At 40.8% G+C, this 123,530-nt stretch overlaps 1 protein-coding gene across 2 annotated transcripts; it reads left to right on the forward strand.

The window, feature by feature from the left end:
• Positions 1-49,136: 49,136 nt before the first annotated feature.
• MAP1B (microtubule associated protein 1B) lies at positions 49,137-121,379 on the forward strand. 2 transcript variants are annotated; one of them, XM_032095324.1, is made up of 7 exons: positions 49,137-49,362; positions 53,965-54,066; positions 96,941-97,023; positions 100,637-100,777; positions 107,156-113,714; positions 115,845-116,083; positions 116,780-121,379. In XM_032095324.1, the coding sequence occupies exons 1-7, from the start codon at positions 49,185-49,187 to the stop codon at positions 116,933-116,935; spliced, it is 7,458 nt and encodes a 2,485-aa protein (XP_031951215.1). In that variant the 5' UTR covers positions 49,137-49,184; the 3' UTR covers positions 116,936-121,379. The 2 variants fall into 2 exon arrangements, with proteins under 2 accessions (XP_031951215.1, XP_031951216.1); XM_032095325.1 differs by lacking the exons at positions 49,137-49,362; positions 53,965-54,066 and adding an exon at positions 95,026-95,187.
• Positions 121,380-123,530: the final 2,151 nt, after the last annotated feature.

Below are 123,530 nucleotides of genomic sequence, written 5' to 3' on the forward strand. Positions count from 1 at the left end.
CTACATGGAATTCTCTTTTCAAAAAAGCACATGTCATAATTCCTTTTTTTTTAATTTACGCTACCAGAATCACAAGACCTAGTGTGCACTTGTCTATTTCCCTTGAGCCATGAAAATCCCAGCCTAAAACTATTTTTAAAAACCCTGGTATATTCTACTCTAATCATGCACTTCTTTCAAGCAAATCATCACTTTCACATACCTCTTGGTGTGTCTACAGAGAGGCACCCCGTATTTCCAATTCCCCACGGCAGGTGACAGTGGAAGTTCCTGAGCACTGGCCATGACTTGTGGATGTCCTTTCTGCATTGCTGCCCCTATTTTCTTTTCTTTCATGTTTTTCAGTGTTCTTTCCTTAGCAACAAATGCATTTATTTAATAAGCACTGAATTCAGGGAATCTGTTGTAACCTCCTCAAAGGGGCTGGAACCCTGACGTATAGAAGCATTGATAAACCCTAATTCATCCTCAATGACAAAGTTACATTCATTTTTTAGAAATTGAAATCTAAATTTAGCTGAAGTCAACAGGAAGAATCATCTGAAGAGACTGTTTAAGTGTTGCAATCTCATTTTCTGAACTGTGTGGTATCTTACTAACATGTCTGGGGGAAAGAAAACCACTGATACGAGGTTCTGACCATGAAACATTCACAAAATTACATTTCATTCAGAAAGATGAACACAGATGAAGATGAGGATTTCAAGTGAAAGTGGCTTGCTTTCTTTCTGCACTGGAAACATTTCTGGTGGACTTATAAATGCGATGTGTGCATGTATCCGGCAAAACTTTGCATATGTGTGCATACACACACTGCACACACTCACACATGCCTGCTCAAATCAGTACCTGACAGCCTTTCATTTCTGACAGGCAATATCAAACTGGATACCGAGCAGTAGTGACATGCTCACATCTGGCATGCAGGTCCAGGCAGCTGACATGACATTCACATTCTGCTGGAATGAGGAATGAAATGATTTTTTTTCTGTCTTGTGGAATGTTTTTTTTATGGGAAGGCTTTTCTCCACTGGGATCATGTGCACAGTCTGTAACATCTAGCATGAGTTCATGTCTGAAAACTACTATCAAGTGTTTTGTATCTTGCTGCTGGTGCTCAGGTTTTCCATAAACACAAATACTGTGATTACCTCTCATTTGAACAGCACCTCCGCCTCAATCAGGGCTGCTGTTTCTGCCAAGCAAACACAAAGGTCAATCAGCAGTGCACAGGAGTTGCACAATTGTTATAGAAATCTTCATGAGCTCTTGTTGAAGATAAAGAAACACCATGATCTTTTCCTATAATGTGTGCCATATTAGTTGGAAAGATGCTGAGATTTCACGAAGCATGTAAGCATGTCCAATGCATGCAATAGCCTAGTTCTGCCTCTGCGAACAACAGTCTCCTGCACCTTCAGCAGCCCTGTGACTGTGCATTTCAAGCAGTACTTTCCAAGCTCCTTCTAGTCTTCTCCAAAGCTCCCAGTTTTTGAAATTGAAGTAATTAATCAGTTGGGGATCATTCACTAGTAAAATTTTATCAATACCTTCTCATACCAAATCTTCAAAAACAATTGTAGGTATTAGCTTTACTTCAGCTGTGGCTTTTGAAAGTCCCATGCCCATGAAATATGGACTCCCCTGACCACTGCCTGGCTAAAGAATTTTGGTCTTTAGGAGTCATGTCAACATGATCCGTGTTGATTTAAAAATACAAGAGAAAGATAGCTGTGAATGGTTTTATCTATGTTCTTAACAAGTTTTAGAGGACCATGTATGTTCCCACACTACTAATCATTTCTGCAAAAGCAGTTTTTTGTCTTTGTCCTGTGTCTGATGAACTTTAGGAAGGAAGGAACAGCAGCAGAAAACATGCTTGCCAGCAAGTACTGCTTGTATGAAAATAACTTGTAATTGTGCTAAATAAATTCCATTCTCAGATTTTTCCTACTGTCCTTTCCAGTGGGCATTATATGATGAAGGCACATCACATACTGGATATTATAGCCAGAGCACCATGGAGAGTTATGAATCCTGTTTCTATGGCCCTGGGTGAGGCTGCACTGAGGGTGCTGTACAAGGCATCTAGCCTCCTATTCAAGGGGGACAAGAGGCATCTCTGAGGGTCTAGCTGGGACTTCAGGTCCTAAGACACATGGAAGGACTGAAGGAGCTGAGGTGGCTTGGTCTGAAAAAAGGAGTCTGCAGTACAGTCTCAGAGTTGCCTGCAGTTGTGCAAAGGGTGACTGCCAAGGCAATGGGGTGGCAGCAGCTGGTGAGATCAGGCCCCAGCGTTGCAGCTTGCAAGCTCAGGACAGATATCCTACTCCTTAGGAGGTGATGCAGTACTCCACAGAGGGGTCTCCAACCTTACAGGCTTTAAAGGCTTGGCTAGGCACAGCCCCACCAACCTGTCAGAGATATGGAGAAAGTCCTGCCTCAGACAGAAGATCAGAGCAAAGATGTCCAGGGTGCCATCCCAGGTAACATTTCTGTGATTCTCTATGTGATTGTATGAACCATGCCACCATGCTTCAGACCTAAATGTACAATGTACTTCACTTTCTTATTTAAAAGTTAAATTGACATATTTTTCTGCCTAAATTCGGGGATGTTTTCTACAGTCCTCAGTGCAGGACGTGTACAGCAAACTGATCCTTCTGCCCCTTCTCAGGACTGTGTGTGTTCCAACACATGTCCCTGCCAGAGAGGCTTGCTGTCCTTTTAAGGCTCACCCTCTCTCTCTGATCTGTCAGGTGATAGTTGTGGAGCTGGATTTTAACACTGTGAATGCATCTGAAAACAAATCACAATACAGCATAGGTGTAATTTTTCTTCAGTACAGTGAGATATCTGCAGCTAGATGTCTCAGAAGCAGAATTCAGTCTGAGAGTTCATCGGGCTGTGACACAAGTTTCTCAAGCAGGAATGAATCTTTTGTATGTACTGGGGAAGAGGAGAGTAAGGAAAGAGGACATTATGAAATAGGGAGAAACATGTCTCTCTTTAACTTCTCACAAACCAGTTTGCACAAGTTTTCTGAGATGCAGAAATTAATCTACAGGAAAGTGATGAAGCAAGATCACACCAAGCCACAGATGGAAATACCATAAATATGAGCACAGAGAGACTATCTGTATGTTTGTTTATGTCTATTTATCTGTCAATCATCTCACCATGATGCTTTCATAGCAACGTCAGATTTGCAGCCCATCTAATGCCTGTACCTTGACTGCTAAAAATCACTCTCACTTCAATTCATCAGCTTTCGCAACTACCACCAGCATGAATCCCTTAATGAAAACAAGCCATGGTGGTTATCCACATGTGAATCTCTGCATCTGCCTGCTTGTTCATTTATTTTCATAACTTTTATGGGTTTTCTTTCCATGGGAGAGTCCTCTGTGAAGACACGTTAGCTAAGTTTACAGTGTAGACAGAGGGAAAATGGAAGTAATCACCAGTGGGCAGTATTTCAGTTTTCTACGGTAAAAGGAGATTAATTCAATTACATTAGATATATGGCACACAAGCATGGAAGTCAGGGTCAGTGATAGGAACAAATCCACGGGAGATGGTCTCTCATTAGCACAGCAGTGATGTGAGAACCTAGGAGAAGAATCTAGTGGCAAAGATATAGGAATTAAAAAGCGGCCCTTCAGAAAAGTGTTTGGGTCCAACCTGCCTTTAAGATTGTCACTGTGCAACCTCCTAAAGTCATTTATTATCAGTTAAGAATCCCTAATCTTCCTTAGATTCTATTTTTCATGATGCTTTTCAGTTACCTCCCAAACTGATGTGGTTGTTTGCTGCCCTTCTGGTTTGCTAGTGTTTTCAGTTTATATCTTCTTTATTATAATTTCTTTTTTAAAAATAATTTTTAATAAACACAAAGGTTTCAAATTAAATCCAGGTGACCTATTGCCTTTCATCCTTTCCAGTAGCAGTACATTCAAATCCAATACTTTTTCTCTAGGACTTAACCTAAAAGCAGCAGGCACCTCATAATGGAAGGAAACAATAACCCATCATGATAATTATCTATACATTTTTCATGCATAACACATATGAGCTTTTTCAACTCCATCTGCATTTAAACATGTAACTGTCATCACAAATGTCAGCCATTTCTAAAGGAAATTCCAGAAGAAATTTTAAAAAATCAATTTTTCCATACTTTATCTCTGTAAAAAGAGATTCTCTTGTCTTTTTCTCCTTATTATTAGCTCTGAAACAAAGAAAATTCTAGACTGCTGCTTAGACCTCATACCTTTCTCAGAAAAGTCATCCTATTACCTTTCACAGATTGATACATGTGCATTCACAGCATCAGGCTTTTGCTACAAAATTTACTGCAATTTGTTCCTAAGTAAAAGTACCCCAGATGTGACACAAGGACACCTTAGCTTTAACCTTGTTTTTACCCTAAGTTATTCTCTCCCCACTAGATAATTTTCTCTCTGGCTTTTGGTTACACTTCTTGTGTATCCCTACCTTCATGGTGGGAGTCTGCACAGTTGTTACAGGGGTGTGATTGCAATGAGAGACCTGAATTTTCTGCATAGTGTGTGCTCCTAAGATGGAATTTCAATACGTGCAAAAAAACACCATCTCACTTGAAGGGTATGGAAAAAACTCTCTTACCTTTTAAAGTGGATGGCTATTTTAGATCTGGCTGCTGTCACTAAAAGGGTCCAGCAAATGTGTCTCTAAAAATACGGAGATTATTTTTCACCTATAAATAGATCCTTTAGAAATGAATAGAAACCTCAGAGAGATTTTAACAGTCACAGGCACATGTAATGGCTTGCCTGTGGTAGTTGTAAGCCACCTAGCACTTAGAGCAAGCAGTAAGAATGTGCAGCTGGGTGATGGATAACCACTGATGAGCCGCATGCTCGGGTTGCTCAGTATCATTTGTCTGTGTATCTGGCCTGAGTCTTTTGAACAAAATAGAGCTACAAGCTTCCAGTCAAAGATGGTATGTAGCCCAGCCAGTGAAATGATGGGGTTAATTCCACCAGGCCAAGAAGGTTCAGGCCCATGGTACACCCAGCCTTGAAAAACCTACATGAAAGTCTGGAAGAAGCACAAGGCCAGTGCTTGTCCCCTGGTCTGTGACCTCTCCTTTACAGAAGATATCAAATAAACCAACTAGTCACAACCTGAACTGAATTGTCATCTCTTGCTGTGGTTTAGAAATGTGTGCAAATTTTCATAACCATCTTATCTCCAAGGTAATGAGCAGTGTTTTGTCCTGAGCAAGACACAGACCTCAAATGGCAGATTAGTATTTGAGAATTTCCTTGTTATTTCTCTAACAACAACAAAACTGCCAAGGAACTAAAAATGCTCCTCATTACAAGAAGTGAAATAACCAAAATTCAAAAAATGCCCATGCTTGCTATTTTTACACAAAAATGCAGATGTGCCAGGAACTCCTAAAAATGCATGAGGGTTTTTGCTAAAATGTGTTGATTTATGTAGAATGAAATTAAATGGTAGAGCCTTACAGATGCCTCAGATTGATACCAAGCTTGGCTTGCTGAGGCCCACAAAGGAAGGTGGGGTTAGAAAACAGGAGCCGCTGAGTCCTCTGCCTGTTGCTAAAGTGCTAGCTCATTTCTTTCTATTAACATCAGCAGTATTTTTAGACATGTTCCATGTTACTCTTTTCACTTACCCTTTCAAACATACTTGTTTTCTCTTGACCTATTGGCTGAACTGTAGTTACTGTTCTCACCTTCTACAGAAAAAGCTACTGACTTGTGGAGATACTGCAGCTTTCCTTTTGATGTCTCCTGGCTGTAAACTCAGGGCAGCCTACCATTAAAACAGGGTCTGCTGTCCTTTCTTCTATCACTGTTTATTAATCCTTAACTTTTACTAGGCCAATTAATTTCCAGTGTCTTGTCTGGTGCAGTGTGCTAAGAGAGGATGGTTTGTGCTTATAAATATTTTAATTAAAGGTTAACTCAAATATCAGGGTTTAACAGCCTTTAGAACTGAATTTGCAATATGTCTGACCTGACTAATCATGCTGTGGGCTAATTAGTAACATGACAGGCACAGTGCTAGTCAGGGGAGTGATGGAAGAGGCAGGAGCTGTGCAATGTGTAGGGAACCAGTTTCTCGGTGATGCTGGGAGAAGCACAGCACAGCTTTGCTTGGGGCAGGAGTTAGTGTTGTGGAAGATCAGGTGCAATGAATCTCTCAGTTTAGCCTCGTGTCTGTGAAAGTTTGCTTCCTGGACCAGCTGGGATTTTTTTTCAGCAAAGCCTCCCCTTTTTCATGAACATCTTCTGCACTGATAAAAATCCGAACTTTTTATAGGGAAGGGGCAGTTTCCCTAGGTTTCTGGACTGAAGACACCGTTACTGTATCCGCTTGGAAACGAGAGGGTGGTTTTGTGTTAGATCTTTGAAAGCACAAAAAAACAGAAGCAGTCCAAAAAATTTAAATTTGCTTGGGATTGAAAATTGAATTACTCAGAAGGAGGATAGGAAATATCTACTTGTGATGCTGTGTAAATTCCTGATGTGCCGACATGCTGGATGTTCTGTGGAATTCTGTTCCCATGCCTCAGTGGGTATATGGCAGAAGTTAGAAAAGCTCAACCACAGGCAGGAGATGACCAGAGGCAGCACAGCCTCTGCCCAAGGAAATGAGAGGGTTTGACCTTGGAGAGGAGCTGACAGGGTGTTGTTGAGAGGGCTCTGTAGACACTGAAAGACACAGGTACGTGGGCAGAGGAAAAACAGCTCAATGCTTTTTTCATCACATGCTATGCCACAGGAATGTGGATCTTCGTGTGACCTGCAGCTGAGCATGGGAACTCCTGGGTGCAGGAGTAGTAGCATATAGGTGCTAAATTCCCACAGTAATGTTAAAGGCACTGAGCTTCTTAAAGCAAAAGCCACTGGAAATTGCTAATGACAAACCCAGCTGCCCTGGCTGACAACATCCTGTGCTGCCAGTTGCTTCCAGGAGAGTGCTCAGGGGCAGCTTCTCAACACACTCACTCTGCCCTGCCCTGAGCACTGGATTTTTTGTCAGCTGCCAATGATGGGACACAAGATGAAGATTTGGTCTAACCTGGTACAGTACTTCCCATGCAATAATTTCTTGAAATTCTTTACCTGCTTTGTTTTGGTTCTCAGCAGAAGGTGTGTTTTCCAGAGAGAAGGATTTTGTTTCAAAGAACACGGCTGTTTCAAAGGACAAAAATAAATAATAGCTGAAATCTCAGTGAAATGTTTAGAATTTATTCTTTGCATATTTTGTCCCCAGTATCAGGGAGATGCTTTGTAGCCCAGTTGAGTGGGGCAGTCATTGGGAGAGCCCTCATTGCCTGCTTAGTCAGGCAAGTGGGAGGTTTCTCAATTCCTAAACACGCACACTGTAAATGCCTATTAAAAACTGTTCTAGCACTTCTTAGTAAGAGAGGTTTCTTCACAAAGGACTGCAGTTTTTTCAATGGGAAATGAAACCAGCCATTCTCCCTCTAAAGAGCTTTTTCAATGCACATACTTTTTTTCTACATGCTACCAGCTGAACTGCCCCTCAGACATGAAAGTATAAAACATAATCAGCATTATACCAACAGCTGTGTAAAACATAGAATACAAGGTCTGTATTTTTCTCAAAAAATTGAACTTATAGGATAGCCAGTCAAGAATTTTGCACTGATTGTAAAAGGGAAAAGAAATCTGTCAAAATGGAAAATCCTGTATTCCCCATGGAATCAAAAGTTTCTGGAACTCAGCATACACAGAGAAGGTAAGGCTCCAACTCGTGTTACACTGGGGTGAAGATGATTTACTATAAAGAATATTAATAAAGCTATCAAATATGCAGTGTCATAGAGCTACATCAGGCTATATTTGTGGCAATGGACACAGCTCAGGAAGTGCACAGGGAAGTGCACACACATGAGGTGCAGTCAGGGAAGCCTGTTGGAATCAGCTGTGGATACTCATAAACTGTAACTTCCTAGATTTAGCTAGAATGTCTCTCAAATTGATAAGAGAAGAGACAACAGACGGGATCAAATTCTCATATCCTCATCAACATGTTTTCTACAGGCCTCGTTCAAGGAGGCTGCTATTTTCCTTTCAGAAAATTCCTAAGGGAGGGTGAGAATGGTAAACAGCACCTGCTTCACCACAGGGACAGGCCAGGCAATCCTTGTGGAGTACAGCATGCAATTAAAAGCCTCGGTGACTGTTGAAGGGGAACTGAAATGGCTCTATAACCTCCCTCCTGTCATCTGATTATACAGAATACCCTGCTTTCACAGATTATGCCCTGCTTTCACAGATTATAAGAAACAGGGACACTCATCTTTTAATGGTTGAAGGATACTGCAAGGCTTTTAACTGCAGTCCTGCAAACAGTAGAGGCTCTTGTCCCTTCCTCATCTGAGATACACTCTGGTGGCAGTGCATCCCGTGCTGACAGTAGCAAAGGTCACTTGAGCAGGCATGGAGCTGACCTAGGAGTCCAAACTTCCTGGGATTTGCTGCAGTGAGGTGATCTGGGGATAAGTCTTCTGCAAATGCCATCCAGGTTTGAATGTGTAGATCAATGATTAAAATCTTGTTGGTGAATGACAAAATTCAGTGCTATTGTGAGGGCAGGTGGCCAGCTGTCCACAGAAACATGAGGCTATAGCCTTGTCTCTGAGATTTATGGTCTTAACATGATGTACTTCTGAACCAAAAATAGATAGCTGCCAATTGCAAAGGGAGCTGAACTACCATCCTTCCTAATGGAAGCAGAATTTTCTTCTGATAACATTTTTGCAAGAATTAATGACGATTTTCTAGACAAGTCTCTGGTGCAGTTACCTGCTCTTTTGGGAGCAATGCAGAACATTTTGTTACTCTTCTTAATGACTGAGTACTGATGGTGTTTTATGTTTACATGCATGTAGTCTTTGCTCCAAAGAGCTGATGGGTTCACACGTGAAGAGTGCAAACATTTAGTTTTCTTAGTGAAGAAGGACATTCACCTATAACGTTTCCCAGATACGTTGTGTGACCAGGTCTGTAGTCCTGGCAACTGCTACAGCCTTCTGGCTACCTACAAAATCTATTTTACTTTGATTGTAAATCACTGTTTCCCCTTTTGTTGCCTTGTTGAGCCTTATCTTTTTTTGCTAACATAGCACTTGCTTTGAAACTCTTTCTTTCCCTTTCTCTCTTTTTTATTTTTTACAGCACTGGATAATTTCCCTGGCATTGACTAACTTGACTTTTTATATACTTGCTTGACTTCTTTTACATTAGATTTTTGGAAACTCTGTGCTAGATTTTCACCTTTGCCAAAAGCCTCTGTTGGGAAGAGTCTGTTTGGACTCCTTGAAGGAGTGTGGCTTTTTCCAACAGATATCTACCTACTCCTGGTGGCCACACAACAGGGACAAGCTGTGCTTAAGGATTTGTATGCTGGATTCTTTATCACACTGCACATTGCTAAGAGGTGTGGGGAAAGGAGGAAAACTGGGAAGATAGACAGTGGTAATGAGCAGGAGAAGGCCTCATGAAGGAAAGCTGACAGGTGATGATGACTGGTATCATCAGAGCATGGATGAGGGAAGAGGAAGGAAATGAGGGAGCATCTGGAGATGGTCTGATACTTTTGCAGCAACTGAGTGTCCGGAGTGATGCTAGTGTTTGTTGCCTGTGAGCAAAGAGGACCCAAGGGACCACAGGAGCCATTGATGGTCTTGAGGGCAGGCGGCCTCAGGGGAGGAGGAAAATGGCTGAGCTCTGCAATGCCCTTGGCCCAAGGTCCCAGCAGGGAGGGTTCTCTTTCCCAGGCTTCTCACTGTCTTTGGAGCTTTCTAGGCTTGCTGGTTTGATCTTTCTCTTGGTGGTATTTCTGTTTACCCTCTGTGCTTGTTTCTGGCAGGTTGAGCCTTGTGCCTCTTCTTGCGGTGTATAGAGGCTAGCAGTTTGCTCCAGGGATGCAGATCTCTTCAGGCTGATTCCTGGCACTGTCAACAGAGGAGACTGGGGAGGCTGTCCTGTGGGAGCACTGAGCTGTGCCCAGCCTTCCCCAGGCACCCCCATTGGCCTCTCTTAGAGGTGTGTTACATGGACTTGGAAGTCAGGTCTGCAGCTGCTGTTGTCACGATTTGTAACTAGGCCATAGGAATTAACAGAGTTATTCCTACCTCAAGAGCTCAACTCCTGACACATCTTTAAAGAAAAAAAGGGAGTGTTGATATAAAACATTGAAGTGATAACATTAACCTAGAAAATTGCTCTGTTCGTTACTGTTTTTTTAAAGAGGAGGGTTTTTTTACTGTGAGTTCAGCTGGCTTCTGCTTCTAGCTGTTTGATCTTGTTAAGCCCCTGCCTGCTGAAGAGCTCTCTGCTAGTAGTAATTACCTGCCCATGCAGCTATTCCTGGACAGGCAGCAAGTCACCTCTCAACCTTTCCTCAGCTAAATTGACTAGACTGTGCTTCTTTAGTAAATAGCTTCTCCTGGACTTTCTGTCATTCTCCTTGTTTTCCTGTGAGCTCTTTTCAGTGCTGCAACGTGTCCATCACAGTGGTTCCCAGCAGAGGTGTGGGATTCCGTAGTTTCTGTACAAATGCCACATATAGCTATGAAGTAATGCATCCTTATTTCTGCTGACAGTTCTGTGCTTATTGCTTGTTTTGTTAGGTGTGCTGGAAGGGTGGGTTCAGTGGGTTAACCTGCTTGACTCTGAACATTTTTGAATCTGAACTAGGGCTGCATCTGTGTGTCTTATAGCCTTCAATTCTACATGTTATCTACAGATATAATGCAACATGTTAGTATGAAATTGTCTGACCACTGGAATACAGATCTGACAGTAGTAATCTAGTCACCAGTCCACCCGTTCTGCTTCAACTCTCAACTTTTCCAGCTGTATGTTTGTCATCATCTAAATGAAAATACATCAAATAGCTTTGCACTGTGAACAGACTCCTTTGGCCCATTGGAAATGCCTCTATTTGTCATCTATCTTTGTAACTTCAAGGTCTAACAGCAGGCAGACAACTGAATATGAATCTGCCAAGCTGATACACAACAGTATCTACTGACCAAGTTTATATTGGTGGGTAGGATTTATCCAGTATCTCATTCAAAACTGGCCTGAAAGCTCTGCTGAAGTAATGCTTGGTAGAGATCCAGGTCTGTGTACTTCTTAATTCATTCCAGTCTTCAGACCATGGCCAGCCCGCTATGGTTGATTAACAGTAATTTTCCAGTAGTTAAGCAATGAAGTATGTAATGAAGGCATTATTTAAAAAAAAAAAAAAAAAAGCACCCTTCCTGGGTTTGGTAACAACGGAGTAAGAGCTGTGGTGGCTCCAAGGAAGGTATGAAGACAGAAACGCTAGCTTGCTAGGCTTTCATTTCTGTGCAAGACAGACACAGTTTAGGCCAGTTGGTCAGATCCCCTACTGATCTGAGCTCCTCACCTGGCTCCTGGGACTACTCGCACCCAGGTATCTGAGACCAACAGATACCTGTCTCCTCTGCCCTCCAGCTCCACAGTATGGACGTGAAGGACCTCGCTTGGCCCCAGGAATGCTTCTCCCTCTGCCTGCTGCTTTCTGCACTATGCACAGAGGGTGCAGAGGGCAACCTGCAACTTTAGGCGAAAGTAAAGGTTTGGTAGCTCCTGCAGAACTAAGCAGGGGAAAACTTGCTTTGAGGCAAGAAGGACAGCTGGCATACTGGAGAGTTTCAGGATGAGGAGGGTCTGGAAAAAATAAACAAGCAGCAATATACATGGTGACAGTACCATCTGAGGATTAGCAAGGATGCTTAAGCCTGTGTGGTGGAACAGTAGGACATGAGGCTGAGGGAGCAGGCTGGATTGGTGGAACAGGTTGTTTTGAGCTGGAGGCTGTGCTGAAGGAGTCAAAAACATCCAGAGAATCTCATGAAATAATCCTGTACTGCTGAATACGTAATTCTTTATTCGCGCAAATGTCCCAAGGAACACACAACAAAAAAAAAGGCTTTCACTGTGGGAAAAGAGGGAGCCTAGACAGCACATCAGAAACTTCTGACAGAAGTCCTCCATTTCTTTCGGTGAAGAGAAATAAAAGAAAAACCAGATTCGGGAACTGAGAGGTGAAAATTCGAACAAAGGCGAAGTTCAGTGGGTTTGTGCCATTGAATGATTTATATCTTCTCAGCTCTATCGTGGTGAAGATAATAAACTAGAAATAGGTCACCATGAATTACAGAGAAATGATCACTGGAAGGTTACATGCACTGTGTTTTTCTCAATGTTTTTTCTTACTGAGAGCTTCACTGTCTCAAGGGATTTTGTACATATTGGTGCTTTTTGTGATGTTTTACCTTTTATGTGACAGCTTGATTACCTATAAAGTCAATGCAAACAGCTAGTGCTTTTTTCTCTGTAGACACTGAGTTTTGAATTACTGGCCATCAAACTGGGACCTGCTGGACTTGTACGCATGTGATATCTTCACCTCTCTTTCCCAATGAGCTGTGGATTGACGGCTATTTTTGTACTCAGTTTTACTATACCTATCCTTCAATGAGAGTTCTTCCATAGTGATAAGATGCTGCTACTAAAAATGAAGCTCAAACAGACTGAAATGACCGGTAATTTCTCGCTTGTGGAAATCGATTTCCAAATACACCCTACCCTTGTACTGCATTCAATGGTGGAAAAGCAAACCTGAAGAAATAATGATAATTTAAAAAACCCCAACCAACCAACAAGGAAAAAAAAAACCAAAAAAAACAAACAAACCAACAAAAACCCCTAAAAACAAACACCCAAAAAACAACAAAAAAAAACCTGCAAAAAACCCCACACACCCACACACAAAGAAGCCCAGCTATTTATTGTAGAGTGTGTTCTAAAGGCAGAAAAAAATACAAATGTCTTATTAAAAGATATTCCGTATATCAGAGGTGACACAGACAGCCATATGATGTGGTAGTTTCTATAGTGACTACTCGCTTTCCTTTGAAAGTTTGCTAAGCAATCAGACAAAACCAGAGCAACTGGCTGTTCTGATGTGTAATTATTTCCCCTCATCCTCCCCCAAAAATTCTGAATACACAGATTTCCTACCCTTGAATTGGAAATGCCCCTCCCTATAAAATAGCCTTTGTTGCATGAGAGAAAGGAGGGGGAGGTGTCACAAACAGCTCAGCGGTGCCGTGGAGAGCAGAAAATTAGTCGTGTTGCTGAACTGGCTTCTGGCTCGTGGTCTGGCATCTGGCTGGCTCCAGCGGGACCCTGGGTGGGAACGCTGCCCGTCAGGCATGCCACCCCTTCCCACGAGGCACCACAGCCAGCTCAGCCGCGCTGCCGTCGGAGCCAGATTACCAAACTGAATAATGTAAACAACTCTTAACAGAAGCACACTGTTACACTTGGGCTTCCTGAAAACCTACGGACTACGCTGTGGACTGACACAGAGCACAGTTACAGACCTTGAGAGAGAGAGACGTTCTGGTAGTTTCAAGGAAAAATAAAAGTTGGTGGTTTTTCTGTTTTGTTATTTTTTCTTTTTTCTCTAAGCCCTTTGTTCTCTTCCAGCATGTTTGCCCTACTTTTATTTGATAGGTATTTAACAGCAACACTTTTCTGCTTTGTGATATGGGCATTTCTATGATAGAGCACTGAGGGAAATCACATTTTTGACTCCTTCTGTAAGTTTTCAGCTGACTTTTATGAATGCCTGGTTGAACACTAATTCCTAGAGAACAGAGAATCAGAGCCAGGCTCAGCAGAGGTTTAATTCTTTTTCACCCCCAATGGCTGCTCCTTTATTAGTAGTGTTCCTCTTGATGTTGTCACTCTACACTTCAAGATCTGCCAGACAATCCCCTGTGGCTGATTGACAAGAAGTGAATATAAGCACTTCAGTCACTGGGAAAAAAAACCTGAACCACTTTGTCTCCAAAGAAATATGACTCACCTGACAGCACAGACTGCAGTAACACTGAGTTTAACCTCCCCTCTAAAGCAATACTGTTCCAAATATGTCCTAGGTAGCAGAGTAAATAATTCAGCTGTGCATGACTTTTTTTTTTTTTTTCCCAGTGCTCCTTCTTCTTCCAGAATGGTAGTGAGACAATCCTTTCTTCCTATCCTTGAGCTTCTCAGTAAAATTTCCCCCTTCTTCCTGAACTCTGGATTTATGGCAAACATTTCAAGAATTTGGTGCTTAAGACTGAGACATGTTGACTAGACCATCAATCATGTGGCCCTGTTCTGTTGTGTTTAGGGTTTCATGCCTTTCTGGATGAATATAGTTTGTGATTAAAAGCTTGGGAGATGATTTCCTTTGGAGAAGGGTGCTTTGGGTGTCAAACCTGTGAGTTTGAAATTTGTTCTCTGCAAGTACCATGAAAATAAAGTAAAATTGCACTGATAATCACAAATAGCACAACAGCAGGAAAATAGCACAAAGGTAAAGAGTGTATTCCAAGGAACTGTCAGAGAAAAACGTGTGCATACCTTTGTTAGTGGGACTTTAAAAAATAAGTTGGCACACTGAATGTGAACTGGTCTTGTGGTAATTAGTTTTATTTTTGCTGAATAATGTTCTGATACTAAAATGGAGTACAATTATGCTGCAACTTTGGAAGGACAATCATGGTTTTAATGTATTAATATTCTAATATTGAGTAAGACAAAAGCTTTGAAAAGGAAAAATGGTTATTGCAGGATGAGTTTCTGGCAAGAGAAGTATCATCAAAATTGCTGTTCTTAACATATAATGAACTTAGATAATGTTTTAATTAAAAGAAAAAATATATGCTATCAAAGTAGAACTTAACTGCCTTTAAATTGAGGAGATTGAGTTGTGAATGAGATTATGATCTCAGTAATTCATCTTTGGTCTGATGTGATACTTTGCTTCTGCACCTGTGACAAATCCAGCTGTTCTAGACACACTCATAAATAAACACCATAAATTAACATGGTGTCCACACATAAATACTGAAGAATCAGTGACAAGCTGGTAAAAAGAGTGGTTGCAGCAGTGCTCCAGAAATTAGGAAAACCAATTTTAATATCTCACTCTGCCATAGACTGTCTCTGAGACTTTGAACAGACCACTGAAGCTGGGTCTGAAGCCATCTGTGGTACATGGTCTGAGCTGCAATACTCTCTTTGATATAACCATCCATACAACAGGGTCCAAAGTTAGTCTGGCACAAGGTAATTTACATTTGAATGGCTTATTGCCTTCTCAGATAGGAATATAGCTTATGGATAAGAACAATAGTCTTCATGGCTGAGATCCTCAGTATTTCTTAAAAGCTGATCTCACGTCCTTCTGTGGGATCAGAATCAAGGTAATGCAAGCTGGCTTTGAAAGTCTAGCTTGACAATGTCATTTGAACATTACTGCTAGCATCAACTTGTGTGTTTGCAACGGCAACAGAAAATGCCATCCACATTATTTCTGTGATTTCTGTATTGTCGTTGTGTAAGAATGTTGGAAGAATAGAAATAAATAATTTCATAGAAAAGTTTATTTGTTTACTACCTGCCAGGATTTGTTTACAGATTGTAAGTGGATATGCTAAAGAAGAAGTCAGCCATGTGATTTATTGAAATGTTTATCACCTCAGCTGACTTCACCTGAGCACAGATGCAATTGTGGGACTTACACGCAGGCTGGAGAGGAGCTTGGAGAAACCTTGCATTTTCTTGATGCACAGGCAGCTTTTGTGTGAAACAGCACGTTTGTTTCAGAGATCCCCTTCCTGATACATATCCAGTCTTCTCAGGAGACAACAGCAGTGACCGACCTTGCTGCTGTGACTCATGTGACAGCTCCGTAACCCCATGCTTTCCGCAACCTGGGAGCAAGCTGTCACTCCAACATTTTCTGTGCTTGTGAGGAGTTGGGTTTCATGGCTTCTTTCCTCCCCAGTCTCAGCCTGAGTCCCTCTCATGTAGTGTAGTGCTTTCACCTACTAGTCCCAGGCAAATGGTGGATTGGGTTAGTTTTTCTCTAGCTATTTCACCCTGGCTGTGCTGATTACAAATGCATCTATATATCTCTAACGTGTAAGGGAGGAGCGTCTCCCAGGGTCAAAGGTCTGCTTCATTCCACCCCAGGGTAATGACTCTCTCATTACATTTTCACATCTTTCATTCTTCATTTTGCACATACAAGTGCTCACTTTCAATGAAAGCTCAGTTATTTCCCTGTTGTAGAACTGAATTTTGAATTGCCTGCAAGATTTTGTCATCATCATGAAATCAGAAGAAAGAAAAATTATAACAAGGTTTTTCAACTTACTAAATAAACCTCTGCATGCTGACCAGTGCAAATATAGCCTTTCACCAGGGGCAATAAGTTTGCAGCGACCTTACTAGCAGGTCAGATGGGATGCAAAACAGGCAGCACTTGCTTCAGGCAAGGGCAGTGAAGGTTGAATACACTCTCTTGACTGATTTATATCTGTAAGCCAGGAGGAAGATTCATTATATACCCTCCTGAGATGCAGGTGAGCTGTTGGGGTCCCTCTGGGGTAATTGCTGGACCATGTTGTATGTCACTAGAAGAAGCCTGAGGGCTGAGAGTCATCAAATGATAAACTGGTGAGAGATAGGAGGCACAGTCACTGCTATGAATGTGTACGTTGTAGAATATGGGACCAGCCTGCAGGTACAAGTACCCGAAGATGTCATGTCCCAAAGCTCTATTTCCTGAAGTGTCACAAGAGAATCTGATACATCTGGTATTAAAGTGATATACAGGATTATAAAATACTCAGGTTGCAATGTCATTTGCATCATGCAAGTGGTTAAAATGTCCCAGGAAACAAGTTAATTCTTAGCATCAGAAAACAGGAAAGCAGTAGTAATTTTCTTAGATTAGATGGAAAGATGCAACTGAAAATATCCTGGTAACATAAGAGGAAGTTCCCAAATTGTTAATGAGACATCATTTGTCTCAGATGATAATAGTGCCAAAAATTGTTAACACACTGAATTAGCAAGACTATTTTATAGTCTTATATCCCTGCTGGGATCAGGACTAGAGAATCTCCAGAGGTCCCAGACAGTCCCTAGAATGTTGTGATTCCTTTTCGCCTAATGCTAAAGCTATTAACTGTTTCCATTCCCCTCTTTTCCCTGTCCTCTCCTCCCCAAAATAAACAGATTTGATAGTCACATCTGTCTTCTGGGTTTAGTGAGCAATTATAAATTAAATAGAAAATTTGAAGACAGATGAATAACATTTTAAACTCAAAAATATAGGGCCTAGAAAGAAAACCAAGGCTGAAAACAGTAGGTTAAAGCAAAAAGACTCAAAATGAGATTACTCACGCCTTGAAAAACGTGTCAGAACATTTGAGTGCTAAATCAGGGGAAAATGAGACAGCCCTCAATGGGCCCAGTTGGTAAAGCTGAGACCAGAGGTTTGGGTTTTTTAAAGAAAGGCAATGTTCCCATGTAGACAGAGGGCATCCCACTGAGCCCCAGTCATCTGCTTTGCTTGTTGCCAGCCCAGCCTTTGAGATACTGACCTAACTGCTTTGTTCCTTTTCCTCCGCTTGTCAGACTGGCCACATCCAGGTATGGGGGGAAACCCTGAAGGCATGGCATCAGGCAACCAGAGCAGTTGACCTGGTGGGTCCTTGAAGTAACAAAACTGCTGTTGGGTGCAGGAGTCTCTCCTCCGATAAAGGCATCGCTGGGATGGCTGGAGAAAGAAAGGGTGAGTCCCACCATGCCATCTGTTAAAGTGAGCTGATTGCACTGCTGCTCTGCTCAGTGCTGCTGCCAATGCTCTGTTAGGATTTCTTGTGACTGTACTATGCCAGATCTTAGCCCAGGTGATAAAGGCGACCAAGAGTAAAATCAGACATTGCCTTTAATTCAGCATTTTCTGCTGTCAAAAGAAATGTATGGTTCCTCATGGGTAGGTGCTGGTTATAGGACTTGCAAAGAATAGATGGCACAGGATTCCTAAGGAATTTCCTGATTGTTAGAGAGGCAAATTCTCATGGAATCCCACTTCTGAAGTCAGTGGGACCAAAGTAGCTGGGGTTAAATATGCAATTTCTTGCTGATGGTACTGGTGGTATGTGAGATCTGTCATTTTCCTTGTGCTAAGAATAAAATACAAGTGGCTTTGACAGTCTTGATTAAAATCCCACCCTGAAGCAAGTTCAAACACTTGAATTTGTGTTTTCTCCCTGTCCAGTCTCTCAGAAAGGCCACCTGTTCTTTTATCATTTCTCAGCTATCCTGGATATTTTGGCTGTGTTGGCCAAATGAGAAATGTCTTTGCATGAATCTTCTGTATACTGAAAAGATGCAGAACTGAAGTGGCTGTAGTAACTGTAGGGAAACTTCATCTCCACTTGTTGGAAATATATCCATGACCTGGAATAAATGCTGCACAGGATAAAATTTCTGTGATCAGCTGTCCACTGCAAAACAGACAGCAACAAATCTAACGCAACAGCATTCCTTGCAATGAGATTTTGTTGTGACCAGATGTCCATGATAGTGAATTTACAATGAAGAATATGCAGAAGAGGACAAAAATCAAAATGGCATTCTGTTATTCTTGACATTTAAAATCTATTTACAAGGAAAAAAATTCTCTGTGGGAATTAAAATAGGAAACACTGACATTCATCATTAAATTTTAAAAATTAACACTAATAATTAGAGGAATGTTAAAAGGGATCATGCAAGTGATTGATGCAGGCCTGGCACACCTCAATTCTCTTAAGATAGCAAGATGACTGGTAGACCTGAAATGCTCTGCCAACACTACTTTAATCAACCTGCCAAATCCAGCCCTTCTCTTGCTCTGGCATCTGTGCCTAGCCCAGTAGCCAAAGAGTGGATGCTGCTGCCTTGTGCAGAACAGCGCTGGAGGGTACTTTGAGGACTTGGTTTGTGACCATTCCTCCTGCACAGCAAGACGTCCTGCTTCCCTCTGAAGAGGTGGCTGGAAAGTGGAGGGGAGGCAGTGAAAACCCTGATCTGTTCTGATAGCAAGATTTATTGATTCTTCAGAATATTGCGTTTTACGGTGGTCTGCCTTTTCCAGTTAATGCAACTTGAATCTGAACCTGGAAAATTTACAATGCTTTTCTAGATCAATAAAAAGCTGCCCAGAAGTACATCGTTTATGCAGTGACCAAAAAATGGAGAAAATACAAGGTTAGGTATTTCAGCAGCCGAGCAAGGAATAATAAATATGCTTTGGAAATGAAGCCCAGTTTTTCTATGGAGTGATCCAGCTGTTTGAGACATCAAGAAGAGATCACAAAATATGCTGTAGCCTACAAATAATCTTGTGTAACTGCAGACAAAAATTTTGAATAAGAACAACACTGAAAAATCATTCTTTAAAAAAAAATCTACATAGTTTCTAAGGGAAGACAAGAATTGACCCTAATAGAACAGCTGAGCTCTGAGAAAGAAATTTCCACATAAACATAACATTTTCCACATAAAACACCTTTTAGACATCCTGTCTGCTACTTATACATTAATTTTTCTTTGCCAGTAGGCCAGTCTAGGTGACTTGCCTAGTGTCTATCATACCTCCCTTCATCCTCAAGGCTGTATCTCAGGATCTGAGAGGTAAGGATACCTGTCCCTTGAAGGCAAGCTATATCATAATTGTCTATTATGCTTTGTGATGTTTTCTTTTTTTAGGGAGTGGGGTTTAGATGACAGCATTGCCTGAGATGTCCTGCTGAGGCAAATTGTGTGCAGTGTTAGTCACCACAATAAAAGATATTAAGCCTTTATAGAGCATCCAAAGGAGCATCATGAGGATGGTGAAAGGCCTTGAGATAAGGTTGTATGAGAAGTGGCTGAGGTCACTTGGTCTGTTCAGCCTGGAGGAGACTGAGGACAGACCTCACTGCAGTCTAAAACTTCCTTGTGAGGGGAAGGGAAGGGGCAGGCACTGATCTCTTCTCTGTGGTGACAGTGACAGGACCCAAGGGAATGGCCTGAAGCTGCGTCAGGGGAGGTTTAGGTTGGATACAAGAAAATGGTTTTTCACCCAGAGGGTCATTGAGCACTGGAGTAGGCTCCCAGAGAACTGGTCACAGCACCAGCCTGACAGAGTCCAAGAAGTGTTTGTACAATGCTCTCAGACATATGGTGTGATTCTTGGGGATGTTGCTGTGCAGGGCCAGAAGCTGGACTTAATGATCCTTGTGGGTCCCTTCCAAATCAGCATACACTGTGGTTCTACAAAGAGCTGTGTAGATGCAGCCTTTCAGTACTTAAAATAGTTTTATATAAAAGATTGAGAAAGATTTTTTCACATGGGCAGATAGTGATAAGACAAAGAGGAATTATTTTAAACTAAAAGAATGGATATTTGTATTAGATGTTATGGGGAAATTCTTTACTGTGAGTGTGGTGAAGCATGGTAATAGGTTGCCCAGAGACATTGTGAATGCTGCATCCCTTGGCAGTGTTCCAGGCCAGGCTGGATGGCGCTCTGAGCAACCAGATCTAGTGGAAGATGACCCTGCCCATTGCAGGGGTGTTGGAACTGGATGATCTTTAATGTCCATTCTAACCCAAACCATTCCATAAATCCCAGGGACTCCATGCTTTCTTTTAGTTCAATTCTTTTCTTTCAGCAGGGTTTCTTCTCTCTCCCACTCCCTCTTAACCTCGATCAGCTGTATGTTTTCCTAGGATGCCAGCTTAACTCTGAGATGCATGGATGACACATAAATGCCACTGTCACTTTGACTTTTTTCTCCAGAAATGTGTTCCAAACATACTGTCAAGCCCTCAAAGCCCTCTAACTTCAGGTTCAACAGAGATACTGTTGTTCTGACCAGTGCCAAGGTCATTAGAACTTGTATGAATTGGCATGTAGCTAGCAGATCAACCTAAGTACCAGTGCAGCAGCTAGGTGTAAGAAGGACTCTGCCACTGACTTCGGGCCCATTTTTTGTGTTTCATTGCTTTGCTACTCTTGCAAGCTGGGCCCATTTAGGGGAAACCAACACATTCTGCTGCACTCAGGAATGAAGACATCCATCTGTGATGTGTGATGGGGGCAACTGCACACAGCCTTGCCACTGCACACTTTCAGAGCTTTACCAGTGGGGTAGTGGGCAGTAGGCAGATGATTTGCATAACTGTGGTTGCCTTCCACAAATTACTTAATCCAGTTTAAGGTTCCACCTAAAACACTGAAAAATTGTGCAGTCCCCAAATGGTTCTCTCAGGTAGAACTTCCTTAGCTCCAAGTCTGGGTGTAAAGAGGCCCTTTTAGGAATATCTCCAGGAATATCGGCAGCAACAGCATACAAGTAGTCTTATGTTCATCCCAGTCTCCTCCTGATAAATCCTTCCCCTTGTCAGGGGCACTGGTACAAAGCATCACAAGATGCATGAACTTTTTTAGACTACAGCATTCTTTAGGCTACTGTAAGATCCTGAGTGGCTAGTGTTTAATGAATTGTTGAAATTAAAGAAAAATGGCTTTTTGCCTCTGTTTTGTAACATGTTATGTCCCAGCACTGCAGTTTGGACCTTGTTGCTAAACACTGCTGCGTTCTGGAACTCACCCAGTCCCCATCTGGCTTCTGAAGAACTTCATGCAAGCACCTAGGGCCCACTGAGGAGAACTGTGAGATACTGTGAGCAGTAAAAATATGACGAAAATGACAGAAATGCTTATAGAAGAGTCAACAAAAGAGTGTGTTAGGGAAGCATCAAGAGAGTCATTCCCAAGAGGCCTCTTTTTTTTTGTTTTGGTGAGTGAAATGTGCTTGTCAATCTAAAGGCACGTTAGGGTCCTCCAGAACAAACTTGTAATCTCGGGCATTTTATAGTTTTCCATCACTACTTTCCCAATACAGGTGCAATGGATTGCAAAGCATTTCACAGATGCCAAGCCCCTGTGATTCAACCCTTTCGCCTGACATTCTGCAAACAAATGCGTTCATTTTCAATAAAGGTCATAAGTTAAAGGGAAGCTGGAGACCTGTAAAATGAAAATGTATGCTATCTGAAACACTGCGCCAGAAGCAATATAGAGCAGATATTGGTAATGCAATGTAAACACTGGATGCAAGTCCAGTAACAGAGCTAGAAAAACAGTATTTCAGTCAGCAAAACCCTGAAAGAAGAACTGGAACTGTGAAAAAGGGTTTTAAGCTTGTCAGCCTCTGTTTTGCCCCAATGGTTTGAAATTGCAGCAGCAGGGGTTCTTGTTTACAAAGGACATCTTTCATCTCCATGCTTCCAGAGACAGTGAAAGGCACCACACACTCATTTTTTGTCATGGACACTTTGAACAGTGAGGCAAATCAGAAGGGAAGGTGTAGCAAGGGCCTTTGTGAAAGTAAGGGTGAAATGCTATGGGATAATAGGTAGTGAGCTGAAAATGAGCCTGTAGGCCACTCTTTACAGAGCCAGATCTGCTGCATTTGTTGCTGCTTTGTGGTGGAGTGGCATTTCCCCAGGGAATGCCATATGTATGTGTATGTGTGTGTGTGCCCCTGCTTTTCTTATTCAGCTTTCTCAGAAGTAGCCCACAGATGACAGCTGAAAGGCCCTGGTGAAGATCCTGGTTAGTGTCCCAGTTCTAACTGGGGATGCTCACTTGCCAAGCCTAGAGTTTATTTAAAATTTGATCTAGAGGTTACTTGCTGTTTATTAGAGATTATTTGCTGTTTATTAAAGGTTAGACACTATGAAGTGTGCATTTAGACTCAACTGAAAAAGTTTAGTGTAGAATTATTATTTGTCCTTGGTTTGTAAAAGAATGTTGGCAAATCTTCAATTTTACTTGTACAAATGAATGGTAATTGTGTTTGCTGTGTTTCAGTTGGGATTAGTAATACTTTGTGTTTTCATCCCAAATCAGTCCGAATTAACTTCATTCTCTCAGTGATTAAACGGTTACCCCATTTCAGTAGTGTCACCTATTGCTTATATATTGGATGAAAACAGAGACTCCCCCTCTTCTTATTTTTGCACATTTCTGCCTCTGAATCTGAGCTGGTGAGTGGAAAAGGTCAAAATGCCAGCAAGATTCAAACTGGTGTTTGTGTTCACATGTACATATGCTGAACCTTCCTTTATATCTGCTTTCAGAATTAGCATTTCTGTATGTATGCAAGGGCCAGCTGGGAAGAATCTGACAATGAGTGTATAAATTTGAATGAATGAATGAAAACACACGTGTCTGTATGTTCCACATACAGTTTTAGAGGCAGGAGTTTAAAAACTAATAGTGAAAATAGAACCTTAAGGTAGGCAGAAGTAGCAAGAGGATGGAGACAACCTAATGTGATGACTAAAAAGAACTGCAGAACTGCCATGAAACAATATCTGTGGTACCAAAGCTGACTTGCAGGGTTAGGGTGAGTGATGGCAAAATTACCATGGGTGGTTCAGTGTGTAATGAATTTCAGGTTTTTAATGCTGCGTCAGTGATGGAGTATATTATTACATGGCCAAAGGGGGTTGATATGAACAGTGATTAAGTCTTATAACCCTTCAAGCAAATTTAGCATTAGAGTTGCAACGTGCCAAATCTGTCACTGAGTGTTACGCTAATCTCCCATTGACTTTTGTGGCAGTTTCTCTTTCAAAGTGATGGCAAAAGGCCAAGGGCTCTAAGGAAGGTGGCAACGTCCCAAAAAATAATGTAAATGGAAAAATAAGAAAATTTTGTTATCAAGAAACTTTAGGCATGTTGGGATTCAAACTGTTCTGCTATCTTTTAATGTGTCTTTGTGAGGCATACTCTTGGAGATACTCCAGTTGTGAGTGTCTGCAACAATGGAAAGTGAGCAAATCAAAGATTCTGGGAGATGACACTAAATGTATTGATGGAGAAAGAAACTAGGACACCAGAAGTTAAGCACAATGCTACTGAAATGAGAGCGAGGAGCATCTGAGAAAACTTTAGAGTTTAGGGCAGGAAATAGGAATCATTCTCATGTTGCTGCATCCAGGCACTGAGTGAAAACTGCCTGGGCAGTGTCTGCTCTGAAGTTTTACAGTACAAAAGTTTTACAGTACAAAACCTTGGAAAATGCTGCAGCAACAGGCTTAAGATCCTCCCTTTTCATTATTTTGGTTTTGAAGCTTGTCCTGAGATACTCATTATCTACTGGTTTTGTTTCATGGAAGGAGGGCCTCCATTGCCCTGATGAGCTAAATCAGTAGAGTTCAGGTGCTCCTCTCACACAGAGTGCTTGGGTAGACAAGCATTGTTTCATTACAAATCCATGGTGACTTGCAGTTTCCTATTTTCTTGCATTGCTTCTGACGGCTGTGTAGTTGATTATTTAAATGCCCTCTTATTAGCAAACATTCTCTTGTGTTAAGCAAACAGACATCAGCTTTATTAAATATAAATTTCTCTATAAATTTGGGTAATTAGAAAGCCATTAGAAGCATAGACAGCAAAAAGTATGTTAAAAAGCTCATTTAGCAAAATGGGAATATTATAATAATCATTACAAAATGAGGAGAAGAGGTTTGATCAATTTTGAAAGTCCCTGATTGACTGAAAACTAATGTTTTTGTGCTCCCTAGAGTAAACATGCAAAGAAATAGATCGTGGTTGGAAATTATAGTGAAGACACTTGAAAGTGTCTGGTTAGGAAAGAGAACAGAGGGAAGAGAGGAAAGTGGCGCTGAGAGGATATGAAAGATGGATTGAACAAAATTTAAAAATTAAACACAGCCAGCCAGAAGAAAACAGCAGAGATGAGGAAGGTGCCACTTATAAAACCTGAGGCTTTCCTGCAGGCAGAGACCATCTAGGAGGCTGCTGGAGCAGAGGGGGTGGTCCTGTAATACATCACAGAGCTCACCTACTTATTTATATGCAAGTGATGAATTCTGCTCCTCTCTGTTGTTAGGTGATGAACAAGGGGATCAGCTGTCACCTGAAATCCACACAGGCCTGTGCAGATATTATGTCTCCTGTAGTCTTTCAGATCTTGATATTTTTCCCACCCAGGATTTTAAATGAGATTTTTTTGGACATGGAGGAATACCTTAAGGAGTGAATAGTGTCAGGGGCTTCCATTGCTTATAACAGAAAAACTGGAAGCAGTATCTTTGTGACCTTACATTTTGTGGGACCTCTGTGTAGCCAAAGGGGTTCTGCGGAGTATAAATTAGCAGAAATATATTAGAAAAATATAGATGGGGCCATTTCTGAAATGTAATAAAAATAGGGGGCCTGAATTTTTCAGCTCTGTGTTTTGCTTTTGACGCTCATAGTAAAGCATCATGTTTGCTCACAAAAACCCTAAAGCTATGAAAATGCAAATGAGGAGCTGGGATACCATGTGCTTTTGCAGACAATTCACTTTCACTGCTGATATGCAATTGGAAGCAAATCTGGGCTACCAAGTCTGGTTATCTGCAGGACTGAGAGATCCTAACATGCTTGTGATCCTTCCAGCTCATTCATGTTTCAGAGTTTAGGGGATGCTTCTCTGTGCTTGGAAAGGAACAGCCTTTATAAAAGCTTGGTGGGGTGATAGAGACGTGGGTTGGCAGAGGGCAAACTGACTGCTCAGGGTAGGAAAAGCCCTTTCCTCTGGAAGCCTGCTGCCCAAGAAGCCATGGGCCTAGCTCCTCCTGGGAGAGCAGTTTGAGTCCAGATACGAAGTCTGAAAAGAGGAGCTGTAGCAATAAGAGGAAAAATGGCATAATCTCCTACATTTTTAGTCACCATTTTGTTTTAGGCAGCTACTTACAAATATTATTTTAAGAGGGGTTAGTCAATATATTTGTTTCCTTCTAAGTCAAATCTGAATAAGCAACTCATGCATTAAATATATTAAGACTTCTAAATTTTCCATTAATCCTGTGAAAATTCTATTTTCCCTATAAACAAGCTGTGTATTATAATAATAAATAAATAATGTGCTGAAACCTGAATTCGGGTTTCTATTACTCCCTTTCTCTCATGAATGCTCACTTGATACACTTTTAATACACCTCTCAAATACCATTATTCCTATGAAACTTTTACGTGTAGATTAATACATTTAGAAAAATGTGGTGTTTGTGTGTATATTGTACATACATGTAGAGATAGCACATGCATGCAGATACACATGTTAGTTTCTCTATGTAGCACGTATATAAAAATACATATAAAGAACAACAGTGCAAGTGTACAGTGTTTATGTTTAGCATGGCTATAACAAAGCCACTATTATGGGACAGAAGGAGAACCATGAACAAACTACTGTACAGGAAGCAGCAATTTCATCCACATGCATCAGGCAAATTCTCACTCTGTGAAACCCAGTGCTATCTTGAACATGCAGGTTTAGGAGGAGGCAGGTGGTGAGTTGAACTGTGCACGGCTAATGTACATGAACACCCTCTCAGGTTACCCTTGCTTTATTCTCCTCCTCATGCATCTATTTGTTTGGGGCAATTGTTTAATTCTATTATTGGTGGAAATATGTTGGCCTTGAATACTGCACAGCTCATGCTTTCGTAGGAAGACCCAGGATTGAGCCAGAGAAGGACATTTTCACCTGTGTGAAGTAGTCACTCTTGTTTTCTTTCAGATTTCTGCAACACCCACCACCAAATAGTTTACCCTGGAATTGAGCTAGTGGGTAATGAAATAACACAAATGAATAATGATAGTAATCATAAAGTATACCTGAGTGTAAATGAAGACAAACTGAATAATTCAACAAGAGCTTTTTTTTTTTTTTCCCAAGGAAGCTACATGCTTCTAGCCAGGTGGAAAGTGAACAAAGGCTTGTGACCTCTGTGTGAGAGTGTCTCTGCTCCATATAGCACAATGTGCTTTTTTATTACATTAGTAAACCATATTTTCTTCATCCTGGCAGACTTTCTTGAAGACTGGGAAATTAAGAGGTTTATGATTTTCATGTGGCTATGAACATAGGCTGAATTTCACCAGAAATTTTTATGCCCAGTTCTTTTGCAATAGATGTATTCTCTGAACTTTCCCAGAATATGGGATGGGCAGCATCCCCACAAATACACACATTAGACTAGGAACTGACCTCATGTCCTCAAAAAAAACCAGGAAACACTGCCTGGAAATGTCAGGCTTCCAAATTCGCACTGACCCCTGGGTGCACAAACCAGGGAGCCTGCAATACACGATGTATCAGGCATCACAGCAGAGTGATAAGAGACTGCCATAGCCTGGCACTCTTTTTCACACTGTTAGAGACTCAGCATGGATCATGGTGGGGGGAAAAAAGGCTATTGTCCAGCCTGGCTGTAGCTGCAGGATGAATACAAGGGAGATGGACAGGGGGCTGCACAGCCACTGGGGCCTCCCGTGCTCCCAGATGTGCATGGGGCTAGTGTGCATGGATGTGTGGTAACACAGAGCAGGTTTCCATACCTTCCCCTCCTCAGTCTGTACAACAAAGGACAAGCCTGACTTCAGATAACTCAGAGGGTGGGGAAAAAGGGATAATCTTGAAAGGCTGTAGGGTAAAATGTGTCTAACAGAGAAGATTGATGTGCAGTGGGGAAAAGGTGAATATAGGACTGCAATTTTTCTTATCTTTAGAATCACATTGAAACTATTATAAGTAGGTATACTGCATGTAAGATCCAGGAAAATGACCTCACTTCTGAAGGGTTTTTCTGTTTGTTTGTTTTGGGTTTGTTTTTTTTTGTAAATGAGATGGTTTCTGTGCTACAGAAGCCACTTTGAAGTTAGTCAAACTGTATATAAAAGGCTGACACATGCTTTATTTTAACATGTTAAGCTATTCTATATTTACAAGACTTCATATATAGTGGGCAGGATGCTGATCTCTTCTCTACCAGCACACATCCAGAATAACTCCACCAGCTTTGATGTCAACACATGGCAATGGCAATTTGACAGTGCAGTGTGCTCGTTTATTTACCAGCCATCACCTACATCCCAGTCAATTCTGTGTCCTTGGGCCCAGGCTTTGCACATGTGCAATGCTGTACACCCCTGATGGGACCTCTGTGCCTACACAGAGCCTCTCTGCCAGCTTCTCAGCAAGAGCTGCTCCTGGGTACATCGGCCTGAGCTGCTCTACCCATACCAAGCTCACTGGCCCTGCCTGCTGTGGCAGATGCAACCATCATCAAAGCAAAAGCTCAGTACATGCTGTAGTGCAACCTCCAGACTTTTGGGTGGGGCTTTTTGGGGGGGGAGGGTATGCATGGAGGTAAGATGGCACCAAATAGAAGAGGCTCCTTACCAAAGAGGAGATTTTAATGTAGCAGACAGCTAAATGCATATTATCTTGGTTCAAAAGGCCATTATTGTCTGAAGGCCTTAAATTCTGAAGAGCAGGGATCAGTCAGTTCTTCAGAAAATTCAAAGTCAGTTCAGAGCCTGCAAGACCTCCTTTTTAAAAATTCTGGCAGATGGATTTTCTCTGCCCTGCATCCTAGATTTTTCTGAACCTCTTCTGGCAGCTCACTGTAGTCTCAGAATAGCATCACGAAGTGGAAATTCAGCACTGTTTCTTATTTCATGAATAAAGATTTGACAAGTGATGTAGCTATTAAGATCGAATCCAGTCTCATCATGATCCTTTCATGAATTTTCTGACCCGACTGCTGGTAAACTTTGTCTGAGTATGCAATTAAATAGTGCCTGCTCAAGGGATGGGATTAATAAATTAGTATATGACAGTGCAATGTCTTTTGAAAGCAGTGCCCAGTCTCACACTGATGTGATTGGCTCTGGACAATAAGACAGTGGCAATGTTTTTTTTCTGACAGAAGAAAGACTGCTCTGTAAATCTGTTTCATTCTAGTGCACCCAAATGCTCCCTGCCTCCTCTTGCATCCACTGAAAAGCAAGTTCTTTTACGTAACTCAATTAATAAAAGATCTGGCCAGTATTTTGGAATCCAAACATTTCGTTTATTTTCTTTTAATCCAAAAACATGTCACAGAAGCTGTAGTTGCTGTGAATCAGTGTGTTACTACTGAGATATGAAGCATATGTGCCTGTGCCTTGAAAGAAAGCACCACTTCTTTGTAGATGTTTCCGTTTTGTGTGTTAAAGCATTTTAAAAAATTAATGCATTAAATATAAAAGGTAAACACCATTTATCAGTAAAACACAATATGATCATCCATTTTGACAGCCAAGTGATGTCTCTTACTTATAGGAAGATCACTGTATGCATCCAACTTTTTTTATTATTGCATTCCCAGCATTGCTATCTGGGGCAGGAATGTGAAACTCAGGGAAATGAAGACGTCTGGGTTTTAGCAAATTACATGAAAGGCTTTAATACATTGGTACTGAATAACGAATCATACCACTGAAGAGTCTATTAATGGGCTCCTTTCCAGTGAGAGAAAATAAGTCCATAAGATAGTGATTATAGAAATAAGAGAAAAGGACAAATACTATGGTCTCATCATGGTTCAAATTTATCACAAAAAATAAACAAATAGACTGTCTTCTTTTTAAAAAGGAAAGGAAAAAAATACTCCTGCCCATAAAGACAGGAGTATGAAAATGTTCCTTTCCAGGATCTCAGTTCATAAAAGCATGACTGCTGGGTATAAAAATCAAAATTGCATAGAGTGACATGGCACAAACATAGGAAATTCCATCGTCAGCCTCCTGGGATATCATTACCCTAATGGAGGACAAGATCAAAATGGTCTGGATTGTTTTTTTGGAGCTGTACTCATGGCATCCATCCAACGGCTCCAGCATTACCCAGGATGCAAATTAAAGGGGAGCTGTCAAATATCTTATGGAATCTTAAACCATTGTTTTGTGTTAAAAGTCTATACCTATACATAGTAAGCTGTAAGTCACTTTTTTTTTTCGAATGTTCATATCAAGCATGCAGACAGCCTTAAACCACACTTTAGCTAGCTCATCCATCACTAGCATATCCATTTTGGGGGGGTTTCTTTTGGTTCGGTTGAAAAGAAAGAATAAAAATTATGAAGGATTTAAGTTAAGAAAAATTATGTCCATGGCATATGCCCCTTTTTTCAGTAAATGCAGTCTTAGCAATAGAAGGAATAGAATATTTCTTCCATATTTATATTGCTACAATAACATAAATTCTATATTCTGTTCTGTAAATGCATTAACAACAGAAAGAGGGCTAAGGGGAATCTCCTTCCTCTTTTGGATGTGGGGGGAAAGAGTTACAGCTCGAATCCTGTGTCCAGTTTTGGGTCACTCACTGGAAGAAAAGACATGGAGGTGCTAGAGCATATCCAGAGAAGGGCAATGAAGCTGGAAAAGAGTCTGGAGCACAAGTCCTGTGAGGAGCAGCTGAAGGAGCTGGGGGTGGTTAGCCTGGAGAAGAGGTGGGTCTGGTTTGGGATGGGGTGTGAGATGTGGCTTACCACACTCTACAACGACCTAAAAGGACGTTGCAGGGAGGTGAGGGTCAGTCTCTTCTCCTAAGTAACAAGGGATAGGACGAGAAGAAATGGCCTCAAGTTTTACCAGGGGAGGTTTAGATTGTAAACTAGGAAAAATTTCTTCACTGAAAGGGCAGTCAAGACTGGAACAGGGTCCCCAGGGTAGTGGATGAGTCACCATGCCTGGAGATACTTAAGATGTGTAGATGTGGCACTTAGAGAGGGATGTGATTTAGCTGAGGACTTCGCAGCATTGGACTTAGTCATCCTAAAGGTCTTTTTCGACCTAACCAATTCTGTGATTCTATGAACATTCTATGTATTTTCCAGTTTCAGGTGTATTTTTCAGCAATTAGATGTAGACTACTAAATTGATATTCTGGATATCATGTGTCCTGATTACCAAATACCATGCTTGGACATATGCTTGGATTATAAATTTATACATTGTGTCTCAGACTGGAAAATACAAGTGAGCAAACATGCATTTAAAACAATATAGAAACCATCTCTATCATTTATCTAGTAAAAAACCATTTCAGTTAATGTCCCTTTGCAATGTTCCTGCCAAACCATTTCCATCTGAAGCAAAATAATTGCATTGATCACCATGGCATCACTCTTATTCTCACTAATGGACCTGGAAATAGCTCTGGTTCTCATCTACAGATGTGCTTACCCAGGTCTGCAGTAACTGTTTCAGAAGCTCAAATCTGTTATTTCACCAAAGCTGATTCTTACTCCAAAGTTAATTCATGAGAGAGATTGCTGTGCTTTGAATAGGAAAAAATAATATCCAGTAACTGAAATAACCCAGGATAAGAGATCAGAGTTAGAGATATTATTCCTTCTCTTTGGGGGATGAAAGAGTCCTTCACAATAGAAAAGAGGAGGCTGTATGGCTCTTACTTTCTTTATGTCTTTTCCTGTTCATTTTGATGGAATTTGGCACATGGCTGTCCTTTAACTTCAAGATGCCGTAAAAACATTATCAAAAAGATATTGATGGCCCCAAACAGAATATTCCCAAGTGAAGCATCTTAGGCACTTAATTTTTGGATGGGAGTGTGCAGATTTGACATTTTTTTAGCATGTTGGGGGCTTTGCATGCAACCCAAGGCTTTGTCCGGAATATTAATCATTACAGAATGGTTGGGTTTGGAAAGGATCTTAATGATCAAACTTAGTTCCAACCCTCCTACTTTGGGCAGAGACACCTTTTACTAGACCAGGTTGCTCAAAGCCCCATCCAGCCTGGCCTTGAACACTTCATGAACATGGATCTTTATTGCTGCTTAGTATCAATGAGTTGTGCCATGTCAAAGCTGTGCCTCCTTAGGTATAGAGTGAGGGTCACATCCTGTTGTGGGGCTGTTCCATGGGAAGTAGTCCAAGATCAGTGATATTCCTGAGTGCATTGTACAGGCTGTGTGCTTCATCAAAAAGATGTTATAATGATTCTTTCTATTCTAGCTGCAATAATCCAAATAAAACCATTCAGTCCAAAAGTGCTTCTGAGCTGTGAAGATGCATGATACTGGGTTTCAGGGGGTAATACAACAGTGCTGGGCAACAGTTTCTAATCTAACTGGGGACTGTTGAAGCAGTGGGAGTAAACTATTTTCAGTGTGCAGTAAATTATGAGAATTGTTCTAGCTATAGAGAAAACAAGGAACAAACTTTACTGTCAGGTTCTGTGATTGTTCTTTGTCTCTGTGAATGTTCTTTGTCAAAACTCATGGTTTGAATTACCAGGCAAGCCTCTTTTTATGGCGACCTTAATATCAGAATTGCTTTGATTTTTCTCATGTGTTGAAATAAACAGATAATATTCCTTTCTGCTAGTAACTACAGGGAAACTCTGAGCTCCTGGTATCAGGCTTCTCAAAAATCCCTTTGTCCAAGTTCTGCCATAGAAAGATGACACTGAATTTAAAAAAGAAATTTAAAACTTACTGTTTATTTTCATTTGGTAATCTTTACTCTTTTATGCTAAATTTTTTTCTAAAAATTTACGCTAATTATTTGGCTTTTATTATTTCTGCATCACTCTGAATGTGGTATTTCTGTTCTCAGCTTATTGCTGACCTTACCCTTAGCCTGATTTCTATTTTGCCAGCTTGACATTCTGCTATGTTCAGAAGAAACTGGAGGCTAGTTGTCCAATCTCTGATCAATACTCTGGTGGAGGTGATAAAATTTACCACTGTTGTAGCACTACTAGGAGTTTTTTAACAATGTTGAGTTCAACTAATAGCACTGAAAATTCTTGACATTTGAAAAATCCAAGGCAAATGGCTAAAGAAATTGGCTCTTGCAGGTGAAAATCTGTAACTCATGGCAAAGTCTTTTTGTCATCCAAAGTACAGGGTGATAGGATTTAAATTATCCTCTAGGGTACACCTAGATGCATTTACCTTAGCAGTTCATTTCACAGGGGTGGCTATGTGATCTTTGTATGGACAGAGATTTTAAGTTGGTTCCTGTGTGATAAATACAGTGCAGGAAAAGGAGTTGGGAGACAATGATAGTTTGTAGCTCATCAAATATTTATATTTTTCAAGACTACAAAACCAGTGATTCACCCTATTGTACATCAGAAAAGAGCTGGGGGCTTGGCTTGTTACACCTTGCAGGCAGCAAGTGGATGCCAACAGTAATCAGCAGTCGGTAGGGAGCTTCTGAGCATGCCTAGTGGAGAGGCTTATTTTTTTCAAAGCCCAGTTTCTATCTTGAGAGAAGGAGGGAGCCGGGTTGTGCTGCATCACTCTCCTTGCAATCTGTTCTGGCACAACTCCCTGTGCTGTGTGAGGGAGTTCAGCCATCTCCAGCATTGCCTTCGGATATGAGATAGGACTAATCAAGTCTGAGGACTCAAAGCACTACAGCAAAAAAAAGTGAAAATATTGATGAGTTTTTAGGAGGCGAAGAAAAGGAGTTTTGTAATAGATAGTATCCTGTTTTGTACAAGACGATGCTGGAATGCAAAACTAACCTACTTTTATAACGAGGTATGTGCCAGAAGTCTCAAGGCCCCCCATTTCTCTGGTCCAGATAAAATGCAAGAAAAACAATGCAAAGAAAATCTTGAATGTTGCTGTTGGGAAAAGCAACCTTCCATACCTACATCAAAGAGACTGCTCACTGTCTAGCTGGGCTGATTGTTATCTTTGCTTTATCATCACTGCTGAGCCTTCAGTTGGATGGGGTCCTAATGCTAAAAGCCTGAAACTTCCAGAGAAGGAGCACATTTGGCAGCAGTTGCTGATGGTATAGCACCTTTCAAGGCAACTTGCTTATATGCAATCAAACTGGAAATTTCTTCAGACCCAGGTGGTGCAGACGGTGCTTGTCTTCTGCAACCACCTGCAGAGCTCTGGTTTTAAACCAGCTTTTAAGCCTATCACCAAGGAGAGTAGCACAGCAGGAAAACCTTCATTTGTCTTTTTTTTCCAACCCATTCTCATATTATGTTTCATGCATAGGATTTTCCCTTGGGGTTACAATAGCAAATTCAAACTTAAAGCAGGGTGTTTTGTCTGTGCTCTCCAGTGTTACACATTGTGGCAAACATTTTGATAACAAAGAGAAGTCACATTGGGCTGGCAACAGTATAGTTACAGGCTGCATTTCTTTTAAGCTGTCAGGGAAGCAAGAAGCAGCATAGCTATTCATGCCAGGTCCAAAGCTGGGAAAAGGAGAGTTGTGATAGCTTCACTTATCTTGTCCAGCTCTGCTCTTGGAAATGGGGTTCACAAGCCTCTGGTGACAGTGTTACTACAGAGATTATGCCCTTTGCCATTTGCCCTTTCACTGCTGTGAACAACTTCCATGAAAGAAGCTTGCCCAAAGATTTCTGCTAAGAGTTTTCTGTAAGATGGAGAGTTTATAAGGCATTTAAGTATACATTCAGACCTCTCCTGACTAATCGTTACCTGGAAGTTTTCCAGGTTTATGATTCCCCAAACATCTTCTATAATTTTTTCTCTTACATGATTGATTTAAATGACAGGCTAATACTGTACACCTCCAATCTATGTACGAGCTCACAAACCCTATGCCTGCAGCACTTACCCATTTTTCTTACAGCCCAGATATTGATCAGTTATGCCAATTTTTTTTTTTTTTTTGTTATGACAGACCCTATGGTCACGGGTGTGACATAATCAAATGGCATCTTCTGTCATGACGTGGTCCCTCTGCTGTAATCCACCAGACCAAGGCTTGTGCAAGAGCGAGACATTGTCAGACAGCCCCTAAACCAGCCTACCACTCAGCCAGGCAACTGAAATGATCACTGCATGTTATAAATTCCCTTTTGTGTTACAGCAAATGGCAAAGACTTGAGGAATTCGAGCTGTGCTTCTAGCTGGGTTTCAAAGAGTGTGGGACTGTCATGACCACACTGTCTGTCTGAATTTTGTGTTAATACATTTTCTGAATTGTCATTCTGAAATGTTGAGAAAGTAGTACAAAATGATGTTCCAGAGGTATCACTCAAGACAAAACTGCTTAAAGGCCCTTGACTTATTAAGAACAGAAAATCAATTTTCCTTCAAATTCCTCATTGGACAGGTAAGCTTAGATGAAACTCAGCAATAAAACCACTGAACAAGTGCCAAATTGTTCACGCTCCTCAGTTAAGTTACAGTTCTCGTTCCAACCAGGACAGGGTTAATTTTTGCAGTAGCCAGGAGGGGGCACATCTAGGACCTGGGGGTTATTCTGTATCACCTCACTATTGCTGTCATTGCCACGGGCAGGGGAAAGGGACTCTCTTCTGAGGAGAAGGGGTTCTTTTCTGTTGAGGAACATGGCAGAGGAGCAAGGGGGTAATAATATTGGCTCCAAGCCAGAGGGAGCGGTTGGGTGGCACCAGTTACAAGCTGGATGGAGCAGTCGGGATGGCATGGCTGTGGTCAGGTCAAACTCTGCAGTGAGCATTTTGCAAGTGAATCACTCTCTCTTTTGTACATTTTTGTTATTAATACTCTTGCTGTCAGTGTTCGTTTTCTTATGTCATTGCTGTTTCCAGTAAATTCCAGTAAATGACCTTTACCTTTTGTGCCTCCCATTCTCCTCTCCATCCAGTGCGGGAGAGGGGGAGGAGGAAGGGGAGCAGGCAAGCAACAACATGGTTTAGGGAGTCTCAGTGGAAGCACTAAATTGGGGAGCACCACTCACAAATCACGACGCACACCAACGATAGTCAGTATCTTCTGAGAAACAATGAGTTGTCATCAGCTGAGCAACCAAAACTACTTCAGCCTTCATGCAAAACTACTAACTCAATTACTTTCCATATCAATACAAAATTTTAACATGATAAGCTTAAATTATTATTTTCAAGTAACTTTTTTTTTTTTGGGGCATCTAATTTAGTGTCCTGAATGGTTCAGCATCCTCAGTTCCCAGTATAACAAGCAGAGGAAAAGGGATGCTCCTGCACAGAGCGCTTCTCACAGCACCCCAGTTAGGCTTTTGCTCTGAACACCATCTCATTCTCTCCTGCAATACAGGGAACAGACACTAGGAAGGAATTATTAGGAATATATCAAAAAATTTCCATCATAACCTAGAAACCCAGGTTAGTGTCTTTCTTAGAGAACGTGACTATTCCCAATACTCATGGTGCCTTTTCAAATGCAACTTGTCATGGCTATTGTTGAAAAATCCTGGTATGTTTGTTACCTAATGTACAAGTATGCAACCTTAAGTAGCAATACAAAAGGACAGACCATTGTGTTCTTAAGGTTGCAGTGAAGACAAGAGATGCAGTTACGGTGGTCTGGACTAGAGAAACACTACAAACTTTAACCTGGCAGTATCCTGAAGCTGTAAAACCACCACACAAGAATTACCATCTCAGTAAAACAACTGTGATTTTTGCTGTGACTTCATCATGCCCCAGGTTAGTCCCAGTGTGAGCAAAGGCTTAGAAAGGTACACAAACAAATTTGAAAACCAAGCCAATAATTGATTAAACTCGACATCAGAGGATGAAGTGTCCTGACTGAGGATATCCCATTTTCTGGAAATGTAACCTTTAAAGACAGGCTAAGTAATTTGACAGCAAAAAAATTAAGTATTAAAAAAAAAAAAAATACTGGAAGCTACTCAGATAAATTTACACATATTTACAGCTCTGAAATGTTAAGCACATTTGCAACATGTGGCTCATGGACACCTTATTCCTTAGGCATATCCTATGCCTATCCAAATATTCTGCTTTTTGCTTCCCCTTCCTCCTGAAACACCTGCAGCCAGTCTTAGCTTATAACAACACCCACAGCTGCATTTGGGGCTCTGCCTGCTGACTAAGGACCTGTTGTTAAGCCTTGGGCCATGTGTTGAACTGCACCAGTCATTAAGGCAGCAGCAATGTTCACTCCTGGTCATTATCACTTAACTCAATATCAGTCTAGTTACTCAGGAAATGAAATCTTACCAATGTGATTAGTGTGTGATAACTACAGATCAGCAAGCCCATCAGATCATTCCCTAACACTATCCATGATAGGTGTAGAAATAATTCTTCCAGGTGGTTCAAAGCAGTTGGCTGTGTGCCTAACAGCTCACTGAGGCATTGTGGGATTGCATAATAAAATACTACTTGTCATGTAGTATTTTAATTATTGTTATCAGCTTCCAGAATTTCAGTAAACTGGGCGTACTGCATAATGACTTTATACTAAGCCAGAGGCATTGTATCACGTGTAAAAAGAGAGCTATGCTGCTATATTGTACCGGAGATACTATTACACCAACAGAGTATACTTTTTACTCTCTCGGGAAAACATAAAAAAGTGAGTTTAAGGTAGACTTTTCTTCAGCATGCCAGGATCTTAGAGTCTGTGAGAATGATAAACACTCAATATGATAAACTCCTTTGGTAATATTACCACAGCATGCTTTGAATTTATCTGGAGATTAGACAAGACAACCCCTCAGGTTAGGTGTCTGCAAAAGTAGAATGATCATCCTCTCATGCTACATAATCTCAACTTCACTGCCTTGCATATGGGCATCTCCCTGCTTTTTCAATTAATGACATCAAGGCTATAAATGCTTAAGGTAAAAACCCTCAACTGAATAATATTAGCAGAAAATTCCTTAAAATCAAAATATACATGTAGGAAATTAAGCAGAAGAAAATTAATGTAAACAAAAATCCAGAGAAGAAACTCTTCTTATTTTGCTGTTCTTGAAGAATTTATATCCACTTTTTCAAACAGCCTTCCAGAACCAAGAAAATCTGTGGTTTATAAATGAGAAAACAGGAGAACAATGAAGGCCAACTGTATGATTTAATATAAATACATCTATGTGACAAAGCTAAAATATGTGGTTTTCCTTGACAGGTGGGCTCCTTTCATTCTTTCAGAGTTATCTAAACTTACACTGCAGATTAAATAATATTTTATTAATTTTTACTGCCAATAACAGTAGAGGACAAATTCAGTTCTTGGAAGATCAGCTGGTTTTATTCTGGTTTATTTATCATGAAGAGAACTGTTAATTAAATACTCAGTGCAAAATATCACTATAGATGCATCAACCCGAAATAACCCAGGTTGGGTTCAGTATTTATTAGATTTTGGTGTATGTTTTCCTGCTCATGCTCAGAAAAAAAAAAAACAACAAACCCAAACAAATCAACAAAAACAACAAAACAAATAAACAAATCCCCAAAAACACAACCAACAAACCAACTAACAACAGAAAGCTCCAAGCAAAACAGAACAAAAACCCGAGGAAAAACTTTTAAATGGGAATTTATGCTGAAAACACTGAAATATGATTCATATGGAATGAAAATGTGAGTGGCTACCCTGGTCAGACAGCAAGGCAACACCAATTTGGGGATACTATGGACACCTGTCATTAGTCCTTCTGGACTTACTGCTGCTGCAGTAGTGGATGTTCCGGCTAAGCCACCGGTGGCACAAGGCAGAAATAGAGGGAGGCAGGGGTCTGCAAGCAATTCTGAGAAATTTCTCCCCAAAGATGTGCAGTTCATGAAGATCACAGTGCACTCAGTACAGAAGTGCTTACTCACAAGAGCATCCCATTATCTTTTGGCCTTGGACCCAGAGCACGTCGGTACTGCTTGAGAAGCTGATGAGCAGCATGCTGTATAGCAACCCTGTGATGTGATGCCCTGCCCTTGGCTGGGACAAACAGTTCTGTTGGTTACAGCAGGGGCTTTAGTGTCCTTTGTAGGTGCATGAGAATCTTCAGGTGCCCTCTTGGTGCTGACTTCCTGGCCAGTGCTCTGCTCCATGGGGAACACAGACAACCATTGCTGCAAGAAATCATTGTTGGAGGGGATGCCAGTGCACACCTTGACTTACCCTTTGTGAAATGCCCTGGGTTTTGCAGGGCTGAAGGAGAATTGTGCCAGAACCATTCCTCTTCCTCTTCTTCTCCAAATGATGAATTCCCACTCTGTTACTTTCAAGAAGAATGCATGGGAAGAGAAGTAATCATATTTAATGTTTGTTTCAATATCTACTGTATCTGTCCATGTCTCTTCCTACATCAGCTCATACTTATTTTTGTAATTACTGTCCAATTTCAATTGACAATATCATGGCCCTCTTGCTAGTCACCTCTTTGCTCTGACTCTACTTTTCCTCCTGTGCCAACAGCCTGAAAGGAAGTACTAACGTGTGTTTTAACATTAATTTGCATAGTACCTGGGGTACCTTTTTCAGCCAAAATAAACATGACTTTTTCTTGATCTCATGTTGTTCTTATTCAGAAACTTTTTCTCCTAAAAATATTTCACAGCCTTGATATTTACCCCTTTTATGTGCTGGATGCTAGCAGAACATGGGCTTTGCCTGCTAGCAATTCCCTTCGGAGCCAGACTGCCATGCTAGGCTCCCAACTGGGCTTTCTGCAAAGCCAATGGCATAAAAATCTTCCCATCAACCTTGATCATCCTTGGGGCATAAAACCAAAACCTAGACTTCAGAAAATATTTCTGAGAGAGAAAACAACTCCCTGTCCATTTTATTATAACTTCATCAGTGTCCTTTGCACTTGATCTCTGTCAGGTTTCACCCCAGCTGGAAACAAAGCCCCACACACCTGCTCATTCACTCCTTCACCAGCAGGACGGGGGAAAGAATTGGAAGGATAAAAGCAAGAAAACTCATGCATTGAGATGAAGATAATTTAATAGGTAAAGCAAAAGCCTCATGAACCAGCAAAGAAAAACAAGGAATTAATTCACTGCTTTCCATGGGCAAGCTGTCTTCAAGAAAAGCAGTGCTCCATCATGCATAATGGCAACTTGGGAAGACAAATGCTGTGATTTTGAACAAACACCCATTCCTTCATCTTCCCCCAGCTTTCTATGCTGAGTATGCTGCCATATGGTCTGGGATATCCCTGTGGTCAGTTGAGGTCAGCTATCCCAGCTGTGTCCCCTCCCAAGTCCTTGTACACCCCAGCCCCCTCACTGGTGGGGTAGTGTGAGGAGCAGAAAAGGTTTTGGCAGAAAGCACTGCTCAGCAATAATAAAAATATCTCTACATTGTCAACACCGTTTTCAGCACAAATCCAAAACACAGCCCCATAGCAGCTACTGTGAAAAAAATTAACTCTATCCCTGCCAAAACCAGCACAGTCTCCCAATCTTTTCTTCCATTCACTCCTCTTCTCAGTACTTTGCACCATAAGGTGGCTTTAGCAGTTTTCTTCTAGATAGAGATTTACTGGTCCTTCTACCATATCTTTTTATTTTCTATGAAAGTGGCCATGGACAACTGTTTTATGCTCCCTACTGAGTTTTTTACTATCAGTTCAGACTGAGACACTAACTGAACCCAAGGAAAATGATGTGGCCAAACTGGAAGACTGAGCCTTTAGCCTGAGATGTCAAAAAAGCAAGAGGTAATCAGAGACTCCTCTGGAAATAAGCAAAAGTTTTCATCAAAGGAATCATCTATAATGACTTTAATGCTGTTAAAAATACAATGTGTAAATGCAGCAATATAGCAATGAACAATGGGTCATAGGGATTTGTTTGAGTGCTTTCTCTCAGTGATGACAAAATCTTCTGTGACTGAGCCTACTCAACACAAATCCTCCAAAGAAAACATACAGAGCTTGTGGCAAGGATATCCAGATAAATAAAACTGTTCCCTCATTTTATTAGTGGACCTATTTCCTATTACAGAGTAGGCACACTGTGGTTTGTGGAACTGGGATTTTCTCAGGGAAATAGGAAAACACAGCTCTGATCATATGTTGCTAAAATCCAGTGCCTTTTTATCACTCAAAAATGGAGATTACATTCTATCTATGCAATGTATTTCCATGACTTTGCTTGGAAAGGATATATTCATTCATGCCTTTTCACAAAACTGAGTGCAATGGCACGTTGTGTTATCCCAGAAATAGCAACATTTCTGTGCTGTTGTGGAAAAAGATATTCCTGCATGTAAAAAGTAGTATTTCCAGTATTACTGGGAGGAGAAAGAGGTTTTTCTGTATTATTTATGTGATATACATAAATATATACTATTGTTCCACATAATGACAATATAATAGCTGCTATATCAAAAGTATGTCTGCAGGGTGACGGCAGTGAAGTAAGTCAGGCTAAAAAATCTTGCCTTCCTTGAGCTTTGAAGAATAACTGTACCCTTCCAAATTTGGAATTCAAAATGTTTATGAAATCAGCATAAGGAGAAGATGGGAAAAAAGCTACAATCAAAGAAGTTCAAGCTATCTTGGGGAAACCTGAACGGAATATTTAATAGAACCATAGGATAACCTAACTTGGAAAGGACCCACAAGAATCATTGAATTGAACTCCTGGCTCTGCACAGGACAACCCCAAAAATCAGACTATGAATATTTGGAGAAGAACATTTAAAAAATGCTCCTGTTCTGCATTTTGTAATGTACTTGGTAATGGATCTATATTCTTACGTTGGAAATCATACTTAATCATACTTTTCAGCAATGGCTCCACCATTGTTGCTCTACTGACTTTGCAAATAATGAGGAAGAACAAAATTTCTCCGTATTTCAGAAATATAACACCACTCTAGAATTACCGAAAGAGGTTATAATGCAACTTCTGGCAAGCAGGCTACCTGACAAAAAATCAGGACAACTTCTAGGAGGAAATCATGTCAGATCCTGTCTGTCCCATGGCATGGTTCCAGCTCCACAAGGACTCCTGGGGCACTGCCATGGCAGGACTAGAAGGCACACCCTTGGGCACAAAGCAAACACTGATGTTGAACCCTTGTATCAGAATGTACAGTGCTGGTGGTCTCTGCCCACTCCCAAAACAGGGGCACTTCAGCAAAATGCTCAGCTTACTGGCCTCTCCGGGCACCCCAGCTGTACACCCTCTGCCCAGGCCTTTCAGTAAATTCTGCAGTGCAACTCTTAGTCAGCACATCCCAACCTACTGCAAAATACCAATGACTAGGAATGACTTATTAATTTAAAGAGCACCCTTAAATCATCTTTACTTTGTGTCAGCCTATTGGAGTGCATGGGGCAGACAAATAAATAAAAACAGAAAACAAAGGGAAAAAACCAAACAAAATTTTAAAAAAATCCAAAATGATGCTGCAAAATTGTACAAATAGTAATGTTGCTATTAAGCTGAAATAATAAAGTGCACAAAAGGGGAAGGGAACCAGATGGTCAGTCATGTAGGTGGTCTGAATGAGCAACTCTGGAATTTGTTTTGAGATACATATAAAATTAAGTTAACCATTTATACCGTTTATGCTGTTAGAGTACCAAGTTCTATTGAGAAAGTATGAGATTTTGTGGTAGCTGAAACAGTTAAAAGACTGGATGATTTTAACAGCAAGACTAAAGGCTACATCAATAGGATGGCTAAACCCTGTTTAGGCAACATCAGAGTCACAAGCTATTCTTTTAGGAATCGGAGTCATTGTAGCTTTCTACATAATAAGAGAGCTAGAATGAAAGGCTGCATCAAGATCCTTGCATGCACCAGAAGTCCTGGGCAAGGGTGCAAAATGATGCACTACTCTGGTTGCAGCTATGCAATACATGAAATTGCTGTAGCCTTGAAGAGTTGTGATGACTCCAGTGTAGGACCAGAGTCTGTTGGACCTTTCTAGTAGGAAGATGGAGCAGTTCCCCAGATTCTGTGTATGGAAGCCGGTCAGTGCACTGTATGAAATGATGCTTGCCTAGATTTCTTGCTTCCTATTCTCTGTGTAGTAGCAATGTCATTTCTATCATCGTGTGCTCAAGAGAACAGGACCCCTGTAAAATAATAATAATAATAAGCCAATTTTAAATCCTACAGAACTAGCACAGCTAGCAGGCAGCTTCTGAAAAGTATTGTAAGGCACATCTGAAAACTACATGAAAATATTTTATAGAATATCTACTTGCTGTTTGGTTCCCAGAGGCAGCTTTAGACAATTCAGCTTGGAGAGAAAACAAAAAAAACTCCCACTCACTCTTTTCTTTAGAGCACCTCCATGTGCTTTTCCCACCTGAGTATCTAGGATGGAGCAGCACGTGGCCAACAGCCCATTGATATTTTTCTCCTCTGTGCTTGTAGTGAGTTAAGGGACTAACACCTTGGCTGATGGTCCTCCAGCATGGCCATGGACAGGGTGTACTGCCAGAGCAGGCAGGTTTGGGGCAGCCTGTGGCCAGGCTGAACATGGGTGTCACAGCAGCCAACAGCCCAGTGCAGGAACTCGCAGCTTCCAGCTGACCCCAAACTAGGCAGATGATAGTGTACACACAGTCATTCTAAACCCATGGCTTGATTTGCCTCCCCTCCTAAGTTAAGATTGAGCTCTGAAACTGGCTTGAAAGGAAGCACATGCAGGTTCTTCGGGTCGGTGTGATAGGACATAAATTGTATTTTACCCCTAGAACCCAAATAAAATTCTGTAACTTGCAGTTCTTCAATAAGAAGTAAAAATCCAACAGACTTACCTCCTGAAACCCTAACTATATCCCACATCAACAAACCATTCTCCCTCTTGTTCAGAAGAACTGAATCCTGAACTCAAAGGAAGCTCAAAACTACTGCCTGATGCCAACCACTTTGTCTTACCATTGTTTTTGCAGCTGATGATGTTTTAATTATCCATCCAGCTTTGTGGTACAATGGGTACCACTGCCTTCAATGCTTTTATTATCATTTATTGCTGAATTTTAAGCATCATCCTAATTAGTAAACATGATCTAATTACTTAAAACTGCTCTATTTTCCCTCCAACAGTGGAGAACCAATCATTTTATGTTCATGAAAAGATACATGTTCTTCTCATAGCAAATGTCAGGATAAAATTATGCAAAATAATTATTTTTAATTTGTCTTTTTTTAATAGTCCAGTGGAAAATCTTTTTCTTTTAATTTAATTCTCATTGCAGTTAAATACTTTTTTCCTTTTTTACTTCTATTTTGTTTTCCACTGAAGAAAAAGAGGGAAATTACTCTGATAAAAAATAATTAATTTTTCCACTGGGAAATAAGGCAAAATGTTACTTGGTGTTATTTTTCTCTCACTTCAAGACAGAAAGCTAAAAGTGAGAGAAGATGTTATTTTTAAAAGCAATAGTGTTGCTTTCTTCACTTTTTTTTTTTTTTAATATATTTAACTTCCCCTTTTCTGTGGAGAAAGTGTAAGGAATGAGAAACAGATGAAATACCAATTGAAATGGATATTTCACCGTAAGCAAATAAAAGCTTTCTCTCCTTTGCAATTTAAAAAGTAATCATTAAAATTGAAGTAATATATTTTAAATACCTGAAATTAATGTTGGTCAAGTAATTTTTATTTTGCATGTAGTTAAAAATAAAGCCTGCCATCCTAAAACATGAAGTATTTCCCATCTTAAAGAGTCTCTCATGGAGTCCAAGTCTCTGTCTGCTCATCCAGGTACAGATCTCTCTGGTGACCCTGGCTATTGCCATATCACTGCTGGAGGAGGAGCTTCCCTGGCAGTGCCAGCTTGAGGATGCCAGAGATGAAGATGCTTCCCTGCCTAAAATGTGGGGGAAGGCAAGAGGAGTTTTCTTCATGAACCACACATCTAGGTGTTTGCAGGGAAGGGCTCATGACTAATCACACCATGGCCAGCAGCTGCAGGGTGACACTTCTGCTCTGCTGGGGTCAGGGTGACATGCTGACTGTCCCTCTGCACCTGCACTGCTGCTGCATGCTCTGCTAAATTGCCTCAAAGGACCAATGCGCAGAGGAGACTCTGGGAGGTAAAGGCTGGATGACATGGGGATGGTAGAGCTTCTGATTGCAGGAAATGGGGGATGAGGTGGAGTGGGGGTATTGAGAATGATGGTCATATTGAGAAGGCATCAGGCAAGGTACAAAATGTTACAGGTATCTGCTATATTATTGGTTGCATATTCTTGACTTCATCATGTATCAGAAACACTTTCACAGTGAGAGTGATGGTTGCCCAGACCATCACTGTTGGTGGTCTCTATCCATGGAGACATTCAAACCCCATTGAACACAGCTCTCAGAAACCTACTCTAGGTGGCTCTGCTTGAGCAGGGGAATTAGACAAAATTACTTTCAGAGGTCCCTTCCAGCCAGCCATTCTGTCAATCTGTCACCTCAGGCATAGGCTGGCAAATCTGCATCTCTAGAAGTTAGACCTTCCTGCCCATCCTTAAGAAATCCTACCCACCTGAGGAACCCCCTTCATGACACATTGTGCAATCCTCATTTCTGGCATTTCTCTCAGTGAAGACAGCCTTCTGAAACACTCCACTTTCAGTAAAGTTCTTAAATTCAAAGAATCACAGAATATCCTGAGTTGGAAGCGATCCATGAGGATCATTGAAGTCCAAATCCTGGCCCTGCACAGGACACCCCAAGAATCACACCATGTGCCTGAGAGCATTGTCCAAATGTTTCTTGAACTCTGTCAGGCTGGTGCTGTGACCACTTCCCTGGGGAGCCTGTTCCAGTGCCCAGCCACGATCTGGGTGAAGAACCTTTTTCTAATACCCAGCCTGAACCTCCCCTGACACAAATTCAGGCCATTCCCTTGGGTCCTGTCACTGTCACCCGAGAGAAGAGATCAGTGCCTGCCCCTGCTCTTTCCTCACAAGGAAGTTTTAGACTGCAGTGAGGTCTGTCCTCAGGCTGCTCCAGGCTGAACAGACCAAGTGCCCTCAGCTGCTCCTCCTACGGCTTCCCCTCCAGACCCTTCACCATCCTCGTGGCCCTCCTTTGGACACTCTCCAATAGCTTTATATCTCTCTTATCCTGTGGCAGCCAAAGCTGCCCCAGCACTGGAGGTGAGGCCACCCCAGAGCAGAGCAGAGCGGGACAATCCCCTCCCTTGCCTGGCTGGTGATGCTGTGCCTGATGCCTCCAGGACACAGGTGGCCCTCCTGGCTGCTGACTCATGTTCAACCCCAGGTCTCTCTCCACAGTGCTGCTCTCCACTCTCTTGTTCCCCAGTCTGCATTTCAATTGGTCTAAAGCAATCCACATGGATATGTATTTCTTTTATACTAGGAATGACACTTGACGTGAGACAAAGGACCAGCTTGTACATCACTGAAACTTCATTTAAAATTTGAAGATTGAACTTGAATGAAGCTTGAATATTAGTGGTAACAAATGGCACATACCACCAAGAAGCATGTTTTAAACTTCAAGCACTTTATTTAAACTGCCTCTTTAAAAAATACAACATCTAAAAAATACAGCTCTCAAATATAATATTTGACCATATTCAACTGTGGAACTCCAGTTTGGTATTGGACATAATGAAACAACAAAATCAAACAAAAACAAAGGCCTGACAGGTGTGGGTCTCAATCATTGTCTCTTTGGCACAGCAAGATATATTCTCTAGTCCATGAACGTTGCTGTTTCTTCTACTGAAAGGGCATCTCTATGTGATTTAGCTGCAGCTAGGCAGGTAGTATCACTTTCAAACAGTGAGGGTCACAGGACACTAAGTCAGCTTTATGCAGCACATCTCCACATTTCACTCAGGAATGGACCTGATGCTCCATATTGCAGAATATAAATTAGTTTCCAGATAGGGAAAGATGATGACAAACAAATCTACCTGACTGAGATACCAATAGGGCAAGTCACAGTGTGAACAGTGGCTATGGAGCTGGGAATCTGCAGCTTCCTTGGAGATGTGTTCAGGAGGATAAAGCACCTTTTCTTGTCTACCTTCAATCTCAGATGATGCAGTATATGCTTGTGAATGGACAAGGCCAGAAGTCTGCATCCTTTGAAGACCATTTTCTTCCAAAGACAACCTCTTTTCCTTAGGGTTTTAATGTGTAATACATCACCCATCACAAGACAGCTTGACTGTAACAGTTCAGCTTTTATCATACCATGTTCTAGCTGCATATTATTTTACAGTGCAGTATAAAACAAAGGACTACCTGAGCAGGCTACTTCAAACATGACTGTATTACCTACCTGTATGTAAGCATCTTATTCTCTGATAAAACGAATTCTTTTCAGCTCTTACTTTTCAAATTCACAGACATCTTTCCAGTTATGGACATTTCCATTTTTTTGTTAAAGTAAGAAAACACTTAAAAGCCCATACAGTGCCTTTTGAGTACTGGTGTGCATTTCTCTGAGTATCACATTTAACCTTTTGTGCTTGTGATGCAAGTAATTGTTTTACCTTTATGTCCAGGAACCAGTATCAGTCTATTCTGTAACCAGTTTGCAAGTCCCCATGGCAAGCCCCTTCCACACTTGAGAGACTAGCTGCTCTTGCTGGTGATTGAAATAAAGGCATATCCCAAAACTACAGATTGCAGTGGGGGAAGCCTGAAGATGGCTTTCTCCAGTGGGCACCATGTGGCAAGTCTTGGAGGTATCTATAATTAAAATAGATTATTAGGAAGGGGGACAAGGCCACAGGGGATGGACATTATTTCTAAGTAGGTATCTACAGCATCCCATGGAGACTGACAGGATTAGCAAGGAAACAGCAAAGTCACAGTGAGGCTCAGGTGAACAGGGGCATCCAAAGGCACTCTGCACCTTTGAATACCTTAAAACCTTAAAACTGCTGCTAGTTCTTGTGCATCTATGCCATTGTATTTGTTCTATCAGCAGTGTCAGCTCTAGCGAAGAATGAGCACTGCTGCTCTTTACCACTGTGTCATCTCAGCCACCTGACATAGCTGTGAAAATGCTTGTCTGCACTCTACAACCTTCAGGCAGTTCAGAAAAAGCCTACTTTGGATGCAACATCCAAACACACCACGCCGTGTAAGCCAGGGCTCTCAGTACTGTATTTATGCAGAGGAACTATTCATATCAAAACCACTAGGTGCTATAGATAGATAACATTATGGACTAGCACTTATAATGATGGCCCTTTAACCTTTGTGGATTGAAACTGTAGCCTCCAGGCTAGTAAGATAAAAAAAACTTAGTGGTGACAACCTGAAACGCATGTGGATTAGTCCACTGTACCCTGGAACAAAATACAAAGAAGAGAGGGCTGCCATACTGGTTCATCCAGGCAAGCACTCTGTTTCTGAGCAGTAGGCAGAGAATTTGCACACCCAGCACTGTAAGAAGCTGCAGACAGAGGAAGTGTCTTCTCAGCCAGGGACAAGAGGTTATCTTAAAAAGCAGGCTATGAAAGTTTATATCCTTTCCTGTGTCACAGTGAAATTTATCCCACATCACTTGAGCCATATAAACAAGAGGCTTAGTGTAAACAAGTGGCTTGCTTATGTCAGTAAAGTGAGAGGAACATCTCAGACAGATTTGTCTCTATCCCAGGTTAGGAGAGAGAAACACACTTTTCAGAGGTGGTTATCACTGAGTATTGCGGTGTATATATCTGACATCCATGAGAAGAGAAATGAAACCTTTGGTTCTGTCATCGTAGAAGTTTTCTGCTATCATTGCTCCCTGGAGTTGCTTGAGCCTGGTCAACATTACTTACCCAAACCCCTCTGAACTTCTGCAGCTTTGAATAAGCCAAGAATATGGGTTTCGGCATCTTGTCCAAAACCAGTGTTTTTCTGATATCATATATCCATGGGCATTGAATATGCACAGAAAGGCCACGTGCGAAGTATCTTATTAAATGAACTGCTTTTTAAATTTAAAAAGTTAGCAAGAATTATTAGATTGCTGGGCAAGCGTGTGTGTTTAAGTATGACTCAAATTTTGCTGCAGTGCTACAGCAAGATGTAGGAGAGGACAACTGGCCTTGGGCAGCGGCACTGCTTTTTCACCCGTTGGCGTCCGGAGGGCTGCTGGAGTCCCGATGCCGGCTTTCCCAGATGAGCTCCCCAGGTCTGCCAAGCCATCATCTGCGGCTCCTCACCGCCTGTTCCAAGGCTGGGACCCGGGACGGGCCCCGGGGTGACCGGCCCGCAGGGTGACGCCCCGGACGGGCACGGGGAGCAAGGGAGGCGCGGGGCGGGGGCTCAGGGGTCTCACGGCCGGGGCGGGAGCTGGGCGCGGGGCGCACCCCTTGGCGTCCCCTCGGGGCGTTGTTCGCCCCCCGCGTCTTTCCTGCTTCCGGGGGCCGCCGCGGGGAGGATTTGCCGCAGATGACATCAGCTGTGGATGCTGGAAAGGCGGCGGCGGCGCGGAGGATGCGCCGGCTCCCCCCCTTCCTCCTCCTCCTCCTCACCAGGTCCCTGCCCTGCACCGTCTCCGTATAAAAGCGCCGCCGCCTCCCCGCCCGCCCTCACTCCCTCCTTGCCGCCTGCGGAGCCGCCGCCGAGCGGCCCCTCTGCTCTCAGCGCCCCGGAGCCGCGGGGCGGAGGCGATGGCCACCGTAGTGGTGGAAGTGGACTCGGAGCCCTCCTGCAGCATCCCCAACCCGGCCTCCACCTCGCCCAGTCTCTCCCACCGCTTCCTAGACAGCAAGTTTTACCTGCTGGTCGTCATCGGCGAGCTGGTGACCGAGGAGCACCTGCGGCGGGCGATCGTCAATATCGAGCGAGGTGAGGCGGCGGGAGCCGGGGCGCCGCAAGCAGCGCCGCGACATCCCCCGCCGGCGCCCTGCCCCTCCCTGGGCGCGGTCGGGAGCCGGGATTGCCCCCGACACCCATCCCTCCGAGCCGCGGTCTCCAGCTCTTTATTCCCCGGGGGGTCCCGCCGCAATCGCCCACCCACTCACCTTCCCCCGCGGGGTGCGGGCGCTGCGGAGCGGGGCTGCGGAGAGCCGCAGCGAGCCCCCTCCCCGCCATCGCTGGGCGGAGGGGCCGGGCCGGGAGCGCAGCGCCCGCCGCCGAGCCCGTCCGCCCGGAGACACCGGCGGGTGGGCGTGGCACGGTCCGCACTGCGGTCCCGGTGGCAGCCCGGGGCGGACAAAGGGCGGCTGGGGATGGGGTGGATGGGCTGGGCTGGGGGGCGGCTGCCGCCCGCAGTCCGTCGTCCCCCACCGCCACGCCAAGCCGGCGAGGTTCGGGGCGTTTTCCCTCTCGGCGGCAGAGGCTGCGCGGGCGGGAGCGCAGCCGCGCCTTTGTGTCTAACTTTGGGCGCTGGGACTTTTCTGTCGTCTGGAGAATTTTTCAGGACCCAAGTTCTATACATGCGTATATATATTCCAATAAAGAAAACCGATTTGAGTAACAAGGCTGTTACTTGAGTGCTCAACCTCGTTATTGTCCGACTGCGGACTGCTCTGACTCGGCGTTTATTTGTCCTTTCCTTAAGACGGCGATGCAGGATGGTATTGCAAGTCAAATGACAGTTTTTTGAGTTTTCGTTGTGTTTTTTGATACAATAGATTGCAGTGTATATGCGGATAGGAGAAAAAAAAACCCAACCCGTTGCGGTATTAATGGAATAAAGCACAAAGAAAATTATTGCCAGACCTTACAGTTTGTTAAACTCACTTGATACATGATTGTATAACATGTATTTTTTGTTCTCGGCTAGTGAAAACAAAGATTTCAGAAACTGCCATTGTTAGACTGAAGAAGAGATCCCGGAACGGGGAATTGGTAGCAGCCTTGTCATGTAGGTGTGGTTCAGCAGTCCAGCTAGGACTTCGTCTGTCTCTATTGTTGCTTTCTCAACCATTGTTGCTTTAGTTGACTATTTTTCTGAATTCTTTTTCGTACCTGTCTGAGGTAAAAGGCATTCTCTCTCCCCTAACCAGTTTCATCATAACCTGTTCATCTTTATTGTGACCATTGTCTCCTGGGAAGAACTACTGAGGCAGGTGCTTTGTCATTCAGAGCTTCTTCAGCATTGCACTTCCTTAACTCTATCTAATTTTCAGTTGTGTTAGAAGTGAACTGGCTGCATTTTAATTAAATTGTTAAAGATTATAGAGCAAATTGGTAAAATTTCTTCCCTCGAGACAGCTAATACTCTTCCTCTGAAGAAATGCTCTTCAGTCTCTTCTTGAATCTTCTATTGTACAGTTGCTGCTGCATAGCTCAGTTGCTGCTACCTCTGCCACTAAGCATAACACCCGCTTACGGGTTTAGATGTTCAGAGGAAATATTTTGGCCTTTTAATTCATCATTTTGGATTAGAAGTCACTGTGCTGCTTCTAGTATCAGACCATCTGATTGAGATTTTTGCCTGCTAAGAAAACTCTGTGGTGAAATTTTGAGGTACATTGTTTTGGATGAATACAATGGGAGTCTGAAGCTCTTTCTGCATGAGGCAGTTATGGGCTCAGCTAATATCTTTCTCTTTGGAAAGTCTGCCCTAGTCTGGAAAAAACCACTTCTCGTTACCTTCATCTCAGTAGAGCTTTAAATGCATTTTGGTTCTTGATAACTCTGCCTCACTGTCCTCTCTGGTACATCTCTTGAGTACCATCACTGAAAACTGTGGGTTCATGCGCCAAACTGCAGAGCAACGTGTCAAAGAAAACGTCTGCTGATAACACATCAGTGGCGTGATGCTACGCAACCTGGTGGAATGCAGAGTCATTTCTTAAGATATCGTGGGGAGGGAATGGCATGGCAAGATGTATTTTCAGTAATTACATTTGGGATGTGACTTTGCTAAGGGGGCAATCCTCCAACCCACCATCCACCAAAAGAGAAGAGGGGACTCAAGAGAAAGCTTCAAGATTTTTCTACTGGTTTAGCAGATGCTACTGGGTGTGCCCTGCCTGCTGTCTCATTAGTGGCATTGCATTCCTAAGACTGCAGAAAGAAAGAAATAGCTCCAGTTCAGTCATGTTTACAGCGGTTACGTCCACACTGCTAATCCGTCATTGGATTGACCTTAGATTTTAGTTCCACGTTTACCTTTTTTCTGCCCAAAACATGATTTTGTGATATCATGCATTTAATGCATTCTGCTACTCTATGGTACACATGCGTAATTTTTGCATCCAGACTGCTGAATCATGCAGTTGCAAATTTTGGATAGTCTACCCAAATTCCAGCTTCAACTTCTAGGACTGCTGTGTGCATAGGGCATATAGGCTTTTTTCCCCTTGGCTTTGTTGTTTGGGTATTTTTTCCCCTATTTATTTTGTGTTGAGTCCTGTATTTTGGACATTGCCTGACTCAATGTTCTTGACTACATCTGATCAAAATCTTATCCCTGCAGCAAATTGGGATCTCATCTAAAGCAGCTAGAGATGGTGGATGACTCCTATCATTAGCAGCATTGATGAGTCATAGTCCATGTTGTTTAACTGACCTCCAGAAGGCTTTGTAGTTCCTCCACCCAATCTTGGTGTCATAGGCCAGGGAGCTGTTTATCTTAAAGCTTCTTGAAGTTCAGCACTCATTCATTCAGCGTTCTTCAGCTTTGTGATCAATGTCAGTTTCACAGTTATTGCTTTCATATGTGCTCTATGTGTATGGTATTATATCATCTTGGCAGTCTTGCTCTTAAATATTCCAACACCTGGAATATATTAAAGCCTGTTTAGACATATTTGTCTGCCAAAACTCATCCCAAAAATGCACCATATGGCCAAGAGCTTTCTGAGAAAACAAAGTAAGGAGAGTTGCAGAAGAGTCTTGCTGCTTATGCCTCTGAACAATGATGCATCAGTCAGGAAGTGGAGGTGGCTGTTTATAGCTCAGTTATTTTTCTCAAGTGGTTATGGAACACACAGGCAATAGTGTATTTTCAAATTTTTCTGGAGATTCAAATGGCAGCTACTTAATTGTTGGTAGCATGTTACAGTAAGCTTGCTACTACCTTTACTTGGATGCTCACAAGGAAAAGCCCTGGATGCATTCTTCTTGCAGAGGCTTCAGGCTGTTGAAATGCAGATGTTCATATTTGCATGGAGAACCTACTCAGAGCTGCAGTGGGAGACTGGCACTGCAGATCTGGTTTCTCTGCTATTCCCTCTTTTCTCCTCATGCTTCATCCCTGCAACAGGGCTTCTGCCAGTCTAAGTCCTGACATTTCTGCTGCCTTGAAACAGAATATAGAGCATGGGAAGTGGCATTGACAGTAACATCCACAGCCTGAAACCCTGACAGAGTTACCAGGAGTGTTAGTTCTGGATGAGGGGTTGGAAACACACCTCTTCAGGCATCTCCTGGTCAAACCCTAAAGTGGTCTAACCCAGAGATTCCATGCAAAGGATGCTCATGTGGGGAGGGGCCACCAGACATTTCCTCACCAGAAATCCCTTTTATGTTTGCCAGTTCATTTGTGTAGATGTAATGATGTTCTTCTAGGACAAAAAAATGAGTGCAATTTTGGTTTTCAAAACTGCAGCAATGCCTGGACTTACTTGTAGTGCTACTGCCTGCTCATTATTTCAAAACTAGAATATTTTTCAGAACAATTTGAAAACAAAATTAGAGAAAAATCCAAAGTATGTTCTTTTTTTTTCTTCTTTTTTTTTTTTTTTCCCAAATTATTCATCAAAATCTTACGGAAAGGAACTAGAAACTTGTCTTTTGGCTGCAATGACTTTTTTTTTCCTGATCAAATGTCAATCCTTAAAAATCTACTTTGGAATAATACTTTTTTTGGTCATATAAGTGCCAAGTGTCTCACTTTTTAAGTAGCTGGGGGAAAAACAGTAGGGAACAGAAATGTGCTGTTTAGTTTTTAAAAGAAAAAAGATCAAGCACAGCATTTTCAAATCTCAAAACTAGAGTTCTGACACTTCATAAATAAAAGATCACTTAAATTTTAATTTAAAATATGGTATGCTTCAAAGATATTCAATGGAGAAGTCAGCAATTTAATACTTTTTATTTAAATATTAATTAGCAACATGCTAGGTGGTGCTGTCTTTTTCTTCTTGGAAGGGCAACATGACTGAAGTGTCCTCTGGTTTTGTGAACCTGTATATTGCTATTTTAAAGTCAAATCCGGGACATTGGTAGCTTCTTGTGAAGTGGCTACTACTGCAGTTCTAAAGCTGGGGCCTTAAAGACTGGTCACCCTTTGGAAAGGCAGGTTGTCTTTTTCTGATTCCTGCCAGAATCCTTCCAAGTGCATTTTAAAAAATAGCTGCGTGCCTTGAAAGGAAGTGAGGCTGGGCTTGGAATTTAGAAATATGCAAATAGCATGAATACAAGTAGAAAAATACTTGGTTAAAGCTTCCAGTGCTTGTGTGTCAAGCTGGATGTGTTTTGTATTTTGAATTTTAGGGATCCGATCATGGGACACAAACTTGGTCGAATGCAACTTGGATCAAGAACTGAAACTTTTTGTGTCTCGCCATTCAGCTCGATTTTCTCCTGAAGTTCGAGGTGAGTTTAAGAGCAGAACTAATAAATTACACTCTGAAATTACCTGGCCTGTTAGTTTTAGGGCCTTTTCAAAGTTAAGACAACTCACTTTTTGATTGAACAGTTTCTTCATGTAGCACCTATCTAGTAGTCCAGAGTCTGAAGCTTATTGTAGTAGGTAGAGTACATACAAAACGATTAACTGGAAAGGTTAGTTCTATAGTTTGGCAGAGCCAGAACTGACGTTGCAGCTGCTGCACAAATGCAGCTCAAGCCCTGTGTTTCTTCCCAAAGGACTTGGACTTTTCTCTTTCTTGGTATGAGAAGCTGAGTTATGGTGAGTCTGCCTGTACTCATAGGAACTTTCTTTGGCTTGTATGAGGAAATCAGAATTTTATAGGGCTAATAAGACTAAATCTCTCTTGCTGCCTTTTTTCCAAGCCCATTTTTCCTTGAGAGGATTCATTCAATAAAATGAAACATTTGTTTACCAGTTTTGTGAAGTGTAAAATTTGGGTTTGTTCTGGTTTCATGAGAATGAAGTGTTTGGTAAGTTTCTAAGATCTCATTACTCTTAATACAAATGTGAATGAATTTAATCAGGTTTCTCATGTGAAAATCTCTGACTTTCTCAGAGTAGTAAAGGTTTCTATCATTGGTGAAATCACTGTGGCCATGTGCATGTTGAGTCCTGTCGTACAGTACAACCTAGTACTGATGAGTGCTAAAAATTCCAGCTTCTGGGATATCTCTCCTGTGGTGAAAAAGGGCTATGAAATTTTGTATCATTCTACTACATCATGTTTCTGAGGTCAGTTGCTATACACTGTTGACAAAGAGACCCTGATGCCTTGCTAGCATGACAGCATTGACCTGATGGTTTTGAATAATGTACGAAAATGTCTTGTGTAACTAATCCTTTTTCTTGCAGCATATGTTAAAGCAGTTTTTGCTGTATCTCTCCATATCTAGAGACAGTAAAGCACTGCCAGAGTTAAGAAAAAATTATATACTTCTATGATTCTTCCTCTGGTTTGAAAAACAACATAACTAATAAAACAACACACAGCATGAAGACTTTTGAGTAAAGACATGTAGCTCCTTATTTACGTGGATGTAAACTCGGGCCTAGAATACTTGTCTTTCATTTCATTTTAAATGTCATGAAGACAATTCAACTTCTCAGTGACATTTGTTGCTTTGCTTTACAGAGAGGGAATTTATCTTTAAGAAATGGAAAATGCAATGTATCCCATTTTTAACAAATCTGTGTTTTACTATAAAACTTCAAGATTCTATGTTTCTCCTGTAGCAAAAATATTACAGCATGACTAGTATTTTTGCTGTCTCTTTTAGATGATACATTCTAATACTGCTGCATGCATTAAAATAAAGCAAATACTCTACTTTCATGTAATAAATAAGATAAGATTTCTTTTGCAGCAGAAAGAATGTAGAATTATTTAGGAATTTTTCTCTGGGAATTGTATTTTTGATTGATTTTTTTTTTCTTTGTTTGTCTAGACTTCCCTGTTTAGTCTTTCATTGTGTTGAATTCCAGCTTAATTGCATGTGACTGGAATTCATCAACATCTCTGACAAGCAGAAATGAATGTGTTTTTCACCACTGCTCAATCTTTAAACAATAAACTGCCAAAATCTGTGTTTGAAGAGCATTAAGGGAGACTGAAACTTGAATAGACGCAATATCAAGGGATAAAGCTATCCCTTTTGACCAATTTCTTGTCTAAAATTTTGTGGAGAAGCACATTTTTACCTCCAGAATCTCACTGTACAGATCAGAGAATTATTTTAGTTTCTTTCTGCTGTTCTCTGATGTTGAATTCTGCAGGAGGCTCCTTTGTATCTTCTCTGCTGTTTGGCAGAGAGGCTTTTTTGTTGCCACATTTTAATAAGATTTCAGAATGTTTAATTTCTGTTACAGCACCCAAATATTAAACTGTGGGTGTTCAACTGTTGACATGGTCGGCTTTGATACTAAAGAGATGATTGTAAGTATGTATTACTTTATGGTCCCAGACTCAGATATGGAATTTAGGTAACTAGGTGACCTTTTGTCCAAGGGAAATATCCATCCAAGGTGATGGGGTTGTCTGTGGAATGTAATTAAACAACTTCTTTTTTTTCAGCCCTTTGAGTCTGAAGTCTCTGTGCAACTCACATACAGGGACAGTTTACTCTTGAGCAAGGCTCCTGATGTAGTCTGGTCAGACTTCTGACTGACTGCAGCCTCTTTGATTATCATGTTTAATTATGGTAATTGCAGTGCTGGCTCAGTAATGTTTGTGTACTTCTCAGAACAGCTTGAGGATACATACAGCAGCAATGTGAAGGGTAGGAATCTTTCTCTAAAAGGAAGCTTGGAGGAAATGGGGCCAATCCTGTCCCCATACCATACGTCTGTGATGTCAAAGGAGAGACATGCAAGAGATTGTCTGTCAAAGCATTTGGGTGTTTTCACTTAAAGAATTTAAGGTCTGATCCTTCTCCCTGTGTAGTGAATACATACTGGTACTGCAGGGAGCGTGATTAGATCCCAACATTTTTTGTGTTCTTTTCAAAGGGATGGGTTACCACTGTAGTATTTGTGCACATTGTGTTCAGCTGTTGGGCAATTTATGAGTGATTTATGATTCCTGAAAAATAAGATTCAGAATGGAAATGCCAGCAGATCTTTTTTGCTACCTTGTAAAGCAGCTGAGTTAGCAGACTCCTTAATAATAACAGATCTTGGAGAGGTGATGTTGGCAGGCGCTGGTGAAAACTGAGTAACACAACTAATTAAGTGGTTGCCACAACAACAGGCAACATGACAAGGGGTACTCCAGTGGTGCCTCTGTTTTCTTTGTCGTGTACTGATAACTTCCATATTATAGTAATATCAAAAGGACAAAAAAATGCGAACAATGTACAAGCTGGAAAAGGAACTGTGCATCTGGTAGTGAGGCAGAACAAGTGGAGAGTCTTGGAAACAGCTCATTTGAAATTGCAGCTGTACCTACCAATCTTTGCTTAATTAACAAGAAAGTTTCGGCTGCATAAAGCAGCTTCACAAAAGACCCTGGTTTTGGGTGGGGGAGGGTGAAGCCGTTGAGGGCCCTTCTGTAAGGCTTTTGCACTGCTGTTTTATCCCTCAGTTTCCACCTGGAGACACTTAACTGTTGCATTGGTGCATGTTCAAGCCCTTGTCTAGATAAAATCCATTTTATTTAAATAGCTGCTCACCCCCAACCTTCTGATAAATACTGCTCGAGCTATACACTGTGGCTACTTTGTACTTTTTCCTGTGGTTATGAAGAACTTATATACGTGTTTTGTATCTGAACAGTACCAGGAGGCCTCCTGTTGCCTATTAGCCACTGCAGACACCAACTGCTGACATGAGTCCTTCTTTACCTGTTCCTAAGACTTTTTTATTGCCAGCCTGCCTGCAGCCAGAGGGGACCTTGGCAAAGTGCAAGACGTTTTATTTCCTCTTGGCAGCTACCTGCATCAGCAGCAGCAGTGGGCTTGCCTCCTTCAGGCTTCCTAAAAAGTCTTTTCTCTATGACATTGTCATTATTCCAAAAAACCTTAATGACTTCCCTTCTGAAAGCTACCACTTCAAAAGTTACTGTTTGGGACAGCTGGAAGCCTGTGGAGAATTTTTGGATCTGGGGTTTCTGGTCATCAATGCACTCAGCTGTGTACTGCAACAAAGTGGTCTATAGCGCCATTTCCTTTGTCAGAGCAGATCTCAAACCAGTTAACGTCACACCTAGTAGCTTGCCATGTGAGCTTGTGGAGTCACTGATAAAATCCTGAACAGCACGGGTTTTGTGCTGATTTACTTGAAAACGGCAGTTCACCAAAGTTCCTTAAGTCAGGACACAGGTACTCGAGCTAAACCTGTGATTTAAAATGAAAAAAAGGAAAAAGAGACAAGAGGTCAAGACCAGATTTCTCAGGTACTATCAGAGTGCCATAACTGTCTAGAAATTAATTTTGCTTAAGATCTCAGGTAGCCTAATATGCACGTTTAGGGACATGCTACAAATATGATTCTTCAGATATTTAGAGGCTGTGATGGTAGCTGGAGTATCTATTGAGTGGAGTCATTTTAGCTCATTATATGTTTGGAGAGGTTAATTTTAGTTGGCTACTAGACTTCCTTTGTGTCTCAAAGTAGTTGTGCATTGAAATAAAGAAAATGGAGGCAGACTAGGACTCGAGAAGGTAATTGAGCTGACTCACGCTGCAGTAGCTGCGAATGGTGTCCCTGCGGGGTGACCTGCAGCTGTCCGTGGTCCAGGGCTGCGGCCGTGGAGCTGCCCAGCAGCACAAAGCCAGGAGCCCCTGGGTCCTGGTTGAGGGATATTGATGGGAGCACATGCACTGGACTACTCCTGAGCTTTTTGTGGGGGGATGTTACCATTTTGGTGGCTTGGGAGAGGATTACAGTGTAATAGCCTATGTGTTTGGATACAAGAATTGTCAAAGCCTTCTTTTCTTAGTGCTATTTAAAATTCCAGAGATGGGCTAAGAAGTCACTTTATCATCTTTTTTACAGTAAGTAAGGTGTTGCGTTTATGTGACAGTCATTCTGGCATTGACTTCCATTTTTGCTATTTTTAGGAAAGATCTCAAAGAAAATTAGCATGAATTTGCATTCAACGGTACCTGCTGATGCTAAGGTGTTAGCGTGAATCAGCAAAATTAGTGAGAGGTTATTTTTAAGTGCCTTGTACCACAATTAAAGATAGAAAGTTCAATCATCCTAGAATAGCCCATGTTTTATGGGAACAGGTCTTGGCTTGTGTGAGGCAGCTACCAGAGGCACGGGATTAAGTTAGTTATGAATAATGGTGGAATTTTAACTGCATTATGAAATTTGAATCCTCATTCCTCTTTATTGGAATGAAAAATAAGCATACCTAATGGTATATTCACAAATGTTATTTTGTTAAGGGTTATCTGATAGAATTATAATTCTTAGTATGTCACTTGTGAGATTCCTCAATCTTTTTTGTAGTATTCTGTCTGTATGGGATTTCTGAAACTGAAAATTTCAACAATATTTTATTTTTGACCTCTGCCCAGTACTCTTTACAGATGATCTACCTCTCATCTCTTTCATCATGGATTTATTATAAATGTGTAACCAGAATATAATTGCCACTTTTTAAATCTAATTTCTGTTTTCCATGTGCAACATTTTGTTAGATGGCTGTTTTTCTTAGTTTTGTTAAGACTGATGTACTTTACTTGTCTGGAATTTGTTGCTTTCTCATCTAATTTATCAGTTACTTGAGAGAAACATTAGATGTTTTAATTGGACTTTATAATGAGAAGAGACTTGATCCAAAGGCCACTGAAATAATTGGATTGGATTTTGGATTAGAGAAAATACAATCTAGTATTTTGAAGGTAGAACAAAGACCAAAATACCAAAAAATACCAAAATACCAAAAAATACCAAAATAGCAAAAAAGTGAGTGTTTTGCCTTCCTTCTTGAATGACAAAAATGTTACTTTGTTTGAAGTGAATTGCCTACCACTATATTCAGAAATCTAACCAGACCCAAGTAAGAAGAGTTGAGACACTCCGTTTTCAGACTGGGTGGAGTGGGGAGGTCATGTTTATTCCCATTGCTATCTGTAGAATGAGAGTTGCCACTGTGGCTACTGATATCAACCTTGCAACACCATGAAGAGCTCCAGTTGTCATCGGCCTTGTAGAGACAGATACAAGAGGTGCATCCATACTGGCTGCAAATCCATGTGATCGTGACTGTAGACTGGCAGGAGTATCCTACAGTACCTCACAGTCCCTATGAGTAGGGGAGTCAGTAATAGTCACAAATAGAAAGCTGGATAGTTTTGTAACAAAGGTTCGTGGTTTTGCATCAACCCTCCAGATGGTCCCACCAAAAAGACAAGATGGTTAGTTTGGGGCTGTAGTTGCTGGTGGTAATCTGTTCCTAGAGCTGAGAAGAAAAGCAGTGCTCCTGGTGACCTGGATTTGCAGATTTAAATCTGTTTTAGAGTCAAAACCAGTCACTGATAGAATAAAAGACTAAGTGTAAAAAAACTGTATTCAAGTAATAACCAATTCATAAACAAACAATTTGCAATTTTATGTATTTCAGTACTTGAAAGCTTGTCTGTAATGGTGAGATGAGTCGCCGTCCTGTGTCCCTGTCTCCTGCATGGCTGTGTGTGGGACATTATACCCGTCAGTAACGCTGGAAAGCTTGGGATTTTATTTGACATAAGCAATCAACCCCACAAAAGAACCCCCCAAAGCAAAACAAAAAAACCTCTTGCAACAAGATTAGCCATATTCTTAGACTTTATAATATCTGAGTGATTCTAAGGAGCTATGCAGACTTTCACCTGGAAGTCAACTCCCCACTGTCAAAGGCTGCCTTTGGAAGCTGGACCAGTATTATGGCAGTTGTAGCTCTTCTGGACAAAAGACTCATCCCAGCTTTGGCTCCCATGTCCTGAGTCAAAAATAAGCTGTCATAGGTCTTGTAAGCTCTTTATGGCAGATGGAGTATCTCCCCCACACCTGAGAGACTGGAAGGAGCAAAAGTAAGAAAACTCATGGGTCCAGATAAAGGTGAGTTATTATTAGGTGAAGTGAAAAATGGCAAAACCAAAGAAACAACCAAAACCAAACCAACAAGCACAGTGAAGGAGATTGCTCAGCGCCTCACACAGGCAGAATAATGCCCAGCCGGTCTCTGAACAGCCCCCACCTTAGTAACTAATAATCCCACCTTCTTCCTCTATGCTAGCTTTTGTTGCTGAGCATGATATTGCATGGTGGTATTTGTGTTCAGGTCACTGGTTTTTTTGCTGACACAATTGTTGAACTTCTTGAAATAAAGGCGATGAAGTTTGACAGAGCCCTAAGAGAGTCCAGCTACCGGAGTCCTTCTTCTGATCTTAAGGCTTGGAGACAGAAGCACACATCCTGTCATGGGTATTATGGCCCTCCAGCTTGCTTTCTTAACCTCAGACTGTGTCCCATAGTTTCCCTGGTCCTCTAGAACTTGCACAGCACTTAGACAAACTTAAAAAAAAATATTTTGTATGTGGCCAGTACTTTAAATAGATATAGAAAGCAAGCCTTCAAGAGTATCTCAGGATAGGATTTAATGCTTGTTGCAAACTAATAATTTAATGGTATTGCTCATAATAATTTGTATGGTGCTATTGATTTTTTCCAAACCTATCGTTACTAGCTGCAAAGCTCAATTTCTAAAGGTCATTAGACATGGAAGATTTAAATATTTTCAATACTAACTAGGCTTTTGTACATATACCATTTCCAAGCAACTTTACAAATTTTAATCTTCCTGTCCACTGTTTCAACAATTCCATTCTTTTTATGTTTCAATCCGCTAGCTAGCTAGTTATCTATCCAAAACCTGCCTGAAATTGTATGAGATGGCTTTTTTCATTGTGTCCTACAATGTGTATTGCAGAATCAGATCAAAAACATGTCACCTTTCAAAATAACACATGAAAGACATCAGCGTTACCCAAAAGAAATCCAAATGGAGATGGCGTATTACTGAAGTGACCCCTTAAAAAGTAAGGGTGGGCATCTTTGATCATAACACCATCTCAATGGCCTAAATCATCTGGCTGCAGCCATTTTATTCTTGAAGACTCTAGTGAGAATAGTTGCTCTGCACCTAAAAACCCTCTGTACCTATTAAATCCTGTAATTATAACAAGAATCACATTTTGCCTTCAGCTTTGGTGGAATAGTGTTATTGTATGTCAAGCAGGGGATTATCATGTGAAAAGAGACTTTGCCGACATTCTCATTTTGTGATGAATAGCAGGATCTGATAGTATTAATCCGTTAGGAGCTGTAGAGTGGGGGAAACCCATTTACTGGGTTGTGCTAATGGGTGTGGGTTGTGGATTCTCCACAACTGTTTATAGACAGTAATCACAGGAAGGAGACCAAGGATACCAAGCCATCAAATTTCCTTAAGCAGTATGGAATTACTCTTCAGTCTCTTGAACAGTGTAATACAACCATCATTAGACCTCTGCTTACCTAAAGAGGTATTGTTTTGATTTCTGGACTGTTTCATGACCTTTGTGCTCCCTTTGTAATTAAATTGCTTTGAATTGAAAGTAAATTCTGGGCCAAGGAATGAGCTTCTCTCAGAGAATCTAGAAAACACTTAGAGATTTACTTTATTTTATGCATGTCTACTTTTTTGAGTTTCACACAGCATGTTACACACTTGCGGAGTTGATACTCCTCTGACTTTCATTCCTAACTGGAGTATGTTTCCGTTTGGTGTTGGAGACGGCTGGGCATCTATGAAATTACCTGTGTCCTCATGTACCTTTCAGGCATTCCTAGAGTGCTCTGAGAATCAAATGAGTTTTTAACACAGTGCCTGCTGCTCTCCAGGGTAGCAGTAGTGAGGTGTATTAAGCATGGTATTTTCAGGGCAATATTCCAATCTTGGCAGATTTAGCATTTTCTCCCTTCTTGCCTTGACTTTTAATCACAAAAAACCCCCAGGGACAATGTCAAAAGAGGGGGCCACCCTATGATCTTTCTTTTGCAATTGGAAGTGAAAGAGTGGTGGTGCAGGGCAGTCCTGGGTAGAGCTACCCTTACAGGCAGAGATGAGCTGGTACCTCCACCCGGGAGAGTGCAGCCCCAGACTTCCATCCCTCGGAGAAGAATGATCTCATCAGTAATGAGCCTCTCTAAAGACCCATCAGGAGGGTCTCACCACACCAGCATTTACCTTCACCACAGCTCTGAGTTACCAGGGCTCTGCTGCCTTGTTTCAGACACAGCTTTGGTATCCCTGCAAGGATAGTTTTTGCATGGACAAAGCATAGATCAAAGACTTTATGCTGTGATACTAACATTTAAAACTGTTTTTCCTGTTTTCCTGATTTTTTCATTTCTTGAGCACATTTTAAACCTTGTATCCTGTTCCCTTCTTTCCTGAAATGGGTGAAATGCTGAGTTTTCAAATTAGCAGATGTTTTCAAGACTTCAGAGAAGCTTGTATTCATCCTAGAGGACACTTTTCTTCCTTGTCCCATGCTCTTCATCCTGCGGTCTTCCTATATGTCAGAGTAAGTCATGGTAACTTAGTGGTAAAATGTGAATGGCATCTTTTCAGTATTGGATCTTCTAGGTTTGCTGCCTTTCTTGGAACCACACCACAGCTGACAATAAATAAATGTGTACTTTCTAAGAGATGAGTGTAGGAAAAGCTGTGGTCAGGGATGACTCTGCTCACAAATTATGTTTTGTAGTTTTTTCTTTTGTTTCTGGCTTCTCTCTGCTATTAAATATGTTGGAGTTGATGTCTGTTACTTCCAGCTTTTTTGTTGGTCTTACTTTTGAGCAGATGGATGTTTCTTTGTCAGTGATTGTAAACCTAATCTAAGCAATTATCAAATTATATTTAGACCAAAGTCCTTGCTGAGCCCCACCAAATCTTACTCCCTGTACTGTCCCACGTTTCTGACTGGCTTGCAAAGATGGGACACACTCAGAAAACACTCGAGCAGTATTAGACGAGTTGTTTTTTGTTAGATAGTTTAGGTAACTTGGTTGATTGTTGGCTGTGGAACTGGGCACAATAAAACATTTCATCAATAATCATTGAGGGGGAAAAAAGAGAACGAGAAGATGTTTTCAACCCAGCAGAGACAGTTTTGAAACCAGTAGAGATGTGGCTTCTGTGGATCTGCCTTGCTGTAGTCCTATGACAACAGTCACTGTTTTGTAAGTGGAGTTACCCGACAGGTATTGTCCACTATTTTTGGTCAAATCACAAAATGGCCACATAAAGCTTGGAATCACAGTTGCTATAGGTGATGGCACAATAATAAACAGATTCACTGCTGGGTTTGATTCCTTTTTTTTTTCAATTTCTAGTGTAGAGGTTTAGCCTCTCAATATTCTCACCAAATAGTTAATAAAATCTTGAGTTATTTTTGAGATCCTGTGAAATAGGAGAATCACAGAATCATAGAACTTGATGAGTTGGAAGAGAACTACAAGGATCAGCAAGTCCAACTCCTGGCCCTGCACCGGACCTGCCAAGAATCACACCATGTGCCTGAGAGCATTGTCCAAACACTTCTTGAACTCTGTCAGACTGGTGCTGTGACCACTTCCCTGGGAAGCCTGTTAGAGTGCCCAACCACCCTCTCTGTGAAAAACCTTTTCCTGATATCCAGCCTAAACCTCTCCTGTCTTAGCTTCATGACACTCCCTTGAGTCCTGTCACTGGTCATGAGAGTGGAGACTGGGACCCGCTCCTCTGCTTCCCCTCATGAGGATATTGAAGACCACAGTGAGGTCTCCCCTTGGTCTCCTCCAGGCTGAACAGCCAAAGTGTCCTCAGCTGCTCTTCATACAGCTTCCCCTCCAGAAGAATAGGAAAGTACAAGCAGTATCAGTCTATCAGCTCTATTTGTATTTCCTCATTATTCATTATGCCTTTTAAATTGTTACTATTTTCAAACGATAGTCTTTTCCACTGCAAAATAAAGCTGTAATACTCTTCTTGTTGTTCAAAATCCATTCCCCACCAAAGTTTCTACATAAAATTCATTATATCATGCAGGCAAAGCTACTTTATTGAAAAAAACTTCAAATTAACAGTTAAAAAAACCCAAACCAACCCAAACCGAAAAACTGACAATCCACATCATGTTTCTTAATCTTTCCCTTTTTTCAAAGTTGCCTACCAAGGAATCATGCTTCCTTATGCTGCTTTTGCCAGCAGATGGCATTCTGAGTGCCCGTGCTCACTGCTGTGCAGTAAATGACCACATTCTAAAGTCAGTATGAATACTTCCATAATGTTTTGAGGTCTTAGTTCTTAATGTGAGACATATGTTTCTATTTTGCTCTGACATCTTACTTGAAATTTAAATTTCAGGGACTTCAACTCTGTTGACTGTGAAATATGAATCCCTCAAAGTGAAATAAGCTCAGCAAACTTCAGATCTCTCTCTGTTGATGGAGAAAAAGCAGAGTATAGCTCATTCAGGTCACGAACTTATTCAGGTTGAAGACCACAGATAGTGATCATTTTATGAAAATGCTTAACATTAGCTCTGCAGAGCTAGTAGGGAGAAAAGCAAGATCATTACACACAGCCAGATTTGTGCATAAATTAACACATCTCTAGATACAGGTAAGAAAATCAGCTTCACAGATCATGTATTCTCTGTATTTTCTGGATATTTCCAAGAGGCCTGAGCTTCTCCTGTTTAGAAGCTGCAATATAAACCACATCAAGACCTAGTGCCTCTCTCTCTCTCCTAAAACACAGCATGAGATAAAAGACCTGAGACCTAAGCAAGTGGAGTCTGACTCACTTGTCAAGTTTAGTGTATCTCAGTTTTTTTCCCCTGTCTCAGTCTGTGCTATGACAGTCTGTTAGGAATATAGGAGTACAGTAGCAGGTAGTTTGACAAAGCAAATCAGTATTGTCTGTCTAAAAAGGTAAGTGTTTGTACAAGTCCCAGTGTGGCATTTTTCCTTTCTCAGAGATGCAAAAAAAAAAATCACAGCTTTCTAGGTGACTGCAGAACACATGGTATGTCATAAATCAAGAGACCTGAAGTTTATTTCTTAATTTTTCCCCTGAACTATGTAAAAACTGACTGTGGCAGTCATGCTCAGGCGCTGTGGACAACCCATGATCTTGATTATTCAATTGCAGTAATGTAATGGCATTTAATTCTTTTTGTCTTACTTCAGCTTTCCATCATGGCCAAGTGTGCCAGTAGGGAATCTAATGTCAGTGATTTATGCAGCATGGTCTTCATTAAAATTCAAAATGAGGCTACCAACTCTCTTCAAGTAATCTAGTAAGCTACTAGCCAGATGTTAATGTAAACACTAAAGGGATTGCTCAAATTGATTTGAAAATAACAGTAACAGAGATGAAAAGCTGAGATTAGCCGTTCATGACATTGTGTAACTCCTTCAGATTTCTGAGCTGTATTAGGAAGAAGTACACGTGAGGACCTTCTTATTAAACAACACCTGCCTACAACTGCACAGGCAAAATCTTTTCATATATGCAAATACTGGTAAATGGACAATCAAATACTTTTAATCTCATTTAATTGTGGAGGAGTAGCAGGGCTCCAGATGCTTACTGAAAGCAGCTGTTTGTTACCACTCATTTAAAAAACACGCAACCCAAACAACATACAAAAAAATCAGAAAATGCCCAAAACTATAGCCAGCAGTTTATCTTATTGTGATTACTAAGAAACACTTTGACAAACTCTGCTTTGAATGAGTGTAAATTACGGGAAATTTCACTGAAAACAGGTCTCTCCAGATCTACCCTGTTATATGTTAAGGCAGCATTGGAGTGCTGTTGAAGAACTGCAATTTGTAGATCCCATCTATAGAGAGTTTGAGGGAAATGGCTGTGGGAACTATGGTTTGTAACTGGTTTCTACATATAGTAACGTGCAACACTGCTGGGTTGCTGTGACACCACTTGAAATAAAGCATGGCAATTCACTTCTGTGGTCTCTTTGCAAGTCTGCATGGTGCTGGAGCTGGCAATAAATTGACTTCTTTTAGACTTAAACCTCTGTAGGAAGCTGAGTGTCTTTACAAAGCGTAAGCCAAGCTGGTGAAATACTGCCTGCCATCTTTAACAAAGCTCCGTGTCAAGTGGGAGTGAAATGCTTTTAAATGCTGCCATGTGGCTGAGGAATCGTGTGTTTTGTGATTGCTAAAACATTTTTGCCTGTCCTAAATCCAGGAATGCTTATAAGGTAAAAGTTAAAATGTCATGGAGAAATTCAGTAAATGACATTTTGATTGCCCCTCCGAGTTTGGCTTAGTGATTGACACAACCTTCAAATCCTGAGGAAAGAGAAGTGGCAAGGAGTAGTCTTTTGCCTTTTGTCACATCTGTTGTGCCATCCCTGCCTCTGCACGGCTGCTTATCTCATGGCTGTGGATTAATTAGAAGAATTTGAGGCTGAGGATGTGGAAGGGAATTTAAATTGCATCTGTATGGATTATGATCTGGTGGAGTTCATTAGCATGCAGGCACAGTTCCTGTGCCTTTCTGCCTCTCTTCCCAGAGCTTGCAACTTCCAGACATTTCCACACTCCCTCAGATCTGTTGTGCCTTATGGGCCTGGCCTGCAGTTTCATATTAGCACAGTTTAATTAGGCAAAGAGCGATTGCTGTGACTCCAAAATTACATATGGTTATGATAGATCAAAATTTATTACAGAGATTTTTTTTCAAATAAATGTCTTCTCGGTTGGACAGGTTTTTCTCATTCAGAGGCCCTAGAGCCATTTACGAAACAATTAAATCCTCTCTGGTGTGAAGTGGAATTTTAAGAATGATTAATGCTGACTGACCATGTATTCTCTCTAGTTTCATCTGCATTCCTATGCTTTGCTGTTTTCATCTGATAGGTTTGACAGAGGGAGTTAGGTTCAGGGACCGCTGCCCCTTCCTTGCAGCAGTGCAGAGCCTAGTGGAAGGGTGTCAAATGGGTCAAGGCACTGGCTAAAAACTGTCAAACCCAAATGCGAATATGTAGCTGTAGAGTAATTTGCAAGCACTGCGCTGGGAAGAAGTTTCTATAGCTCGATTCCATTAAATTTATTCTGATTATCTAAATTTGGTGTGGAAGGTGAGTGTGATATAGTCTAGTATTCTAAACACTTATGTAAGTGGCCAGGTTTACAGAGGCCATCCAATAGATGCCAAATGAGGAGAGCTTGCATGACCATGTCATTGTCAATTTTCTTTTTGTGGTTTTTCTTTTCAAATTAATTTTAGTGTTTTCTGCAAGGGAAGTAGTTTTCCCTTTTGGGAGCATGTTGGAACAGTATGCAAATTCTGCTCAATTATGAACAGTCACAAAGGTCTTGAAACAGAAGCCATAAATCATAAGTTTTTAACAGAAAAAGAGTGAAAGATTGAACATTTAGTGCATTTTTCTTATGTAAGGCTTTATTTAATGTATGTTTGTAATACCTTATATGATAAATATTTTTATTTTTAAATTTGCATTTCTCAGATTAATGTGTTTTATGAATTACACAGTAATGTAACTTTGTGTAAGCGTAGCTGTCTCCAAAAAATACAGTAAAGATCATAATCATAAAGTTTTAGTATGCTCAAACTGGCAGATAAATCTGATTTGACTAGTACAGCACTAGTACTTTGACTAGTACTTTTCTTTGCTGGAGCCTTCAAGGATAAACTGAATTTGTAGCAAGTCTTGTGTGTAAAATTGTTCCTTTTGGAAATCCATCAGAAATTTGCACTCAATCCCAATGAAGGCAGGGTCAACCCCTCCACTGTTTATTTCTTTTCTCCATCGGTAAGTACATTTTTCTTAAGCTAAGAAAGAGCACTTGTGCACTTGTACTACTTAGAACTACAATCAATCACAGGTCCATTCATTGACATCCAGTAAGAGTACTCCTTTTATTGTAATTTCCTTTGAAAATTAAGTGTGCCAAACTTCAAATGTATTGTGGTTAATATGGAAAAAAAGAAAATACTGCAACTCTGCTTATCTTGCACGACAACAGAAGCTTCCAGTGGAAATCTAATAGCAACATTTCTATTTCTTTTGTCAAGAGAAATATTAAAAGTCATGAGATCTCTATTCCCCAAAAAGGAGAAAATTAATACCTCATTGCTTTAATCTTTGGGGGAAAAAGTACAACTATGTTGTTTCCATATTCCTTAAGTGTCCCCCCATGTTGTTTTTCTTCAAATGACGATGATGATGATTCTAACAGTGTACTTGAATTGTGTTCATTTAATATTGGGAGGGTTAAACATCTCACCAGTGCCAACACTTTGTCATTAAAATGAAGTACAGTTCGCAAGTGCCTGTAATTACACAGCCTGTGTACAATCGCAGAGTTTCTAAAGGGAGTCTATCACATCTAAAACAGCACTTTCTTCATTGCACAGCCTTAATTTCACCTGACATTTTGCCAGCCGGGGCAGAAACTTTCTGCAGGAAGCAGGGCAGTATGCCTGGTCTCCTTTAGACAAAAGAAGGTGGAAAATTAAGTTATTGTAAATCTGCTTCTAATTATGTTAATGAAATATTACATCATGTAGATTGACCTGCTGTAGATCTTAGGTATTTCTTTTATTGTTTTAGCAATTTGCTCTATTTCTTATGCATGAAAAATATTTTTGATAACCCATGTTGATCGTACTTGCTAATGAACCAGTGCCTACAATTACTGCACTTAAGCGTATATCTTCAGAACATACAATGTTAGAGGGTTACTAATGAGCTCAACAGTAGTTGAAGATACTAATTAATTTAATCTGGGTTATTTTGCCTGCCAAAGTATAGGAGGATGGATGCTGCCACTGGAAAATGCTGGAGCATTTAACCTGTGGCTGTGTATTTAAGGAAAAAATTGGTTGTCAGTCTGTTTCAGAAACACTGGTAATGCAAAATGTTTTCTCAGTTATAAAGGCAGTAGATATTTACCACCTTACTCAGATCAATTTATTATGAGGAAGCATGACACTTTGTACTGTGAATCTTAATAATGCCCAGAGGCCTTCACATGAAAATTGCTCATTTAATTTTCACTGGACTACTTTTTTCATTTAAATAACAATAATAATGTGAAGTTAAGTGCAGAGCTCAAATAGCTTACAAGGGTCCTTTCCCAATATCCTTAATCTAATTTTGAAGTATTAATCTTTTAGAAATGCAGCTTCGCATTTCAAAGATGGATTTAATTTTATTTTTTGTTGGCCTTATGTGGAAAGCTTGTTATTAATTTTCTTAGTCCAGCCAGAGCAGTGTCCTTATCACCAAAGCATATAGGATGTTTTTTAAAGGAAAACATCTGTCAATCCAGCAGTTTGAAACACAACTTGCCCTATGTCAGTGATTTCCAATGTCAAAAAAAAAGCACCCAGCCTAACACTTAGATGTATGTGGTTGGAAACCAGACATGTAAAAGATGTACTTTGTCATTAAGATGGATATTGCTGGTGGAATTGCCTGTGAGAGCGTTGTCCACCAGATAAGGAATAGATCAGCTTTAGCACAGCTTCTGGGGCTGCAGACACCCTCCTCTAAGGCAGAGTAGGAGTGACCTGTACGTGACAGGAGCTCTCAGGGGAGGAACAATAGAGACTGAGAAATATATCAAGAAGGAGATCAGTGGTAAACAGACAGACTAGATAGCTTTCACCCACCTTCTATGCAATCTCTGAGTGTCCCCCTTGGCTATAAAAGAATAAAATGGCAGAAATTTACTGTCATATCATTCACATCTACACGGGCTGAAAGAATGCCTTCAGTTCCTCAAGATTTAATTATGTCCAGTTTTTGTGTCTGCTACTGGAAGAAGCCCTGAAGAGGGAGAGAGGTATTTTTTTCCCCTTTTTTTTGGCCTTCATTTTCTTCCCTTTGTTGTGCTCTTTCCACCAAAATGCCCTCAGGCACCAATCCAGGGAGCTGGAGCTGTGGTCTGCTCAGACCTCTTGTGGTACCTGCTCATACTTTCTGACAGGCTCAAGCACTGAATGAGAACGGCCAACCTCCTGAGATGGGGATGGCCAGAGACCCTCTCAGTTTTCACAGCTACCAGCTGCTTTCTTGCTCTCTCAGTTATAAGTACAAAACACAGAAGCCAAAGTAGACGCAGGCATCAAAGTGAGAGCCAAGTTTGTCCACTACTTTTCTGCATTTTCTGGTTGAAAATCATCTAGGTAAGGCTGCATGAAAAGAGCTCCAGAATCACTCTGGATGTTGCAAAAAGGGCTTGGATTTGTTCCTTGTACAACTTTGTTTTGAGATAGCTTTTAAAACAAGACCACACCAAAGTGCTAAACTTGGTACATCCATCCACCCTGCAGCCAGCCCAGAAGAGAATTGGTCTAATGCTGACTGAGAGGAGGAGAAGCAGGTGATGAGGGAGACTAGAGGAAAGTTTCTTTTCCCTGGTGTTACTCAAAAGCTCATTGAGTGGGCCTTATTCATTACAAGCAAAAATGTTTTATTGGTTATATCAAAGTGCAGTGTAACTGGTATTGCCTTAATTCTACTTTTTTTTTTTAAAGCTAGTAAAAAAATTCAATCTAGACTTTAAAAAAGCCCATTGTTTTCTTATATCAGCCCAAAGGAAATCTTGCTATCACAAAAGTAATACATTTTTTCCCCTGGAGGCAATACTTAGTAATAACCTATGCTGAAATTCAGACCTGGAAATAGCTTTTGTGTTCCCATGGAAAAAAAAAGTGCATTATATACTTCATGTTACATGTGCTCTTCAAACATTATTTTCAGGTTAATAAGTACTAAAGGAGAATTCTTGCAAAGCTTAAACCTTTAAAATTTTACCAGGTGAGTGGCTCTTCACTAGTCAACCTGTTCAGATCTGTCATCAGCATAAAAATATTTGCGGATGGAGAGAGGTTCACTGGTTTTGTGTTTCTTTATAGTTGGATTTGGGTTTTTTTGTTATCTCATTCCTTTGCTAACAGCTCCCTTCTACTGTATGTACCTGATAACTGGGGATAAATTGCAGCAAATCTTGATATGGTCACATACTTCAGAATATTAAATAGTCTGTTTAATTACAAAGAAATCTGCATTTGTTAACAGAGTAATAAAATGCACAAATACGGAATCAGTCCCCAAGTGGGAGACCATATGTGCCCAGGAATGCTTAGTCTGTATGAACAGTTAGCAGTTTATATGTGTATGTATAATTTGCATAAATTATATAGAGGCCAAAGTTGACACAAGACCCTTGTGAGAAATTATTTTAGTATTAAATTTTCTTCCTCTTTAATGAAACATGAGAGATGGGAAGCCAAACCTTTCTTTTGTGCCTTATTTAAACAGATTTCCATCCTGAATTTATGTAGAAAGAAGGCTGAAAAAACTTTCATTAGTATCAGAGGAACTCATATAGACCATACAAATATGACTAGTCTTGCTGCTGCAAGCTGTTATAGCTACAGGTAACTCTGCTGCTGTCACATTGGTTATATGGCCCATATGGTTATGTGGACCACCGTGTAGTGCACACTAACAGAAATGAAGGCATACACAGGAGCTGACTTCCTCCATGGAGCATCCAGGTGTGCCCTTGTTCTGGATGCACAGGTCAGGGAGTCAAAGAGCCCATGGTGTATGTTTGACCTCTTGGAAACCCTTGTTCCCATTGTTACACTTGCTTGAACTTGCTCATATGTTTCTTATGTTACTCCACATCTTTTGAGGGTTTCCCATCTAGTTAGATTCTAAGCCCATCAGCATAGGAAATATGTAATTGTCATAAAAGACATCTGGATTACTGAAAAGTCCAGAATTAGATGATTCACAGGAAAACTTTGAGCTGAGAGATGTAATTTTAAATGAGACTTCATGTTTTACCATATATATAGAAAAAACAAAAGCAATTTGAGCACTAGAAATGTAACTGAAACCCAGTGTTTTTGTGAACTTTAATTATTCATTTCAGAATGGCACGATAGACTTTTAACTTCCCATACTTTTTTCCTAAGGGAAGCAAATTACTATAGTCAAATGATAAAACACTCAGAACAAGCTTACGAATAAAAACCCTGAAAATGTCTTATTTGTGTCTGTACTCCTGGGCCATTCCCATGATATGGTTATGACTCAGCTTTGATAGGTATACTACAAATGATCTTACGCTGTCAGATGAATTCTGAGTCAAAATATAGCCAGATCCCAGGAGGAAATAAAAGAAAACAGGTTTTTTTTGGTCAGGAAATTGTATTATGTTTGTATCCATTCTGTTGATTTCCTTTGCTAGACCACTTCACATACATTGCCATGGATCCAGATGTTGTCTTATACTTCTTCCTGCTCCACACAGAAAGCAAAGATGGCAGGTCATGGTAGGCCTACGTGCAAGCCTTACTCAAACTGTTTAATGTATTGTTATAGAAGGTAGCCAGAATTTTTTAGATGAATCATGCAGAAATATGATACTGGGTGAGCATGAGATAACAATGCAAGAAACTCAGCTACTTCTCATCAGACTTGAGCTCCAAACCCTTCACCAGCTTGCTGCCCTTCTCTGGACCTGCTCCAGCACCTCAGTGTCTTTCTTATAGTTAAGGGTCCAGAACTGAACACAGGATTTGAGGTGTGGCCCCACCAGTGCTGAGTACAGGGGGACAATCCCTGCCCTGGTCCTGCTGGCCACACTGTTGCTGCCTGGTACAGGCCAGGATGCCATTGGCCTTCTTGGCCACCTGGACACACCCTGGCTCATGTTCAGCTGCTGGCACCAGCACCCCCAGGTCCTTTTCCTGTCACTCTGCTTGTAGTGCTTCCTGGAGTTGTTGTGACTGAAGAAGAGTTACCTGGGAATTGTTGAAGTTCACACTATTGGCCTCAGCACAGCAATCCAGACTGTCCAGATACCTTTGCAGAGCATTCATACCCTCCAGTGGGGCACCATCCAGCCTGGTGTCATCCACAAACTGACTGAGGGTGTATTCGATCCCCTCGTCCAGGTCATCCATAAAGACATTAAACAGAACTGGGCCCAGTACTGAGCCCTGGGGAACACAGCTGGTGACCGGCCACCAGCTGGATGTAACTCCATCCACCACCACTCTCTGGGCCTGGCCATACAGCTGGTGTTTTACCCAGCGAACAGTGCACCCATCCAAGCCTCCAGCAGACAGCATCTCCAGAAGAATGTGGGAAACAGTGTCAGAAGCTTTGCTGAAGTCCAGGTACACAACATCCATGGCCTTTCCTGTATCCACTAAGTGGGACACTCTGTCACAGAAGGAGACCAAGTTAGACAAGCAGGCCCTGCCTGTAACAAACCCATGCTGGCTGAGCCTGATCCTGTACATGCCTTATGATGACACTCGAGATAATCTGCTGCATGACCTTCCTTGGCACCAAGGTCAGGCTTACAGGGCCGTGCTTCCCTGAATACCTTATGGCCCTTCTTATAGGTGGGCCAGTGTCACATTTGTCAGCCTCCAGTCTACTGGGATCTCCACGGTTACGCACAACTGCCAAAAATTGATGGAAAATGACTTGCTAAGCACTTCCATCAGCTCCCCATGAGTGGCTCCCATCCATCCCTGTAAGGCTTGTGCAGGTCTAAGTGGTGTAGCAGATTGTTGACCATTTCCCCTTGGATTATTATTAGGGTTTCATTCTGCACCTTATCTCTGTCTTCCAGCCCTGGAGTCTGGTTACTTGGAGAACAGCTGATCTTGTATTAACAAGAAGTACCTCAGTCTTTTCCTCACCCTTGGCTGATATGTTTCCACTCACACCCATTAAGGGAAGGAGATCCTTCTTAGCCCTCGTTTTATTGCTTCTGTATTTATACAAATGTTTTTATTGTCTTTCGTGTCAGTAGCCAGGTTAAGTTCTGGTTAGTTGGAATTTGCCTTTCTAATTTTCTTCCTGGCTAACCTCATGACATTCTCGTGGTCCTTCTGAACTGCCTGCCCCTTCTTCCAAAGATCATAAACTGCCTTTTTTTCCTGAGTTGCAGCCAAGATGCTGTTCAGCCAGGATGGTCTTTTTCCCTAGCATCTTGTCTTTTGGCACATAGGGACAGCCTGCTCCTTTGCCTTTAGGATTTCCTTCTTGAAGAATGTCCACCCTTCCTGGACATCTTTGACCTTTAATACTGTCTCTCAAGGGGCTCTGTCAATCAGTCTGTCTGTCGTCTTCAAGTCAAAGGTACCGTATCAGTTCTCCTGATACCATACCCTATCCTACCCTACCATACCCTCCTTCTCAGAGTCAAAAATTCATTTCATGAGTGCTGTGTCCAAGATAGCATCACCCACCAGTCTGTAACTGTTCACAGTCAACAGGTCCAGTGCAGCACATTCCTTGGTTTGCTACCTCACCAGCTGTGCCAGGACATTATCTTACATACACTCCAGGAACCTCCTGAGCTATTTTGTCTCTGTTGTGTTGCATTTCCAGCAGAAATCCATTAATTTGAAGTTCCCCATAAGAACAAGGGTCAGTGATTGGGAGACTACTCCCAGCTGCTTACAGAATATTTAATCTGCTTCTTAATCCTGGCTGGGTGGTGTATAATAGACTCTCACCAGGATATCTGCTGTGTTACCCATAAACACTGAACCCTATTGTGACCATCATTAAGCTCAAGATAATCAAAACACTTCCTAACTTGCAGGGCCACCCAAAAGACTCTCCTTCCTTGCCTATCCCTTCTGAAGTGTTTATAGCCATTCATTGCAGCATTCCAGTTGTGGAAGTTGATTTTAAGGTAATCTGTAGGACTCATGGCCTTTTTTTCTCTATTGACCTTCAAGGCATCTGAGAGCTAGACTAATTACTGGTTGCTAATAGCACTTGAGGTGGTATTGCAAGAACTTGAGAGATGTCAGAAACAACAGTATTCACCCTTACAGATGAGGGTAGAAGTCTGACTAGGCAGCTTCTTTATATTTAGCAAATCCCTTGTCCGGTCTTGTAGAAAATCTGTTATGCCTTTATTTTTGTGTCAGTTGGTAAGCTCTGTGTGGTACAAAAGGAGATCAAAAAAGACAGGCATGAATAAAATCAGACATGCTAGGAGGTAAGAGACGGAAATGAAATAACTTTCCTTTTCATCTTTCACTTGTCCTTAAGTTGTCGCTGGATAAATATCTGATATGATTTGATTTGTCTTCAGCAGCAGAAGAGAACACAAACTAGAAGGTAGTGTTTGTGGACCAAAGAAGGGTGCGAATATGGGTGCTGATTTGCACATAAAATTAGAGGAATAAGCACCTGTGAGAGTTAAAAGGTAATGTTTAAAAATAATTAGCACCTTCACAAACATTTTTCCTAAAAATGCATTTTTCAACATTACCTAAGGCACAATAAAAAGCCAATACTTGGGATGAATAGGTATGAAATCAAGAGATTGTCTCCTGAAATTTTTGTAATAACTCTAGTATCACTAAATTTCTACTACTACATGGTTGGGTCTACTTCTGAACTTCTTACTCAGGTGACTCATTCCATGGTCATAGAGATTTTGCTGGATCCTGTCCCTCAAAGGTTTAAACACTTTCTTGTATTCTCATGTTTGGGGTTTTTTTTTTAAAGAGATGTAAAAAATAGCTCTTTAAAGTGTGCAGGTTTTTAAATGTTCTGTCTGTCTTCCAGCTTGTCTTCTTAGTCTTCTTGTCTTCTTAGATTTTGTTGAGAAGAGCTTGAATGAAATGGTTAAAAAGGATGCCCACATCAGCAGGTGCTTGGACCTAAATTAGTAGAATTAGACCAAGGCCTTTAATTTAACTTGGCTTTAAGCATTCTTCTGAAATACTGTTTCTTCTTTAAACTGTTTGCAGCAGCTCTTAGTCCATCCGATAGCATTACCAGAGGGTTTATGCTGGGGCCACTGCTGTACACATATGTTGCAGAACTGAGACCACAGGGGCTGTTTAGTTACTAAAGACATTCTCAAGCAGAATTTCTTAGGCCTCTTGCTAAGTCCGTGGTAAACATAGGATGTAAACCCACTGTTGCTGTGCCAATTTACATTAGATGGAATCTGTGCCATGAGAGTAATTTCCATATAACTTGCAATGGCATATAGAGATATATTAGAGAGGATGAATAATTTATATCTGAATTCACAATATTAGACCAAGAACCAATTCACAGTTAGCTTATTCTTGAAGTCACAGGAAAATTCACATTGTGGTGCACAGTGAATACATTAATTCATTTAAAATCTGTCAACACTAAGTTTCTTTGAGATTGCTAATGAGCAAGTTAAAGTACTTTTGGCAATGTGAAAAATCCTGTATTTTTATCTTGTAAGACACATGTTCTAGACTGTTGTTTCTAATTAATCCAGTGAGTTTGTCCACTTCACTAAAGTCAGTGAAGAAAAGGTCTGTTGTCTAAAGGCCAGTGGGAGCTGCATTTATTCTGCAACTTGGGACATTTCTTTCATTTCCAGCATGTGATAGATGGTGCCTGAGAAAGGTATACAGTCAAGTTATTTCTGTACAAATATTGAAGGAGGAGATTCTGCCCCTCTGCTCTGGTGACATCACACCAGAGTGGAGTACTGCATCCAGATCTGAGGTCCTCGGTACAAGAAAGGCATTTCTTGGCAATTTTTATTGGAACAGCCTGTTGGAAGCAAGTCCAGAGGAGGCCATCAAGACGACCAGAGAGATGGAACACCTCTCCTGTGAGGAAGAGTTGAGAGAATCAGGTTTGTTCAGCCTGGAAAAGAGAATGCTTCGGGATGACCTAATTGAGGCCTCCCAGTACCTGCAAGAAAGATGGAGAGGGACTTTTCACAAGAGCATGGGGAATGCAAGAGCACAAGACAATGGGGAATGGATTCAAACTGAAAGAGAGTAGGTTTAGATTAAGAATTGGCAGGAAGTTCTTTGCTGTGAGAATGGAACAGGTTGCCCAGAGAAGTTGTGGATGCCCCATCCTTGGAGGTGTTCGAGGCCAGGCTGGATGAATCCCTGAGCACCTGGTCTAGCGAGAGGTGTCCCTGCCCATGGCAGAGGGATTGGGAAGAAGTGATCCCTAAGGTCCTTTCCTACCCAAACCATTCTATGATTCTATAATCTTACATTCTTCTACGATTCTATAATCTTATATTCTGTGATTCTATAATCTTACCTTCTGTAGTACTTCTGTTGTTTTTATTGCAAATCAGGTACTATAGCTATAACTGGAACAAAGATCCAGTTGCATAGCAAGTTATAAAATGCAAGTATTTCCTAAACATTCATTGAACAATTTTACAAACAGAACTGTAAACAGTAAACAGACATTGCCTTATTTGAAGTGAAGCTGTTTGACAACTTTTTTCACAGCACCCAGAAAATTATAACAAAAACTGGAAAATATATTAGCCAGGGAGATTCTAAGTGGGCAGAAAACAAACTGCTTCTGGGTAGGAATTAATTTGTGACACACAAACTATTCTGCAAGATGTCAAGAGACGGTCTGTGGACAGGACCTTTATTTTGTGTCTAGCTGAGTCACCACAGTTCCAAGTGCATCCAGACATCTTTGTAAGACATCTATAAAGAGATGAGATGAGTCCCTGCAGGATCGAGCCATCCTTTGAACTTTTCCCATCAAGGACTGGAAGGTAAAATAGTAACCTTGATTCTGTCACTTTCTACAAAGATCATTTATCTAGCATTATGTCAGCTTGAAAGAGGAAAAAAAAAAGGAAGGAGTCAAGGGAAGGACTAATGCTGAACTATTTGTACTAAGGGTGCGCTGAAGAACCCAGAGGTCCATTAAGAAGCAAAGTACTCTTGCTATTAGTGTCCTAACCATCAGCTTAAGAGATCTGATGTCATAGCCACAGGATCAGTGGAGCCAATTCAAATCCTAGTGCTCCCTCACTGCCCTGCTCACCAGGGAATTATTTTGTCAGAAATGTTCTTTAGTATTCAGACACAGTATGTGTCATTTGGAGGTACAGCAGGGCATGGATGACAGTGCTGCCTGGAAGTAGGGGAGAATGAACAGGATTAAGTGTTAGGCGCTTGAGACTGTTACAGGGTGTTCTCTCTGACTTTCCTGCCTTTTCTATTTCCTGCCAGAACCTAGACTTATAACTGCCTGCAGTTTCTCTGTTACACCTGACACTAGCCTCCTAAGCAAGTTTTCAAATTGTGGATCAATGCAAGTGAGAAATGACCTAAAGGATATGGCAATAGGGCTGAGATAAGTATTAGGCTGGGAACCACAAATCAAACTTCCAGGCAGGAAATGCCGACTTCTATAGCATGTGAAACACAGACCAGCCTAAGATACTGGACAAAGAAAATGAAGTTACTTACTCAATTTCTTTTCTATTACACTATTCTTGGAATTGTATTTTGAAGTATTTAAGCTAGGCTTTAACCACATAGGTGATTACCTATTGAAAACTAGGTTACCAGCAGCTGTAGAAGTTTTTAAATTACAGTTTTTGACAGATAAGTACTGTTGGTCTCACCTGATATGGTGCTCAGCATTAGGGACTGTACAGTCTTACCAAGTTTTCAGTCTTTCAGTATTCCAGCAGCTGATTCAGATTAAAAAGAGGCATTCATTTTCTCTGTAGGACTTCGGTTTGTTTTGTAGTTCATTGCTTCCATTAATTCTGTTTGAAATGCAAATAATGACAGAAACATAGGCCAGCAGCTGCAGCTGTGAGACACTCACTCCAAATGTAAATGTGGCACACACTGGGACTAGCCCCCTGTCCTTGTGGCCTGAAGGGGTTTTGTCAGGAATAAAGCAAGCAAGTGCTCCCAGGAGCTCAGGAAGTGAGCTGGAAGGCACACTTGAAGGAAACCAAAAGTATAATTTTGACCTTTTTTACTAAAAATAAAGATTGCAAAGCTGCTCAAAGGTTTTAGCTACACATATTTTGAAAATGCCCTTTCAATAGAATTCACATTTTGCCAAAATTTCTTATTTTTCTTTTTGTGCAGGATTTTCCGATACAAGCAAACATGTAAAGTCTTACCTCCTTTTTGCTGCCCCCACAATTTCCAAATTGAAATGGTGTAAAAAATTAATTCCATTTAAAAGCTTTTACCAGAAAAGCATTGTTTTCTATCTAATGTAAGCCTGGCTTTATCAGGGACATTTTCACAAAGGTCTCCTTTCCCTTAGTGTATTCCAGAGCGGGGTAAAAGAAGGAAGGTCTCCACAGCTGAGGCATGAGCACTTATCCTGACCATAAGTAGTAGTGACAGCTGTGGCCTCATGTGCTGATACTGCCCATGACCACTCCTCTGGGGCCCTTGCAGACAGAGAACGTCCCAGACATGTCTTCTGCATCAACACACCTAATACACGCTGGGTTCATGGGCAGCACAAGCTGCTTTTGTGTTACTTGTTTATATTGCATGTTTGTGTCAGCTCACTTACTTCTCGTGTGAGCTCTTGCCCCTGAAAATTACAGTTTGGACAGAAAGGAGACAAGGATCAAGAAGAGAAAGGAATGAGCAAAGAAATGACGGCAGTTTTGTAATTAATCAGCATGAACATATTCAATATTTTGTGATGCTGGTGGTGCAAAGGAAATAAAATTCCATGAGGTAAAGTGGGGCAGGACACCTCATCCTCACTGTAAGGTCAGAGAGCCAAACCTTCCCAGGGGGAAGGTTTCTTACTGCTTTCCTATTTCCTTCTAAGTCACCAGGAGCTGTGTGTACTCAGCAGTGGATTTGGCCAAGTAAAGACAGATCCTTGCAAGCCCTCAGACTGTACCTCAGTGGTGCAATTTGTCTGACTGGTGTGTTCACATCTTGGGTTTACAAACAGGAAAGATGCAAACACTGGAATTAAATTGTTCAGAGCCAGAATTAAGATCTTTTGTGATTCAGAAGGGTTTAAATTTACTGCCATACAAACTGTGGAGATGTACTGCAATCCATAATTTAAATTTAAATGAACCTATTGTTTAATACATTATCTGATGGTGAGGTAAGAAATTAATGTTGTCTTGGAGATTAAAATAACAGAAAGAAGGGAACTATAGAAATTGTAAGTCTGCGTATGGATGAAGAATGGCATATACTGTAAGTCTGATAATAGTGGGGTGGTAAGTACCCAGATATATGGAATGGATAGGAAAAATGTGGGCATATTAGTGTTGGCATACATCACCATTTAGAGAAATGAGAGTGAAGCACTATCTCATAGGAACATGGAAGTCAAACGAGGGAGAAGAGAATTGTATCAGTGTAATTAGAACTTAAGGTCAGACCTACTAATTGATTTTGTGCCCATGAATATATCCTTCTGACACACTTAAGTGTGCATATGCAATTCATGTGGCTTGAAAACTGACATATGCTCTGAAGATATAAATGAGCTCTTGATATTTTAAGAACTCATCTGACTCAGTTGAATATTGTAAGGTGTTTCTGAGAGTTTCTTGCATTAAATGAAATATTGCAATGCCAGTTGAATTCTCAGTCTCCCTAAGTAAATGAAAGCAATTAATAGAATTCAAATGAGAGTTGCATGGGATGTTTTCTAAATATTTTGAAATAAGAGCAAGCATACTGTGCCTTGATGATATAAAATGTAAGTCCCCATGCTTTCACCTCAGTGAACAGCAGGGATTTGTTTACAGTTGCAGATCAGGATCTAATACCCATGAACTGCAAAGTGATTAAATCTATAAACAATGAGAGCTATGCTGAAGAACATGTGCTTTGTTTTATAACAACCAGTCCGAGGACAGTTTGTAAGTAAGTGTGCCAGTTTTCTGGAGATTCTTTCATATTATTTTTTCATTCTTTGGCACATAAAAGAGGAACATTTCCCTCAACTGTAAATATCATTATGAGGGTTTTATTGGTGAACATATTAAATATTATCAATATGTCAGGGTCTAATACTCATACCAGATAGTATCTTTGCTTAGACTTTGATTGGACTCTACCCCATGCTTCATTGTCATCTAAATTAAAAACAAAAGCACGGGCACTCACATTATTTGGAGAAAACAGGCCAAAGAAGACCTGTTGGAAATCCAGGAATCTTGCTGAGACCCTCAAAGTCTGAATTAAGAGATGCTAGAGAGGGGGTCAGAGACATTGTTTTGAAATCTAAATCTGATTTATTCCTACCCTGTTAGTGATTTTCTAAAGCACTGGAAAGCATGGGTCTGACTCACCAGATTTTTCCTGGAAGCGATGGGGCAGTAAATTCACCTCAGCAAATCTGCTGATTGTCACAGAGGAGGGGTCCCAAAACTGGGATGTGACCTCCCAGTGGATTCGCAATGTGAACTATCCTGAGACAGTACCAAGGCCCTCTCTTGTCTGGGTGGTACCTGCTCCTGTCAAGGGTGATCTTAATATGTTTCTAAACTCCACAGGCCTTGCAGGTGAGTAAATAGGTCTTCTTCTGGTTCTCTCCTTCAACTGGTATTTACAAGCAGCTTTAGGATAAGCGCTGAATGTTTCCAGCACTGCAGTCCTAATGAGAGGATAAACATACATATATTTTCATTCTATCTTTCTTAGCTATATGCAGAGAATATATAAACCTCTTTATGGAAATATACAATCTCTTACCCCATGCCTACCAGCAGTCATATTAAGTTTTAACCTTAGCTTTCATAAAAAATGAATGAAAATTTGCCCAATAACGTATTAAAAATTGAGTAGCAGCATATGGGATTTAGCCACACGGCTAGGCTTGTGGGGGGAAAGCCACTGTAATCAACGGCTCTTTTTATAATCACCAGGGATTTTTTTTTTCCCAGGTGCTTTAAAATCAGTTATTTCAGTGCCCGTTCTTTTACAAATGAGGAAGGTACAGGTTGTCTGGGTTGGGTGAGGTTTTCTTCAGCCTAGGTAGGACTGCATAGTAATGAGGGGAGTGGGATATGGAGTGGGATATGGCACACTGTGAGCTAGAAGTTGAATGACAGTAATTTTATGTACTAGCTGGAAAAAACCCAAAACCTGAATAAAAACCTGTGCACTGACTGTACTTTGAAGAAGAGGTCTCCAGAAATTACCCTTAGGTTGAGAAATGCAGGCGATACAGAATACTCAGAGAACGCAGTGAAATCTCACCCTTTGAGCAAAGGCCATGTTTTCTTGCTCCCTGCCACCTCTGCAGATCTAGTGCATGCTCTTCACTGTAAGACAGATATGGCTTGAGGCGCATTCATTCTGAATCTGTACAGTGCTTGACTGCCCTAATGCTACTTTTAGACTTGACTTCCTTCATTTACTGTGTACACATCTGTTCTTGGACAGCATACAATGCTGCACCATCATATCTGAATCAGGAAGATGTTCTTCTCTTGCTTTTTCTAGAGGTCTCCTTCAAAGTATGTTGAAATGGACCTCATTTTGTGCATGCCTATTACAACTTCTAAATATCCTCATGGAGTCTTGCCAAATGCTATAAAATTCCCACTTTAGACTCTGCAGAATTCTTGAGGGGAAACTCTGCAGGAATTTTTGGGACTTAGATAAATCAAATTGTAGATGTTGTTTATTGATAGATAATTTATGCTTAAAATTTTTCTACAAAACTACCATTTATTTACCGAATTTACCACATTCCCTCACTCTCAACTATGTGAGAGCTGAGGGTTTTTTCCATGTTATCTGGATTTTCTCCTTTAAGAGACTCCCAAGACATGTTCTTTTTCTGGCTCTTGTGTTCCCCAATTTTTTTATCAGGGGAAACACAACATTAAGATAACTTCAACAGTATGATCCTTGGGGATACAGGTAAGAACCTCCAGACTTCAGAACTCCAGGAACACATTTCCAGGTGCAGTCTGTGCACAGAGGCAAAGGCAAAGCCTGAAGGTTGCTGGGGAGAGGGGCCAAAAACTGTTCTAAACACTCTGATTTAAATAGAACCTTTGTATCTCTAGTATCCACTCTATATTGCTCAAGAGCTACCGCTTAAATAAATTGTCAGTGTCATTATGAAATCCCTAGATGGGATACGGATATGAGACATCTTTTAAAACACATTAAATAAACTGTATTTTAATTGCAGTCCTCATTGCTGTATGCCTGTATCAGCACATCAGCTCTATTAAAAATGCTCTCGCAACACATTTATGGATTTCAGTTTTGACACTTAGAAATGTGTCATCTTGGCAATCCTTTGCTGGAGGCTACTTGGTATCAATTGCCAGGTGTAATTAGAAAGATGAAATTTATTTAAAAGGTTGGTGGTCACCATTCTTTGTGCTTTTACCCTAAAGCATCCCAACAGGATCCAAGCCAGAGGAATTAATTTTAATACAGGACCTAGTATGAACAAGTTTCTTTTTAAAGTTTTCTAGGTTTCAGATACAGAAACAGGAGTTGCCAGGGGTAATTTTTTTTCACAGCATGATGTGTCATCTTTATGATGAAACCAGCTTTAATTATTCAGTTGGTGCCTGCAAAGAGTTGCTTAGTGATTGTGTCCTTTCTGTTCAAATCTGCAGTAAAAACTCATTTGTGTGCTAGGTCACTAGCTGTTTTAAGTCAGCATTACCCTGCTGATTTAATTGGCATACACTAAGAAAACCTAGTTAAAAATACCTTTGTAAATTTAATACTTATCTTCTATCATACTTAGAGACAAGACAATGCTGACCAATCAAAGAAACTTCTCATGTGTTTTTCAGTATACTAGTTTCTCTTTTACAGATGTCTTTATTTTCACTGACGGTTCTCCTGAAGAGTACTTAAAATCAGCCCTGCAGCAATTTTACTTTTGGAAAGGACTAGATGAAGCTGATCATATAATCATTTGGTAACTCAGGAAGACAAGCCTCTGTGAAGTTTGCCCTGGAAAGCATCACAGTATATTAATTCCTAGCTAAACATCTTTGTATTTGAACTTTTTTCACAAAGCTCTATCGTTCACTTAAAAATATTAAAACATTAAAACAGAAACACATGTTCTTCTCAGTGGGAGAGAAAGTGTCAGGAGAATAGATCCATAGCAGCTTACAGATTAGTCTCTCAAGAAGAGCCTGCTCTGTGTCTGTGTTGTAGCAGGAGCTTTCTAGTTACAGGACACCAGGTGGTCACCTATAGTTGATCTGAGAAGCAAACACTGCCACAAATGCTATTAGTAGTGTGTAATGAGATTAACTCCCCATAGTATTTGCAATATCCTTGAGGTTTTTTCACTGAAGCAGGACAGGGCTGATAGCACCCCTTAGACAATGAAAGAGTTTAATCTTTCATTGGTGTATGCAAATAACTCTCATCAGCATTAATAGGAGTTAAGCATGCACAAAAAAGGAAGAATAAAGCTTGGAAGTTTAAGCAATCATAGTATGCTAGAGGTTTCCGAGAGTTTCACAAAGGACCAGGCCAAAATTGTATGACTATTCCTACTGGGTGATGTTGGGTATTTTCAGAGATTTGTATTTTTGAGACATAAAGGGTGATTAGGGGTTCCAAAATAACAACGAAGATTTAGTAAAAGGTAAGAAATCTTAGCAGCAAGAGACAGAACCTAAGGCAGAGCTCATATTTAATTAAATGTTTTGCTTTCTGTGACAGGGCAAGATTTTGCTGTCTTTCATTTTAATGTAACTAGTTTTGATATGTGCTGAGCATTGTGGTGGGCTTTCTGGGAGTTTGGTGGATCTTTATCCAGTTAGAGAGGACACAGTTGTCCACAGTGGTTCTTGCATATACAGGAGTAAACTGTTGGACCAGGTATGAGTTCTGTTTCCTCCTGTAAATGCTGTGACTGCTTAAGCAAAAGGGATCCTCCTATTACAAGTCTGCAAGAGTAGTCCTTCTCAGCTCAGAGGCTGCCTGAACTGTTTCTGGGGGCACCTGCTTTTTACTAAGAAGAAGATTTAACAAGTTAAACACTTGGAGATTAAAATAGATGCTTCCAGAACTAGATCTGTTCCTCACTCATCCTTATGTACAGAAGTTGGTGTAGGGAGAGGATACAGGGCCAGTAAAGAAGTAAAATCATCCAAGCTAATGCTTGACTGGCCTCTGGAATCTGTCCACTTTGGCATTTAGAGGGCCGGTTTTTGCTGTCACACTTGCTGGTTCATTGATTCCTGGTTTCCAGGTCCTCTGACTTCTGTTGCTGGGTATTTTTTTCTTGTATGAGTGGGTATGAGCTATCACTATTTGTTGTTCATGCATTGCTTTTTGTTACGACAGTTTCAACCACTGATAGGGATAATTGCTTAATGAAATTTTAGAGGTATTAAAAGGTAATACCTATTATTTAGGTATTAAAAGACATTCCCTGTGCAAGATAATGTTTGAATATGAGTTTGTATTTCCTGAAGATATGTGCTGGTTTTCCCCCCTCTCAGTGTTTTTTATAATCTAATTAGAGGATAGTACTGTCTTTTTCTGCCTTATAATATAGTTCAGTTAGTTGTACTTAAGCACATCATCCGAAAATTAAAGGCCAAAGACTGGAGGGACTACTTTATGGCTTGTTTTAATTCCAGAAATGAAACCCAAAAGAATGTTCCCTTGGTGCTGAAACAGGTGTGCCCTCTAATTTCTTCTCTGTAAAACCTAGACTTAATTAATAGTACTTGCCTGTATTGTACACAGAGGCAATCGATTTCATATTTCATTTTCAATTTGTATAAAACCATCACAGTGGAGAACTGCACACATCCAGTAAAGAATCAGAGAAGGAAGGTGTTTTGAGGCTTTTAAGAGAGTCTCTCTTGTGCTCTCCCTGGGGGTGGAACAGTTGCTCTGCTCTTTCAGACCAGGAAAGTGGTTGCTGCTAGAAAGGGAAAGTGAATTTAATCCAGAAATTGATTAGCAACACTGTTTATATGTAAACCAGAATAAAAGCTTTGGGCAATTTTTGCTATGGAGCTGGGAATCAGGTGATTGCCAGGGGAAAATCTTATACCTGGTTCTCATTAAAGGCTTACAAACAGAGCATCTTGTTATATTTCATAGTGGTTGCAGAGGCTCAGGGATATTCCACAGGTGGTGAATTAGTTGAAAGTAATACTACATTCAACAGAATGCCAGTTTTCTAAAATGCACAAACGCATACCCAAGTATTAAAAAATACAACTTCTCCACTGTAATACAGTTACGATGATTGTGTGATTTGTTCAGGAAATAGCAATAAAGCTGTGATGTTACTTGAGAAAGAACTTCACAGCTCTTCAAAGAGCATCACTAGATAAATTATGATTTAAGGAGATATTTTGACAAACAGCAGAGGGGTTTTCTGGTACATAATGAACATTACAGTACAGGTATCAAGGGTGGGTTATTAACTGTGGGGTTTTTTCCCCAAGAAAATTTAATGATTGCCAGACTGTAGGAAGATTTAACCATAAGTAATTTTAAAATACTGCAAAGTAAAGTGTCTAATCTGCAGTGCAAGGCTCCTGCAACAGCCTTAGTGCTTGCAAACAGATCTGTCATTCATTATTCATGCACTGCCAAGGTGAGGAAATCCTCTCTGATTTGAACTAGGAGGAAGAACAAAAATTATACCTAAACTGAGAAATTTTAATAAATACATGGCAAAGAAAATGTGCTCTAGGGAAAGAATAGATTCCCTGTGTGTGAAGCCATTATAGGTTGTATTGACTTGTCAGATTTTCAACAGGAATGGCAGGTGAACTTAAAACTTAATTGCATGTAAGGTAATGACACCAAGACCAAAAGTGTCCTCCACAGGATTTTAATTGGAGCTTTGGGTTTGGCTTCAGCTGCCATAGTGATGAAAACCCATTAGTAAGACGCCTGCAGCAATATAGAAACATTAGCAGAAACCTTCTGAAGTGATCAAAATGCAGATACTTCTCCCTAAGGAGAAATAAAAGACTAAAAATATATTCAGGTAGAGATGTCTGGGAAGAGGAAAGGCTAACTTCTGGAATTACTTTTTTCTGATATATATATGTCAGTATTTATCCCTTTGCTACATGTTTTAAATTTACATAATCTTTTCTCTGATGCTGCTGTGCTCCATTTTGCTTATGAAGGTGGGAGTTGCGGTGAGGTGCAGGGAAGCATCTGCAGAGTGTGCTGCAGAAAAAAGGAAAAAACTTCCCTTCCCTGGCAGTCAGGATGGTGTGGGCTGAACAGCACAGCCAGGCACTGCAGCACAGGGAGGTGAAGTGAAAGGACGTAAAAAAGAGGTTTTAGCATAGGCAACATTTGAAAGGAAATAAAATAAATTTAACTGAGGTTGTTGGGTATTCTTTTGACATACAGGAAGGCTTTTGGCTACTAGGTTAAATATCACTACGGAGAACCATAATTGCTGATGTTTCCTATCTTGTTTTCAACAGCAGGTCTTTATAATCAAAAAACCTTTTCCATTCCTCATTGACCTCAGTGACAATATTCCTGTGGAGTACACTTGGATTTGAGGTAGATGCTAAGCTAATTAATGGAGATTAGCACAATCATACTTTAAGATGTAATTAAATAAACCAGATAGTTTGGTTGGTTGGGCTTGTCTTTTTCCCATAAAGAGCAGCCCTTGGAAAAACTGCCAAGGACGTTTAGTGCACAAATCTGCTTAGCATCTTCAAAAGCCCAGTAAACAGTTTTGTCTGTAATGTGAATATACCGGTCACTTGGTATAACAAAAGAACACTTAAGCTTCTAACCAGTCCTGTGAATTATGAAGTATGATGTGTTTGCTAAACAGTGAAATATGAGATAGAGGTATTGAGAAAGAAGTAGCATTTTTCCCAAATAAGATTTTATTTGGCTATTTGACAGTTGGGAGAGATTCCTTTTCTGAATAACTGACCAAAGTTAAAATACCATATTCCAGGGACTATTTCAAATAAATTATCCTGGGAAGTGGTCTGCTCTCCTCAGGATTATTTTAGTTCCTGGGTCTGAGATGTTTTCCAGAGGTAAAAGAAGAAATTTTCCTTCTTTCTAGATGGAGAAGGCTGTGGAAGAGGTCTGATGTTGCGCAGCTCTCCTTCTCTCCCTGCAGTACTGTAATGCAGTAACTGCACTCCCAAATGCAGTTTCAGTTGAGGGCTTTCACTGACCTTCAGGGCTCATGAGTCAGCTCTGCATTACTGCAGTCTCCCATCGCGGTGTGTGCTGGCTTCCAGTTCCTATGCAGTACCAGGGCACTGTGCTGTGCTGCTGAAAATTAAATCTCCAGGTCTATGGATCAGTTCTGCAGTGCATCCGAGAGCAATCGTTGCCATTTTCTATGTAATTAAGATTTAAGGATGGGAGAGAGATTAATGAGAGACAATGAAAAAGCCTAAAAATACAGGGCTGACCGTGGTATACTGCCGTTGATTTACTATCTTGCTTTTAAGAGCTTCTTGAGATTATTACTTCTGTAATCTTGAGATGTGTAACTCAAGAAAAAGGCTTGCAGAGAATCTCAGATTCACCTACCTTCCTGCCTCAATTTTGTGACATGCAGAATCTGTGAGAGGAAGAGATGAAATTGCTTGGCTTTATCCCAGACAGTCCCATACAAATTTCTCCTAAATTTCACTGGATGTTGGTTTCTGTTTTCTGTTGCCATTTGAAGCTGGAGTTTCTAGGACTGCAGTGATAACATTGTAGTGTTAAATAACACCCAGGAAAGTAGTTTATAGAAGAATTTCAGCTCTGGGAATAGCTAACAGGTTTCATTTAAAAAAAAAATCCATTATTCATAGCTTAGCTTTTTAAGTATTCAGTATTTTCTAAAACACAACATAGTGATGTACTTGCAGAACCAAAAGCTAGCTACAGCACTCTAGTTGGCTTCTAAAGGTTTATGTTTCTGTTTCTCTATGACCTTGGAAATTGTTTCTCTGTATGTATTTTATGAGATTAAAATTCTGTCACACTTATCAGATCTGTTCTAAAGATAAAATAAATTGTGAGAGTAGTCGTTTAGAGATCACAGTGTCTATAGAGTTTTAATATGCAAAAGCAATATGTGGAAATACTCTACAACAAGATTAAAATATTCATTTCAGGAAGCCACTCTGAAACTGAATATATTGGAGGAAAATCTTAAATTTTAATTATCTGGAGCATTAATAAATGCAATATATTGCCTTGAAAACAATGGAAAATGCTATATAATTCATATAAAAAGGATCAAAGGGCAAGCCAATTGATGAATGCAGCAGTCCCCTAGCATCTCTGAAACTGCTTGTTTCAAGGTTGGAAGAGTGATTCATGAGGGAGATGGTGGCTTCAGGTAAATGAATTGTTGGTGAAAGCCCATGTCAGACACTTGGGTTGGAAAGAGGTGTTGTCTTCTCAAGCTACACTGACTACATCCGTGATGTTGGTTAAGGCAATTCTCATGACTAGGAACGTTGCATAGCCCTCTAATAAACACCCATCACTCTTCCCTCTCTTTCTGCCCTGATAATAAACTGCTCCATTCTCTAAACACTCCTTGTTTTCCCCTTCCTGTAATCACAGGAGATAATTTCTTGGAGTAGGATCATAAAGCTGCACTATCTTTCTGGAAAGCATAATTCCAGCTATTCCTGTTCATATTTAAGACCTGTGCTTGCCATCCTCTGGCTGAAATCACAGTGCTGCTAAATAGTGGTGTACAAGGCTTCTGGGGTTTAAGCTTTACCTGTCATGTGAATTGTAAGTGACACAGGTCAATGGAGGAACAGAAATGGCAGAATTCAGAGACAGCCATGCAAGGCTGTGGCAGCATACAAGAAAACAAAGACTGTTGCCAGGGATCTGTTGTCTCTACAGCTGGCTAGGATATTGTGTAGTTTCCCCAGGAAGATGAAATCATATGTATTGGGAACAATTGGTTGTCATAGGATGGATCAGGAATGTTTGATTTCCTAATCCAAGAAGTACTCCAGCAATCAAAGGCATTCACTTCACAAAGAGGCTGGTCTTTTTTCGTACTGGTAATGAATTTTAGTGCTCCACAGCAGTAACTTGTAGCTGAACTCATTGAACAAATTGATGCTGTTGTGACTGACTATTGGGTATATTTTTTTCTTAAACAAAATAAAGGGTGAATCCATTTACTGGAAGCATTGGATTCCACTACCGTTGCAAGTTCAGTATATAAACAGCAAGTGTATTTTTTTTTTGACTGTCGTTTTATTGAGGTCTTCAGAAGTATTGGTTTTAAATTTCACTCCTGTCCAGACACTCAGTGAAATCAGTAATGAAAACTCTAGGCTACTTGGTTCAGTTTTTGTAGCACATTCCCTTTTTTGGGAGATAAATCTATTTTAGTAGGCATTAAAATTATAATACGTAAACTTTTCTTGTTATAGTACTTTAGTCTGATTTGCTTTGACTTTTCTTTTCAGGGTAGTCTTTGATTTTTAATGCTTTAGCAGTTCTTCATAGAGTCCTGAAATTGTAAAGTATCGAGAATTGTCTGAGAAATACCATTTTCTGAAGGTGAGAAACAAGAGTTGAGAGTACTAATTTTCCTGACAGTAACAGATGGGAGTGAAAGGCCGGCAGTTTGCTTCTGCTTGATAAATGGCTGTATTTTGACAGCAAATTAGATGTCGCACAAAGTTGGCAAACATGCAAGAAATCAATATTTAGTGTGAAAAGATGATACAATTAGTCTGTTGATCAACAGGGTGTGAAAAGGGTGATGTAATGTCTTGAATTAACTTCAGGATATTTCAGGGGGAATGGTCGCCAATCAGTGAGGTCCCTGCAATCACTTGTAGTTCTTGCAGCAGCTCCTAGCACAGCTCAGTTCGTAAGTCTGCAAGTATTAAAGTTTGAGGCAGAAAGTACAAATCCACCTATGAAAATTAGTGCAAACAGGTCAACTTGCATTCTCTCACTTCTGTCTAAGAGTCCTGAGCAAGGATTGGTGAACTCGGTTCGTGTACAGTAACTGGAGGCTGAATCTTGCAGTCAGTGTTCAGACTGCATAATCATCTTCTGTCTAACCCCCTACTTTCAGGGCTCTGTTATTATCTGGAGGTATAAACCAAAATGAGATCTGACAGATAAGGACTTAACCAAGAACAAAAATGAAATTGTATGCAACTGGCTTTATTTCATTAAATAAATGTGAGCTTAAACATGAAAAAATACAACACACTGCAGGACATCGCCTCTCAGGACTTGTAGTTAATAAATTGTTGAAAGTCAAATGTGGATAGGAAAAATATTTAACTATCACCAGGCTGCAGCTGAACCAAATGAAACTCAAATATCAATTCTATTCATGCAGGGAGAGAGAGAAAATAAACAAGACATTTATGCTTTCTGGAGCGTCACAACACAGTTTAGAATTCCAGCTGATCAGATGCAAAAAAGATTAACCTAACTTTGCAGAGATAACACATAATTCTCTGTAAGAATCATATTAGATATGAATCCTAACTAACCATCAGGTCCAGAGCAAGCAGGTTTAAATGATGGCAAGGAAAACAGTCACACTTTGCAGTTAGTGTCATTCTCCCAAATCTTGGTCTCCATCAGAGGGCTCAGCAATGTTAGCTCATTGTTAGATTTGTTCACAGGTGTCACACTAGCTCAGCATCCTAACAGGATTTTCTTCTCACCTAGAAATGTGTAAAGTATTCTGATATTTGTACATAGATAGGAGTTATTGCTGGAAAAAAATTACTACACCTTCCTTGCAGACAGCCTAAATTTAAGACGCCATTGGGCTGAATTGAGCCCTGGAGGCAGTGAATCTATCATCTCTGGTATAAATGAAGTTATGCCTGTGTTGTGCACTCTCCATTGTGTCAGCTAGTTACAAGACTGAATGATTCCGCTCCGCATTCCCTGGCATCACCTACAGGGCTTTCAGAGCTTTCCTGGAATAAGCTTTCTGAAGTCCTGTTCTTGTAGTCCAGTGCCTGGATATTAGATAGTCATTTCTTCATCAGGTCTGCAAATCATTTTCTTCTTACTTGCAGTTATAGAACTCCAGATTTTTACAACATCAGAATTTGCTTCAGTGACTCTGTAAAATCACTACCTTCCTCAGCGCTGTACACTTACCGGTTTCTCCAGCTTGCAGTTTAGTTCAGCAGGAAGCTTAGCATGCTCAACAAAGAAGGTAAAGAGGATGGAGTGCTCCATATCATTTATGCAAGATTTCTTCAGATAATTAATAATCTGCTGTAAAAGGGGATCTTGTTCCTTTCTCTGTGGCCTGGAAATGTTGTTGCAATGTAGTGCCTCCAGGCAGACAGCGGGGATATTTGGGGCTGGTCACAATTACTGTATTATTTGACAATTTATACCCATTGATCTTTGTATTGAAAACAAGGAAAAATAGATTTATTCAGTTAGTACAAGACATAGCAACCATCAGATGACCAGTCATCCAGACTCTGAGCACTCTGCTGATAACATAGAACAACCACGAAGAACACAAAGTTAGCACATCTGGTTTTGGAGGACAAATTTGGAGTCTACACTAGAAATAGGAGATGAAACAGTGAACAGTTTGAAGTTACTTAAAATGTGTGAGTTATTAGATTACTGTTGGCTACACAAAAAGCTCTTTTTTTTCCAAAGGAATGTATTGCTTTAAATGTGTCATGTGCAAGGGGTATGATAACACTCCAATAACCTTCATCAGACGTGGTAGATCTGAAAGGGATTGTAGTTGAGATGATTCTTAAGCATCAGTTATTGCTTCCCAGCACAGTGACTGGCAAGCTCCAATACTGTCTTTCAAGAGTCTCAGCATCCTTAGAACTCGAGGGATGGATGTTTTATGGTTCATTTTAGAGGATTTCTCCCTGAGTGTCCAGAAATTCCTCCACAAGACAAGGGGCAGATGGAGGGACCTGGGCATTGGAGCTACTTATAAGTGCAGAGCACTGAACGTTTCTAGCTGCAGAGAGGTCATCGCATATTCATGGATTGTGGGAAGTTTCATTAGCCAGCCTTGCAAGCTGTGCCATCTGTTAACACCACCCAGCACGGTGGCTGACGTAACACAGCAGTCATGTCTTCTGGTAGTGAAACGATACTTTGAAGTTCTTTACAATGAAAAACAAGAGATGTTTAAAGTTGCCAGAGAAATGTGTTTGAATGCCAGATCAGGTGTCAAACAGTTACCACCTTCAGGGAGAAGGAATACTTTCAGGGAGAATACTCCTTTCACCCTTTCTGCCAAGAATCACCACAGGATTTGCCGCTTCCTCTGTGTTTACTTTGTGTGGAAATGGCATTGATAGGGAACAAGTGAATGTTGATGTCTACCTGGGGTGGCAGGAGAAGCTGGTGGGAACCCCTGTATTGAGTAGCCTCTTACAGCATGCACACCCATGGGTTGGGTCACACAGGCATGCCCAAGAAAAACTGTGTGTCAGGAGTGATGCTTGGTTAAACAAAACTTGAATGAGGACTGATTTCTTTCCCTTGCCACTCATTTGCACTTTGTGTTTGCATGAATTTAACATAGTCACTGTTAAAAGTGGCCCTCATGATCGTGCTGCTTGATTGGCCTGAAAAAATTGACTGTGTAAGATAAGAAATCTGTTCAGTCACTTTTCTAGGAAATGTGACTAACACTATCCCCATCTCAATAATCACACAATAGATGCCATTGATATTTGGATGAGCCGGGGGACATTAGGATCCTATGGCCATAGAAATTGGGTTGATGAATGCAAAAGCCACTCTTTAAGCAATTTTTACATGCTTATTACTCCTCTCTGTTCTTGTTCTGAATCAAACAGCTGCCAAGACTCTTTGCTCATATCAGTTTTTCATTTGAAGCTTTAATTAATAAAATCAAAATATGAGCAGATATTTAGATTTCTTCCAAACAAAAATAGTATTTATATACGGAAGTCTTTAGAAGCGGCTTTGTTTCTGCTTTCCAGAAACTATAAACAGGTAAAATCTATCCACCCAACCACTCCTGTGCAACATGGAAGTTTCTTCCTTTCTTCCTCTGTAAAATCACAGAAATGATCTGTCGCATGTGTAGAGAGAGGCTGCAAAAATCCAGTAGAGTTGAAGCAACCCCAGATCTACACAAGTCTCAGATTCTCCCACTCCATCTGTAATTTAGTGAGTCGCAGTCTCTTGCCAGTTTATGAAGTGCTGTTGCTGCTTTCTGTTCCCACACTGTGATAGTTAATTTGTCTGATAAAACTGTTCCTATGTGAGACTTTCTTTCATTCCATCTGAGGATATCAACCTGGGCAGCAAGCCTGTGTTGCTCCTACAAAGTTGCAAATAGTTTTTCAAAGTCTCTTTTATTATGCAATCGGTGACATGGGACCATGTTATTGACATCAGCAAGTAGCTGCAAACTTCCCAGGTGTTCCATGGCATGGGAGCCCTTGTAGTGACTCACACCCTGCCAGTGCTGGGTCCCCACCCTGTATGATAATCAGTAACATGTTTATGCCAAGGAGTTGAAGAGGGAGACAGTCACACATGCATCTCTGAGTGGGCACCATGTACATGGTGCAGACAACACCTGCCTGCCTCTGGAAATCAGTCTCAGGGCCCATGAACCCACACAACTGCTACAGCAGGGAGTCTGCTAGGATGTAAGTAACCACAATTAGTGTTGGTCACCAGGAGCTGTGACTCCTCGGGTCAGATCCTTCCCAGCTACACAGACACAAGACTTGGAGCAGCTTCAGTTAAGTCCTAGGTATGTGCTTTGAGCCTAGTGAAAGCTATGCATCTTTGTGTAACTTTGCATGTGGCTAATTGCATTTCTTTTCTACCTGTGTTTAATGTGTTCATGTCTAATGATATATGAGGCTTAGTCTGGCCTGAAGCAAAGTATGTGCTCAGTGTCACCAATTATTAAGCAAGAAATTTCAGTGTCTGCTAAAGGGTGATGATTTCTTTCATTTCCTTGACAATTAGATTCAATAAACTCTGCCTAATCTCTTAATTTAAGTGAAATCTGGCAAACAACTAAAATATCAGAGCATGGATCATCTTCTGAAGGAGTCTGCAGTAACAGAGCTATCTGGATGTTTTACTGACTGGAGCTTTATATGTGCATTTCTGATAGGCAAGGAAGCAAAACTATAAAAATCAATTTAATTGCAAAGGGTAATACCAGAAATGGATGTTGCAGAGGGAGAGAGACCTGCCCTCTTCCCCTTTTGTAATACGTAATCTGTCTCCTTCTTTCAAGGAAGTATAGCAGAAAAAATACATGTTAAGAAAACTAAGTTTCTTCCAACTAAATAGATATTATTCCTAAGTTTCTAGGCACTGTCATGCACAAGAGAATAGACTACAACTCTATCTCACATTTTACTTGAGAGCACTATTTTTATTTTCTTTCTCCATCACTTTCTATCATTTGATAGAAATGATGCTCACATGCTTATAAATGTAGAGATTCCCCAGAGCAACAGCAACAGACACAGCAGAGTGGGAGCTCAAGGCAAGGAGGAGGAAGAAGGCAGGAGTGGTGCAGGCAGGTCAGCGAGGAAGAGGGCATTGCTGGGGCAGGTAGGGCAGCACCGAGCCTGCCCCAGTCAGGGACACTGTGGGAATGGCTGGCTGCCCTTCCTCTCACACAATGCTCTCAGGCATGTGGAGCTCTTTTCAGCCTGACCATCCTCAGCCTTGTTAATTTATGTCTCTTTACAGGGGAGTTTTTCTAAGTTGGCAGATAGGTCTGTGTCCCGTACTCCCTTTTAAGCCTAACTAATTATTTTAATTGATTAATATTGCGCCAAGCAGTTTGCTCAGAAGGGAGAGCTCTTCTGGTTTTTTAGACTAATTATCAGTCTGGGTTTCTGAATGACAATCCAATGCTAATTAATCTCACTGCAGTTCTCACAGAAAGAGACCCTGATAAGAACTTGCCAATTAACATAAGGGGAAAATAAATCAACAGTCCTGTTTTGTTTTTCTGGCACCCACTCCCAGTGAGATGAATATCACTATTAAGTACTGAGACAAACTTAAGTATGAAAGCCAGTACGCTGCAAGGCTGCTCCAAACTTGCCCAGAATTTACTAATTCAGGATCTAGATGTTATTTGTACACCCTGTCACTCTTGTTGCTTGACATTGCTTGCTCCAGCTTTTGTAAGCAGGAGGAAGATGAAGCAGGGCAGCATGGCAAGTGTCTAACAATCCCCATAGGGAACTTTTTGCAGGGTCCCAATGTTAATCCATACCAGTGGAAGGCAGAAGGGAACATTTTGGCAGTGTGGGTTCTAGTTTTCACTTGGTTTGTCAGGGTCAGATGCTCAGCTGATGATGGTTACTCCCTTACCTGCACCAGCTCTGTGAGAAAAAGGTAAGTTACAGATACTCCTCCAGCCAGGGCAACCAGAGGGCTGTGACACAATGAAACATACAGCAAACTCATGGAAAATCCTGGTTTATAATGGTTGAATTTAATTTTTCTTTTTTTCCTCTCTGCACTTGCAGGTCAGAAGATTCTTCACCACAGAAGTGATGTCTTAGAAACTGTAGTCCTCATCAATCCCTCAGATGAAGCAGTTAGTACCGAGGTAAGTCAGAAATACTTTGTTTGACATATCATAAAAGCTCCATTAAGTGGACATGTTGAGAGCATTGAAGCAGATGTGGTGGAGGTGATTATGGAGCACAGTCACTGCCTGCCAGCTTAGAGACTGACAAACTCAAATACTATTTTTCAAAGTCTTATCAGACTCTGAGAGCAGATCCTGACTGTCAGTGAAAGGGTATATTTGGAATAAATACCATGAAAAATGCCACCCATCCCTTGATCTTTTCCCTGGTTTCCCAGACTCATGGCATATTGTCAGAGGCATAGGACAGAAACACACCTCTGATCCCAGAATTCCTTTTCTCATAATGCATCAAATTATCTTCTTCATGGAGTGGAGGCAACTGTGGTGAACCTGCCTCTGCTATTCTTCTGCTTTGCTATTGTTTGGTAGCTCTGGATGCCTATTTTATGTATGAAGAAAGTGCCTGAAGATGCCCAGGGACAAATTTGGGTCTCTGAGAAGAATTACCAACTATGTGGTGGTGACTCTAGGCTGTTCAAAAAGCATGTGACATGATTAGTGAACCCTGGAGAATGCCCACAAGAGGACTGCCAATTCCTTATGAACTCAGTAGGGTCAAAGAACTGATTGTATAGCTCAAAGACAAAATTGATCTATTTAGCTAGTGAGACTGAAGGTTGAAATAATAGGGATAATTGCATTGCTGGTCTGTGCTGGGAAGCACTGCCACAGTCTCATTCTATTGGGAGATGAAGTGATTCTGCTGGTAGTAACTGGTGAAAAAACTATTTTGCTGTCAACTGCTGAATGATGTTGAACACAAACAGAAGAAAGGACTCCAAAACAAATGAAATTTCTGAAGCTGTAGAAATTGAAAAGTCACCTTAGTTAATGGCAACTTATTTACTAAAATACAATGCATGGAGATCTCTTACAAGCCATTAGAGGTGCTTGGTAAGGACAAGGGGGTCACCAGGATAGCAGCTCTCTATGCATTCATTCAGAGTAAAAAGCTATCAAGTGTGTGCGTGTGTAGAGGGGTAGAAGGGACAAAAAACTGCCAAAAGCAGGGAAATGCTATTTCTGTTACTGTTGCTTGTCATTCCTTTGATGGATGACTACATGGAAGAACATGATCTGACCCCCATTAATGATTTCTGAACCCTGGGCTTACTCCTTTGGCTCTGGAAGATGTTTGGCTATGTTACTGTAAATTTTATCTCACTAGACTGTGGGAGGCGATTTTTACTTTGCTTTCATCCTGCCAAACTGGTCACAGTCAGATGTTACAAGATGAGATTTAACTTGGCTGGCTAAGCAAGGCTCTGAATAGACAGAATTCAGAAAGAGACGATCAGAAAGAGGTGGCAGAATTAAATCAGAGGTTGGAGTAGACATTATCTGTTCACTATGGCAAACATAAAACTTAATTTCATATATCAGAGATTTCCAGGGTCTGGAAATCTGGGGGAGACAGAGATATACCATGAAGTTCTCACTTCACCAGAAGAGGAACTGGAATCTATTCACTCAAGAAAAAGCAAATCACACAAAGAAACAAAACACAAACCAAAGTAAAACGACAGCATAAAAAGAAAACCAAACCGAAACAAAAAAAGACCCAGAAAGAAATAAAATATACCTGCTAATCTGGCTGCTAATAGCCTTACCTGCTGGTAGTCCAAGCATGGTTGTGCCCGGAGCTCCTGTCATGTTCTGTCAAATGCCAAATACCTCCCCTAAGAAAGAGGCCCAAAGGGAGATCGATAGTTGTTTCCTGAAGAAAACCCCGATGAACATTTACTTCCTTTTTAGGAAGTCCCCACTCTGTTGCTTTAATGTTCCTGTGACTGTACTGTGAGTCTGGGAAACCACTGACCTGCTGATGTGCCCGTCTCTGTTCATACTCCATCTTAACCTCTGTTTTGTCTGAGGCTACATCTTGCTGTGCACTTACTTGAACCAGTTTTGAACTTCAACCAACAGTTAAACTGAATGGAATTACCAGATTGCAGTATTTCTTCTGAAACTGAGTGGTCTTGAAACCAGGAGACAAATTCCTGGTAGTCCTTCAAAAAGCCTTATTTGTACCCAGACACAGAATTTATGTGTCTCTTAAGGTCTTCCATGTGAACACATCATGCTCTGCAATCTGAAAATACTTACTTACTTTTTTTCTTGGCATAGTTTTCTAGCTCTGCAGAACATACTTTATTGTCAATTATTAAAGTAGGTTGAAGGGGAATTATATGACAGTCACATTATCAGTGGCTCACAAGTCAGGAAGTAGTTTTACTGTTGGAAAATGTATTGAGGTTACACAAAAGTTATCAGACTGGTGTGCACTGCTCATCATTTTGTTGGCAGCAACAAAAGAAAACTTAGAAGAGGAAGGCAGTTCTGATACAGTTTTAATAGAGTGATAACAGAAGATTAGAGCAATGCACATCAGAAAAATGTTTGCACTTATCTATATTTTTGTCTGAAATAGAAATAGATACACTCAATCCATACATGATCTTTCTGAATTTATAATTATTTAGTGCAATTAGTGGCAGACCAGCATTAGTCCTACATTTAGTTAAAGAAACTTTCTGGTGCCCAGCATCAGGGTCACTTATTTAATAAAATAACAGTGAAGACATGGTAGAGTTGGGACCTTCTTTTAGATACATACACTCCAGTGTCTGTTTTCTAGTTGTACTGAAAACATGAGTTGTTCAGCAGAGATTCAGGTTAAGCCTTCCTGGCTCAGTCTCCCGGCATTCTCAAGAGTTATTTAGAACAACTGATTGCTTAACAATCAATATAAACCTTGGGAAGAATATCTTGCTAGGAGAGCTGAGTTGATTGTGTCATCTCCATGGAGATGGAGCTTGGATGCAATATCATGTGGAGCTGTCCCAGATGGATTCTGCTTATTTGCTCATTTAGTTTAATATGTCAATAGCCTTATTCTGGAATCACTATTCTGGTTTGATTTAATTCTTCCTTAATAGAGTAATTAGTGGACTTGAAATTCATAGCTTACCATAGGCTGAATTGGTTTTTCAGTGTTCAGTAAGACTTTCAAAGTATTTGCAAAGCATTTACTTAACAGTACAGAATCTTACAGAGGTTTTGTTTAGTTTTGTTCCTAAATTTAGACTATATGGCTTTCTCTTAGCATGCACATATGTCTCCCCCTTGGGAGTGGTAAACAAGAATAATTAGTAGCTGTAGTGAGGGTCAGATAAAGTAACAAGCATCTGCTCTTAAATAGTTTACCAAGGTTGTCCTGATACAATTCTGTAAAAGTAAACCAAGAGCTACACTATGAATAAGTTTGTTGTTAAAAAAATTATTTCTTCATTCAAGTTGTGTTCTGTTCTGCTCCTTGCTGTTTTTTCCATGTCATTAATTTGATTTATTATTCAGACCTTCTTTCTGATTGCATCTTGCCCTTCCTTTTTTCACATTTTCCCCTTTCTCATTGTCTTTTGTAAACAGCACTATAACTCCATAATGTTTTGAGAGTCCTGTTCCGGACACTGGTTTTAAATTAGGAGAGATAAACTGTGTGTTCTCAGTGGAATATTGAAACACGTGGTTGCTCCCATTATTGATGTATTTCTCTTCTTCACTTTAGGTGCGCTTAATGATCACAGATGCTGCAAGGCACAAGCTCCTTGTTCTAACTGGCCAGTGCTTTGAAAACACAGGAGAACTCATTCTTCAGTCAGGATCCTTCTCCTTCCAGAACTTCATTGAGATCTTCACAGATCAAGAGGTATGTTTAGAAAGTCTCCCATGAATTGTAATGTGCTGGCAGAGATTTCTAGAAGACCCAAAATGGGTCTCTGTCTTGTTAGAGTTAGCATAAGCAACCTGATGCTGTTGCTCTTTATTCTTCATTAATAGGCTTTTTTGCAAAATGTTTCTTTATTTTACTTTAGTTTTCATGTAAATTGCCTAACAAAATAATTAAATATTAATTTGGGAAATTAAATTACAACTTTCAGAAAGAGAAAATCAAGGAACCCTCAACAATGGAAGGAGATAGTGCTGTATTTAAAATACACAGGTTGTTTATATAAGGTGCACATACAAAGCAGTCAAATTGTACTTGACCTGAGGTTCTTGCATGTGGCTAACTCGTAAGTGGCATTAATAAGACAGAGAGTGGCCATCAGAATAGCTGTATTTTTTGCACCATCTATGAGCTTTTTTATAGTAGTGTTTAAAATATGGCCAGTGAATCTGTAAAACGTGTGATTTTTACATACCAAAAAGATAAGCATGAAGTATACCAGTATTTAATGCCATTTCTTTCATAACTTGTTACTTTGCTCTCTTCTTTAATGTGCCTGCAGTAGTGGGTGTGCAGGGCACACTCGCATGGGCTATGAGTAAGGCTCATTTGGCTCATTTCTGTGGCTGGCAGCGTGCTCACCAGCCAGCTGGCATGGCTCTCAGCAAGTGTTGGCTTCCAGCCTATTGTTTCTGAAGCCTCGGGGTCTCAGTGTGTCTGCAAGCTTTCATGAAACTGAAGAAAGATCATGTTGCCATACTGCAGTTCATGTGTGCAACATTTTTTAAAAATTGAAACAAAAAATTAGAAAGAAAGGTCTAGAAAAAGTGGTTACTCGTTTTCTATGTGGTGATGAGATGGAAGAATTACTGTGCTGTACTGATCCTAGTGGACTTGGCAGTGCCAGATTTACAGTTGGACTCAATGATCTTAAGGGTCTTTTGCAACCCAAACAATTCTATGATTCTATAACCATGTACAGTGGAGTAAGTGTTTCTGGCCTCTGCCCATTTTTACGTCACTGGGCTGAACCTGAACTAAGGTCAAGGAATGTGCTTGCAAATAAGTATCATTTTGGGAGATACTTGTATGAAGTCTAATTCAGAAATCCATCCCTAGCATGCAGAACTCCCTTCAGGCAATGCCTAAAAGCAGAATTTTCAATTTCTCCTGTGTGGGAAGGTGTAAAGTGTCTCATTCCCCTGCTTCTGTAACAACAGCTAGAACAGGAAGACCTTTCTTTGTACCTTTGTGGTTCACGGTAAGAAGTAATACTGTGTTTTCTCTGAGAAGCCAACTTACTGTTTGTCTTCACTAGCTGTGACACCTTTAAAACGTAAGGATTCTTCAACAGATGTCTCTCAAATGTTTGAAAATACATTCAGGTTTACAGGTATATTTCTTTGCTCACAGAATGGTTTTGAATTTGGAGAAGAGAAAGAATGGCTACCTCACTATGTTACTGTCTATCCTTAATGTCACCATTTGAAATTCAAATCCATTGATACTTTTTCTGAGGCATGACTGAACTTGCTATTCCCAACAGTTATGATCTATGCCTCAAATAAACTTTCTTGAATTTTTAATTAGCCTGGGCTTCCAGTGGCTTAACACTGCCTGCATTATGCATGCCAACTTTTAGGAGCAAAAAAGTCAGAATTTAGAAGTATGAAGCAGAAATCCAAATATGGTATAATATAAACTGGAGAGGACTCACCCCAAACCTTGACATGGTATATCCATTAGCCCAGTATGTTATCATATAATTTTTTAAAATCTAGACAGAAAATTGGCCCTTTGTGAGAAGCAGTGTGTACTCAAGTTTTATTTCCTTATGTGTACAACAGACTTGGATTTATTTATTCAGAGGAAGTGATCTTTTATTATATTTGGCTCTCCCTATAAATGTGTTTTCAACCCTGATCAGAGACATATCATAAGGAGTACTGTTGAGATTGTAAATCCATTTCAAAGCTGTCATCTGTGCTGCCTCTCTTAATTCTGCAATAAAAACCAGCAATGGTTTCCCTATTGTCCTTATCTTTCAGCCTTTTCAGCCTCTTCTCCATTTATTCTTTCTGCTTTGTTTTTTCATTTGCTGTCATTCAGACAGGGCCATGTCTGACATATTTATGAGATTTATCTATACTCCTGTCAGATGGTTTGGATACTCAGTAATGATGATACAGGAAGGTAGAAAATATTTATTTGGGGCTTTATTTATTTATTGGATGGACTTTTTTTATAACAGCCAGTGCATCTTTGTTGAGTTCTATGTTTGGTAAACGCTAAAAATAAGTTATGTAACACAAAGAAAAAAGTGAGACCTACACACAGAGAGGCCCAAAGAGATCTAGCACAATCAAACATCATTAATCTTTTATATATTCATTTCCTCTGTAGATAGAGCTTGTGGTCCAAGAATTTCCAATTATTCAGCTGTAGTGTTACCTATATCATCCTTACGAAAACTGTTCTTAAAGCTTGAACTGACAACTGAGTCTCTGCAAAGAAGGTTGTGGTATTTTGAATGATGATGTGCTGGCATGTTTTCTGCTGACATTTTATATCTGAATACTTCTTTATAGAAGTTTGGCGGTCTCTTTGTTAAGGGCAAATAGAGCAGAAATGAGCTACATTTAACTGAATTGTCAGTTAAAAAAATCAAATGAAAGTATCTGTGGAAATGAGATAAGGTAAAATATGTCATACTTTTTCATGTATGTCTACTTATCTGGGACTGTCAAATACAGGATTTTTTTAGTTTAGAGTGGAATAGAAAACAAGTCTTCATACTGTGGCATGGAAATTCGTATTTTCTGTGCCTTTATTGCAGCAGTTGTTTCTGGCAGGTTAACTAATAATGTCAAAATTAATGGAATTACTCTAGATTTCAAATTTTGTGGTCCATGAGTTTTAAATCAAACTAGTGACAAGAGCATTCTTAATTTTTTTTTTTCCTTGATCTTTCTCTGGCTCTGGACCTTGTAATCTCAGAAATACAAAACTTAGAATCATAGATTCATAGAATTGTTAAGGTTGGAAAAGGTAAATTCACAGAATTGTTTGGGTTGGAAAAGATCTCAAAGATCATCAAGTCCAACTCTTACCCAACGCTGCCAAATTCAACACTAAACTATACCCCCAAGCACCACCACATCCACACATCTTAAATACCTGCAGGGATGGTGACTCATCACTTCCCTGGGCAGTGTTTGGCAACCCATTTGGGGAAGAAATTTTCCCTCATACCCAATCTAAACTTCCTCTGGTGCAATTTGAGACCATTTCCTGTCATCCTGTCATTTGTTACTTGGGAGAAGAGCCCAACACCCATCTGGCTGCACCTTCCTTTCAGGCAGCTACAGAGAGCAATAAGATCCCCCCCAAGCCTCCTTTTCTCCAGGATAAACAAAATCAGCTCCCTCAGCTGTTGCTTGTCAGGCTTGTGCTCCAGACCCTTCACCAGCTCTATTGCCTTTGTCTCGACATGCTCAAGCACCTCAGTATCTCTCTTGGAGAGAGGGGCCCAAAAACTTAAAACTGTTTCTATTTCTGAAGTACTAACTCATTTCTTAATCACAGATTCACAGAATCATTAGGGTTAGAAGGGATGTCTGGAGATTATTCAGTCCAAACCCTCTGCCAGGGCACCCAGAGCAGGTGACACAGGAGAACATCCAAGTGGCACAGGAACATGTCCAAGCAAGTGGATTTTGAATGTGTCCAGAGAGGGAGACTTCACAGCCTCCCTGGGCAGCCTGTTCCAGTGCTTTGCCATCCTCAGTATAAAATTCTTCCTCATATTGAGGTGGAACTTGTTGTGTTTTAGGTTAAGGCCATTACTCCTCGTCCTGTCACTGCACACGACTGAAAAGAGTCTGTCACCATCCTCTTGACACCTGCCTTTGAGATATCTATATGTATTGACAAGATCCCCTCTCAGACTTCTCTGGACTAAACAGGCCCAGCTCCCACAGTCTCTCCTCATAAGAGAGATGCTCCAGTCCCCTCATCATCTTTGCGGGCACTGCTGGACCCTCTCTAGCTCTTTGTCTTTTGTGAACTGTGGAGACCAGAACTGTACACAGCACTCCAGATGTAGTCTCACTAAGGCTGAGTAGAGGTCATCTCCCTCAACCTGCTGGCTACACTCTTCCTGGTGGAAGGAATGGTACTGACTTTTCAGGAATGGTATCCCCTAGGGATACCATTGACCCTCTTGGCCACAGGGACACATGGCTGGCTTTTAGACAACTTGTCATCCACCAAGATTCCCAGGTCCTTCTCTGCAGGGCTGCTTCCCAGCAGGTCAGCCCCCAGCCGGTTACTGGTACTTGGGGTTACACCTCCCCAGGTGCAGAACCCTGTGCTTGCCTTTGTTGAACTTCATTCTCTACACCCACTTCTCCAGGCTTTTGAGGTCATGCTGAATGGCAGCCCAGCCTTCAGATGTATCAGCCACTCCTCCCAGTGTCATCAGCAAACTTGTTCAGGGCCCATTCTATCCCTTCATTCAGGTTGTTGATAAACAGTTTGAATACAATTGGATTCTCCTTGGCTGATCACAACTCTCTGAGCTCTGCCGTTCAGCCAGTCCTTGATCCACCTCAGTGTCCATTCATCTAACCCACATATCCTGAGCTTAGCTATGAGGATGTTATGGGAGACAGTGTCAAAAGCCTTGCTTTTGTCAAGGTAGACAACATCCACTGCTCTCCCCTCGTTGACCCATCCTGCCGTGCCATTATAGAAGGCTGCCAGATTGGTCAGCATGATTTCCCCTAGGGGAATCCATGCTGACTACTCCTGATGATCTTCTTTTATTTGCGTGGTGATGACTTCCAGAATGATCTATTCCATCACCTTTCCAGTGATGGAAGTGAGGCTGACTGGCCAGTAGTTTCCTGGGTCCGTCTTCTTGCCCTTTTTGAAGATGGGAGTAACACTGACTTTCCTCCAGCCATCAGCCATCATCCACCTCTCCTGTTCTCCATGATTTTTCAAAGAGTGCCTTAGCAACATCTGCCAGCTCCCTCAGCATATGTGGGTGCATGTCATCAGGATCCATGGATTTATGGATCGTAAGTCTGCCCAGTTGATCTCTAACACAACCCCCTACAACCAAGAAAACTCTTCCTTTCTCCAGCGTCCCTTATCTCCAAGGTCTGAGGACTCGCCTCAGCAGTAGAGACTGAGGCAAAGACGGCATTCAGTAAGTCTTCCATAACCAGGACATCAGTCTGATTTATCAGTGACCCCATATTTTCCTTAATCTTCCTTTTGCTGCTGATGTACCTGTAGAAGTCCTTCTTGTTGTCCTTGATAGCCCTTACCAGACTCAATTCTGGGAGGGCCTTGATCTTCATTGTTATATCCCTGCATACTCTGACAATATTCCTATAGTCCTTCCATGTGGTCTGTGCCTTTTTCCATATCCCATAAATTTCTTTTTTCCTAGAAGCTCCCTGCTTATCCATGCAGGTCTCCTGACCCCTTTGACTGATTTGTTGCTCACAGGAATACACGGGTCTTGAGCTTGAAGGAAAGGTGCTTGAATATTGACCGAGTGTCTTGGAGCCCTGTGTTTTCTAGAACCCTAAACGATGGGATTCCTCCAAGTAGAGGAAGAGAGGTCCTTGAAGAGGTCTAAGTTCAGGATTCTAGTGCTGCTTACTGCTTTGCTTCTTCCCTGCAGGATTCCAAGTTCCACCATCTTACGGTTACTGTTCTGAAAAACTCCCCTGCAGCCAATCTTGATAAATCTGGGAGCAATACTGGCTTTTCAGGAGCCAGCCTGCAGAAAGACCCACAGTAACGATGGTGTGGTGGAATATATCCCATGAGAGAAGGAGGAAGGACGGCAGCTGCCCTTGGGAGGATGCTGGCCTCCTCTGTGTTGCAGTTACTCTCTGCTTGTTAAGAGGTTGTACTTAGTCCTTTAGATATTTGGCTGTCTCTTCTGGGTGGACTGGACCAGCAGGGAGACTCATGAGTCCACAAGAAAGATACAGTGGTAGCTCAGGCTGCATTACCCTCGCAGTCCTCATACCCTCTCAGTATAATAGTTAGTACCATCCTTCTATAAAATATGGAAGAGGGAAGAGGAAACCTTGGATACTGTCCTTTGGGCAGTACTGACCAGAAATAAGGTCCTCCTTTGTACTTAAAAAAATACAGCAGTAAACTAATTGTGGTAATATGTTACTTTAGCTTCTAGGATGGGGACTCACCAGTGCAGAACTAAATGAAAAAGGTTTTATCTATCTGGTCAGGAAATACTATGTGTTGACATTAATTCTCACTAAAAAAATGAATTTGTTTGTATCTTCTTGTGTTTTTGTTTTATAACTCTAGATTGGTGAATTACTGAGCACCACACACCCTGCCAACAAAGCCAGCCTAACTCTTTTCTGCCCTGAGGAAGGGGACTGGAAAAATTCCAACCTGGACAGACACAACCTTCAAGACTTTATCAACATTAAACTCAACTCAGCTTCCATATTGCCTGAGATGGAAGGACTCTCTGAATTCACTGAGTATCTGTCAGAATCAGTAGAAGTGCCATCACCTTTTGACATTTTGGAGCCTCCAACCTCAGGAGGTTTCTTGAAGCTCTCCAAACCCTGCTGTTACATTTTCCCAGGGGGAAGAGGGGATTCTGCATTGTTTGCAGTGAATGGATTCAATATGCTTATCAATGGAGGATCTGAAAGAAAATCTTGTTTTTGGAAACTTATCCGGCACTTGGACAGGGTAGATTCCATTCTACTCACTCACATTGGAGATGACAATCTGCCAGGAATCAATAGCATGCTTCAGCGAAAGATAGCTGAACTAGAAGAGGAACAGTCCCAAGGGTCTACTACCAACAGTGACTGGATGAAAAATCTGATCTCACCTGATTTAGGCGTTGTATTCCTTAATATACCTGAGAACCTGAAGAACCTGGATCCTAACTTTAGAGTAAATAGGAGTGTAGAGGAAGCTTGCTTTACTCTCCAGTATTTAAATAAATTGTCTATGAAACCAGAACCTCTTTTCAGAAATACAGGAAATACCATTGACCCTATCATTTTATTTCAGAAAATGGGAGTTGGCAAACTTGAGATGTATGTGCTTAATCCTGTCAAAAATAGCAAAGAGATGCAATATTTTATGCAGCAGTGGAGTGGTACTAGCAAAGATAAAGCTGAATTCCTGCTACCAAATGGCCAAGAACTAGACATTCCCTTATCCTACTTCACCTCTGTCTCATCCCTGATTGTGTGGCATCCAGCTAACCCTGCAGAAAAAATTATCCGAGTTCTGTTTCCTGGAAACAGCACCCAGTATAATATTCTAGAAGGACTAGAAAAACTCAAACACTTAGACTTCCTTAAACAACCAATGGTTACACAAAAAGACCTAACTGGGAACATTGCTAGTCCAGCTGTGAAACAAGCAAAATTGAAACAACGAACAGACAGCAAGGAGAGTCTCAAGCCTGCTGCAAAGACACCACCAAATAAGCCTGTCAGAAAGGAATCTAAAGAAGAAACACCAGAGACAGTGAAGCCTAGTCCAGTACCAGAAAAGCCTCAGAAGCTGGAAGGCAAAGAAAAAGTTCCAGTTAAAAAAGAAAAACCAGCAAAAGTAGAGACCAAACCAATAGTGGTGGAAAAAGACATAGCAAGTAAGGAAGAACAACTAGTGAAATCTGAAATTCCTGAAAAAATTCCTGAAAAACAAACTACAGATGTAAAACCGAAAATGTCGAAGGAGAAGACAGTGAAGAAGGAAGTCAAAGCAAAATCTGAAGAAAAGAAAGAGGAAAAAGAAAAGCCAAAGAAAGAGGTTTCTAAAAGAGAGGAGAAAACACCCATCAAAAAAGAGGAAAAACCAAAAAAGGAAGAGATCAAGAAAGAAGTTAAAAAAGAGGTGAAAAAGGAAGAGAAGAAGGAAACTAAGAAGGAAATAAAGAAAGAAGCTTCAACAAAAGAAGCTAAAAAAGAAGCTAAAAAAGAAGAGAAGAAGGAAATGAAGAAGGAAGACAAAGAAGCCAAAAAGGACATCAAAAAGGTTCCTAAAGAAACAAAGAAGACAGCTACTCCTTCAAATGAAGCCAAAAAGCCAGCAGCAAAGCCGAAACCACAAAAGAAGGAGGAACCTGTTAAAAAAGAACCAATACCTGCTGGAAAGCCAAAGGAAAAAGGTAAAGTTAAAAGTGTGAAGAAGGACCTCAAAGTCAGTGGAGCACAATCTGCCCTTGCAGCAGTTGGAGCCACAACTGTAGCAGCTGCAGAAATTACAGGTGGTGGAAAGGATCTTGAAGCAGAGAGATCCCTTATGTCTTCACCAGAGGATTTAACAAAGGATTTTGAGGAATTAAAAGCTGAAGAAGTAGAAACAATAAAAGAAACAAAATCTCAAGTTGCACTTATAAAGGATGATCTGAAACTCACTGACACAGTACAAAAAGACACCTTTGAAGTACAAAAAGAAAAACTGGATAATGAAGGACCTGCCGAGTCATCTGATGAAGGCATAACTACCACAGAGGCTGAGGGTGAGTGTGAACAGACACCTGAAGAATTGGAACCAGTGGAAAAGCACAAGGTTGATGACAACGAAAAGTTTGAAGATGAGGGAACTGGCTTGGAAGAATCATCTGAAGCAGGAGATTATGAAGAAAAGGCAGAGACAGAAGAAGCTGAAGAACGAGATGAAAATGAAGTAGAAAAAACACAACTGGATGCCACAAAACCATATATAGAAGAATCAAGAAAAATTGTAGGTGGCTCAGAAAAAGTAATGACTCAAGTAGATGCTAACATTAAAGATGAAAAGTATATTGAAAAGGCAGATTATGAGGCATCTGATGAACGGGCTGAAGAAGACAGGGAAGAAGCAATAGAAAAGGCAGAAACTGAAGAGACTGAAGAAGATGAGGAAGACAAAGCAGAAGACATCAGAGATGAAGAGGAAACTGAAAAAACAGAAGCTGAAGAAGATTATGTGATGGCTGTGGTAGACAAAGCTGCAGAATCAGGTGAAGCTGAGGATAAGTATGGCTTACTCATTATTACACCAACTAAACGCTCAGAGTCTCAGTCTCCAGTGATTGAACCAGCTTCTTCTATCCATGATGAGACGCTACCTGGTGGTTCAGAAAGTGAAGCCACTGTTTCTGATGAAGAAAATAGAGAAGATCAACCTGAGGAATTCACTGCTACTTCAGGTTATACACAGTCTACCATCGAAATATCCAGTGAACCAACTCCAATGGATGAAATGTCTACCCCCCGGGATGTCATGAGTGATGAAACTAACAATGAGGAAAGTGAGTCACCTTCTCAAGAGTATATGTACATTACCAAGTATGAGACATCATTGTACTCTCAAGAATTTGCTAGACCTAAACTTTTTCCACTTCCAGATGCTTTTAATGGATTATCAGAGGGATCCAAAACAGAGGCCACAGAAGTTAAAGACTATAATGCCTCAGCTTCTACCATCTCACCACCTTCTTCATTAGAGAAAGACAAATTCTGTAAATCTGCATTCCAAGATGTATATTGTCAAAAAGGAAGTGAAATCCAAGGCACTGACAAATTAGAAATCAAAGGACCCTATCCAGAAGATGGTGGAAAACATAGTCCAGTCAAGAGCCCAGCTAAGAGTTTGTCCCCTCCATCACCTGTTGCTAAAACACCACTGAGTGAACGCAGTGTGAACTTTTCACTCACGCCCAGTGAGATCAAAGCCTTGGCTGAGCCTGTCCCCATTGCTACATTGTCTGATGTACATCAAGAAGTTGCCAAAGAGTACTGTGCGAGCCCTGAAGATAAAACATTAGAAGTAGCATCTCCCTCACAGTCTGCTGCTGGTAGTGCTGGCCACACGCCTTATTATCAGTCTCCCACTGATGAAAAATCCAGTCAGCTTCCCTCTGAAACCAGTGAAAAGTCAACAGAAGTTCCTGTTATCTTTGAGTTCAGTGAAGATAAAGATGAGTCTGCTAAACCCAGAATTAGCCCTATGGATGAGCCTGTGCCAGATTCAGAATCTCCTATTGAAAAGGTTCTCTCGCCTCTACGGAGTCCACCACTGATAGGTTCAGAGACCACTTATGATACATTTTTGAGTGCTGATGTAAAGTCTCCCACCAGAGATTATGGAAATCCTTCTGAGGGGAAACCTGAAAAAGAAAAATCACCTGTTCAGATGAACCCAGCTTCTGAAGCAAGCTCTGTAGGCCTCTTCCAAGAAAAACAAGATGAAAAAAGCATGGAGTTTATGGTAATTAAGGAAGGTTTCAGCCTAGAAAGGAAAATGGAGGATACAGAACCCAGCAGCTCCCAGTCTTCACTGGTCTTGGATGAGCGGAAGTTAGCAGGTGATCTCTCACCGACTCAAATAGATATCGGTCAGTTTGGTTCCTTAAAAGAAGATACCAAAATGTCAATTTCTGAAGGCACTGTCTCTGACAAGTCTGCAACTCCTGTTGATGAGGTTGTAGCAGAAGATACCTATTCTCATATTGAAGGAGTAGCTTCTGTCTCTACAGCATCTGTTGCTACTAGTTCATTTCCAGAACCGACTACTGATGATGTATCTCCTTCTTTGCATGCTGAAGTTGGTTCTCCCCACTCTACTGAAGTTGATGATTCCCTTTCAGTGTCAGTTGTACAAACACCAACAATGTTTCAGGAAACAGAAATGTCTCCATCTAAAGAAGAATGCCCAAGACCCATGTCAATTTCTCCACCAGATTTCTCACCTAAAACTACAAAATCAAGAACCCCAGTGCACAATCACAAATCTCCTGAGCAGTCAACTATGTCAGTAGAATTTGGTCATGAGTCCCCTGAGCAGTCTTTAACAATGGACTTTAGTAGGCAATCTCCAGACTATCCTACTGTAGGCACTAGTATATACCATATATCTGAAAATGGACTGACAGAAGTAGATTATAGCCCTTCAGATATACAGGAGCCTATTTTTGCATGGAAGACTTCCCCTGTGGAGCAGTCATCTTGCTTTCAGGAGAAGGATATTTCAGAAATTATTTCAGTTTCTCAAATTGAAGCTTCATCCTCAACTTCATCAGCTCATACACATTCCCAGTTAACTTCACCACTGCCAGAAGAAACCTTTTCAGGTGCTGTTCCACCCAGACATATGTCACTACATTCTTCTTTTACTTCAGAAAAGATGCAGAGCCTCGGAGAAAAGATGTCACCAAAATCTGATCTATCTCCATTAACTCCGAGGGAATCTTCTCCTCTGTATTCTCCTACTTTTCCAGATTCGCCTCCTGCAATCGCAGAAGCGGTGTCAGCTAGTCACACACCTTTGTTGTCACAGAGAGTGTCTCCTGTCAAAGCCTTTGGTTATCAGGAAGCCCTATCAAAGCACAGTCCAGAACCTTTACTCAGCCCAGATAAAGAAGATTCAGAGAAAAGCAGCAGGTCACCAGAAGAACTTAGTTATTCATATGAGGCCCAAGAGAAAACTACTAGGTCACCAGAGAATATTAGCTATTCCTATGAGGCAGTTGGAAAATCTACTAGATCACCTCAAGCCATGGATTATTCCTATGAGACAAGCAGAAAAACTACTAGGTCTCCTGAGGCTACAGATTATTCCTATGAAATAACCAGGAGCACTACTAGGTCACCCGAGGGTACAGACTACTCATATGAGATAATTGCAAAAAATATGAGGTCATCTGAGGTCACAGATTATTCTTATCAGGTAACAGGGAAAACCACCAGGTCACCAGGGGCCACAGATTATTCCTATGAGACAGCTGGTAAAACCACCAAATCACCTGAAGCTGCAGATTATTCCTATGAGATAACTGGGAAAGCTACCAGATCACCTGATACTATGGATTACTCCTATGAGACAAGGAAAACCTCTAAGTCACCAGAAGCCGTTGGCTACTGCTATGAGACAACTGGGAGAACCACCAGGTCATCAGAGCGCATGACTTACTCCTATGAGACAAGTGGGAAAGACTCCAGTTCACCTGAAGCCACAGATTACTCATTTGAGACAACTGGGGGAGCCACCACTGGGAGGTCACCTGAAGCTACCAGCTATTCCTATGAAGCAAGTGCACATTTCACTCCAAGCAAATCGTTAGCAGAATCCCGTCAAGATGTTGACTTATGCCTTGTGTCCTCTTGTGAATATAAACATCCCAAAACTGAACTTTCACCATCCTTTATCAACCCAAATCCCCTTGAGTGGTTTGCAAGTGAAGAACAGTCTCTAGATCAAAAGAAACCATTAACTCAGTCTGGGAGAGCTCAGCCTCCTTCTGGGGGAAAGCAGCAAGGGCGGCAGTGTGATGAAACCCCTCCCACATCCATGAGTGAGTCTGCCCCATCCCAGACCGATTCAGATGTTCCCCCTGAGACTGAGGAATGCCCTTCCATCACTGCAGATGCTAACATTGACTCTGAAGATGAGTCAGAAACCATTCCGACAGACAAGACAATTACATACAAACACATTGACCCACCACCTGTCCCAATGCAGGATCGCAGCCCTTCCCCTAGGCACCCTGATGTTACCATGGTTGATCCAGAGATTTTGCCCACTGATCAGAATTTGGGTAAACCTTTGAAGAAAGACCTCAAAGACAAGACAAAGACAAAAAAGCAGGGTACTAAGACCAAGTTGTCTTCTCCTGTTAAAAAAAGTGATGGTAAATCAAAACAAGTGGCTTCACCAAAGCCAGCTACAAAAGAATCTTTAGACAAGATTTCCAGAACAGCTTCTCCAAAAAAGAAGGAATCTGTGGAGAAAGCAACCAAAAATATCTCTAATCCAGAGGTAAAGTCTCGGGTGGAAGAGAAAGATAAGGACACCAAGAATGCGGCAAATACAACAACATCCAAGTCGGCAAAGACCACAACCACAGGTAAAGAAAAATAGCAATTCGCTAGTGTTACGATTTTTTAGTTGTTGCAGTGTAGTTAGTTTACCTTTATATCAGCTGAGAATGTGGTTTGTGGCATATCCTTGAAGAAAGATCAGGTTTTAAGCATAAATCCAGCACGTAAATGCCACATTTAAATGCATGAAATTGACTAGTTCTACTTTTATAATCTGAGAAAATTGATGTGTCAGTTTGCCCAGAGAATTCATAAAATAGAAAGAGTTTAATACAAGCTGTCTAAACAGTTAATCACCTAATAGAATTAAAAGTACCACTTTTGTAGGTGAAGTAGAATCAATAGCAAAGTGAACCCCTTTATTCATTGTGAGAAATAAGTAGACACAATTCTCTTTAAGATAAATTAATGCAATTTAATATTGTGGGAGGTGAAGTTACAATCTGCCTTAGATACTCTTATTACTTTGCTGGATTGATTTTAAAAGGAGCATTAAAAAAAATTGACATTAGTAAAAGCATTTTGAGTGAACTAAGCATGGACATCACATAATCCAGTTTTATGCCATCAGCGATGACTAAACATACAGAAAGTTAATGTAATTTTGAATGTCTGTTGTATATTCTAAGTAGCAATAAAATATGAATTTGATTACTGAAGGAGGCATTGCGCTAATCTGTTGTTTCTGGCAGACCTTGTTAGGCATCGTTTGGGGGATAATTTGATTTTTCTGCTGTGAGAACTGATGTTCTGTTGAAAGGTTTTTTACAAGGAGGAGTTTTAGGATTCCATACATAAAAACCAGCATTCACCTGTCCTTAGCTTCCCTGTTTTTGGTAGTCCATTTTTCCTTTCCCACACCATTGTTTGCGTATTTCTGTTAGAAGATACATTTCAAAGCAGCAATATAGTTTCTCATGCTGTACATTTCTCCAGCACTTCACCTCTACATTAAAGTCATTAGTCATACTTCTCAGGTATGTGCTGGAATAATTAGTAATGATATAAAAGTGTAAAAACGTAACAACAAGCATCTTATTCAGTGTTGGTGTGCACAATTAAAAAAGATATATCAGAGATTTTTTTTTATCATCAAAGATGATAAAATATTCTGTAACAAAACCAGTAGTAAAAACTCTCTAAATCAGGAAATCTTATCACTTCATTTGGCATATTGCCCTATGGTGAGTGTCAGGACATGCTAGGCAACTGTAAGGGAGTTTGCTGGCCTTACACTGTTTGACCCTAAATTGAGCGTATTGCTCAGATTATTGTTTACCAAGCTTAATCAACGTGAGAAGGCTGATAAACCATAAATGTGGATTATATGGGTAAAATTACAGGTTGAATCCCGATTTTTAGTTCACACCGTGATCCAGTTTGTAGCAAAAGATGCAATTTTTTGTGTAATATTTTTAATGTTTTTACATGTTGTACTTCATTTTGACTGAAGCTCTTCTTAGAACAAGTACTATATATGCTATGTACAGCAGCGAAGAAATGCTTCCCCCCACTTTTTGCAATAAATGGCTAATTTGTGTATGCAAATAAGGATACAGCAGGAAAACAAATACTTGACTCTGTTCCCTGAATTGCTTTACAACTTTCTCATTCCAAGTTCCTCCTTGAACCTCTTTCTGCTCACATGTAGTAGCTTCCTGATGCATCTGTACAGGAGCCTGCTCATATCAAGAGCTATCATGTCTTGCTATGTACCTCAGATTTCAGGACTGCTTCAAATCTTCAAATCTTCTTCTCCCTGTGTGACACTAGATTTTATAATCATTCATACCCTAGACTTTCAAAAACCTGCAATTCTTTACCTGGAAAATAATACCACCATTTATTGAATAGTAATTCAGTAATCACAGCTCTGCATCGTAATTGTTGGATAATAATAGATTATTACTGGAAAAGGTTCAGCCAAATTTTTGCTATATGGTAGTGATTTTTAATTGTATTATATAGTTGCAGTTTTTCAGGTTTTTCCTCCCATTACAATCATAATTGGCGTACAGCAAAGCTGTTACATGTCATTGTATGTAGGAGGGTAATGCCATAATTGGACACATTTCACCTCAGTGGTTATAACAGTAATTAATAAATGCATGCTTTTAACCAGTCTGTGATATTTTCATTTTGTTTGGTTTCCAAAGGACCTGGGAATACCAAGGTGGCAAAATCTACAGCAGTGCCTCCGGGACCTCCAGTGTATTTAGATCTGGTGTACATTCCCAACCACAGCAACAGCAAGAATGTTGATGTTGAGTTTTTCAAGAGGGTGCGGTCATCCTACTATGTGGTGAGCGGGAATGATGCTGCAGCCGAGGAGCCAAGCAGGGCTGTTCTGGACTCCCTGCTGGAGGGCAAGGCGCAGTGGGAGAGTAACATGCAGGTAGGCTCTTCACTCCTATCTCAACCTGGAAATTTAACCCTTCTTAGCTATGAGAAACTAGAGCACCTCTGGAGTGGATGGCGGCTGCCAGAGAATGGGGCCCCCAGGCTGGACACCTTGTTTCACTGATGACATGTGAAGCACAGAACTGCTCTGCACTCAGCTGCTCCCACATCTCTGGCCCTTCAGACTTCTTCCTGGTTTTTAAAACAGTTGAGAACTGGCTTTCAGGGCCAGCTGGCTGTTTCGTATTTTTACTACACCATATATATGATCTGAGTTTGGCAGTGTTGCAGTTTTAAGTAGGGAAGCAATGTTCCACACTTTATAGAATAATTACATGCACTTGGAAAATTAATATGCCTTTCCATTATGGTGAATAAGTAAACAAAATATTTGTCTATAATCTGAAGAGTTATCAGTGCAGATAACAGCCTGATACTTCTCTGGAAACCTGCATCTCAGCACCTTACAGAACCAACTTTTTATTTTGATAAACTATTTATTTGAAGTCATTCTACCTCACCAGCATGTTGATTTCCTTTTATCCATCAATTTATTCAAGTATTTATTGCATAAAAAAGCCACTCTTTCCAAAAGGGAAACATACTTGTTGGCTGGGGCTTCTTGCAAAGACATTTTGCATATTAACTGTTTCTGCGGTCCATTCAACAAGACTTTTATTTTGTGTTGCAGGTGACCTTAATCCCAACCCACGACTCAGAAGTGATGAGGGAATGGTATCAAGAGACCCATGAGAAACAGCAGGATCTCAACATCATGGTTTTGGCAAGCAGCAGCACTGTTGTTATGCAAGATGAATCTTTTCCTGCATGCAAGATTGAACTGTAAGAACAAGACCGTGCATCACAAGATTAAACTTTGTTTCCAGAAATTCTTCAGTTTGAAAACACCTTTTCTGAAAATTCAACTCATCTATTCCAACTGCTGAACTATATACCTGCCAAATGCTATACTGTGTCACAGTGATGCAAGTCACTAATATTTTTCAGTCTTTGTTGGTTGCTAAGGGAAATAACAGTCTTCCCATAGTAGAGTACAAATTACTGCGAAAATACAGATTCAGTTGCATCTCTGCTGAACATTTTGAAACCATGCACTAGCAACCCCAACTGACTTTTGCCAGGTAGAGGCATTTGACCTCTAATGAAACACAAAGAGAGAAAGAGAGAGAGGGGTAAGAGGAGAAAGTAGTAAATCATTAGGTCTGCATTAGTCTCATGGCAATAGATGTATCGCTTACTACAGTCTGCTTATGTTCTCACACAAGAAGAAAGTTTTAAATTTTTATCAATATGAGCTATCACTATGGGGATCCTTTTTTTAAAGAATTAAGTTAGCTCAAAAATAAAAAGAATGAGAACATGGCTAGGAAGGGATGTATGACCTAATCACTCACTCATCAGCAGCTTTCCACTTTAATTTGAACTCTGCATACTGACATACCGTAACAATCATAGGCCAAATGTGCATGTAATCTGCACCCCATCCAGAAGTCTAAAACCTTTCTTACAACATGCAGAATTGTTGGTCTAAGGCATGCTTCCAGCGAAAGCCCACTCACTCCAGCCAGAACTGACCAGTCCACATGCTTGAACACCCATGTCCACTGTCGATTAACTGAAGCAAAATACCAAAGCGGTCGGGAGTACATACAGTAGACAATTTGCCTTAGAAAGTGACTTGAATGTACAAAGAAACTTGATGCACTTATTTTTTAATGCTGAGACAGCAAATTTATAAAACATCTGTGTAGGATCATAGTTACACCAGTAAAGAAGCGTGAGTGTGCATGTGTTGTATTAGGAACTTTATGACTGGTCAAATGGTTTGGTGCTATGAATTACATATGTTAGTTATGTGAACACTTCACTGATGCACCTGGACAGCTCAACAAGGCAAGATGAGTTTTTTTTTGAAGGCTCCTTTTGTACTGTGGAAGCAAGATTGAAGTGGTGTCCAGTATCAGAGTTACAAAACTTAGTGAAACATTCAGAATGATGGAAAAGGTTACCTGTGAGCCTGTACAGTATTCAACCTTCCTTTGTCTTACCCTATTTTATTTGTTTAATTTAAGAGTGAACATGGGAACAAATGTACAGAAGCCTTTCTTTTAAGTGCTATGTGAACTTTTAATACATGATTTGTAACAAACATTTTCATTTACAGGTAAATGCAAAGAAAAAATTTGCAGGCAAAGGCATTTTTTTAGTAGTTTTGTAAGATAAATGGTGTTGTTTAAGATTCTAGTGAGAATGGATATTGAGGTAAAATTTATTGAAAACAGTCAACTGTCAATACCTTTTTGGGGAGAAGGGTATGGAAGGATACCCTGGTTATAAAATTTTTCTATTGGTGATTACAGAAAATGGGATTTGAGAAGTTGATTGCCCATTACTTAAAAGGTTATAACCTACATTGTCAACCCTCACAAGATCTTGAAAAAGGATAGAACAAGCAATAAGCTAAAATAAGTCCCTTCTCTTCCCTTTTCCTTCCCTTTTCTCTTCCCCTTTCCTCTTTCCTCTATTCTTTCCTTCTCTTTCCTTTACTCCTCTCTCCTCCTCTCATTTCCTTTTTTTACTTTCACTCCCTTTCCTCTTCCTTTCTATGCCTCTTCCTTTACTGTTCTTTTTTCTTCCTTTCTTTTCCTTCTTCATGTCTCCCTTCTTTTCCTTCTCTAGACTGCTTACAAAGGAACAGCACCACTTCTCTGTGATTTAAGACAGTTTGGATTTTCAGTCTCAGAAGTTTTACCCCAATTTAAAAAATCTTGTTGCATTGCAGAAGGTCTGCAAATCTGAATTTAAGAAGGTGTAAAGGCCTCCAGCGTGGAGTTATGTGCTGGTTGTATGAATCGCCATTACGGCTGGTATTAAGTTTTATGATGTAGTGAACTATGACCTCATTTTATTTTCCTTACTTATAATTTATTTCAATTTTACATTGTTAGGATATTTTTGTTTAATAGGTGTATGTTTGCACTCCTAATTTTTATGAGGGTTTTTTAATACTGGTTTAGGGTCTTGTAAATGTGGGCTTCTCACGCCCATTTAATGCTGTGAATTACTGTTTTTCAGTGGTTGGGATTTTGATTTATTTTTAATGTCTTCTCTTTTTTTTTTAGGTCTCTCTAGCAATGCTGTTTTATTTATTGCTATACCTTTTAAGTAGTTAAGAATAACTCAGAGTGACTATGGCACAAAAGGCAGATGGAAATGTATTGTGAAAACAAGCATGTTTGCTGGGCTCATGTCATTCACTTAAAAATGCTCTTGTAATACATAGTCTACAAAGATACGGGCAAAATTTTTGGCACAAGAGTTGTACTCTTTCTACAATTCTTTCTGATTTGTCTACTTTATTATATAGGTCAGAATTCAAACCTTTTGAGTGGGTGGGAACAGATTTTCTGATTTTCTGACAATAACTGAAATGTTTTGTATCTCTGCTTTGGTAGAAAATTGTTTTAAGTACAGCAGTGGTCTTGTGACTAATCTCACTTATGCCACTTATGCCTGTGAATCACGAGCAATTTCACTACTGTCAGGGAAGTTACAGTCATCTGATCCTACTGTAAATTAAATTGGAATCAAGCCTTAAATATGCCCAAGCAAGTTTATGATGGCCGAAGCATTTGTTTTGCTTCTGAAATAATAATGATAACTAGACAGTTACAGTTAACCTTAACATGTGCATTTGCTTTTTTTGCTGCTACAAGAATATTAAAACCCTGGTCTGGCTATTCGGAGGTATTGCAATGCCTGTTCCATCCATTCCCTTCCAAATGGCAATGGCACCTAGATTCAACACAGCGATGAGCTCCTCTTGCCCTTAATGACTTTCCTGCCTGTGGAACTAATCTACCTGTGCTAATCCTAGTACTACACAACTAGTTTAGTGTAACAGTCATCCAAATGTACTGTGTACATTAACGATGAGTGCTGTTGATCAGCATAGATTTCTAGGAGCATGGTTTGTTATTGATTACTCTTAATTGTAAAGATTCAATATCTGAGTGCAAAGAACACTCCATTTCAATGATGGTATTACCCATAACAGCATTCCCGGTCATGATCTTTATGCTATTAATATACTGCTTCATATAATTCAATGAAGAATTAACTTTGGGGATCCCATCCCACTCTTGAACTTGGACAGGGCCTCTCATGCATGCCTTTTCAAAGTCCTGTGGTGGGCCTGACTCATTGACCTCTATTTTCACCCCATCTTTCATAGAAATCACTTTAGATTTTTTTTTTACTTATTTTACATACTGTGGTGAATGGAGATAACTGTGTATATGAATGTTGGGGTTTTTTTAATTGTCTATGATAGCTTATGCATTTTAGGAGAGTTCTGGTACTCTTTTACTAAGATTTAATAAATTTGTTAATTGAATTTTCAATCCCTCCCAACACAAGTAAATGAGCTCCAAAGAGCACTTGCTGTGCATTTGGAACATTTATGTCATGCGCTTCTCTTTGTTCATTTGTCGCCAGAGGTTCTTGCTCAGTAATGATGCTTTTGAGAGAAATAGTAATTTTATTGGTCTGGATTTACTAGAAGATGAAAAAATATACTGTTTACACTTGAAAGAAACCGTAAACTTTCGTCTTTTCACTTAATTGAACAAAACACTAAAAGCAACTAGGGATAAGCATTTCTTAGAATGCAATTATATTATTAACCTGGTTAAAAAATGTTTGCTATTTAAAATTAAAAAAAAAAAAAAGAAAAAATCTTGTTGGTTTTGACTTTACAAAAAAAATCTTAAAAAAGAAATTAAGTAACTAAATAAAACAATGGCATAAAATATAGAAAGAAAAAAAAATTAAGAAGCAGCTTCTCTCTACTAGGCTAACTAAGAGCTCCAGATGGCAGGAGCTACCTCTTCAAGACTGGGCTGTAATCTCAACTGTAAAAGACAAAATCTGAAATATGCTTTCACGCATTTGCATGCAGCCATTATTTTCCAAACTATGGAAAGAAAGTCTTGTGGCTGGCTGAGAAGCACCTCACACACCTCCTCTCTCTTGTTCTGAATGGTGTTTGTGTCAGTCTGCAGCTGTGTATGGTATTATGTCTTATAATCCTGCATCACTTCTATTCTATCCAGTCATATCTAACGTAGAAAATTAGTTTCCAGTGAAAGTAATATGTAGTGCTTTTATGATATTTGTGTGCAATATCCCCTCTTCCATTGAGGATATTTGATGTAAAGGAATCAAACTCAGTTCCACAATAAAATACAAAAGTGGTAAAGTGGTGTTGACATGTTTCTTGTCTTTGTGTATGTATGTATTTTTAAGTTTTCCCTTTCTCTCGGTCATGATTACCTAGTATATGGGTTTTCTTCTGAAGATGAGGCAGGATTTAAGTGCCAGACAAACCCCAATCTCTCTTTAGGAACTGGAAAAATAGATGTGGAAGAATATTTTTATCTAGTGGTGTAAAACATGATGTACCATGACGTGGCTTCTCTTTGTTGTTCTCATTTCTGTATTCCTCAGCAGAATGAGAAAACACCTCATTTTCAGTAAGTACACATTCAGAGATGATACGCAATAAAGTTACATCAAACTGAGCCCACTCTGAGGTCTTTTCTAAAGCATAGCGGTTCAACAAGAGTGTGCAGCTTGTCTCCAGTAGACATGGACCGCTCCTGATCATCACTGCCCATTCATCTGGCTTAGAGGAGACAGAGCATTTGGGGAAGCTGAGCCCTCAGTTCAGTTTTTTACTTTATAAACATCAGCATTCCTCTTCAGCTATTGAGGGATGCTGTAAGATCAGGCTTTCTGCCTTTGTAGTTGCTTGCTGCTGCAATGCCTGCTGTGCTGAGATGCACCTGTCAATGGTGATGGCATGAAAGCAGGTAAAGGCTGGGGCAGCAAAATGCAAGAGGTACTCACTCCCAGGAGAAGCAGAGGTCCTGTGGGATTTCCTTCATCCTCAGACAGCAGTCTTTTTTTGCAGGCCCTTACTCATCTCCAAAGTCCAAGGGTTTATGTGTAACTTATGACAATAAGAAATGCTGTAGTTGGCTTGAATTGGGCTGAACATGGTGAAGTAAAATTATGACTAGATGAGGGAAGTCAAGTGCTGCTGCAAATTTTATATCCTAAGTATAATTCTGCATATATGTACATCAAGATTTTCTAAGCTGTTGTGATAGAGTAGCTGATACTACTTAAAATATATTAAAATGATTGTGGCAAAGCAGACCAGGTCAAGCCTCAATCCCAGTCATTTACGTGCAATTGCATAGCAAAGTTCTGGATTTGATAGGTGTGACCACCCACAGTACCTGTGGACAGAGGCCAGGCCAGCCCCATCAGTGGTGTTTGGCTTGCTGCTTCTAGATGCCGCATGAAAGCTCCTTTCTTCAACACAGCTGCTGAGGTTTATTTCCACTGGAGTTGCTAATGAACAAATTCAATCAGCTTATGTGGTATTTCAGATTCCATGGGAACATGATGGTTCGTCAGATCTTTTCATTCTATCTAAAATGAGGGATCTGTATCGTGGCATCCTGGAGCAGTAGACAGTTTATTCCTGATTTCTAGTGTTCTGTGGATGGGAGGAAATTTTAGCTTTTCATTGTTCCCAGGATGGGGCAAAAAAGAGCTGTTGAGGGGTCTTTTGATTAACAGCTACAGTGACATGCCACAGATCCAGCTTGTGCCCAGCATTGCAACAAAGCTCCTTGGCTTTCTAAAGCATCCCTGGACCCATGAGCATTGCCCATGTCTTTCAATCAGCAAGCAGTTTTTGACCACTACCTGCTGCTGCAGTCACTCCTCATCTTCCACTGATGTGACTAGTCTGCACTAGCATGTACCATCCTCTATTGTGCTGTGTGTGCCTTCTTTGGCACCCTCTCCCACAGCATACTCCTGGAAAAGCTGGCAGCCCACAGCTTGGACAGGTGCACTCTTCGCTGGGCTAAGAACTGGCTGGATGGCTGGGCCCAGAGAGTGGAGGTGAACGGTGCTTCATCCAGCTGTGCACTAGTGGTGTCCCACACGGATCAGTGTTGGGCCCTGTTCTGTTTAGTGTTTTTACTGATGATCTTGATGAGGGGATTGAGTCTACCATGGCAGATGACACCAAGTTGGGAGCAAGTGTCAATCTGCTGGAGGGTAGGAGGGCTCTGCAGAAGGACCTGGACAGGCTGGATCCATGGGCTGAATCCAGCAGTATGAGGTTTAACAAGACCAAATGCCTGCACTTTGGCCACAACAACCCCAGGCAGTGCTCCAGGCTGGGGACAGAGTGGCTGGACAGTGGCCAGGCAGAAAAGGACCTGGGGGTGCTGGTGCCAGCAGCTGAACATGAGCCAGGGTGTGCCCAGGTGGCCAAGAAGGCCAGTGGCATCCTGGCCTGTACCAGCAACAGTGTGGCCAGCAGGACCAGGGCAGGG

The sequence above is a fragment of the Corvus moneduloides genome, chromosome Z (genome assembly GCF_009650955.1).
Source record: "Corvus moneduloides isolate bCorMon1 chromosome Z, bCorMon1.pri, whole genome shotgun sequence".
In the NCBI taxonomy this organism is placed as follows: domain Eukaryota; kingdom Metazoa; phylum Chordata; class Aves; order Passeriformes; family Corvidae; genus Corvus; species Corvus moneduloides.

Bases quoted from the DNA above. Each gene is read 5' to 3' on its own strand.
- MAP1B (XM_032095324.1), top strand. From the start codon at position 49,185: ATGGCCACCGTAGTGGTGGAAGTGGACTCGGAGCCCTCCTGCAGCATC. The intron at 54,067-96,940 runs GTGAGTTTAAGA...CTGCACTTGCAG, and splicing joins ATTTTCTCCTGAAGTTCGAG to GTCAGAAGATTCTTCACCAC. The intron at 97,024-100,636 runs GTAAGTCAGAAA...TCTTCACTTTAG, and splicing joins ATGAAGCAGTTAGTACCGAG to GTGCGCTTAATGATCACAGA.